This window comes from Oreochromis aureus, linkage group 3 (genome assembly GCF_013358895.1).
Source record: "Oreochromis aureus strain Israel breed Guangdong linkage group 3, ZZ_aureus, whole genome shotgun sequence".
In the NCBI taxonomy this organism is placed as follows: Eukaryota; Metazoa; Chordata; class Actinopteri; order Cichliformes; family Cichlidae; genus Oreochromis; species Oreochromis aureus.
Window position 1 is genome coordinate 111121300 of NC_052944.1, and position 134015 is coordinate 111255314.

Consider the following 134015-nt stretch of genomic DNA (forward strand, 5'->3'; position numbering starts at 1 on the left):
ATAGATGTCTTATATCTGGATATTAGATTTTGGTCATATCGCACAGCCCTAATTCCAACATTGAGAGGATGTTGGAGACACAGGGGCACCTTCACCTCTCGCCAGACAGGAAAATGACTGTTGACCAGAGAAGGAAGAAGAGAACTGTCTGAGTTTTCTCTGTTTTATACTTCCTCCTCATTCTAGCCTGTATGACATCAGCAGACATAGCAACAGTTTAGCAACCACACTTCCTGTTTCATAGCAGCTCTATGAGTCCTTTTTTGGGAGAAACACTAACCAGCTAATGACTGTGACCACAGAAAGTTGAAGAGTCCACCTTCTCTTTTACCAAGCAGAAAACAGTAAAACAGTAATGACCACACTCAATTAACAATAACAATTACTAAGAAGTTCTTCAAATGAATTTCAGTTAAAAAAAAAACAGAAAAAAACAAACAAACTATTAAACCTGTAACTGTGATTAACAGGAACATAGTCATTGAAGGCATCACGTGATGCTGCTGTCTCCTGTGTCTATACAGAGTTTAAAGAACTCTTCTTCAGTCACATGATGCTCCTTTGTCTCTACATCTGTTTCTCTGACTGCAGCTCTGTTTGAATGAACTGGAACATCGCCAGAATTTCACAGTGGAAACTATAGTGATAATGCAGAATACATAACGGTATACTTTGTTGAGAAATGTAATATTCACAGTGAACTTGTTGAACGTGTTTTAGCACAATAATTACATTGAAATAAAAAACGAATATAATGTAAAACTGTTAAAATACAATTTTAAGCTTGATTATTGACAAAGCACAGAAGAGCTGTATATGAGCAATAAACATAATAGGGCTGATTGGCATAAAAGTTACATTCTATGACATTTTGTTTTAATTTGCTAGAAATATTAATGAAAAACCAGTAGAGACAATGATTAAATTAAACAGTTAATATTAAATAATCAAATTAATGACTAAAAAGACACTCATCTAATTAATATCAAACTTAATACAACCAAAAACAAATAAGTACATAATAAACAGTCAAAGAAAATTTAAAACACTTGATACTTGCAGTGGATGACCAAGTTTCTTTTTATCCAGATTGATAGTAGAGGGCTTTCAAAACAGTCTCTGATGGTGTCTGAGGAACTGGAACAGGTTTTGGATTCAAAGTGTTTGAGGACCAGTGTTGGGTAAGTTACTTTAAAAAAGTAATTAATTACTATTACTAATTACTTAGTCAATATTGTATTTAAAATACTTATCTAATTACTGTGTCAGAAAAGTAACTTAAGTACTACATAAGTATTTAACTAAATACTTCTTAAAATCCATATAAACCTTGAGCGGACAAACAATAGAAATTAAACTCTTTAAATAATAAATAAATTTTTTTAAAGACGGACACTCTACAGTACGCAGCGGTAGCATCTGTTCCACAATGTAGCCTGCCAGGGCTGGACTGGGACAAAAAAAATCGCCCGGCATTTTGACTAGAGACCGCCCACCAGGTATTATAGGAAAACCATAAAGCCTTTGAATGAAAACAAACGCTGTTGTCACAGTGATGTACACTGTCTTGTTGGTATATATGTATCAGTCTAATAAACTTAAACCTACACCATCCTCCCTCTTCTGGTATTCTAAACAGTACCCGAAAGTAGACTGCTTGGTCGAGTTAACCTCCTGAACTATCTACAACACATGGTGAAAACCTGAAATTAAGACAGAGAAGACTAAAGGTGAGACATGATCATTACTGATGACTGAAGACAGGTTTAGATATATTTTCATAAACCATTCATTTACCACATCAATAAACAGCATGGCAGGGCAAAATATTTTTTCTAACATGGCATCCTTTAAAAAGTGAAAGGAGATAGAAAGACAGGTGAGAAAGAAAAACTTAATTGACTTTTTGATGGCATTTTACACACAGTACTGGTACAGTATCTAGAAAATGTGGGAAAATGCTGGCATCATAAACAGTACTTAGCTACTTCTGAAGAAATTATGATGGGACCCTAAAAAAATACTATGTACAATAATGGATTTCTATACATTTTACATCAGATGAAAACGTTTGTTGTAAGATTCAGAGCGATAAACAAACAAGAGAGAAAAGACAATCAGCTGATCATCGATCAGTTTCGTGATTGAAGTAGAAACAGGAGAGAGAGGGGAGAGGAGAAGAGGCAGCTGTGCAGCAAAGACACAGAATAACTGAAGCTTTGTGTCTTTTTCATTGTAGCTGAAATACGGGACAAACTGTGTTTCTTTTCACCTCAATACGAAACGCGCAATATTTTCTCTGTATACCAGACGATTCCGTTTTTTACGGGATGGTTGGAAACTCTAATAACTAACCTTATAAATAAGATAAAACAAGTTCAAAAGCGAAGAAAAAAAAACCCATCGGCCCATAAAAACGAAAAATCACCAAATGCCCGGTATGCCCGATGGCCAGTCCAGCTATGTAGCCTGCAGTCATTTTTTAAGCTCACCTTCAGACGCTTTCTGTGCCGTTTTGCTGCTTAGCAGGAGTTGCCCCGGTGTTATCCATGGATGATGAACAAGAATCACTCAGAAGTGTTCGTCTATGCTCTGTGTCAGGCGCTTCAGTAGATTACTCGCGCTATTAACAGCAGCCGATAGCACAAAGCTTACATATTGCTGTAATGTTCTTGTCTGCTTGTTTCAGAAAAGTGAAGAGACGGGAATATGTCCATGTCATAAAACAGCCACTCGCTTCAGCCGAGTCCGACATCTTCCGCTGTAGAATACGACTATGCAGCAAACTGGCGCGAAATGACGTGCAGCTGCACTACAGCGAAGTTAAAGCGGCAGAGTTTACTTTTACGTTTAAAAGATAAATTAATGAAATTAAATAATGATATTCAGCGAGTTTAATTATTTTACAGTGTAACGCAAGTACATTGTAAGTAACTGTAATTAAAATACCTAAAAATGAACAGTAATTAGTTACTCTACTTTTTCAGTGGAAAAGTAATTTAAATACAGTAACGCGTTACTTAGTAACGCGTTACACCCAACACTGTTGAGGACTAACATGTTGTTCTTCAGGTGCTCGGTGTAGATTAGCGTTCTTTCTTTGCAGTCTGAAAGCAAATACAAAGCACAATGAAGCAAACTGCCCATTTCAAAAACAAATATACTATCTTACATTTAATAGAGCTGACACAATTAATCATATAATGACTTACAAATGTGATGCATTGCAATGCAGACATAAAGCATTCTTAATCCATTCTAAAGAAACTAATCGATCATTAAATACAGTCCCGATCAAAAGTTTAAGGCCACTTGAAAAATGGCAAAAAAGCATCTTTTGCATGGTCGGATCTTAACAAGGTTCCACCAACATGCAACAAGCAGAAATGGGAGTGAGACAAAACATTTAACTTTCATTTAACAATCTTAAACTGAGGATATTTTTTACAGCAGCCTAATCTGTGCAAATATGTGGATTCATTGTCATTTTCTGTCAAGTAGTCACGCTGTCATGACGTTCTGATGGCAAAGCAAAAAAACTTTCCTTTTTGAACGTGGTCGAACTGCATAAGCACGGTGTCCCACAGCGTGCCATCGCTGCTGAGGTGGGACGCAGTAAGACAGTCATTTGGAATTTGTTAAATGATCCTGGGGGTTATGCAACAAAAAAGTCAAGTGAAAGACCAAATTAACCCAAATTAAGGCCATTAGTGGTGCCGACAGCAGCAAACGGCATCTGAGACTGAAGGGCTTCAAAAACAAATTCTCTGATGAGAAAAAAAATGTAAACTTGATGGTACTGATGGTTTCCAACGTTACTGGCATGACAAGCAGATCCCACCTGAGATGTTGTCTACTCGCCACAGTGGAGGGGGCACCATAATGGTCTGGGGTGCTTTTTCCTTCAGTGGAACAATGGAGCTGCAGGGGCGTCAAAAGGCTGCTGGCTGCACCCAGATGATGCAGAGAGCATACCTCATGACTGAAGGCCCTCGTCTGTGTGTTAACGACTGGGTTTTTCAACAGGACAATGCTACAGTACACAATGCCCATCAGACAAGGGACTTCTTCCAGGAGAATAACATCACTCTTTTGGACCATCCAGCGTCTTTCCCTGATCTAAATCCAACTGAGAATGGAAGTAGACAGTAGATGCCCTTCGTGTGGCCGACTTCACCTCTTGGAGAAGTGCTCCCACTCACCTCATGGAAACGCTTACATGAAGTGATCAACAATAACAGCAAACCTATTCATTACTGAGTTCAAGTTTGGAACTTTGATTTCTGTTTTGGGGGCTTATATTTGTCTTTTGGAGGTGTGGTCCTAAACTTTTGATCAGCTGTAAAACAGCCTGTTTCAGGCTTTCTTTTTAATAAATTACATGCTCAAAAAATGTTTTGCCTCACTCCAATTTCTTCTTGTTGCCTGTTGAAGCTCTACTTGGAACCTTGTTAAGGTCCAACCATGCAAACTACATGTTTTTTTTTTTGCCATTTTTCAAATGGTCTTAAACTTTTGATCAGGACTGTACAACCTAAAAATAACAGCAATTTGTTGTCTTCAGCCACATACCTGACAGTGGACTGTGCTGCATTAATCTCTTTGGTTGCTTTCTTGAAGAAATCTTGCTGCCTCAGTAGATCCGTTTTAAGACTGGCAACCTGGTGCGCTCTCTCATCTCCCTGGTATTTTGCATCCACCTCAGCATGTCTAGTTGTGTAATGATGTTTCAAATTGTATTCCTTGTTCACCGCAACTTTCTCTGTGCAAATGAGACACGTCGGGGTGCCCAACAAAGAAATATTGCATTTCCCACTTTTCCTGAAATTGTTGGTGCTCATCACGAATCTTTCTCTTCACCGCAGGCTTTGAAAAAGACATGTTTGGGGCTATGGGGCTATGTAACATTTATAATTCTACTTGGTGTCACTGTCGCATTGAAGTTTCAATCAAGCGTTTAGCTGACGGACGGGGAACGTCTCAACACGTAGAGAACGTCATTGCACCCTTCTTTTTCTTGCAACCGTAGCACGGCGATCGGCGGATAAAAAGGCGGTAGCAGTCTCCTTTGTTTTTACCATCGATGTTCATGTCTTTCACGATGACACAAACACCGTGGCGTTTGCAGATGGTACAAAGTACAGGGATAGCAAGCGCAAAAAAGGCGACTGCTCAGGGACTGTTATTCGCTGGGCTGTTGTTACAGGAGAAAGAAGCGGAAATGACACCGTGACATATAACAAATAACATCACCTGTTTCTGATGTTGTTTTGACTGCTTTTACATTATATTGAAATATATGTAATGTTCATGTATGCTGCAATGCAAACGGAGTGATGCAAATAAAAAACATCGACCCACAGATTACGGTGCGACCCGATCCTTAGTCCGGGTTACCGAGGATTGTTATTGCCGATGAACAGGTGTCGCTATGTGACTGCAGACTAAATTGGGCTGCATTGAGTTCATTACTTTTCTTTTATCCCGCTGCCTACACATCACTTTGAGAGTTAATATGGGATCTCTCTGTGTGAAAAAATAACTAAAAATCCCACTGACGTGTGTATAAATCTATATAGTATAATGTCCCGCTGGGCAGGAACTTAAAAACAACAACTTTTTTTGAAGTGTTGTGAACGCAGCGCGCTGGGGCGAATGTCCGCGTTTGCCCAATAGAAAGGACGAAGCCAGCCAGGCACAGAAAAGAAAGAAACACTCCAGGGCAATGCTGCTGTAACTTTTACTCACTGAGAAATGTTTCCCTGCTTGCATCAAGCCCGGCTGATGTCCCCTGAGATCCATATCCCACCCCGATTGGTAGGTTAATTCAGCAACGCACATAACACTGTAAAGTGTCATACATTATCAAACTCGCGGGCTGCACTAACATTAAATTTTCATATTAAGGTGGGGGCCAAAAACTATCGTCCTGCGGGCCGCAATTTGAGACCCCTGATTTAAACTGTTTAATGCTCCCGATTCAGAATGGAGTAGGTGAACCATTCTTTTTTTTTTTTCACAAAAAATTTAGGAAACAGCTCAACATCATATGACAAAATGCCCTAAAAATATTTTGTCCTAAACAAAATGGTAAACCTGGCTGACAGATGTGAAAATATTTTAAACAGTTGAAAACTGACTCAAACTTTACTCCTTCTATATCTGGTGTACCTTCAGTCTTGAGGTGTTGAACAGGAGAGTTGTACATCTCTATGGTGCATTCTGCTCCACACTGATTTGGATCACCACCCTGAAAAACAGATTGTGTCATTAAACAGTATCTACAGAAATGTTGTGTACGACTAAAGCAGAAACCACCAGTGCAATGTGAGCCCAAATTATCTCCAGCATGCAAAGCAAGGTTGCTTTAACTACAGTTTTATCTATTTATTTCCACAACCTTTAGGATTAACAATCTTGGTATAGCAGTAGTTTGAAAAAAAAAAAAAAGAAAGAAAAAAATGTACTACTTTTAAATATCTTACCATCACTAATGTCACACAGTACATCTGATGAAGACTCAGCTGAACAAATATTTCAAAGTCTCTCTTAGAGGTACATAGCATGCAAACTGATCTTTTCTATTCTCACTTTGTCCTAAGATTTTTTTCTTGGGCTCCACATAGTTCAACATGTGTATGAAGAACTGTATCTGGAGTATGTTGTACTCACTGGCCCTTTATGACATGCAGAAAACAGCCTGGATCCCTTGACCGCCTTACAAAATTGGCAATACCCTCATCAGATAATGTTGTTTTAGTTTTTAGTAGTGAGCTTATTCAGAGTATATGACTGACCCAACTCCTGTATTTTTTTTACATTTCCTCTACAATGGTCAGGATGGCAGAAGCAGGTCAAAAAGGCACATTGTCTTTAGCTGCTCCTGGTAAATTAAAATGGTGTTTGTTTCACAGTGAAACTAGCTAAAATCTTCAACCTGCTGCATTAGCATGAACTTTCCAAAAAACTAAACAGGACTGAAGACAAAGCCTGTGACAGAGGAACGCTTTCAACGCAACAAGAAAACTGACCAAGTGAACTATGGTTACAGCTGATATACCTTTCATGTCTAATGATATACTTATATTGAAATAGAAGGGTGTTGGTTCAGTGCAGGGTGCTGCTGGCCTCCCCTGCTAAGACGAGTCAGTCTGGACCGTTAGAAGTGGCGCTATCTTCTTGTTGGGTAGATAACCCGGAATGGGAGGACTGTAAGGTGTTGATTCAGGTTTGCAGCCACCACTCCCCGGAGTGTTGGCCAGAACACTACACACGGCCCGGATGGATAGTCAGGAAGGAGACACTGAAGACACCAAGGATGGTTTAGATGCTTGTATTGCCTTCACACATTCAAAGGTAACAGGCCTGTCAGAGGAGCAGGTGTTACATACAAGTTTAGGTGCGCAGGTAGGAGTGTGGGGGGTGCATCGGTGTGGATATGAGCGTGTGTGGGTGTGTGGTCTGTTGCTCAGTAACGCACACTTCTCACGAAATGACCGCTGGCATCTGGAGCGGAAACGCTCATATATCTCACTCATGTATCTCCCTGGCCAAATCCTCTCTCATACAAAGTGGTGGGGTGACCTCTACTGGCCACTCTAAGAAACTACAGCTGAACAACTGAACAGAAAAAAAACCTCACAACTATGGGGCCTTTTGTACACTTCTTCTTCATTGGTTTGGCGGAGTACACCAAGGAGTATTGGTGCAGTACCTCACAGTCAGACAGGCTCTCTCTCTGTCACAATAATAGTACCCGCCTCATCTAAGATCTATCTATCTATCTATCTATCTATCTATCTATCTATCTATCTAGACAAGTGATGCAATGTCTCCAAAACGTGCGTAGAAAACTGATTAATACAGCTTTTATAATACATTCTTTGACTTCTCTTGACCTTGCAAACTACACCAACTATTTTATCAATGTTATTTCATTATTTTTTGGGGTGGTATTTCATTTTTATCAATTAATTTCGATTTCAGCATATGGTATCACACTCAAACAGATTGAACACGGACTGAACTGGTAAATGCATGATTTAAATCTCCTGTTCCACCACATCCCAAAGGTGCCCTTGGTTTGGGATCTGGTGAATGTGGAGGTTGATGGACTTCAGTGAAGTCATTGTGATGTTTAAGAACCCAGTTTAACATGATCACAGTTTTGTGATATGGTGCATCATCCTTCTGGAAGTAGTCATCAGAAGATGGGTACACAGTAGTCATAAACGTATAGACATGAATGGTGGAAGTTCGAGAAGAGGAGTAAGCAATTAACTAATAAGAACAATTATGTTTAATGATCAAACCAAGTTAACTGATGAATCCCTGAGATTCTAAATTTGAATGTAATTGTTTTTGCAATGATAAAGAAGATTAAAACACAATCACTCATGATGTGCATTAAAGGGTTAAAAAACACTGTAAAAGCACACAGACGGTGTTATTTTTTGGAGTAATCGGTTCTACAATAGAAAATGGCCTTTTGCCATTAATTATGCAACAAATGTTTAATAAACATGTTTTTATTTTTAGTAATTCGTCGTATTTACTGTTAAGATATACTATCATATCAAATAGTCTGAGCTTGTTAAAAAAAAAATTCACCGTAATTTTGAGTAATTAACATACAGTTTTAAATTGTAAATTCAAATGAAAAAAGCAGGAAAGATTGTCATTCATACAGAATTATTATGTAAATTGTAGGGTGATTAATTGTAGATAATGTTACAGATTTTTCCTGTTGTTTTCGAAGGCAATGTGCCATATTACTGTAAATTAATATATTTTCAACATATAATATTAATAATAATGCATTGGATTTATATAGCGCTTTTCAAGGCACCCAAAGCGCTTTACAATGACATTATTATTATATATTAAAAGTGTAAAAATAGAAGCAAAACACCGTTTGCCAATATACAGAAATTGATTATAGATACATTTACTCTTTTTGATTTAATGGTAATTTACCGTTGCCATTTTACAGTTATTTAGGGTAATTTTTAAGTAAAATTCTTACAGTGCATACAATTAAATGCATCAATGAAAGGATCCACATGCTTTGAAATTTCCTGGTGGATTGTTGGAGTGAGTGTTTTATTTTTTCCAGTTTTAGACACAACATGAGGTCACATAACCATTGTTAATGAGTGGGCATAAAATTCAACTCCATATGTGTCCCAAAATTGGACAGGGCTGGACAACATGTAAATATGGTAAATGATAAATGGCCTGCATTTGTATAGCGCTTTACTCAGTCCCTAAGGACCCCAAAGCGCTTTACACTACATTCAGTCATTCACCCATTCACACACACATTCACACACTGCGAAAAAAAATATGTATTTATTAAAAGTGCTGTCATTTTTCACTGTTTCACTTCAGAAGCATAAATCTTTGCACAGATGATGTTTACATGCTGATTAATTTCTGGATTAAAATGTGAACTAAAGCATATTTTTAAAAGGGTTATATGCTAAAAAATAAATAAATTGGGCAAGGAAAAAACTTACTTTTTCTGTGTTCCAGCCTCAGTAACTTTGACACACAGTAACGTCTACTGAAATTTTTACACATCTGATAAAATCTCACCAGTCTTAGCTTTATTTTGATACACAGAGTTTGTAATTGCAGAGACATACTCGATTCATTTTGGGCATTTCATTTTCGAGCAGGAAACTCAGAAAGACCTTTGGGAATGAACAGGGAATACTTTGCCTTACCCTAAAACTTTTAGAAGGCTTGCCAGTAATTTATCGAGTCTATCACCATGCATGTAAAATTTAGATTTGTCATGTAAGTGCAAACGTTCAGTTGCAAAAAGAGCCGCTGTTGTGTTGGTTTGTGTCGGGCTGCGAGCTTTAACACCGCTGTATGCGTAAAGCAACCGTGTGTCAAAAGTGGTCAATAAAGAGATGCTGAAAAGCGTGTTCATGGAAACATAGTCGGGTCTGCCGTGATATGTTTACAATGGGACTTCCGCTCCTGAACCTCTGCGCACAGCGTCTGCTGTACGATCAGGGCTGTACGAAGTCACTTTCATCTTTACGCACGACTGTAAGCTGTCGTCTGTGAGGCGTGAACGTGTTTGTTTTTGGAGAACAGCTGCTGACATAATGTGGATCCGAAGATCCATAATTGGCCTACCTGGGGTTGAAAGTCTTGCACGGCGTTTCGGCAGGTATATCGGCTTCCGCAAGTGTGACGCTTATTTTGATCGATCAAAAACTAATAGAATATAATTTTATATTTATGTTTCAAAAAAAATTTATTTATTTCCCCAAACCATGCGGAGCCGTAGAAGGACTAAAGATCCACATGCGGCTCCGGAGCCGAAGGATGCCGACCCCTGGTCTACGATGGGAGCCATATCTTTGGTCAGGTGATAAGTGATAGTCTCCGTAATTTCTTTGTGCCTGCTGGAGTTCAACGTGTATAAGGAAGCGCTGTATAAGGTTCCCGTTATTGATGTTTGGGTGGTTGACCTGAACGGATTTTCTCCTGTCACTTTCTCGTCATCCCTGACGTGTTCTCCGTTGTTTTTCCTGCCAATTTTATCATCACACGGCACAGCTTCTGTATCACGTGGTATAAGGCTCCGCCCTTGTCATTTGTTGAGCAGGAAGAGTGAGCGCTTGTTTTCGTGGTTATATCCCGGATCAAAATGCGGTACAATTGTCGTCGTCTTTCTTTTTTTTTCTTTTTTTTCTTTTTTTTCTTTTAAATTGTCATTTGGAAATGAGATCGCACATAAGTATGAATCGAGATCGTGATTTTCTAACGATTAATCGTGCAGCCCTATCATCCGATATATATTTAGTTATATCGAACAGCCCTACCTCTGCAGCTCTCAGTCGATGTGCACATGAATGATTTGTGTTTCCTCTGCAGGTAGAAAGTGTGTGTGAGCTGAATTGAGCAGCATGGATCAGTGTGAGGACAGAGAGGAGGGAGTCCCTCCCTCTAAAAGCACTCTGTGTGGGGAACATGAGAGCCAGACCAAAGCTCAGAGGTGAGATGACCATCTCTAACTGTCCATGACTCTTCTCCATGTCACAGCTCAGCACTCACATCACTGCTCCATTATTATTCACAGGAACCAACCTGGACCTCCACCCAGCTTAAAGAACGACGAGTTAAAGGACATTGGGTTCTCTCCTTCAGAGAGGTAATGTGTGTCTAAATATTGTTGTGACTCAGTGTTTGTGAATAAATCCTCCATCATGTTTAATGTCAGCTCTTTTTCTCACATATTTCTATGTTCATATGTGAGCGGTGTGTGTTGAACCACATATATGATATATATATATATATATATATATATATATATATATATATATATATATATATATATATATATATATATATATATATATATATATATATATATATATATATATATATATATATATATATATATATATATATATATATATATATATCATGTAGATCATATATATTAACAGCAGAGTTGGAGAGTTGGAGTTCTATTATATTAAATACACACCACCAGAGGGCGCTGTTAACTGTGTCACACATAATTATCAGTATGCCAGTGGTTCCCAAACTTTTTTCCCTAGGCCCCCCTTTGTTTAACAAACATATCCTCCAACCAAACGCACACCCATATTTTTCTTTCAAACTCAATTGTAGTTTATTTCACACCTCAAACCTTTTGTAAACAGATAACAGAAAATCACTTTAAGCATATTTGCACTGCACAAGACACCTACAATGTGGTTTGCACAACAATGGACATTATATTTCTCCATCTCCATTTAATACTTGTAAAATGCTGCTGTTATTGTATGTATATTTATATTTCTTCATACATTCTTATATATTTCTATACTGTGTATTGTGTATTTTGTTGTACAGCTACTTTATTTTCAACTTTAATTCATATATAGTTATCTTATTCTTTCCCAGTTAAATTTACCCTTCATTCTAATTTGTATTGTATTGTGTATTTTGCTGTACAGTTATTTCAGTTATTTTATTTTAAACTTCAATTCATATATATTTTATCTTATTCCTTCCTAGTTAAATTTACCCCTTTTTAATTTTCATATTTATTTCCTATCTTATTCATAGCCTTTTCTGTTTTTTCTTTAGGTCACGAGCAGTTGTGTAAGCATTTCACTGCATATCGTACTGTGTATGACTGTGTATGTGACAAATAAAAATTTGAATTTGAAATTTGAATTTGAAAACTGCAATCAATTACAGGCACGAGTAAAATAAACTATTAACTCTTCTACGCGTACAAATACACTGGCATTTTTGAAAACCCGACTTTTCACACCTTTTTCTTTGCTTTTTTTGCATTTGGATCTTTCGTCCACACCTAAAGGCATTTCGAATCACCGAAAACTGAGATTTTTTACAAAATAAATCCTGTAAGGTTAGAGATTTTTGAAAACTGCGTTTACGTGTGGATGAGGAATACGGAGTTTGGCACACAACGTCAAAGGTATGTGCCTTTTTTGATGTCACGCTGTGCGCCACGTTATTGTTTACATGAGATGAATTGCAGAATGGCAGATAGAGACAAAATACTGTTACTGATAATCTGACTGTCTGCAGGTTTTACACGCGTACATATACACACGCAGTTACTGTCCCTCCATTTAGAAAGGCAGAGGTGTACGTGTTTACATGTAGTTGTTTTTTTCTTGTGTAATAATATTCAATCAATCTATCAGTACATTTTTTCAAAAAATGCCTCTCTGTGCAAAATGGATTTAAAAACATAAACAGCTGTGGGATACTGTTTGTCCGTGATTTAGACAGGGGGAACAAATTGTGGCAGGATCAGCCTGACATTATTTGTATCCCGCTGTAACTTTACTATATAAAGAGCTAACATCTTCAAACTTTCAGGAGTAGTTAGTCATTATAAGAAGTGTTTGTGAACTAAAAATCCAGAATGTGGGATACTGTTTGTCTGTGATTTCCAGAGCCCAATGTGTGCTCCAGACGCAGTGGAAACAAATTCTGCTGGGGAGACCTACCTTGGTAGTTGTGCAGGTGAAGCCAAAGGGAAGATATGCTTCACCATATTTTTTAGTCTTTGGCTTGGAAGGAAGTTGACTTGGAAACATATTTGGCAATGCTTCATCTTCTGCTTTGCGTTTGGGTGGCATCTCCGTCAAAAACCACTTGTCCATTATGCTAACGGTGTCCAAGTGTTCTTTTTTTTTTTTCAAAATCCCCCCTTTGGGAACCTCTGCAGTATGTGATGTTTTTCCCATAATCCAGATTGAAAATGTAATCTGCTATGAAATATACTAAATATGTAAAAAAGTAGATGTGATGAGACATGTTGTCATATTTTACAGATCAAAGATGGAGAAGTCTGTTCAGGAGCAGCTGCTGGATATGCTGGATGATTTGGGAGAAGAGGAGCTGGAACGTTTCCACTTTTATCTGGAGAAAGGAGCTGGAGGTGATTTCACAACCATCAAAAAGAGCCGTCTGGAGAAAGCAAGCAGAACAAGAACAGTGGATCTTATGGTGGAGACATATACTACTGACCGCGTGATGGAGGCGGCAAGCTTAATTTTAAAGAAGATCAATGAAGGTCAGCCAGAGGAAAAAGAAACATTAAACACTCGATGCAGTACGCAGACATGACATTGTCACAATTTATTTTATGAAGGTATTACACTGTTTTAGTCTGACTTTTTAGTTTTGTGTCTTTCTTATTAATTTCTTTTACTACAAATGTTATATTTAAATGATTTTGAAGCCAGGCAGATTTTTATTTTTAAAGAGACCATTTCATGATTCAAGGTGCACTTTCCTCCAACAGGAAGTCCTTCAGCCCAGGGAGCTTCATCGCGTTTATCAGAAGGTAAGAATTCATGTTTGTCTGTAGAGACGTCAATATGGCAGAAACCCATGAAGCCTGAGCTGACCAGTCAGAACTCTGATTGTTTCCATGTGTTATCTCTGTAGCCTCAGTGTAGCTCTGCTGTATGATTAAAATCAGAGCTCCAATGAATGAAAGGTTGTGTGGTTTAATAATGTCTAACTTTAGTTCACTGCATGTAACAGCAAACAACATTAAAACAGAGGGCACGGTTACACAGCTTTAAATAAGCTGTGAGGATCGCTCATAACAGTTTACAAGAAATCTAGAAAAAAACATCTAGCATGTTTGGACTCAGAAATAGTCACAGTTAGACATTTAGACCTTCACTCTTCATGGTTTTAAATGGATTTTACATTTTAAACTAGAGTTTTTAGAAATGTTTTATTAATTTAAGTGATATAAATGAATGAACTAAAGATATTCAATATTTTAACTGTGATGTGCAGGATGTTATTAGTTTAAAATTATCAAAGTAAGTCAATAATTAATAAACAAAAAACATGTCAATTCCAACATGATTGGAATTCACATAAAATCCAGCTCTCTTCTGTCACCTCAAGGTGCCTCATGTTATAATGCAGAGACGCTACAATAGTGCAGAGAAAAGCTTAACAATGAGACAGCCCCCTTTGAACAGTAGGAAGAAAAAACTCCCATTTAACAGGCAGTGTCAAAGAATTGTTTCAGCAAGCAAAGAAAACACAACTCAAACATGTAGATCTACATGGGTGATCTCAGTGGAGAATCACACACGAGCCCCCTGCGTATCCTTTATTTATACTCAAGTCTTAATTCACATGTTATGAGGCGGTGCTCTTAGTATAGAGAAACAACTCCTTTTACAGAAAGCAAGCTGGGGGTAGGCAGTTAACTGTCGTGCTGGAAACAGGAACCAACTGTTCCTGTTTCTACAAAATCATGTGAACACAGCGGACACAAACATTTCTTCATATCCTTAAGGTTACACAGCATCCCTTATGCAAGGGTTTAAATGAAGCTAAAGTGAACTGTAAAACATGCAGACATGCTGTGGAAGAGGGTCAGAGATTTATAACAGCTGTAGATAAAGTGCTGAGTGCTGTATAAACAGGGAGAGGAGGAGGAGAAGAAAAAGAAGAAGAAGAAACACCCAGTGTATCATGGGAATCCCCGGCAGCCTACGTCTATTGCAGCATAACTAAGGGAGGGTTCAGGGTCACCTGGTCCAGCCCTAACTATATGCTTTAGCAAAAAGGAAAGTTTGAAGCCTAATCTTGAAAGTACAGATAGTGTCTGTCTCCTGAATCCAAACTGAAGCTGGTTCCACAGAAGAGGGGCCTGAAAACTGAAGGCTCTGCCTCCCATTCTACTTTTAAATACTCTAGGAACAACAAGTAGGCCTGCAGTGCGAGAGCAAAGTGCTCTGATAGGGTGATATGGTACTACAAGGTCATTAAGATAAGATGGGGCCTGATTATTTAAGACCTTGTATGTGAGGAGCAGGATTTTGAATTCAATTCTGAATTTAACAGGAAGCCAACGAAGGGAAGCCAAAACAGGAGAAATCTGCTCTCTCTTTCTAGTCCCTGTCAGTACTCTTGCTGCAGCATTTTGGATTAACTGAACAGGGCTCTGTAACAGGCTCTCTCTAACCGACCAAATTGGTCGCAAATGCGACCAAAACTTTCAATGGTGCGACTAAAAATATAGTGCGACCAACTGTTCGGGTAACAAAAAAAAAAAATCTCCGTGTGGTCAACAGCAGACACACATTAAGCCCCTATCCTGGACTAAACCAATCAGAGATAGTCAGGGGAGGGACCTCTCTGATTGGCCGTGGTCCAGTTGAAAGTGCAGGTGGATAGAGGGAGGAGTAGCTTGGATAAAGCGATATCGATTCATTAAATCCTGAATCGACTTTTAATTATATCTGTGTTTTGCCAGAAACGCCAGATTCTCAGATTAAAGCTCACAAAACTATTTCAACAACCACCAAACAGCAAATGAGAGCAGGCACACGGATTCCACACAAAGATGTAAACACAGAGCGGACCCGACATCATCAGAATCAGCTTTGTCTTTCTTGGCTTTCTCACCCGACGGCACGTAAACGGACACGCCGTCGGGGCTAACGGATTCTGATGCGTCCGGTCTGCGCTGTGTTTACGTCTTTTTGCGCTGATTCTGAGCTGCAGGTTTTGTCTCTCCAACCAAAATTCACCGAGCCAGCAGCAAAAGAAGCAGCAAACTACCCTTCACATTTGATAAACGTCGTCATGAATTCGCTCTTACTTTTGCTGTTTTGCTTCCACCACGATAAAAATCACACTTCATGCACAGCTCTCTCTCTCTCTCTCTCTCTCTCTGTACTTCAAGAACAGTTTCCCGTCTCAAATCTCCGTTTTCTGCATTATTCATTCGTTTATTACCCACCAGTCTCCCGTTGTTTACAGCGCTGTCTTTTTCTTTTGTTTTTCCTTTTTTCACTTAAATGACCTAGGACAAGAAAGCTTATTTTTTTCTGCAATATTGCAATTCGATACTGCAGAAATTAAAACTTTTGAAAATTATGCAGAATATTGCAGAATATTTTTAAGGTGCTATAAAATCTGCTATAAAAAGCCAGGCCAGAAAAATCTCCTTCATGTTTTTCTGTTTTCTATTCTCACTTACTTTCACACAAAGGCATCTGCTGTGATGTTCACAATTCTGATGAAGTCTCGCATGTATCAGTACTGATAAATGATCAGCATTACAACTTTTCTGACTGTCTGAGGCTAAATTGAATCGTTCATGAAGTTCATGAAGTCATTAGTAGTTAACGTTAAAGGGATTGTTGGCTCAGTAGAGCTCTGACTTTTTGTCAGCCTGGCTACAGTGCTGAAGAGAAACCTGGGGTTGTTCTTATTTTCTCCAATCAGTGACGAATAGTAAGATGTTCTGGCTTTGCGGAGGGCTTTCTTATAAAGCAGCAAACTATTTCCCCAGGCTAAATGATGATCCTCTAAATTTGTGATACGCCATTTCCTCTCCAGCTTACGAGTTATCTGCTTTAGGCTATGTGTTTGAGAATTATACCACGGAGTCAGGGACTTCGGATCTGAGACCTTAGCTTTCACAGGAGCTACAGTATCCAGAGTCGTACGTAGTGAGGAGGTAAAATTTTTAACAAGATAATCGACCTCTGTTGGGGTAGCGTTCAGATAGCTGCTCTGCTCTATGAGCACTAAAGATGATAACAGTGGGTGGATTAACACAGTACAGATTGGATTACAGTAATCCAGCCTGGAAGTAATAAATGCATGAACTAGTTTTTCAGCATCACTCTGAAACAAAATATTTCTAATTTTAGAGATGTTGGCAGAAAGCAGTACTATAATAGTCTGTCTTACAACTTCTCTTTCAAGATTTTTTTTTTGATAAAAGCAAAGTTGAAGATTGGCCTGTGCATCACATACGTGCAAGTGTCTGCTTTGTTACAATTTCTCACTGGTAGCTCTCTGCACTCAGAGAGAAATCCTGCTTCCACCAATAAACTTTTCACGTTGTCATTATAGCTAGCATTATAGCACAGATTAATGAGGGAACAAAATCATTTGAATGATTACGGCATCAGCCTGGAACATAACAAAATTAAAAAAGGAATGAATGGGGATATATGATTTTTCTTCAGTGGTGCAGAACACAGTCTCCAAGTCTATGAATCTGCTACATTAATAATAACTGAATGAGGCCAAGGAGTGACTAAAAATTCGACACCTTGAGATGGAGAGTGTGAGACTGAGGCAGCTAAAACATGGCTATGCCAGTTCATCAGAAGGTTGAGTTGACACACCTTCAAATTCTTAATAAATAAATGCTACACCTCCAGTTTCCCACTGATTAAGCAGAAAGTAGTTTACAATATATAAAAAAGACACTATGTAAAAGATTAATTACTAATCATGTTTTTCAAACTGAAATGATCAGACCACTGTCACCAAGTCCTTTTCTCATTGAAGATCCTTTGAATGTTGGGGTTTTCTCTTTATTGTTGTAGAGTTTTACCTCACAATATAAAGCACCTTGAGATGAAAGTTGTGATTTGGCATTATTTAAATAAAACTGATTAAAAATAGAATTTTTAGGATTTCTCAAAAATGTCATAAAACTGTTTTTCATTTTCTTTTTTCTTTCATTCCTTATTTACATAAACTTTACAGGAATGCGTTTAAAAAAAATTAAATAAAGAATTTTTTTTTAACTAGACAGTACTCCGTTTTATGTAAAGAAAGAGTAGTTACATTTTTTTAGGCTTTTGTTTTTAATGGTCTGAGGTATTATTATTCAAACATTGCCTCATTTCATTGTGGGGAAAAGACATGATGGAATTCAGAGGACTATTTTTGAAAAAATCCTAAATATCTCATGAGATTCAATTAAAATAGGCAAATAAAGAGGTAAATAAATTAAGTTAATTACAGTATAAACCTCAATTGGCCAATCATCTTATCTCCTTATCTCAAATTCAGAGGCTCTTCAAAACTGTCAACTTAAACTAAAGTCTAACCTGGAAGAGCAGTTCCAGTGTGTGTTTGAGGGCATCGCTAAAGCAGGAAACCCAACCCTTCTGAATCAGATCTACACAGAGCTCTACATCACAGAGGGAGGGACTGCAGAGGTCAATGATGAACATGAGGTCAGACAGATTGAAACAGCATCCAGGAAACCAGACAGACCAGAAACAACCATCAGACAAGAAGACATCTTTAAAGCCTCACCTGGAAGAGATGAACCAATCAGAACAGTGCTGACAAAGGGAGTGGCTGGCATTGGGAAAACAGTCTTAACACAGAAATACAGCTTGGACTGGGCTGAAGACAAAGCCAACCAGGACATCCAGTTCATATTTCCATTCACTTTCAGAGAGCTGAATGTGCTGAAAGAGGAAAAGTTCAGCTTGGTGGAACTTGTTCATCACTTCTTTACTGAAATCAAAGAAGCAGGAATCTGCAGCTTTGAAGACTTCCAGGTTGTGTTCATCTTTGATGGTCTGGATGAGTGTCGACTTCCTCTGGACTTCCACAAAACTACAATCCTAACTGACCCTAGAAAGTCCACCTCAGTGGATGTGCTGCTGATAAACCTCATCAGGGGGAAACTGCTTCCCTCTGCTCACCTCTGGATAACCACACGACCTGCAGCAGCCAATAAGATCCCTCCTTACTGTGTTGGTATGGTGACAGAGGTCAGAGGGTTCACTGACCCACAGAAGGAGGAGTACTTCAGGAAGAGATTCAGAGATGAGGAGCAGGCCAGCAGGATCATCTCCCACATCAAGAAAGCTCGAAGCCTCCACATCATGTGCCACATCCCAGTCTTCTGCTGGATCACTGCTACAGTTCTGGAGGATGTGCTGGAAACCAGAGAGGGAGGACAGCTGCCCAAGACCCTGACTGAGATGTACATCCACTTCCTGGTGGTCCAGGCCAAAGTGAAGAAGGTCAAGTATGATGGAGGAGCTGAGACAGATCCACACTGGAGTCCAGAGAGCAGGAAGATGATGGAGTCTCTGGGAAAACTGGCTTTTGATCAGCTGCAGAAAGGAAACCTGATCTTCTATGAATCAGACCTGACAGAGTGTGGCATCGATATCAGAGCAGCCTCAGTGTACTCAGGAGTGTTCACACAGATCTTTAAAGAGGAGAGAGGACTGTACCAGGACAAGGTGTTCTGCTTCATCCATCTGAGTGTTCAGGAGTTTCTGGCTGCTCTTCATGTCCATCTGACCTTCATCAACTCTGGACTCAATCGGCTGGAAGAACAACAAGCAACACAGTGGTCTAAATTCTTTAAAAAGACAAAGAGTTTAAAATCACTCCACCAGAGTGCCTGTGAACAAGGCCTTACAGAGTCCAAATGGACACCTGGACTTGTTCCTCCGCTTCCTCCTGGGTCTTTCACTGCAGACCAATCAGACTCTCATACTAGGCCTGCTGACACAGACAGGAAGTAGCTCACAGACCAATCAGGAAACAGTTCAGTACATCAAGGAGAAGCTCAGTGAGAATCTGTCTGCAGAGAAAAGCATCAATCTGTTCCACTGTCTGAATGAACTGAATGATCGTTCTCTAGTGGAGGAGATCCAACAGTTCCTGAGATCAGGAAGTCTCTCCACAGATAAACTGTCTCCTGCTCAGTGGTCAGCTCTGGTCTTCATCTTACTGTCATCAGAAAAAGATCTGGATGTGTTTGACCTGAAGAAATACTCTGCTTCAGAGGAGGCTCTTCTGAGGCTGCTGCCAGTGGTCAAAGCCTCCAACAAAGCCTTGTAAGTATATTTGTACTCATGTCCTTACTTTTAACATCCAACTGTGTAAGCAATTTATTTCACCAGGCTTTCTGTCTTTGAGCTGTTTTACCCACTTTCCCTTTAAGCACACCTTCCCTGGTCATCTCTGATATGGTTGCAATAAAATTCGATCTTGACTTAACCCCCCAAAAAAAAACAAACAAAAAAAAAAAACAGAAAGAAACAACAAAAAAACAAAACAACAACAAAAAACACAGACTTCACATCATTTATTGGCAGCATGGTGCCTGTTTGTCAGCCTTTGATGATAAATTGCGCCCCAGTCTAAAGCAAACCTTCTCATCACTATTAATGGTTATTCTATTGAGCTTAATTACAAGTTCAACAGATTCATGTCAGTCTGTAGTTTAGCGCCATTGAAAGAATAATCATTTCCTAACAGCCTATGAAACACATGATGGGCAGAGTTTTCCTCTGTGTTGCATTTATTTTGTGGACTTCATGCATGTATGTATTCTTCCTAATCCCCTTGGACACACACAGCAGCTCTCTTTTTGTTGTGATTGGATCTAGTAAACAATTAATACTAACTAATCTAGACGATTTTTAAAGTGGCATCTGGGATGAAAAGTTAAAGATCAGCTTGGATGGCCTGTGCAAGGAGAGCTGTCCTTTATGATGGCCTTGGTTGCACTACATTGATAGCCATGCAGGGTGGCTCACTCCTTGGGAAAGTTTTTTTTTGTTTTGTTTTTTGTTGTTTTTAACTAACTTTGTAACCTTATTATGGCATAGCATCGCTAGGGGGGTGTCGTCCTATTTTTGTAGTAGTTGGAGAGTCTCCTAGTGTAAGTGCAGCTGCAGCCATTACATCCGAGCATGCTGCTCTCCGTGCATCTGTTTAGAGAGACCATACCATTGTAACGGGCTGGTGCCGGTGACTACCTAACCCCGGCACATATATGTACAAATACGGGAGAGTTTTGGAGACCTGGCTTGCATGGTCTTGTTCTGTTAATGCTAATGTTAAAGGTCTGTTGTTCTATCTAACTAACTGTCTGGCTAACCTCCACACCACATGCCCGCTGGACCTGCTAGTGGCTCCTTTCTCGTCAGACTGCCGTTACAGTATGGCACCCGGACATTATTCTTATTCTCTGGACCTTCATTGTCACCCAGACCGACAGACCAGCAGTCCTTGTCTGCTGTGTGAGCCAAACGCGTTAAGGTGAGCAATTTTGTATCCCAACAGGATACACACTGTTCGCTGGAGGCTAAAGCTCCAGAGGCAAACATAGCAGATTGTGAGAGAGAATCATTGGTTGACCTCCTTGAGCAATTTAGCGATATGTTCGATGGCCATTTGGGTCGCATGTCCTTAACGGAGCATGCGATTGACATGGGAGATGCAAGGCTTATTAACCCCTGTACTGCACCTCCCCAGCAAAAAAACAACTTATTGAAGAACAGGTATAGAAAATGCTGGAAGATGGAAAAATCAAACCCTCCAAAAGTGCCTTGCCTGTCATGATTGTTAACAGGCTGGGCTCAGACCCATGGTTCTGTGTGGACTTTAGGGGGCTGAACCAGGTAACGCGTGAGGACTCAGACCCTTTACCACGAGTCAACGAGTCTCTCAACTTCCTGGCAAGAGGTTGATTCATTTTGACATTGGATCTGGTGAGAGGTTACTGGTAGGTGCTACTCTCAGAGGACTCGCGCCCCAAAACAGCTCCCTTCGGCCACCGTTGTACATAAAGCAAGGGTGCACACCAGGGTGCCAGATGCTCTGTCTCACAACCCCCTGCCTGAGTCTGAGGGTCCCCCTATTGAAATCCTGCCAGAACATGCTGTTTTCTGTGGCATAAACCTTTGTACTTAGCCTCCCATTTTATTGGAGGACTGAGCACAACTCAGGCAGCGGCAGTTGAATGACCCAGACATGGGTCAGAAGCTCTGAGACCTGGAGTTGTCCCCCCATCCGTATATCCACTGTCCTTGGTGGTCAACGACGGCATGCTCTATTACCCAGGCCTAAAACATTGGCTCAATCTTTGGCTTAAGGAGGAGCTGAAGTTGTATGCTCCTATAGCTCTCCAGGGTACCCTGTGCAATTACTATCATGACCACCCTACGGCAGGTCACCCTGGGATCGCTTAGACACTAGCAAGAATGAAGCCTTGTTTCTTCTGGCCCAAGATGTCAGCGGATGTTAGCACTACGTCTTGTCTTGGCCAGTTTGCTCACAAAGCCCAGTCAAAGAAAGCAAGCGGGCCTCATGGTCCCCATTTCGGTTCAGAAGCCCTGGGAGTATGCAGGGGTACCTTATTTCGGACTGAAAGAGTGAACAGAATTCTCAAAACAGACATTCGTGTGTACGTGGATGATAAACACACTTCATGGGATAAGTTCATGTCCCAAATCTGTTTCACATTGCGCTCGGCCGCCCATGAGAGTACAGGACTCAGCCCTATTATGATGTTATATGGCAGCAAGCTGGCCACACCACTCGACCTGCTTTCAAGGCCCTCTGTGGAAAGCGAGGAGACCCCCATGCCCTATCCAGAGACCCTTAAAGCTTCACTTCAGGAGGCTCATGATCGAGCCAGGGAGACACTGACAGCCATGCTAGTCAGAAATCCTACTACGACCTGAGGCGCCGGCCGATGACCTATGCAGTCGGTGACTTGGTCAAAGTCAAAACTCATCATTACTCAGATGCCCAATCTAGCTTCATTGAGAAGCTGGTGCCCCTGTTCACAGGCCCCTACCAGGATACTCAGAAGCTGGGGGAGGTCAACTACTGGTTAGCCAAGTTTGACACCGGTGAAGATGCGTGAGTCTTCATTAACCTGTTGTGCCCCTTTTTATTCCTGGGACTCCGGACCACCTTCAGAACAGTGAGCTCCAGTCCACGAGAGCCCAGATGAGACTGGAGAGTAGGGTCAGCCCTCACTCTCGAATCCGGTGGATGAGGGGCACCCCTCCAAGGGTGTCTCTGCGTCTCAACCGGCCAAGGTGGCGTGCTATCATTTGAGACCCCGCCAGTGCCCCAGAATCACTGATGGTTGGACTGGTATAAACTGGACTAACCGTTATCATACAGACAAGCTCAGTGTTGACTGAGGGGTGGTTGCATACAAGATGGATGTGTTGTGATTGTTCTGTTCATAAGGGATGCTTACTTGTTCTGTTCCACTGAACCTACGTCAAAGCTGCCCATGGGAGGCTTTGGATTTGATCTTCTATACTACCAGGTTAAGCGATGAGATGTGTTGTATTTTTGACTGTCTAGGACTGTCTCCAGAGGATGACTAGCCAGTGACACTGCATGTTCTATATTGTTTTCCTCAAGGACTCATTATGTTTGTTAACTGTAGCAATGCTATAAGGGTGTATCAAAATTCCTCCAGAGCGTGTTTATTACCTGAAGTAATTATGTATAATGAATAATAAGTTGGAGCTTACAAGGAGTAAGTGCTGATATAGAAGGACAGTTGAGTTTTAATTAAGCTATTTAGTTAATCATTAATTGTATTGTATGCTGGCATTTTTTAAAATTTGTTTCATTTAAATGATATAATTTAATTTGTTTTTTTCAGATTGAGTCACTGCAACCTCTCAGAGAGAAGCTGTGATGCTCTGTCCTCAGTTCTCAACTCTGTTTCCTCTTGTCTGAAAGAGCTGGACCTCAGTAACAATAACCTACAGGTCTCAGGAGCAAAGTTTCTGTCTGCTGCACTGCAGAGTCCACATTGTACACTTGAAATACTCAGGTCAGGATCGCAATGCTCCCACTGCTGATCATTTAAAGTCTGAATGATATTTTCCATAAACAACTGAGCTTTTTAGAATTGGAAAGGGAGCTTTTCTTTATCTTTCGATGGCTTAGGAGATTCTTAATTACTGTAAGAAGATTTTTTTTTACAGTTACATATTTTGTTTAATTGGTAAAAGAAAAGTATTGTTCAATTCATGTTTTCTGTGGAATGGTTTGTTTGACACACGAATGAGCAGGCCATTTGTTCCACAGCAGTCAGTATAGCCAACAAGAGGCCTGCTCCCCTCACAATACATTAATACATAATTCCGATTTTGCTACAATATTGAAGATATTGAATTTGAGTTTGTGAGCACTGATAACATTGAGCTCTTTTTCCATATTGACTGGTTCGGATATTTATTGTGGCCACTTTTATCTGCACTTTTGATAAGATAAGATAAGATAAGATAACCTTTATTAGTCCCACACGTGGGAAATTTGTTTTGTCACAGCAGCAAGTGGACAGTGCAAAAGTTATGAAGGAAAAATTAGAATAAAATAAAATAAGAATAAATACAGTACACAACTGTACAGAATAGAATAAAATAAAATACTATATACAGTAGAATAAAATAGAATAAAATATACAATAAGATAAAAATAGAATACAAATGCTTTATACAACTGAGTAAAAATACAACGTTGCCAGAAAGATTATTGCACATTAGTGTTATTGCACATGTGTGGATGTGTGTGTTTGATCAGTTAAAGTCTTTGTTGTGGAGTCTGACAGCAGTGGGGAGGAAAGACCTGCGAAATCTCTCCGTCCCACACCGTGGGTGCCGCAGTCTCCCACTGAAGGAGCTGCTCAGTGCTGTCACAGTCTCCTTTATGGGGTGGGAGATGTTGTCCAACAGGGATGACAGCTTAGCCACCATTCTCCTGTTACTCACCACCTCCACTGGGTCCAGAGGGCATCCTAGAACAGAGCTGGCTCTGCGGATCAGCCTGTTCAGTCTCTTCCTGTCCCCAGCAGAGATGCTGCCGCCCCAGCAGACCACACCGTAAAAGATGGCTGAGGCCACCACAGAGTCATAGAAGGTCTTCAGGAGTGGGCCCTCCACTCCAAACGACCTGAGTCTCCGCAGCAGGTACAGTCTGCTCTGCCCTTTCCTGTAGAGGGCATCTGAGTTATGAGTCCAGTCCAGTTTGTTGTTCAGATGAACACCAAGATGTCTGTGAAGGTTCTCAGTCATCCAGGTCATCGTAGTCAAAGGAGTTTGCAAAGAAAAGCGTCTGGACTTCTTTAAGTTGCTTGAAGACGTTTCACCTCTCATCCGAGAAGCTTCTTCAGTTCTAGGGTCAAATGGCCGAGAGTCCCATATTTAAACCCAGTGAGAGTATCCCCCCAAAGAGGGACAAAGGACCCCCTGGTGATCCTCTAATCACATGAGCCAAGGTGTGAAAGCGGGTGTGGGACCTAATCAGCCAGGGTTTCGGGTGTGCTCATTGTGAAACCTGGCCCCACCTTGTCCTGTGAATTCCTGAGTACAGATGGCCCAGGATGTGAGTGGGCATTAAGGCGTCTGGGGAGGGAACTCAAAACTGGATTATAGATGGCAGACAGTTGGTGTCATAAACCACCGCTTCTGTTCAAAGATGGTCGCTCACAGTGGACATAGATGGCCTCTTTCACCCCTCTTTCAAACCATCTGTCCTCTCTGTCCAAAATGTGAACGTTGGCATCCTTGAAAGAGTGACCTTTATCCTTAAGATGCAGATGGACTGCTGAGTCTTGTCCTGTGGAGGTGGCTCTTCTATGTTGTGCCATGCGCTTGTGAAGTGGCTGTTTGGTCTCTCCAATGTAGAGGTCTGGGCATTCCTCGCTGCACTGTACAGCATACACCACGTTGTTAAGTCTGTGTTTTGGAGTTTTGTCTTTCGGGTGAACCAGTTTCTGTCTGAGTGTGTTGCTGGGTCTGAAGTACACTGGGATGTCGTGCTTGGAGAAAACTCTCCTGAGTTTCTCTGATACATCGGCTACATAAGGGATGACAACGTTGTTGCGTCTGTCTTTCTTATCCTCCCTCGCTGGTGTCTGATCTTCTTTTCTGTGCCTCTTTGTTGACTTTAAGAACGTCCAATTAGGATAACCGCATGTTTTGAGTGCTTCCTTTACGTGTGTGTGTTCCTTCTTTTTTCCCTCAGGCTTAGAGGGAACATGTTCTGCCCGGTGGTGTAGGGTCCTGATTACTCCCAGTTTGTGTTCCAGAGGGTGATGGGAGTCAAAGAGGAGGTACTGGTCCGTGTGTGTGGGCTTCCGGTAAACTTCGATGTTGAGGTTGCCATTCTCTTCAATGTGCACGGAGCAGTCCAGGAAAGGCAAACAGTTATCCTTAGTGTCTTCCCTGGTGAACTTGATGTTCTTATCCACAGCGTTAATGTGCGCAGTGAAGGATTCCACTTCTTGTGTCTTGATTTTGACCCAGGTGTCGTCTACATATCTGTACCAGTGGCTGGGTACTCTTCCTTTGAAAGAGCCAAGAGCCTTCCTTTCTACTTCCTCCATGTAAAGGTTGGCTACAATAGGTGATACGGGGGAGCCCATGGCACAGCCATGTTTTTGTCTGTAGAAACCTTCGTTGTATTTGAAGTATGTTGTGGTAAGGCAGAGGTCTAACAGTGTGCAGATCTGATCGGGTGTGAAGTTTGTCCTGTCTTCCAAGGAGCTGTCTTCTTGTAGTCGTTTTCTGACAGTCACTGCCTCCGTGGTGGGTATGCAAGTGAAGAGAGAGACTACATCAAAGGACACCATGGTTTCATCTGGATCCAGGGTAAGTTTCTGGACCTTGTCGGTGAAGTCGATGGAGTTCTTGATGTGGTGTGGGGTGTTCCCCACGAGAGGTGCAAGGATGGTAGCCAGGTGTTTAGCAATGTTATAAGTGGCTGAGTTTATGCTACTGACTATGGGTCTGAGTGGGACCCCTTCCTTGTGGATTTTAGGAAGTCCATAAATGCAGGGTATGGCATCCCCTGGATAAAGGCGGTGATATGTAATGCGGTCAATGATTTTGTCCTTTTCGAGGTCTTGAAGGCAAGCTATAACTATCAGAGAAACTCAGGAGAGGTAGTTCAGCTGGCACCAGTCCACAAAGTCCTGAGTCAGTCCTCTGTACTCCTTGTCGTTCCCATCAGTGATGAGGCCGACTATAGCAGAGTCATCAGAGAACTTCTGCAGGAAGCACTGGGTGGAGCTGTGGGAGAAGTCTGCAGTGTAGATGGTGAATAGGAACGGAGCCAGAACGGTTCCCTGTGGGGCCCCCGTACTGCAGACGACCCTGTCCGACACACAGCCCTGAGTCCTCACATACTGTGGTCGGTCGGTGAGGTAGTCCAAAATCCAGGTAGTGAAGTGATGGTCCACTGGAGTTCTCCAGCTTGTCCTTCAAAACCGAGGGAAGAATGGTGTTGAAGGCACTGGAGAAATCAAAGAACATGATTCTCACAGTGCTCCCAGCGGTCTCCAGGTGAGCGAGGGAACGATGTAGGAGGTGAATGACGGCATCATCCGCTCCAATGCCAGGCTGGTAGGCAAACTGAAGTGGGTCCAGTGATGAGCTCACAAGGCGCCGAAGCTGAGCCAGGACCAACCGTTCCAGGGTCTTCATCAGGTGGGATGTCAGAGCCACCGGCCTGTAGCTCGAGCTGATGCCATCTGGACCCACTGCCTTCTTGGCTTTAATCCTCCTCAGTTCCCTCCTAACCTGGGTGGTTGAGAGAGACAGGCTGGAGCCTTGTGTTGAGTGTGTATTGGATGCTGTTGTTGGGGGTGGGGAGGAGGGAGCAGGGTGAATAGAGGAGGTGTGAAGTGTCTGAGGTGTCAGAGGTGGAACAGCAGCAGTGGGGGTGGGTGAGTCTGCAGCCGATGTTGGAGACTGCCTCATGGCTGAATCAAATCTGTTGAAGAAATGATTCAGTTCATTTGCCCACCTCACATCCCTCCCAGGCAGAGAGTTCTGATGTTTGTGGCCTGAGATGGTTCTGAGGCCTCTCCAGACTTCACCAACGTTATTTTGTTGAAGCTGGTTCTCCATCTTCTGCCTGTAGCTGTCCTTCCCATTCCTTATCAGTCCCCTCAACTCTCTCTGGTGTAATGTTTCAATCTATGGCCAGTTTTCTGGCCATAGACTCTTCTTACCAACACTGTGGGGTTCCCAGTGCTGACACATTGTCTCCCCCATGTGCTAGATTGATCAGACGATCTTGATGCAATATCCATGTGTTCTGTTTTGGTTTTTTTGCCAAGTTTCCCCAGTTTAATGGTTCTGATCACTTCAGTGGGGTGGTCACTTTCCTTATTTCTTCCTTGGGAAGAAAACCGTGTCCAAATTACATGGTATTGTGTCTAAATGGCCCTAATTAAATTGAATAGTCTATACTATTTAATAATCTCCATATCCATATTTCAGGAAGCTTATGATTTAAATATCTTTCAACCATAATGTTTACCTGTGTAGAGGGAGATTGGTTCATAGTTTGTTTGTTTAGTAGCTTGTTTTGTTTTTCATTTGTATTAAATTATCTGTAATTTTAGAGAACAATTTTAGAGAACAAGCGAATCTGTCCTCAGCCGCAAAAGAATCCAGGTCACTGGCACAAATTATTAAATTTGGTTCTTTTAATTCTTTTGGTGGCAAAGAAAGACTGGGCTCAGAGTGGTCAAAACTCAAAAAATGATCTTTATTTTTCATTTCCGGAAATGGTGAACTGCAGAGACGAGCACAGATCCACAGCTCTGAAAAAATCACAAGGTGAAGGTGTATATATAGTTCGGCTACGTCACACGCTAAGTTTCAATCAGAACAACTCCTTATATGTTGCTAGTTCCTCTTTCTTTGTGTCTTACGTCCTGTGCACCTCTGCACTAAACTTCCCCTTTCTAAAGTCTGTTGCCAGGGTGACCTGTCCCCCTCTGACCTAGTTTTTGTCTCGTCTGGGGGTTGGTTTCTTAAGGCCTCGCTTATTAAAATACATAAAACAATATAATCAGAAAATAAGCATTAAGAATATATATTGATTTCTTAACAACAGTCCCTGAGCGCTTGTTTTACAGCCAGCTGCACATAGAGACCAGTGTTGTTAGTCCAGGTCAGAAGATGACTTGTTGAAATGAAAATGAGCTTGTAGTTTGTCTGCTTTAATAATGTGACTGGAAAAAGGTGTTGTTGGACTTCCAATATGTCCATTTCTTTCACACTTCACCTTTACAAGTGAAGTGTGAAAAAAGGGAAGCCATGTGGTTCCTGGAATGAAAAACATGACTTTTTCAAGTCTTTTTCATTTTGTAATGATGAAAAATTCAGGGTTTCTTCTCTTGTTGTGTTTGTTTGAAGCTTCTTCCTGTTGGCTTCAGCTGTTTGGAGTTTCCATTTTCTAAACTTCTACATTCTGAACCTTCTTCAGCTCTGAACAGATTATGAAACACTGAATGATTTCAAGCTCACACTTTGTCTAATAAACTTACATGTTTCATTCATTATACAGATTGAGGAGCTGTGGTTTGTCAGAGATCAGCTGTGATTATCTGGCAGCAGCTCTGAAGTCCAACCCCTCCCACCCGAGTGTGCTCGATCTGAGTGGACACTACAACAACCTGCAGGATTCAGGAGTGAAACAATTGTGTGTTCTTCTGGAGAATCCACGATGTCGATTTGAAACTCTGAGGTCAGTCATCATGTTTTAGTTTTATTTATTGTTTATTTATTAATTGTGCTGACACTGTCGATGGGTAAGCCCACAGACCCCTGTATGGGAAGTCTTGTTTGGCTCTTTGTAGAACTTCTAATCTCTGATCCTCTGAGCTCAGTAGGTAATGCAGAATAATGCAGAGTTGTTTTGTTGAGAAGCTGAGAGATGTCATTATGAGCCAGATTAAGCCATGGTCTCGTACGATGTTACATCTCTCTTCTTTTGCATCCCAATAATGGAAGCATTGGAGGTAGTTCGTAAGAGATTACCGGACTGATTTATTGGTTGATTGATTGATTGATTGTACTTCATTCATCCCGAGGGAAATTGGGATAAGGCTGCTAGCCGTGCCAGCACCGTCTTACCCTTCCGACCATACATACATTACACAAAAATCACATGGGGAATCAGAATCAGAATACTTTATTGATCCCTAGGGTAAATTATTTTTTTTGTTACAGTGCTCCATAATAAACAGACATTAACAAGACAGACAATACACTAACTAAGAATAGTACAATATATTCAGGCATATATATATATATATATATATATACAAAAGTCGTTTATTAATAAATAGCTAAAAAAGAAAAAGAAAAAAGAAACGTGTGTGTTAAGTGGATGAGTTGTACAGGGAGACGGCCACAGGCAGGAATGCTTTCAGTGGTGCTTTTCAGTACTTTCAGTCTCTCACTGAACACGCTCCTGTGACTGACCAGCATGTCATGGAGTGGGTGGGAGGTGTTATCCAACATTGCTTTTATTTTGGACAACATCCGCCTCTACGACACCACCTTGAGGGAGTCCAGCTCCATCCCCACAACACTACTGGCCTTACGGATCAGCTTATCAAGTCTGTTGGCATCTGCGACCCTCAGCCTGCTCCCCCAGCATGCCACAGCATAGAGGATCGCACTGGCCACAACAGACTCATAGAAAATCCTGAACATTTTCTGTCAGATGTTGAAGGACCTCAGTCACCTCAATAAATAGAGACGACTCTGGCCCTTTCTGTAAAGTGCTTTGGTGTTTTTAGCCCAGTCCAGTTTATTGTCAATGTGTACTCCAAGGTATTTATAGTCCTCCACAATGTCAACACTGACCCCCGGATTGAAACAGGGGTCAAGTGTTTCCTGGTCTTCCTGAAGTCCACTATTAATTCCCTGGTCTTTGCCACGTTGAGCTGCACATGATTCTGCTCACACCACGTGACAAAGGAGTCGACCACAGCCCGGTACTCTGTCTCATCATCCCTGCTGATGCATCCAACCACTGCAGAGTCATCAGAAAACTTCTGAAAATGACAGTTTTCTGTGCAGTGGCTGAAGTCTGTGGTGTACAGGGTGAAGAGGAAGGGGGAGAGGACGGTCCCCTGTGGTGCCCCTATGTTGCTGATTACCTTGTCAGACACACATTGTGGGAGACGTTTATGTTGTGGTCTTCCTGTCAGGTAATCAACAATCCAGGACACCAGAGAAGCATCCACCTGCATCGTTGTTAACTTATCACCCAGGAAGGTCGCCCTGATGGTATTGAAAGCACTGGAAAAGTCAAAAAACATGACCCTCACAGGGCTCGCCGGCTGGTCCAGATGGGTGTAGACACGATTGAGCAGGTAGATGATGGCGTCCTCTGTTCCGAGACGAGGCTGATAGGCAAATTGAAGGGGATCCAGATGTGGTCTGACTACGGGTCGCAGTTGGTCCAGGATGAGCCTTTCCGGGGTGTTCATGATGTGGGAGGTCAGTGCCACGGGCCTGTAATTGTGGGGGCCACTGGGACGTGGCGACTTTGGAATAGGGACAAGGCATGATGTCTTGCACATCACTGGGACCCTCTGCAGACTCAAACTCAGCATAAACAGTTTATGAAAGTGTAAGGAGTTTTCCTGTAATGCAACTCAGGTTGGAATAAATGACACTCAGACAGGTTTTACAAATTAACGTGCACACGGGTGAGAGCTCGAAGGAGACTCACACCCTTGGAGCAGTTATCAGCCTTTATTTGTACTCAAGCATGATTGCGTCGCAGAAACATACAGGAAGAGATAAGATACAACTGTGCTGCGTGATTGCTTCCTGCTGAGTTTGCACAGCATGCAGATTTCCTGTTGAGCTTGCACAACGTAACTTCTCTAGTAAAAAAGAGCAAACGCATCTAGAAAACCTTAAATGAAAAGTACTTCTAAACATAAACATAATAAAATCTTTCAACGGAAAGACTCCACACAGCTGGGGGGCACAGGCCTTGAGGACGCGGGTACTTACTCCGTCTGGTCCAGCAGACTTGCCTGAGTGAAATCTCTCATTTGCATCTAAACCTGTAATTGAGTGAAGGTGATGGGTGGGGGAGGGGTGTCAGGAATCTCACAGGAGGCAACAGTGCCATGTGAAGAGAGAGGCTGGCACAGTGGTGTAGCTCTGGATTCCAGGCTGACTACAGGTGAGGTTGTGGGGATGTGGGCAGACACTGTGGTGTCGAATCTATTGAAAAACAGATTCAACTCGTTAGCTTTGTTCTCACCTCCCTCAGCTCCCCTGCTGTTGGTTGGCCTGAATCCAGTGATGGTCTTCATGCCCCTCCACACCTCTCTCATGCTGACACCCAGTTTGTGCTCCAGTGGATGAAGAGAGTCAAACCTTAGATACTGATCCGTATGTGTAGGTTTACGGTACACGTCAGCTTTTAGATGTCCCCCATTACTGATGGAAATCTCACAGTCTAAGAAGGCTAACCTGCCACTTTTCATATCCTCCCTGGTGAATTTGATGTGATGGTCCACCGAGTTAATGTGATCCGTGAAAAATAGTACGTCCTGAAATTTGATTTTCACCCAGGTATTCTCCACATATGTGAACCAATGGCTTGGTGGTGTTCCAGGGTAGGATAGCAAAGCCCTCTTTTCCACTTCTTCCATGTACAAATTGGCCACGATGGGTGAAACTGGGGAGCCCATGGCACACCCGTGTTTCTGCCTGTAGAACTGACCCTTGTATGTGAAGTAGGTGGAATGAAGACACAGTTCCAAAAGCAAACACACTTGGTCGATGCTGAGGGTGGTCCTGTTGCTGAGGTTGGTGTCATCCTGTAATCTCTTACGGACTACCTCCAACGCTTCCGTGACTGGGATGCAAGTGAATAGAGATGTAACGTCGTACGAGACCATGGTTCCATCTGCCTCCATAATGACATCTCTCACCTTCTCAACAAAATCCAGGGTGTTCTGGATGATGATGATGGAGTCTGGGGATGAGGGGAAAGACCCGCCAATTTCCAGGGGCGAGGTCACTGAGGCAGTTAAACAACTCCTTGGTGGCAGAGCCCCTGATGTTGATGAGGTCCGCCCCGAGTTCCTGAAGACTCTGGACGTTGTAGGGCTGTCCTGCTTGACATGCCTCTATAATGTTGCATGGAAATTAGGGGCAGTACCCCTGGACTGGCAGACCAGGGTGGTGGTCCCCATCTTTAAGAAGGGAAACCGGAGGGTGTGTTCCAACTACAGTGGGATCACACTACTCAGCCTCCCTAGGAAAGTCTATGCCAGGGTGCTGGAAAGGAGAGTTCGTCCGCTAGTCGAACCTCGGATACAGGAGGAACAATGCGGTTTTCGTCCTGGTCGCGGAACACTGGACCAGCTCTTTATCCTCTCAAGGATACTTGAGGGTGCATGGGAGTTTGCCCAACCAGTCTCCATGTGTTTTGTGGACTTGGAGAAGGCATTCGTCCCTCAGGGTGTCCTTTGGGAGGTGATGCGGGAGTATGGGGTGTCTGGCCCATTGCTACAGGCCATTCGATCCCTGTACAACCTTTGCAAGAGAGTAGAGCCACTGCTTCTCCACGTCGAAAGGAGCCAGCTGAGGTGGTTTGGCATGTCCCACCGGGAGGAGGCCCCAGGGTAGACCCAGGACACGCTGGAGAGATTATATCTCTCGGCTGCCCTGGGAACGCCTTGGCGTTCCCCCGGATAAGCTGGAGGAGATGGCTGGGGAGAGGGAGGTCTGGGCTTCTCTGCTTAGGCTCCTGCTTCCGCGACCCAGCCCCGGATAAAACGGCTGGATGGATATATATATATATATATATATATATATATATGTATATATTTGAACAAGAAAAATACTAATGGAAACTGCCTTTTATCCAATGTACCACTCATTTATGTATGTTTCACCTGTGCTAAACAAGGATGAAGAGAGGCCTCCTGCTGTGTGTGTCCACTGATTTTGCTCCTGTGTTTTGTCTTTAAGAAAATAAAGCCAGTTTTCCAACCAGTCCCTGTATGTCATCACAACGCAGTCTACCATTTGAAATCTGCTACACCTTGAGGCATCTGTTGCTGTGATTTGGCGCTGTATAAATAAAAATCAATTAAAGAGTAAAGAACAGGATGTAGAGCTCCCATGCTGGTGGCAAAGAAATAGTCAGCAGACTGTAGCAGTTTATATCTGGATGAAAGTAGAACTAGCTCAGCGGAGCTCAGTCCCATATCGTTGGTTAGAAAGGAACAACATCAGCGTTATACCGCTGCTCACGCAGATTCAAGCAGTGCGCTCACATTACAGCACCTGATGATAGAATCTGTGTATATGATAAACAGCTGATGCACGCAGCGCATGCACTGTTGCTCTAAATGTTCACTTGGCTGAAGTCTGTGAAGAGACTGTGCTCCACATACTTCCCATGGTACAACCTCAGATTGGACCAAGCTCCCTTCATCGAGTGGAAAATCATCCTTTTTCTACTAGGACAAAGGTCCTAGTAGGACAGGAAACATACTGATAAGTGTTTCAAAGTGTCTTTGTCAGCAGACATGATTCAACTGAGCCAGTATGAGTTTGGTTGCTGCAGTTTGTGCATCATAAACAGTGCTGAAGCAGAGGCAGCGTGTGCCTGCAGGTGATTGTACACTGCTGTTATATGAGCTGTGGAAACTCGGGTAAAAACATAATGCTGAAAGTTCCAGGACAGTCACAGAGTTACAACATCATTTGTGAACATAAGGACAGAAAGGTCATCCATATCTCTGTATTAAAAGTCTGTGTCCTGGTCGTGTCCAGTAAAACACGTCTCTGTGAAAGCTTCAATCCAACAGGCTCCAAAATCCGTCTGCTCTTCTTTGGGTTCTTAATACTCTTGTACCATCTCTCTGTCATCCTCCTCGCTCCCTCTTTGAATTCAGTCTTATGTGCATCATTAACACTGACATGTGGAAAACCAAAGTTTTACTGAACAGAAGATAATCATCAGTGAAACTGTCTTTAAAATGCTCTTGTTAGAAATGTACGATTTTAATGTGAAACATTCAGAGTTTTTTCTCTTGTTGTGTTTGTTTGAACCTGCTTCCTGTTGGCTTCAGCTGTTTGGAGTTTCCGTTTTCTAAACTACTATATTCTGAACCTTCTTTAGCTCTGAACAGATTTTGAAACACTGAATTTGTCTGATAAACTCACATCTTTCATTCTTTATACAGATTGGGGAGCTGTGGTTTGTCAAAGATCAGCTGTGGTTATCTGGCAGCAGCGCTGAAGTCCAACCCCTCCCATCTGAGAGAGCTCGACCTGAGTAATGACTACCTGTCCTTGACTAGGAACAACAACCTGCAGGATTCAGGAGTGAAGCAGCTGTGTGGTTTTCTGGAAAGTCCAGGATGTGGACTTGAAACTCTGAGGTCAGTCACCATGTTTTAGTTGTGCTGAGATGAATATGATGTGAAACTTGTGCTGACACTAAACTGCAGACACAAGGCTGTGTTTGTGCACAGATGGATACCACCGGAGATCTCAGTTATGAAGAAAGTTTGTCCAACAGTGGGAAACATTTAAGAGAATAGCTGTGAAGCAGAAGCTAAACATAATAATAGCTAAAAAGCAAAATAATCAGAATCAGAAAGGGTTTCATTGCCAAGTGTTGAGCATGTTTACAACATTAGGAAATTGCTGTAGTACTTAGTGCAAAACATACTGTCAGACAACGCTTAAATAAACATTAAAACATTTTTAAAGTGCTAAGTAGATAGATATATACATGAATGCAGGGTGGTGATCAGTGAAAAAATGGAATGATGCAGTGAGCACAGTGTAGGGTCATGTGTTAGTGGTGCGAACAGTCATATGGTTATTGTTCATGAGTCCAACAGCAGAGGGGAAGAAACTGTTCTTATGGCGAGAGGTTCTGGTGCGAATGGACCAGAGCCTGAGGGGAGCACGTGAAACAGACTGTGTCCAGGGTGAGAAGGGTCATCTGTGATCTGAGCTGCACGCCCCAGTGTCCTGGAGGTGTACATGTCCTGCAGAGATGGGAGTCTGCAGCCAATCACCTGCCAATAACACGCTGCAGTCTCTGTTTGTCCCTGATAGGGCTCCAGCGTACCACACGGTGATGGAGGAGGTGAGGATGGACTCGATGATAGCAGTGTAGAATTGCATCATCGTCCGTGTTGGCAGGTAATTTCTTCAGCTGCCTCAGGAAGTACATCCTCTGCTGGGCTTTCTTTATGACGGAGGTGATGGTGGGCTCACACTTCAGGTCCTGGGTGATGGTGGTACCCAGGAGCGGAATTAATCCGCAGTGGTGATAAGGGTGTCAGTCAGGATGATGGGGGGGAGTGGGGCTGTGTGCTTCCTGAAGTCCACAATAATCTCCACTGTCTTCTGGGCATTCAGCACCAGGTTGTTGTGGCTGCACCAGGACACCAGACGTTCAACAACCTCCCTCCTGTAGGCAGACTCATCCCCGTCCGAGATGAGTCCGATAACGGTGGTGTCATCTGCAAACTTGAATAGCTTGACAGACTGGTGGGTGGAGGTGCAGGAGTTGGTGTACAGGGAGAAGAGCAGAGGAGAAAGAACACAGCCCTGAGGGGAGCCGGTGTTGATGGTCCGGGAGTCCGAGACATTCTTTCCCAGCCTCACATGCTGCTTCCTGTCCATCAGGAAGTCAGTGATCCACCGGCAGATGGGATCAGGCACATTCACCTGGGAAAGCTTGCTTTGGAGATGGTCTGGAAGGATGGTGTTGAAGGCAGAGCTGAAGTCCACAAACAGGATCCTGGCGTAGGTTCTACGCCAGCTGCTTCGCCTGGTCCAGCCTCTGCTTCAGCTTCATCTGGTCCAGCCTCTGCATTGTCTTCATCCTCGTCTGGTCCGGCCTCTGAGTCTTCAACCACGCCTGCAGCGTCAGCTTCATCCACGCCTGCAGCGTCGGCGTCAGTTTCATCCACGCCTGCAGTGTCGGCATCAGCTTCGCCTGGGCCAGCTTCAGCTTCGTCTGGTTCCGCAGCTGCCATGCTACCGTCTGGTCCTGCCTCGTCTGGTCCTGCCTCGTCTGGTCCTGCAGTTGACTCGCCACTTCCACGTTCACACCTAGCACTGCCGGCCTTTCCTCAAGATCACCGTCCACTTTCCAGGCCACTGGCTGGGCGTCATCGCCATCATGAGCAACCTCTGGACCAGCTGTGTCGTTTCCGCTGCCTCTGGATCTGCCTCATCGATGCCGTTGCCTTCCGCACAGTCAACCTCCAGACCCGCCTCATCGCCGCTAATGCCTTCTGCGTGGTTGGCCTCCGGACCCGTTTTGTCTCTGTCGCCGGCCTCTGGGTCGGCCACCTGAACTGCTCAGACTCCTGTGCTGTCAGCCTCCAGGTCGACCCCCTGAACTCTTTTTTTTTTTGATGGATTCATGTTTTGACACAGTTTAGTTTTGTTTGAACTGTTTTCTTGGGTTTCTGGTATTATGCTCATTGTCTTTTGTTTTGGTGTTTCTATGATAAATATATTACTTCAATGTGAAAAATTCAGAACAACGTCAATGAGAAATTTTTTCCCTTGTTGTGTTTGTTTGAAGTTGCTTCCTGTTGGCTTCAGCTATTTGGAGTTTCCATTTTCTAAACTTCTGCATTCTGAATCTTCTTCAGCTCTGAACAGATTTTGAAACACTAAATGATTTCAAGCACACACTTTGTCTAATAAACATACATCTTTCACTCTTTATACAGACTGGAGCGCTGTGGTTTGTCAGAGATCAGCTGTGATTATCTGGCAGCAGTGCTGAAGTCCAACCCCTCCCATCTGAGAGAGCTGGACCTGAGCCTGAACAACCTGCAGGATTCAGGAGTGAAGCATCTGTGTGGTTTTCTGCAGAGTCCAGGATGTGGACTTGAAACTCTGAGGTCAGACACCATGTTTTAGTTGTGCTGAGATGAATAAGATGTGGTGGTTGTGCAGACACAAAACTGATATTATACTGATCCACACTGAGGATCTTCATGGTAAAGTCTGTTTTCTTCTTCTCTAGTTTAGTTCGTTGACTGGAGCAGAACAATATTTACATTTCAAACAGTGATACTCAACGTATGGCCTGCGCCCCACACACGGCCCTCCACAGGGTGCCGAGCAGCCTGCCGACCTTTCCTAATTCAGAGAGAGGGGATCCTGATTACCATTCTTCCTCACAGTTCGAAGTATCAGACACAACAATGAATAATCCACAGCTGACTGTCTTTAGCAGGTCAAAGGTCAAGACACACAGCAATCTGTGAAACAGGAAGAGTTTGGAGCAGGAATTATTGCACACTTACAAACTGACACTGCTGCACGGCATGCTGGGTAATGCTAGCTGGTCAGGTATGGGTGTGCTAATGGCTGTAATCTTTGTGGCTGCAGAATACTGAAGAAGAGAAAAGAGAGATGGAGGATGAAGAAAAGAGGAGGGGATAAAGCAGAAGTTTAACTCCAGATAGGAACTGTGTCTGTTGTTTGGAAGCTTCTGCGTGGGCGGGGCTCAGGCAGCTCCACCCACACAGTGACAGTGAAGCAGGTGAAGCGTAATAAATAAAGACTTCAACAGCAGACAGGATTTCATAAGCTGATGTACAAACATGTAGACTGATGGTGGCAGCTACATAAACAGGTCCATAAAGACTGAAGCCTGTCTCCATTCCTTTGCATATTCCATATTTCATAGTGAGAGTTTCCAGAAGAGCAAATCTCCAACAGGCCTCCAAACATGTGACGAATCAGACTGACATTTTTTGTACAGATAACAGTGTGAGCTCTCAGCAGGTCACTTCAATAAGAAGGACTAACAGTGCAGCAGGAATGACTAAACCCACTAACAGTCTGATATCCCCATGTTCCTGTTGTTCTACAGCATCATCATTAATGTTGCTCCACCACCATCACTGCAGCTGACCAATCAGCTTCTGTCACGTCATATGATGCTCTGTGACTCAGACTGGAGAAATGCTAAATGGCTAACCTGAAGCTAACCTGAGAAACAGTCAAAGTAGTGATGATTCCTACAAGTGTATGTGTTCAGTATGAGATGAGTTTGGTAGTACTGCGTGTGCACAGATGGACTCCACAGGAGATCTCCATTATGAAGAAACTGAAAGGTTGTCTAAAATTGGGAAACATTTTAGAGAATATCTCGGAAAATATCTGTGAAGCAGAAGCTAAACATAATAATAACAGAAAAGCAAAATAAAGATCCAAATCGTGCTCTGAGCCATTGTTTAAACATCAATATCAGGCTTCCAAAGACTGCTCACAGACTTAGTTAAAGATTCTGGGGCTGTCCACAGATCAGCTGACCTGCTGGGTCAAAAACAAGCACACAAAGAACCAATGAGAGTAAAGAACAGGATAAAGAGCTCCTGTGATGGAGGCAAAGAAATTAGCACCAGACAGCTGTCTACATGTTGTAGCACTTTACAGTCACCAGGGGATGCTGTCACAGACATGCAGTCAGTGAGCTGCTCTACTTTTGCAGTTGTTGGTGAAGCTAAAGTGAAAGTGAGTGTTAAAATAATGAAAAGTGTGCACTGCAGCCTCCATCTGAGCTTCTCAAGCTCTTTTTCTTTTATCCTCCATGTTTGTGCTGGACGCTGCTGTCGCTCTCTTCCCTGTTCCCGCCCACTTTCCAACCAATCAGCATTGGATCGCGCACAGCGTCGTCCACACCAACTTTTGTTGTGAGCACGTGGACTCGTGCGCAGAATATTTCCAGTACAATAACCAGCTGTGCATGCTCCCCAAGCAGCACCTTCAAGCTCACCTCAAAGACGTTTAAAGGAAGGATTACCTGGCCATCACGGGTCCAGCTGTCCGTAATCGTTGTTGGGTTTATCTAGGCAGAAACCCCGCTGGAACACGAGACACTCAATAACTGCATGACAAAACAAGACAAGACAGAGCTCTTTGTGGCTCGCGAGGGAAGTCAGCCCAGGGCTTCATCTTCAACTTCGACCGATTCCTTTGCTACAGCCCTTTTTATTGTCAGCAAGCAATCATTCATGAATATGCAATTACAAATACACGTGACATTCTTAAACAACATCAGTGTCTGTATTTTCTGTGTGTGGGGGTGTGTGTAGGTGTGTGTGTGTGTGTTTTCAGCAATACCATACATAGACATATGACCTTTCAATGAACTTAAACTGTATGCAGAAAAGTCTCTACAGCCATAATGGAAATTATAACGTCAAGGCTGCTCCCTCTCATCTCATGGTACAAAAGTGCACACAGACTTTTATCAGACCTAATAAAGATATGATTTTTATCAGCATACAAATGATTACATATTTCTAAGCATAAATGATTATATGTTTCTAAGCACAAATGACATTATAAAAACTATCAGTTCCAACAACCGTGTCCACAGCAGAGTGTGCCGAGGCTTAATGCTAACACGACACATGAAGCTAATACCACCACGAGCAGCTGCTCATTGGATTGGAGGAGAAATGTCTCCAGCTTCTCACAGGCAGTATGCATAATGAGGAGTTCCAAAAAGACTTTGGAGAGCTCGTCCCAGACTCAAAATCCACACTTGTCTGCACAAAACTTCTCACATGTCTTCTCCCGTCACAAGTGTCTTCTAAGTGAAGCTACCAGGTTCAGATGGGTGATCCATCCTCACAAAGCAACACAGACGCCAGATATGCAAACACAGCATCATACAACACAAACAAGAGTACCAAATAATTCTCTCCGCATTTTCTGCTGGAACGAAGCTGTTTGAAACCTTGTTGTTCTGCACTTTGGGACCAGAAGAGGAAACTGAAACTCTGTGCAGTGGATTCAGTGGAAGCAGCCAAGTACTGTAAGTGTCTGCTGTACAGGGATGCTGCTTCAGCTGTGGCTCAGCAAAGTTTCACAGTATGACTCAATAAAAGCAGCATGAAATAAAACCATGATGTTTTCATCAATGTGGAAATAAAGTTACCTGTAACGTGACAGACACTGTAGCTCTTTAACTGACAACTTTACAGTTTCAGCTTCAAACTTCAGCTTTTTTGTCTAGCTTTACTGTAGAACCTTCACCTCAGTCCCACTGCAGCCTCCTGAACTTGTAGTTGGTTTTTTTTGTTTGTTTGTTTTGGACTCTGTTTCCTGGTCAGTTTTTTTTATTTCACAGAGTAAAACTTGACCATTTTTCATATGTTCATGTTAAATGTATGACTTGAATGTGAAAATTTCCGGGTTTTTTCTCTTGTGTTTGTTTGAAGCTGCTTCCTGTTGGTTTCAGCTGTTTGGAGTTTCCATTTTCTAAACTACTATATTCTGAACCTTCATTCAGCTCTCAACAAATGAAACACTAATGATTTCAAGCACACACTTTGTCTAATAAGGTTACACCTTTCATTCTTTTTACAGATTGTGGGACTGTGGTTTGTCAGAGCTCAGCTTTGATTATCTGGCAGCAGCATTGAAGTCCAACCCCTCCCATCTTAGAGAGCTGGACCTGAGCCTGAACAACCTGCAGGATTCAGGAGTGAAGCATCTGTGTGGTTTTCTGGAGAGTCCAGGATGTGGAATTGAAACTCTGAGGTCAGTCAGCATGTATTAGTTGTGCTGAGATGAATATGATGTGAAAGTTGTGCTGACACTAAACTGCAGACATCAGGCTGATATTATACTGATCCACACTGACGATCTTCATGGTAAAGTCTGTTTTCTTCTTCTCTGGTTTAGTCCATTGACTGTAGCAGAATATTCACATTTCAAACCCTCAAAGAAGGAAAAATCCTCCTCTGGATAATTCACTGTGAAACTCTCTAACTCTTCATTCCACCTTAAAGACTTTCTGACACTGAAATCCAAACCAAAACGGCCGTTTGCTTTACAAACAGCAGTCCCACACAACACATACATACATGATATAAAACACAGGCCAACATCTAAAAAACAATGTGGGCTTTAGAGATAATTGAGAAGCTTTCTGGGGGAAACCTGGTCTTGTTAGGAGAGACGCCATCCATCCCATTTTGGATGGAGCAGCTCTCATTTCTAGAAATCTGGCCAAAATTATTAAACTCCCCAAAACATGACTATCCAGAGTTGGGACCAGGAATCAGAGTTGCACGCCTCTCTTTTCCTGTTATCCCCCCAAAACCCCATCCCCTTAGAGTCTGTGTCAGCTCCCAAACAGACAAAAAGCAAACTAAAAACCAGCAAAAACAACTTATACATTAAAAAAATCACAAAGAAAGTCAGTATCCACATCTGCACCAAACAGTAAAACAGTTAAATGTGTATTAATAAACATTAGGTGTCTCTCTTCCAAGTCTCTGTTAGTTCATGACTTAATAATTGATCAGCAAATTGATTTACTCTGCCTTACAGAAACCTGGTTGCAGCAGGATGATTATGTTAGTTTAAATGAATCAACACCCCCGAGTAACTCTAACTACCAGAAACCTCGAAGCACAGGCCGAGGGGGCGGTGTGGCAGCAATTTTTCTCACCAGCCTGTTAATCAACCAAAGACCCAGAAAGACTTTTAATTCATTTGAAAGCCTGATTCTTAGCCTTGTCCAACCTTGGTCGAAAACTCAAACACCAGTCTTATTTATTATCATCTATCATCCCCCTTGGCCTTACACAGAGTTTCTGTCTGTCCCTCCCTTCTCCCGTCACTCTTGAACAAGACCTCAAGATACCTGAACTCCTCCACTTGGGGCAGGAACTCGACCCTGACCCGGAGTGGGCACTCCACCCTTTTCTTGCTCAGGACGATGGCCTCAGATTTGAAGGTGCTAATTTTCATTCCCACCTTGACACTCGGCTGCGACCGTTGCAGTGCGAGCTGGAGGCCATCACCTCACCTGATGAAGCCAACAGAACCACATCATCTGTGAAAAGCAGAGATGAGTTTCTGAGACCACCCATGTGAAAGCCTCCTGCCACTTGGGTATGCCTAGAAATTCTGTCCATAAAAATTACCAACAGAATTGGTGACAAACGGCAACCCTGGCAGAGTCCATCACCCACCGGGAACGACTCTGACTTATTGCTGGCTATGCGGACCAAGGCCAGACACCTCATACTTCCAAAGCACCTATCACAGGACACCCTGAAGGACATGATCAAATGCCTTCTCCAAGTCCACAAAACACATGTAGATTGGTTGAGCAAACTCCCATGCACCCTCAAGTATTCTTAACAGGATAAAGAGCTGATCCAGTGTTAAACGACCAGGATGACGACCACATTATTCCTTCTGTATCTGAAATTCGACTAACAGCCCTAGCGCACTAGGTCTGTCCAGCATCCTCCCAAAGAACACATGGCCGCAAATCTGGTTATACGATTACAGAATGTTCACCGGGAGAAACCCCAACATACAGGCACCAAGCCTGCAGGAGGATGGGCCCATGTCCCTTGTTTGGGCCTGGCCACTAGACACTCGCCCTCCCTGGGCCTGGCTCCAGGGTGAACACAGTGAAGCCACAAAAGGGCAGGAAGCTTGCCACACATCAATCAGAATCTTCACAAGGAATGTGTCTACAATAATCCTCCCCCAGCACAGAGTGGCTGGAGAGGTGGTGGGAGACAAAGGAATGTCTTGATCCTATAGATTGAACTCAGACCTTTCAAATTTAAGAAACACAATGGCAACATTCAACAATTAGACTTAACACATCAACACACAAAATATCATCCCAGGAGGGATGACACCTGGCAGGTTTTCTCTAAGTGCACCATTACAAAAAAAAAAAAAAAAAAAAATAGTAGGCCTATTTCATGACATGTCCAAACATAAAACTTTCTTTCTCTTAGAAAGGGAAAACAAACCAAAACTAACTGGCAGGATCAACCTGGCACTAAACAACCCCCCAAAACATCAGCCAAATAACAGCCAAAAAACAATATGGTGTGAGGGTTAGAACTTCAGGTGCCATACATGCAGTGCCACATTCATTGTTCCTGGCTTTGATTAATTACTGATGCTTACTTGGTCTAAACTCAGACTTAAGAGTCACTGCCCACTTTCCCACAAGTGCTTCAAGATATCACACAATTCTGGAGAGTCTGGGGTCAACTGTCATAATTCCACCTGCTAAACACACACACACACACACACACATACACACAAAATATGTTAGCAGCTGCTAACCAAACACAACACTAATGTTTACCATTAAATGCTTCCTACAAACTTCACTGCAATGTTTCATCCCTGGAATGTCAGTTTCTTTCCCAGTTCTGTGCTGTTGCAGCCATTTTAATCACGGACCCAATCATCTTAGATTTTTTCCCCTTTCTTGTCACACCCCCCCCCAAAAACAAACAAACAAAAAAAACAAAAAAACAAAACAAAACAAACAAACAAACATGTGACAAGCTGTCATGTATATCAGAAACAGGCAACTCTGTCTGTTAGAGTCCCCAGTCATTTAACCCTCTGCTACATTCTATTCACTTGTGAGATCAAATCATCTTTCCCTGATCTAATAGCAATCAACTAATTTACATATCAACGCGTAACCCACAAAGTTGACAGGACAACAGAAATGCATGTTTAAAATATTGTAATGTTTCTACTCATCAGGCTTGTGAAATCTGTTGGAGACATGTCCTAAACTGGACCTTGGGTCCTGTCAGGTTAGTCATTACAGCAAGGTGTGACCTTTAACCTTATTTATTCATCATAAATGAATTGTCTTTAAATGACGTCACCTTTCAGCCCTTCACAGAATTTCCCTCATACAGTAAATCACTTGTGTTGCTCAATCAGTAGAAAGCATCTCATAATTTTACTACTGCAGCAGATCACAGTCATTGATGTATCAGAGGCCCAGTGGGCCATTTTTCTTCTGCTTTGCCTTATTTTTCCTCTTTTCAGTCTCTTCCTTTGCCATTTCAACTCCAATGTGGCACATGTCAAACTCAAACAGTCTTCTAAAGTCCATTCACACACAGCACTCAGCCTTAGTTAAGCTGGGGTGATCAGGTGATCAGCCCCCCTAGGACCCGTCACAGAGTGAAGCTTCTCATGAGGGACCCTGCTCGCAGCGCCATATTGTCATGTAAGTTTAACCACCCAGTGATCATTATTTGAAGTGGGTTTAATAAACATATTGCAATGTGGAGATAAACATCCAGGCCAAATACCAGGAATGATCTCTTGGACTCTTTTATACACACACAGACATTCTCAAACAAAGAACATTTCATAGGACATCACATATCCCTACACCTTCAGTCCAGCTCATCCTTGACCCACTCTAAGAAATGTTACGACCACCAGTGAGCAGGGTGCCCCGATGTCTTCAACTCTACAAAAGGCCCTCTGTGAAGATGCAATAAAAACTGAGGCCCACTTGTGATAACATTCCACATGCATACAAATAAGTGAGAAAGTGATATTACTACTGCTAAAGTGATGTGGTTAAAATATGTGATTAATACATAGAATAAAGAAATTTTGACTACACAACACAGAGCAGAGCAGCTACGTGAACGCTACTCCAGCAGAGGTCGATTATCTTGTTAGTAACTTTGCCTCCTCACTACGTACGACTCTGGATACTGTAGCTCCTGTGAAAACTAAGGCCTCAAATCCGAAGTACCTGACTCCGTGGTATAATTCTCAAAAACGTAGCCTAAAGCAGATAACTCGTAAGCTGGAGAGGATATGGCGTGTCACAAATTTAAAAGATCATCATTTAGCCTGGAGAATATTTTTCTTTTTTTTTTGCTTTATAAGAAAGCCCTCCGTGAAGCCAGAACATCTTACTATTCGTCACTGATTGAAGAAAATAAGAACAACCCCAGGTTTCTCTTCAGCACTGTAGCCAGGCTGACAAAAGGTTAGAGCACCATTGAACCAACCATACATTCAACATTAGCTAGTAATGACTGCATAAATTTCTTTACAAATAAAATTTTAATCATTGGAGAAAAAATTACTCAAAATCATCTCACAGATGTAATATTATCTACAGCTACTTTCAGTACCATTGATGTTCATTTAGAGTTTTTTTCTCCAATTTATCTTTCTGAATTAACTTCAGTAATTAAACCATCAACGTGTCTTTTAGACACCCAATCCTACAATTCTGCTCAAAGAAGACCTGGCATTAATTAATTATTCAATCCTAAATATGATCAACCTATCTCTAATAATCGGCTATGTACCACAGGCCTTCAAGCTGGCTGTAGTTAAACCTTTACTTAAAAAGCATCTCTAGACCCAGCTGTCTTAGCTAATTACAGGCCAATCTCCAACCTTCCTTTCATATCAAAAGTCCTTGCAAGAGTAGTTGTCAAACAGCTAACAGATCATCTGCAGAGGAATGGCTTATTTGAAGCGTTTCAGTCAGGTTTCAGAGCTCATCACAGCACAGAAACAGCTTTAGTGAAGGTTACAAATGATCTTCTTATGGCCTCTGACAGTGGACTCATCTCTGTGCTTGTCCTGCTAGACCTCAGTGCAGCGTTCGATACTGTTGATCATAATATCCTATTAGCGCGATTAGAACATGCTGTAGGTATTACAGGTACTGCACTGCAGTGGTTTGTATCATATCTATCTAATAGATAAGATAAGATAACTCTTTATTGTCATTGCACAGTCATACATAGTACAATAGTACAATGAAATTGGAAAACTGTCCAACGTTGGCACTACATATAACACAACACAACACGATATGACACATCACAACGAAACACAAACAACACAACAGAGTATATTAACGTAATAAAAAAGAAGGATATATGTGTATTGCACACTGTTATTATTGCACATTAATTATTATTGCACCTTGTTATAAATATAAATATTATTATTGTTATTGTTTAAAACATTGTTACCTCCCCCTAAAAAAAAAGTCCAGGGAGGGATCAGGTCAGCTATTTGCATTGACTAGGGCTATTGCCCTGTTGTAAAAGCTGTCCTTGTGTCTGTTTGTTCGGAACCTCAGCAGCCTGAACCTCCTGCCAGACGGCAGCAGCTTAAACACCCGGTGTCCTGGGTGTGTACAGTCCCGTAGGATGCTGCGTGCCCTCTTGAGACAGTGAGTGCTGTACAGGTCCTTCAGGGAGGCCCTTCACCTCAAAGCGTGTTCAAAGGTTCACTTCCTCCGCAAGCTCCGCGTTACCCTCAGTCAACGTGGTATTGCAAGGTTTGTAGTTGGTTAAGTGCTGAACTCCCTGCCATACCTGTCGTGAGTTGTTGGTGCTGAAGTGATCTTCGATCCTTCTCTTGTACACTGCCTTGGCCTCTCTGATGCCTCTTTTCAGCTCAGATCTGGCTGCACTGTAATGCATACCATCAACGATCTAAAAGCGGCGTCACGTTGCTTCAGCAGGACCTGGACCTCTTTAGTCATCCAGGGTTTCTGGTTGGAATACACCCGGAGACGTTTGTCCACAGTGACACTGTTGACACATAAGTTAATATATGAGAGCACTGATGTTGTGTGCCCCTCACGGTCCTGATGTTAGAACACGCTCCAGTCCATGTTTTCAAAACAGTCCTGCAGCTAATGTGATGCACCTTCTGGCCAGGTTTTCACAGTTTTTGTGACTGGGGGGGCTCTTCTCCTAATGGGAGTGTATGCAGGGATCAGCAGCATGGACATGTGGTCTGACAAACCTAGATGTGGTAGAGGGGTTGCTCTGTAGCCTTTTTGGATGTTGCTGTAGGCTTTATCCAATGTGTTTTTCCCCCTCGTTGCACATTTAATATGCTGTCCAAATCTGGGGAATACTGACCTTAAATCAGCATGGTCGAAGTCCCCAGCTACAATGTGCACTGCGTTTGGATGGGAGTTCTGCTGGTTGCTTATTGTCTTGTGCAGCTCCTCCACGGCCGAGTTAGCATTACACGGCCGTTACCATGACAACAGTAAACTCGCGAGGTATGTAGACGGGTCTGCACTTCACAGTCAAATATTCCAAATCCGGGGAACAATGGCTGTCTACAGTCTTTGTGTTTTTGCACCAGCTGTCATTAGTGTAGATGCATAAACCCCCTCTTTTGTTCTTTTGTTCTAGTTCAGTGCTAGGACCAATTTTGTTTACATTATACATGCTTCCCTTAGGCCAGGGGTCAGCAACCTGCGGCTCCGGAGCCGCATGCGGCTCTTTAGTCCTTATAGTGCGGCTCCTTCTAATAAATTAGAAGTATTTAGCTGAAGCGTATTTTATTTGTGTTAGTTCTTTTTTTAACTTGTAGTTCTAGAAATATAAAAATAAAATTTTATTCTATTATTTTTTTCATAGCGCGGAAGCCGGTATGCCTGCCGAAACGCCATGCATTTATCGAGACTTTCAACCCCCCGTAGGCCAATTATGGATCTTCGGATCCACATTATGTCAGCAGCTGTTCTCCACCGTGAATAACAGCTTACAGATGACAGCTTACACCCCTGCATAAAGATGAAAACCCTGATTTGCAGACGCTTTGCGCAGAGGTTCGGGACCAGAAGTCCCATTGTAAACATGTCACGGCAGACCTGACGACGTTTGCATGAACACGCTATTCAGCATCTCTTTATTGACTTTTCACACACGGTTGCTGACGCATACAGCCGGCTGTAGCTTTTCAGCTCACAGCCCGACACACACCAACACAACAGCATAGATAGCACAGACGTAAAGGCGGCGAGGCGTGATTGCAGGTGCTGCTCAGGTGCGTCGCCTCCCCTGCAGCAGCGCTGCAGACCACGCCCCGCCACACACATTAACCAGGTAAAATACATATTTAGGCAGAATTTTGTAAATATCTATTTTTCATTTTTTAGCAGCATAGAGCTTTTTTTCCAATTACTTTTTAAAAGTCAGGTCAAGGCTCCAAAAGCCCAAAGGCGATATAAGGGTGGCGGCTCAACAGTTTTTGTTTGCTGGATCATTTTAGTTTAGCTGGGTGTCTTTGCTTTTGTTATATTTCAGTTCAAAGTGTGTTAATTACATAAATAAAATGTAATTGTCTCTGTAGCACTTCAAGGATTTCATAAGCAACACACCTTAGTTGTTCACACAAAGCATAAAGGTAAAAAACAATATATACAGTGTTATCTTCATTTTAGATGTCAAAAAGAGTTTGCGGCTCCCAGAGTTTTCTTTTGCGTGGAAACCGGGTCCAAATGGCTCTTTCGGTGTTAAAGGTTGCTGACCCCTGACTTAGGCAGTATCATCAGAAGACGTAGCATACATTTCCACTGCTATGCTGATGATACGCAGCTCTATCTATCCATGAAGCCAGGTAACACACACCAATTAGTTAAACTGCAGGAATGTCTTAAAGACATAAAGACCTGGATGGCCGCTAACTTTCTGCTTCTTAATTCAGATCAAACTGAGGTTATTGTACTCGGCCCTGAAAATCTTAGAAATATGGTATCTAAGCAGATTCTTACTCTGGATGGCATTACCTTGGCCTCCAGTAACACTGTGAGGAACCTTGGAGTCATTTTTGACCAGGACATGTCCTTCAGCGCACACATTAAACAAATATGTAAGACTGCTTTCTTCCATTTGTGCAACATCTCTAAAGTTAGAAATATCCTGTCTCAGAGTGATGCTGAAAAACTAGTTCATGCATTTACTTGCATGAACTAGCATTTCCAGCCTGCATTACTTCCAGGCTGGACTACTGTAATTCATTATTATCAGGATGTCCAAAAAACTCACTGAAAAGCCTTCAGTTAATCCAAAATGCTGCAGCAAGAGTCCTGACAGGGACTAGAAAGAGAGAGCAGATTTCTCCTGTTTTGGCTTCCCTTCATTGGCTTCCTGTTAAATCCAGAATTAAATTCAAAATTCTGCTCCTCACATACAAGGTCTTAAATAATCAGGCCCCGTCTTATCTTAATGACCTTGTATTACCTCATTTATACAGATTGAGTTACTGTGGTTTGTCAGAGACCAGCTGTGACTATCTGGCAGCAGCGCTGAAGTCCAACCCCACCCATCTAAGAGAGCTGGACCTGAGGAGAAACTACAGCCTGCAGGATCCAGATGTGAAGCAGCTGTCTGATCTTCAGGAGAGTCCAGACTACAGACTGGAGACTCTGAGGTCAGTAGAGTGTTGGAGTGAGTGGGTGGTGCTGTCAGCAGTATTGTACTAAACACAGTCAGTATAAAACAAAGAAGCTGTGAGAGGAGAATGGTGACAGGCTTCTGGATTGGACACAAACACTCCCTGTTTCTGCCTTTTTGTGACCTTTATGGTCACCATAGTAACAGCTGACACGCTCTGATCAAACCCTGTCAACAGCCAATCAGCTCTCTGAACAAAGCAACACGCAGACCAATGACTGCATTCATTTCCAAGTTTAAAGCAGTGAAGAACACAGTCTGTAGGTGAGGAAGAATTTAGTGAGAGCAGATGTTTGGATGGAATTCCTCCAGTTAACAGCTGAAACCGTCCATCTGGATTGTTGGGCTTGTTGTTGGGGTTCCTACAGAGCTCAGAGTGGACACACCAAGCTTCTTCTAATGAATGAAAGTCCAAACTCAAACTAGGAGTGAAAAACATTTTCATCAACTTCAATAACAATCCAAAGTAAAGATTAGCAAAAGTGAAACAACAATGAGTACTAGTACAGTCCCAGCACTGAAGTCCCTGCTGCTCTTTATATTGGATATGTCACAGCTGCCGGGGCAAGCCGTGTGGTGTTTGTAGAAAAAGGACCCAATATGCAGGAAACAGCTAGATGCAGGTGAACGTTTGCTTACAAAATGGGAAACAGGAAATGAGGCATGAGAAACTACTAAAAACCTAAACTGGATAAGCTTATTAGATTTCCTATGTTCATTTGCTTATTAGTTCCCCCTTGTGTTTTCAACCCCTGTGTAGTCTCCCTTGCTCTTTGTGTGTTTCATGTCTGTGTCTTATGTTGTCATGTCTGCGTCTCATTATATTTCCTGTTTTATTTTGAAGGGGTCCTGTTCCTATGTTCAATGTTTTTAGTTTTACTCTCTCCTTGTGACATTGTTATGTTCATGTGTGTCAGCTGTTTTCTCCATGTGTTCCCACTTCCCTCATTAGCCTCCTGTGTGTATTTAGTCCGTGTGCTTTCAGTCATTCCTTGTCAGGTCGTCTGCTCATTCACGTCTCAGCTTCAGGTATCCATGTCAGTTCACCATGTTTAAGGTTTTTCATGTTTAGTTTTAGTTCACCCAGTTTAGGTTATTGTTTAGTTTCACCAATGCCCTTTGTTTGTACCTTTTTTGCTAGCCTCAATAAACGGCTTGTTTTTTGTTATATCCACGCCACGTTCAGTTTTTGGTCTGCGTTGAGTCCTCTTTTGCAAACACATACATTCTACCCCAGCCAGACTGTGACAACAGAACCAAAACCAAAGATAATAATCAAAACAAAACCAGTGAGTCCAGAGAGTCAGGACCATGACAGGATGTGCTGCATCACTGACTGACAGCTGATGAAGAGTCTCTGGAAACACTCGTTTATCTCCTCTGCTCTTCCTTCTTCTCTCTGCAGGTGGAGCTGATGATGGTAAACAGGACGGTGTGTGTGCTGAGAGAGGAGCAGCTGTGTCCTGATGATCCAGAGAGGTTGAAGCAGCAGCAGCTTGTGTGTAGAGACGCTCTGACTGGGCCATGTTACTGGGAGGTGGAGAGGAGAGCTTCATCCAGCAGTGACTGACAGAGGAATGAAGTGCAGATGACTGTCAGTGCTGCAGAGTGAACTGCTCTGAGAACAGCTCCACTGTCAGACACAATGTAGAGTCCAGCATCATCCCTGTGTGTCCCTCTGGATCTGACAGAGGATCATCAGTGTATCTGGACTGCTCTGCTGCTGCTCTGTCCTTCTACAGTCTCTGCACAGTCTCTGTCTGACTCTGGCTTCAGACCCTCCTGGATCAAACTCACCTGGAAAGGCTTTCAAACACCTTTGAATTATAAACATCATGTTTTTATAAGCTAAATATCATGTTTTCATGTAGGTGTGCAGTTTGAGCCTCAGTGGATGAATAATAATGTGGATACTAATGATCAATAAATGTTCTGATTGGAATCAAAGGAATGACTCAGACTGAATCTGTTCCTGCTTTTCTCTCATGTGTATCCGAACCAGACCTCCAGCTTCTGCCCTCCGCCTCACATTAGTCACCCAGCACAGCAGCTTTTCCATTAAAGCTCACTTTTCCGGCCTTTAAAGGAGCTTCAGACACACCTGGAAACACAGCTCGGAGAAGTAAGAAGAGATGAAGAACAGCTGGGAGAAAGGACACAACATGAGCTTCTCGTCTGTGACTGAAACCTTTGATCAGACTCATTTTTAATCTTTGCTGTTAAACTTGGCAGTGAGGCAGCTTTGAACCCATGAGAGTAACATTTGACCTTTAAATGACCCCATGACCTTTCCACCCTCAGTCCACAAACAGTGTGTGACTGATTAATTGAACTGATCAGTATTCCAGAAGTTTCAGACTCACTCACTAATTCATTGGTTGAACCTAATTTTATCTTGCCACTTATATTCCATCTAAACAAATCATGTTATATTATTAACATTCAGTTAATTTGATTTTTATTCAGTTAACATGTTTGTACCAAGTTAGTATAATTAAATTAATTTAAATTCATGTTATATTGTTTAAACACTTTGGCACATCAAATGTCAGTCTTGTTACATGAGCTAGTAAAATATTTGTTTGTTACACCAGTGTTAATCTTGTTGATCTTGTTGAATGAATAAATGTAATTTATGTCTGTAGTACTTACACCAATCATGTTTCAGTTAGTGTTTGTATTGCTTATGTAAACATTACTTTTAATTAAATGAATGAAACATACATAAATGATAATTTGCTTAACCATCTCTTTTATTTTGCTTGAACATTCTTAAAACAGGTGGCAGGATCTCAGTTCAGCCCAGCTTTCTCCCCTTCAACCATCTCATACTAAGACCCCAGAACTTCCAGATCAAGACATGCTGACTGAAAGAAAAAATACAATAAAATAAAAATATTTAAAAAAAAATAAAAGTCTGTTGAATAGCTTGCAGGCAGACCCAAAAGATACTGACCCAAAGTAAGTTTCAAGTTGCAATTCAGCTTCATATCTGAAACGAGGCACTGTGAAGACACTTGGCCACACTGACAGTCTTGTAGACGGTGATGAACCTGACGATTAAATGGGCCTTGTATTGTTTGTGTCTGCTGAAGAGCTTGAAAAGAAATGTGCTGGACTCCGCACTGGTTGACATGTCACTCCTTCATCTTCTGTAAAACTTTGCAACTGCACACTATCTAAGTATTTAACCTTTAAAGTTGCTTTATCATTAATTTCAGAGATCGCAGTAAGATTTACGAACTCATTTCCAAAATCCTCGAAAGAGTGACCTTTGACCTTTAGATGCAGATGAACTGCTGAGTCTTGTCCCATGGAGGTGGCTCTTCTATGTTGTGCCATGCGCTTGTGAATTGGCAGTTTAGTTTCTCCATTGTAGAGGTCCGGGCATTCCTCGCTGCACTGTACAGCATACACCACATTGTTCAGTTTGTGTTTAGGAGTTTTATCTTTGGGATGAACGAGTTTTTGTCTGAGAATGTTGCTGGGTCTAAAGTAAACTGGGATGTTGTGCTTGGACAAGACCCTCCTGAGCTTTTCTGATACACCGGCTACATAGGGGATGACAATATTGTTGCGTTTGTGAAAGTTGTGCTGACACTAAACTGCAGACATAAGGCTGATATTATACTGATCCACACTGAGGATCTTTATGGTAAAATCTGTTTTCTAGCGTTCTTCCTCACAGTTCTAAGTATCAGACACAACAATGAATAATCCACAGCTGACTCTCTTTGCTGCTATGACCGACTCCACATACAAGTTAATTTCTTCCTTAGGTAAACCTTCTGTTGTGTCACATACAGGAGTGCTGGACTGTACATCTGTACAACGTGTGATATGGTGTCAGAGAACCTCATTAATTGCGTACATAGATGAGTATATGAGGTGGAAGCTCATCGAAGCGTTTACTACCATTCAAATCAGCTTGCTGCTGGAGAAGCACAGCTCCTACGCCATATGAGGATGAACCAGCTGATATGCATGTTTCAGCATTTGGGTCATACAGAAGAAGCCCTGAAGGTGTTGTCCGTTTGTTTTTGATACCATCAAAAGTCTGCTGCTGCTGTGGCCCCCATGACCCCAGGTTCGACTTCCTCAGCAGATCTCTTAAAGGGTGTGTTTATTCCGCCAGGTGAGGATGAAACTTTGAAGAACAGGATGAAGTTCACTGAAAAGTTTGGGAAATTATTTCTTTTACAGCATCAATGGAGACTAAGCAGATTTGATTCACTCTGGCAACCAGCTGTAGTGCGTCTGCAGCATGCCCGCTCAGCAGCGGTGTGCATAAATCCTGTACAACATAAATGTCTTCTTTGGTTCTATGGTTGTTCTTGCTGAGAGTGGCTTTGAACATGCCTTTTACTTTCAGGCATGTTCCTCTTGGGCGTATCCAATCTCCCCAACTGATGCTACGTGTAGAAGGTTTCTTGGACTGCTGTGACATCTGCTCCTGTGTTGATTTTAAACAGTACATTACAGTAAACATTTATGTCTGTCACCCATGGATTGTCTTTGGTTTTAGGAAAAGGGACCCAAGAAAACGACCTCATCATCTATTTCGCTGTTCATTGAGAATGTTGTCATAAGCTGGAAATCATTCACAATCATTCATATTCACCAACACTCAGTGTGATGTCATCAGTAAATGTCTCAGCCTCCAGCTCACATGAAAGCATCTGACTGCCTGACCAGCTAGCATTACCCAGCATGCCGTGCAATAGTGTCAGTTTGTGAATTGTGCAATAATTCCTGCTCCAAACTGTTTCTGTTTCACAGATTGCTGTGTGCCGTGACCTTTGACCTGCTAAAGTCAGTCAGCTGTGGATTATTCATTGTTGTGTCTGATACTTAGAACTGTGAGGAAGAACGCTACACAGTTAATCAGGGTCCCCTCTCTCTGAATTAGGAAAGGTCGGCAGGCCGTGTCTGGGCCTCGGGCCATACATTGAGTATCACTGTTTGTAATGTGAACATTGTTCTGCAGTGCCTAGGGACCAATGTGTCCCGTTCAGTGGATTTGAACTTCTGACCTTCCTATCATGAGTAAACCATTGGTTTTCCAAATGAGAGTGCAAGGAGGGAGCGAGGAGGATGAAAGAGAGATGGTACAACAGCATTAAAAACCCAATGAGAAAATGAGCAAAGGCCAACAAGTTATTCATAGCAGTTTAAATACGGGGAGTCACTTTTGGGCCCAGCAGATAAAACAGAGCCAATATTTCCTTCTTTATTTAAGTGACGTGTGTCACAGATGTGACCTAGTAAAGTGTAACTGAACATTAGTAACGTTATTAACACTCTCAGCTCGTCCTTGTTCCAGACCTGAAGATCCTCTTCTTTCATTCAGCAGCAGCTTCAGGTCTCTGATGGTCCAGGCTTGTTGTTGGGAAACAGCCCTGCTGGGATGATGGTGTCCTCACAGAAACAGTCAGTGATGCTGTTGATCTCCATCACAGAGCACGTCTTGCTCTTGTTAAATACTCTTAAGTCTTGTGCTGTTTATGTAGTGATAAGTTTTCAAAAGAGACAGTAAATTACAGAATGGTAGCAGTGGGTGATATTATTTAAATGCTGTCATGATTTTATGTGAACATTTTGTCATTTGTAAACTATACATGACATTGATTCTACATTGTAACTGATTTGATGTTCTACAAAGTGCTTTTAATTAAAAAAAGACAAACATTTCTTTGTTTCTTTATTCAACTTTTGAACAGTGGTACTTAGTAAGTACATATTCAGTAAATGCAAATTATTTACATGGCCCCCTAAATTAAAACATTATGGGTTATTCAGAACAGAACTATGCTTGGAAAAATATTGTCCCATCAGTTGATCCAACTCCTCCACAGTAGCAGGTGGAACTTTTCTTTTTTGAGGACGGCTTCTTTTACCTGTCACTACAGATGGTCTGTTTATGTTTTGATCAAGAACCTTTTTTTGGGCAGCTGAAGAGGAGAAGTCTATCTTATGGCCAACCTCTGGCTGTATCTTGGTCATATTGCCAGGCAAAACCCAGTATGCAGGTTCATCTGTAACAGTCCATGTGCCACAGATCAACACTGTTGCTTCTACATTAAACAGAAGAGCAGCGACATGGCTGCAGGTCTCCACGACTCCGGCCATACAGGTGCAGTGGGCGGCTTCAACCTTCCCTGTGATGCTCACAATGACCTGTGGCTGCAATGCTGCAATTCAGTCTTTGAGAGTGCAGCACCTGAAACACACACAGACAAAGTTCATTTAAAGACAAGAACTTTAATAAGCCAAGACCGACACAAATGTGTTTTATCTACTTTCAAATCCATTTATCATAAATGTAACAAATAAAGTGTTTTTATGTATCCATCTATAGAACGCTGCATGTTATATTCTAAATCTGCCTGTTTCTTTTTAGAAACCTAGCAGCAAAAATGAGCCTAAAGTATGTAATGCAAGAATGTAATCACTTTCAAGAGGGAGAAAACATAATGTTTGACTTTAAGTGACAATTATGGACACCTAATATGATAAGGAGATTCTGCAGGTCATTAATCAATGTATAAAACTAAAACAGAATGTATTTTTAGTGACACAGGACACAAACAAGGAAGCAAGATGTGTAATTAGGATTAGTTTTAATTAGGGCAATTTCTTTAACCATAAAGAATAACTAAATCCTTCAGGACAATATCACATCAGTGCACTGAACTCACTATGTTATCCCTCTAACAGAGCCTCCACATGTTCTCACTGTAATTTCCCCTCATGAATGAATTTATGCTGCACTAATCTGAATGTTCGGGGGGAATCAAACGCATTTTACTCGCAGTACTCAAGCTGACTTACCTTTGCTTGAATGACGGCGTAGTCACAACGTGGAGGCTTAGAAATAGCCAAATCTTGTACCCAGTCCTTGGTGAATTGGATGTGCGCCTCCAGAGATTTATAATTGCGAAATTGGTGCGCCGTGTATGCGCTGACTCCACAGACAAGGTACCAGAGTAGATCATGCTAAGTCAATAGCGGTTTGGTCTTCAGGGTTTCTACTCCACGGCTGTATTTCATACGGGTCCACATTTCAACAATCAAGTACCGTCTCTTTGCATCTGGACACAATCTGTCTCAGAGATTGACAGACCACGTGACTTTCGCGCATTGCATGCCGGGAGGTGAAGGCAGGACGTTTAAATTACCGCATCAAATGCAAGCATTTGCAGCACCGCAAAACGTTTTTTCTCACGTTCCAATACCGTCTTGCTTTTTCTTTTCTCACCAAAAAATAATGTACAAAACGAAGGAGAACAATGCCGGTCCGTACAAAGACAGACTCGAGGAAAAGGCAAAGAAAAGGTACTTGGAAAAAATCAAAGGAGTGAAAGGGTCAGACCCTTACGAGCACACAGAGTGGACAAAAGACATCAGCGTGCTGCCCAACTTTCACCACGCTCAGATTTATAATTACATGGTTCTTGGGTGAGTGCATACACTCATGAAGTTTTTAGTAACTTCAGGTCACTGCAACAGGCCCAGGTGCAGTTCACGGACGGATGGGTACAGGACCTGGAAATGCACCGTGTTGAGCACAAGACCATAAACGCACAACGGTAAGTTTACCTGTCTCACAAATCGTCTTCATAAATACACATTCGTGAACCGTTTATAAATAGGACCTTTTAGCTCACGGTAATTAATTAGTAGTGCAAAGAATATATGGTATGCATTACAGAAATGTAGCAGTGATAATAATATTGTATGCTGTAATCGTACTGGGCAATCACTGAGACAAAAATCTGTCATATATCCTGTGAATAAAAGTATATGTTGTTGTCTATGTACCATGATAATAACAGAAGCGATACGCAATATTCTGCCAGGACAATTTACCATTTATGCAAAGCTACACATTTACTGTACATTCTGTCCTCACAAACATGTTTTTCTGCATTGACTGTTTCAGGTAAATCACTCCATGCGCCTCAGCCAAAAGCCTCTTCAGCCCTGGGTTATTCTGCAATCTAATGGGGACGTTGAAAGTGCACATTGCACATGCATGGCTGGTGTGGCAGAGAAGTGTGTGCATGTAGCGGCTCTCCTTTACAAAGTTGACACTACTGTGCGTCTACGAGGTAATATCACGCCGACAGATGTCAAAGCTTACTGGATTATGCCCTCCAACATCAAGAGAGTGCAAGGAGTACCAGGCCACACAATTGACTACACCACCAGTGCAGCAAGAAAAAGGGCACTCGACCAATCATGTAGTGCTGGACAAAGTGACTGTTCTCCTAAACCCAAAATCCGGACTCGCACTGGTGGCAGCTCACTACAAGTGCGCACACTGGCCGATTTAAAGTCTCTCACAGATCTCATGCATGAAAACCGGTCAGGCCTATGCGCTGTTATGGAGGACTTCTGCCACCTATATGCTGACCCTGTCCAGCCTCGTGTCCTCCCAAATCACTGCTACGCATCTTTGACCCACAGTTGAAGGGCTGTCAGCTATCTGTGCTTCTGCAGCACTGTGAACGTCTGAAGCACTGTGTCGTTGTCTCAAAGGCTGAGGCAGAGGCACTGGAGGAGAAAACCAGGAGCAGCACAAATGTGACCTTTGGCACACAGCACGAGCAGGAAGAATCACTGCGTCAAACATACATGCGGTTGTGTCCACCTCCACTGCCAGTCCTGCGTTGTCAACTGTAAAGAAAGTGTGCTACCCACAAAAACTGTCACATCAGCTCTCCAACCAAGAACCGCAACAATTCAAGTGGGGAAGACAATGAAAACACAGCACGCGCGAGTGGTACACCTCACAGGGAAAGGTGCAGCATAGAGAACTTAAAGTTGATAAGTGTGGTTTCATAATCAACCCCGCATTCCCAGAATTAGGTGCCACCCTGATGCGCTCGTAAAATGTGAATGTTGTGGTGAAGGATGTGTGGAAATTAAGTGCCCATATAAACACCGCAACAACAACCTCCTGCAGGCCTGTGAAGATGACAGGTTTTGTGTGGGGTTAAAAGATGGAAGGGTTGAGTTGAAAAAGACACACATTTACTACAAGCAGGTACAAACACAGATCTATGTTACAAAGTCACACTTTTGTGACTTTGTTGTGTGGACAACAAAAGCTTGTGTTGTTACACGTGTGATGCCAGATGTAGACTTGTGGACTAAAATGTTGCCTATCGCTCAGGATTTTTTCTACAAAGTTGTGATGCCTGAGCTCTTGGCCAATCACTACAGTGATCCAGAAACCAGTGTTTCACAAGGGCCACATTACATGGATGTCACCGTGACAAAAAAAAAAAAGAAAGACAAAAGCTTGCATAGAAAACTAATCTGAAAGTATTTCAGTTACACACGTTCAGAGACAACTCTTATATTGAAGGCATTATTATTTCATTTTGTTAAAAACATAGCTGCACAACAAAACAAGACCAAATTGGAAAACAGTTATTCATCACTTGCTTGCTTTACAACAACACTTGGGCACATATTTGTGAGCGCACATGATACAGCAACTATCTTATCCAGCAAAGTCATGTTCTCACCTTCGCATGGCACCACAAAACCTAGACGGATGGTGTCGTTTAGGATAGTGTACTTGGACCGTAGACAGCCTATAACACGTTCAACATGGATCCTGACATGTGCCAGTTTTCGTGTGTCCTCCACATCTTTTGTTTGTAGCTGACTGCGACCCGTGTAAATGCTGGAATTTTTAAAGTGGCACCCATTAAGGCAACACTTTCCCTGATATCAAAACCCCGGTCTGCGAGCACTATGTCCCCGGGTGAAAGCTTCTGTAAAAAGCCAGATGTTTCCGCTATTCGTTTATCACTTGTACGCCCTCCCCATCCTTTAGAAATGAAAGAGATCATCCCCTGTGGTGTGATCCCAATGAGATATTTCATTGTGTGTCTACTTTTGTATGTTGAATATGTCTCCGCCATGGCACGTAAATTTTGTGCCCTCTCTATGAACAGTTCAAAACAGTCAATAATAACTGTCACCCGGTCACCAAACATCTCTACATACTGGTGTGGCATACTGGCCTGTATGCAATGTCTTCCAGGCCAGTGCACCAATGGACTCAGGTGAGCGTACAACACATTTACAGTAATGTTAAACACAGTGGAAGTGGTTGTCCGGCTAATATCAAAGAGGTGTGCAATATGTGCAATCGGAAGGTTGAGTCTTAAACGCATGAGAGTTAGCAAGAGCATCTGAAACTGGGAAATTTTCCTGTCAGTGTCTGGCAAGCTCGGGCTGATTTGTTGTAGCACCCCATTAGTAAAGCAAAAGAAGGCAGTCCTGTGTAGAATTTAACTTTAGAGTTCTCGTCTTTCAAGAATTCCATGTCTAATTTCTTTTTGGACAGTTCTTTTTTTAATACTAGGTTTTCTTCTTGAAGGTGTGCTATTTCTTGTAACCTTTGAGAACACATTTTACACTCCTGCAGATCTTCATCCTTGTGCTGTGGAGTTATCTGCTGTGGTTGGCTCTCAGCTGTAGTTTCCGTAGTGACTGGTGCTGAAAGACATACATGCACACAGACAAAGACAAGATCATTGAAAGTGCAAAAATAAGACAGTGCTTAATGTGGAAAAAGTGGTATTTATTTATGTACATTGACAATTTTACCTGGATGGATTTCACCTGCATGAGCTGTCTCTGCCCCAGAGGAACGCGGGCCTTTTCGTGGCTGTTTTGATTTCGATCTCTGTTTTAACCGATCAAATCTAGCAGTGGTAGAAGCTTTACTTCTGTGTGTGGCCCAGTTTGAGAGAGGGTGCCCAGTCTGGATCGCATTCCAGCATTTCGTAGGCTGGTTTGCCTACAAAATACAGCAAACATTACACACAGCCACAATAAACAAAGGAGCATAGCTCGATGATTTCTATTCAGCGCCATATAAGACGTATTAAATACCACAAAACACTTACCTTTGTGGAAATGCTTGGAGCAGACTAACATGTGAGGTGGAGTGTTTTCGAACGTTATATTAGGTCTTCTGATAGCGGCAATCCAGGCCATCCGTCGCCTCTTCGTGACTTTGGAGACATGGCTTGGAGAATTTCTCTTCCACGCCGGAATCCGATAAAAACCAAACTCATTTCCCGTCGACTTCACGCGGCTGTCGTTCGCCCGGCTTGTGCAGTTAATAATACAACAGCTTCTTGCCATTTTATGTTTCTTTTTATCGCTGTGTAACCGATTTCTATTGAAAGCCAGTGCCCGCTAGTACCTCTAACCACCACTTCCCAGAATCCTTTGCGGATTTACCCCTGAATGACGTCACATTTTCAATCTCTATTGGCACATAGCGGGGGGTGAGGTGAATCAGATTATGATCTGACCTACCAAGTGGGGGGAGGGAGGAGGAGCTGTATGCATCCTTGACATTAGCATACAGTAGGTCTAGAATTTTTTCTCCCCTGGTGGGACAGACCACATATTGTCTGAATGTTGGTAGTGTATTGTCCAGTGATACATGGTTGAAGTCCCCCAAGATCACAATAAAGGCACTCGGGTGCTGAGTCTGTAACCGGGCTATGGCAGAGTGGATAGTTTCACATGCAGCTGTGGGGTTAGCAGAGGGAGGAACATAAACAGCCACCAAGATCACGTGAGAGAATTCCCTGGGTAAATAATATGGCCTGAGTCCAACAGCAGTTGACTGGAGTCAACTCAGTGGTGGAGCAATGGTGCCTGTGTTTGGCTTTGCCGCTGCTACAGCTAGTTGGAGGTAGTGATGTGTCGTTCGCGAACGAAATGGCTCTTAGAGCCGGATCTTTGAAGTGAACGACGCGAGCCGGCTCCTTATCGCGAGCCGTCGGTTTTTTTTTTCTTTCTCTCACCCTCTCTCTCGCCCTTTTTTCCGCTTCACTCTGCATGCGAGCCTTGTGCTTTGTGCTGGGGGGAGGGGCGGTAATTACACTCAGTAGCAGAGGAACAGAGCGGGAGGGAGAGAGAGAGAAAGAGAGCCAGGGACAACAACGTCACATTAGAAAGGTATAGTAATCATCCACAACTATTTTCAGTTGCAGATGATAAAGGAGTCAGAAAGTTTATTCATGCAGGCCCATATGACAGAGAATATGCATGTTCTTTTTGTATTTCATTTTTTAATTTATATGTTGTGGTTTGCAGTGTTTAAATTTGTAAAAGGAAAAAGCTGAACATTTAAATAGCTGAAATGTGACTAGTTGGTTTTTGTATTATATGATTTATTTATTACATTTTATGTGGAGTGAATAAATAAAAGTATATCTACGGTGACCCCCAGAGACAAAGCACGTAAAAACTCCAAAACACGTAAAAACTCCAAAACACCTAAAAACTCCATAGCACGTACAAACCCCGAAGCACGTACAAACTGTAAAACACGTAAAAACTCCAAAACACGTAAAAACTCCAAAACACGTACAAACTCCGAAGCAAGTACAAACCCCGAAGCACGTACAAACTCTAAAACACGTAAAAACTCAGTAGCACGTAAAAACTCCAAAACACGTACAAAAGAAAACAGAAGTGCTCCAGGATGCTAGGCGCAGTGTTGAGCTTTTGTTACCTAGTGGCTACACAAGCCAGCAAGTACTAACGACCGGATTTGGTGTGTGGTAGTAGCAGGTAAATGAACATTTATTTTAAATTATTTGATTACATATGAGTGCTTGTGTATAAATACACAAACAACAATTGTGTAATTTAAGTGATCTAAGTAGCTCTATTTTGGAAGTTCAGTTCATGCTAGACATGTGCTTTGGAGTTTGTACGTGTTTTCTCTCTAGGGACCACCGCATATATTTATATATAAATAAAACCACCTTTTTTTTACATTAGTAATTTCTTTTGTGCATAATTTTATATTGTTGTTAATAATAAATGAATTAAAGCAACAAAACAACCTGAAGAGCCGGTTCGGAGCCGAAAGAGCCGGCTCTTTTTAGTGAGCCGAACCGAAAGAGCCCGTTCTCTAAAAAGAGCCGGAAATCCCATCACTAGTTGGAGGCGACAGTGTAGTTTTTCACAGAAAAACTTTTCCTCCTCCTCCTCCTCTGGTGTGTTCCTCACCTGAGTGCGTGCTACTGTGCACAACCCGCGACATTTCCACCCTCAAGAGACGAAAAAGGGGAACAAGGGCCGGCGTCCAGGTGAAACGGAGAAGGTACCGGAGGCTAGCTGCTTGGCTGTGGGGTGACTCTCGGTGCCTGCGACCAGTTCCTCTCCTGTCGTTTGCTGGGGATGTTACGCCGCCGGCGGCTGGGACCCAAGCCCTATGGCTCGAAAGCAGTTTGCTCACTCTGTGCCCGTCATCCATTTTCCGTTTTGCTGGTGACAGCTACGTCTGCTCATCGATCAAGGTTTTTCCCAACTCTGGAGTCGCCGCCCTGCCCGGCAGGTCCACAGGTGTGCACAGGTGTCCAATTCAAGCAGTCAGTCAATCTACAGTCAGCTGTAGATTTTGCAGATAAACTGTCATCAATTCGGTTTGCCCTGCTTAACGTTCGCTCTATAACGAACAAATCATTTATTCTAAATGATCTTTTTATTAAAGAGTTTCTAGATTTTATGTGTCTGACTGAGACGTGGCAGCAAAATAAGGATTATGTCCACTTGAATGAAATCTGTCCGTCTGGCTGTTCTGTCATTGGAACTCCGCGTCTGTCAGGACGTGGTGGAGGACTCGCTGTTGTTTACCAGGACAGACTCATATGCAAACTGATGACCTCGGACTTCTTTTCTTCATTTGAGTCACAGATGATGAAGGTCGATTCTCTGAAAACCTTTTATTGTATTTTAATCTATCGACCTCCTGGACCTGCTGGGGTCTTTCTAACTGAATTTAACGACCTTCTGACATCGATCATTAAATTGGAGAAGGTTGTAATATTGGGAGACTTCAGCCCTCATATTGATGACGCTTCCTGTAACACTGCTGTTGAGCTCATCACTATCACTGAGTCTTTTAACTTTAAGCAGCATGTTTATGGCCCCACACATACAAAGGGCCACACACTGGACCTTGTTTTCTCCCTGGGTTTAAATATACATGATGTATGTGTGGAGGATGTCCATGTGAGTGACCATAGCTGCATATTCTTTAATTTGTCATTTTACGTGGATCCTTCACCTCCTAAATTGATGATCCAAAGGCAGATTATAAACCAGGATGCTGCTGGAAGATTCTCTGCCATGTTTGACCCTCGTATGGCTCAAAATGATATGGATTCACTTATTTTGTCTTTTAACAATCAATGTAAATCTATTTTAGATACGGTGGCACCTCTGAAACTAACTGTCGTCCATTCTTCAAATTTCTGTCCTTGGATAAATGAAAATATTCGAAATTCTAGGAAATATTGTCGCAAATTAGAACGTTTATGGAAGACTTCCAAGCTTGAGGTCCATAGGACACATCTCAAGGAATCAATTTTCTTACTTAATGACATGATAAAAAATGCCAGAACTGAATATTTTGCTAATCTAATAGCTTCAAAAAAGAAAAATCCCAGAGTATTGTTTGATATAATTAAGAACATTGTCTCTCCTGATATTCCTCATGTACCAGTCTATACTAAATCTGATTGTAATGACTTTTTAAACTATGTTGTTAATAAGGTCGCTGCCGTCAGGTCTAATATTTCTCCATCATCCTCTCAGTATCACACTGACACGTTGCTTATCTCTGATACCTGGTCCTCTTTTACTCCTGTCACCTTGCAGGACATCAGTTCTCTGCTTGGTCAGATGAAACTGACTTGAAGCCACCTTGATGTACTTCCTCCACCATTTTTCATTAGTGTGTTTTCATTAGCACAAGAAAACATGCTTTTACATCAGATGGATGTTAAAGCTGCCTATCTTCACGCACCAATAGATTGTGAGGTATTCATGGAACAACCTGAGGGCTATGAGATAAAATTCGACACAACAAAAACAATATGTGGAAAAAACTAAATGGTAGATGGCCTGTATTTATATAGCGCTTTACTAGTCCCTAAGGACCCCAAAGCGCTTTACATATCCAGTCATCCACACACGCATTCACACACTGGTGATGGCAAGCTACATTGTAGCCACAGCCACCCTGGGGCGCACTGACAGAGGCGAGGCTGCCGGAGACTGGCGCCACCGGGCCCTCTGACCACCACCAATAGGCAATGGGTGAAGTGTCTTGCCCAAGGACACAACGACCGAGACTGTCCAAGCCGGGGCTTGAACCAGCAACTTTCCGATTGTAAGGCGAACTCCCAACTCTTGAGCCACGATCGCCCTCATACTTGAACGATTCAACATGCAGGATTGTAAAGAAAGAGAGACACCTTGTGAGCAAAAACTGAACTATGCTGATGATGCAGAAAAGATGAGTGATGTCAAAAGGTACAGAGAAGCAGTTGGTAGTCTGATCTATTTGGCTACATGCACAAGACCAGACTTGAGTTTTATAGTCAGTAAACTTTCACAGTATTTTACTGAGCCAACTGAAGACAAATGGACTACAGTAAAACATGTACTGAGATATCTGAAAGGGACAACCGAGAAAGAACTGTGTTACAGGAAATGTGACAACAAAGAACTGAGGTTGTGGACATACAGCAATGCTGATTGGGCAGCTGATGTAACAGACAGATGGAGTACAACTGGTTATTGCATAAGCTTGTCTGTAGATGGTCCTTTAATCTCATGGAAAACCAAAAGACAACTTACTGTTGCATTATCTACCTGTGAAGCTGAGTACATGGCTTTAGCTGCAACCTTACAAGAAGTTTTGTACCTAATGCAACTGTTACAAGGTATCGATGGACAAAAATATGCACCGCCAAAAGTTCATGAAGATAATCAGGGTGCAATTGCGTTGGCGAAGAATCCTGTGAGGAGACAGAGATGTAAACATGTTGACATAAAGTACCACTTTGTGAGGTCAACTGTGAGTGCAGGAAAAATAACTCTGGATTATTGTTCAACAGAAGAGATGGTAGCAGATGTAATGACAAAACCTGCAACAAAAGTTAAGTTGTTCAAGTTTGAGAAGTTTATGTTTGGGAATTAACATGGTACACGGACATGTATACAGTACTGAGGAAGAAACCCTGTGCCTGTTGTTGTTGTTTTTTGTTTACTTAAGAGCATCATAATATGAGAGCAAGTGGGGGTGTTGACATAAGAAGAGAAAATGCTCTCAATTATGGAGACAGTCAAATGGTCCATTTATGTTTGATGTTTGCTTTACATTTGTGTGGCTGTTAATAAAGTTAGTGCACTCTAGGGGGCGTATGCGTCATCAAAATGGCCAAAGGCTGATGTGTGTTTATTCCGCCCTAAATATCGTTGGTGAAGTTTGCCATGCACGTCAGATTTTCCTGCGCATTTTCATACCTCTGCCAACAAACGGGATTTGAAGGATTAAATGGATCCCGACGCACGGACATCAATCGGCAGCTATTCCAAAGTTTAGGTGCAGCGAAAGCACGATCCCCCCTAGTCTCCTGTCAGGACATTGGTTGCACTAAGAGCCACTGATTAGAGAATCTAAGTGCTCTCTTGGGGGTGTAAAGGTCAAGGAAGTCGATTAAGTAGCTGGGCGCCAAATTATTTAAAGTTTTAAAAGTGTATAAAAGGATTTTAAAAAGCATACGGTATTTGACGGGGAACTAGTGAAGGTTAGCTAGGAGGTTGAGGTTGCAAACTTTCATGTAGGAAATAAACTCAGAAAGAAAACATCAAAACTTATTTTCTGCAAAAAGAATCTGTTTGTACACTGTGAGCTGGGAGGTCCCCCCCTCTCTTTTTGATCTTTAATACACTGACCTGTACAGGAAACCTCATCCTATGTTCCTATTGACCTCACTTGAAATCTGTCGGTCTGCTCATTTATTGGTGAGAATGGTTTATCCGTTATTTCTGCTGTCCAGTTTAATCCTCCAGCACTCTCAGCACAGTACTCTATCAGAAGACACAGCAGTGATTACATTCACACCTTCCTGTGTCTCATCAATCAGCAGAGATGATCGGTTTCATTTTCATTTGAAGAGCTGAGAAAATGTATCATCTGGTCAGCAGGTCAAAAGGAAGTTTTATTTCTCTGAATAAAGGTTACACAGAACAAATAATGAACATTAAAAAGAATCAAACAATAAAATGAGAACAAACAGACACAAGCTGTTTGCTGCACACAGTAAACACAGCAACAGCTCAGCAAGTGCCTTTCCTTTGTCTTCTGCTCTCTAATCATGAATGTGCAGCCTAACAGAGCCATGTCTGTGTTCAGAAGACACTTTATATTAACACATATTTTTGATCACTTCTCTGTCCATCAAAATAAAAATGTAAGACTTAATATGAAAAGGAGTTCCTATGCTGACTATAGTGCCATGACTACTACAGATCTACTGATTTTATAGGAAAAACTTATATTAGGTTAATTATTCAAAAAAAATGTGTTGTAAATAAGCGAATCATTTTAAACATGTACATAATCATAAATATCTGAAACTAATTTAGTAAAGACATTCACACCTACAGCTGATTTAAAATCACCATTTACCCTAACACAACTCCAGCTCCACGGGAGGAAGCCAGAGAACCTGGAGAGAACACAAAGAATTGAAACCCGTTCCAGGGAAAATTCAGGATGTATTATCAAAAATTTCTTTAAATGCTCTGAACAGTCTATTGGGTAACATGCTGTTTGAAGAACGCATTGCTGTATTGTCGATGGTGCAGCAATACTGCTCCTTCAGGGCATCCTCATCAAGTTTCATTTCTTCATCAGATTTGCCCAGACAGGCAGTGAGATGGAGCGTGGCTTGAAACCTGGAGAAAAAGAGCACAACAGACAGAGCCAAGGAAACAACAAAGAATGGGACACTTCCTTCACTCTTTCCTGGGAGAATGAACGGAACAACAATGTAGTTCCTCCCAGGTTTACCATAATTATTCTCGAGAATCTCAAATGCCTTCCACGCATCATCCTCAGGTAGTCCTAGAGGTCTCAGCATGATTTTCGGAATGTTTCGATCTCCAGCTTTCTTTATTGAGTTCCACTCACTTGGAAGTTTGGCGGGTTGATGCTTTTGATCAGGAATTTTGCATTCTTCTTGATTTTCACAGAAAAAAACTCTGTGCTGAGGCTCTATGAGTCCTGTAGCTACACCATACGCTGTATCAGCAGTGATGACGCAGTTCCAGGGAGAGTACAGGACGACGTCGGTGATGGTGGGCAAAGGCAGCAGACAGCTGGCTGGGATCATGGGGTCTGTGATCTCTCCATGCGCCACAAAGGTGATGTCAACAGTGTTGGAGTGGAGCTTCTTCTCTTCCTCATCAAGCTTTTGTTTCAAGAAGTGAAACATATTTACGAGTTTGAAGAAGTCCCGGGATTTTGAGTTTGCTCTCAGCCAGTCCTGGACATCTTTATCTTTACAGTGTTCAATCAAAAACATTATTAATGTTTCCCTTTCATCAGATCTCCTCTCTGTGTTTTCTATGCTGTGTTTGACTCTGGCTAACCTCTGGAACACTTTCCTGAAAGAGAAATTTTGACATGAAAGAATTTTAGGAATACCTTATGAACAAAAAAATGCAATATAATCAGTGTGATTAATGTGAGTGATTTATTCTGAAATGTATCTTAGAATATGGACACACCTCATTGATATCATTAATGAATCAAATCTTTTTATTTCTAGGATGACATTCTATGTTTTCACACTCACTGAATTTCCTGAAGCTCTTTTTCCATGTCATCAGAAGCAGTCCGTATGACTTGAGCGTTCTGTCTCAGGGTCATACTGCCCTCTGTCTCACAGTCATCCAGGTTTATGCAATCGAAAATCAGCTCAGGAACTGCGACTACAAGTCCAACTGCTCCCCCTACAATCTGCCCATAAAAACATAAACATGATCTGTAACAGGATGTAAATATTGCTCTGTTCCTGTGATTTGTCTGTAAGGACTCCGAAATACAAACAGTGGAGTTTGTTGTAGACTGGAACCACAAATGTCTTACACAGTCAGTAGACACATTTATAAAAGTGTCATAAATCACACAGACTCCATTTAATTCTAATATCTAAGTCCAAGTCATGTCTCTGTGACGAGAATGCTTCAAACATGGCACCACAGACACACAGTATGATCTTTTGCTTGATGTGCTTATTTTATTTACAGTGCAGCTTTTCAGCCGCTCCCTGTTTTCTCCGTGGCCGTCACTAAGGCACAGCTCCAGACTCTTTCTCTTTCCAGGTCCCAGTGTCCTACTGAAATAAGGGGAAGTATGATTAGATGACTGCTGTCAGCTGCAACAGCCAACCTTCGGCCTGGTACCACTGGCATGCTCCTGGGACTCTGACCCAGCATTTTGAGTTGGCTGTGAACTCAGGATTCTTTCTGTTCATTTAAGATATCGCTTAAGTGTCACTTTCTCATAGTTTAGTTTTCTGTAATGCATCAGAGTTTATTTCTTTATTTCTAGTTTCTGGCTTTGGTCATTTTTTTCTCTTTATCCCCCATGTCAAGGCAATGTGTTTGAGTTCCTGTGCGTTTTAGTTCATGTTTTATTTTGACAGTTGGTTTTAAGTGTTATGTTCAGTTTTGCTCCCCCTGTCTCATCAGCCAGATTAGTGTCAGCTGTGTTCCTATCTGTGGCCTGTTTCCTCATTATCCTTCATGTGTATATATTGTCTGCATTTCCCTATGTTCTCCTCACAGTATGTTTGCCTTGTTGTGTCAAAGGGTTGTTGTTTTTTTCTAGTTTTGTTATTCATGTTACCTTATACTTCATGTTAGTTTAATAAAACCACCTATTAGTTCATTCCTTGTGTTTCAGAGTCCTGCATTTGTAAAACAGGCTATGTGAGGTTTATTTGTAGGTAATGACACTGACTGGAAAACACAAGAATAAACTATGTGATGATCTGTGTTCTGTGATATTTATTTATTTTTGATTGGTGTCGTGAGTAAATTGAACTGTGCAACAGTGTTATCTCCTTTGCTTTCTTAAAGAATGGTCTAAAACAGTAGTTCCCAAACTAGCGTACGCGTACCCCCGGGGGTACGCAACTGGCTGTAGGGGGTACGCGAGGGTCGGGGTTTGAATGGGGATCACAAATTTTAAAAGCCCAAATTTGCGCTAATGCAGTTTTATGTGGCTCTCAAATACATGACTATATACCACCCTCTGGTGTTCAGCGAAAAATAGCTCTAACAAAATACATGGGCGTGACTTGCCCAAATGACTGACACCGAACAGTTAAAGTTGCCTCCAAGCATTCAGTGCTGCACGAAAATGGACAAGTGGTTAACACAAGAAAAAAGGCCCTACCACAGAGACACCGCCACAACAACCGATCAGCTCATATCTGAAGATGCATTTTCCAGTGACCGCACAGGTGATTGTTCAAAAACAATGTGTTCCTCAGATTTGGATGCTAGCACGGATGTATCTGTTGTTGCTAGCCAAGCGGCTAGCATAGCTGGAGCCAGTGATGAAGTGTCTGATGCGGAGCGTCAAAGTGGGAGAAAACATGACAGCTTGGACTGTAACACAACCTCCTCAAAGAAGCGCAAATATGATGACAATTATGTTTCGCTGGGGTTCACGTGTATAACTATTGGTGGATTTTCCCGGCCACAATGTGTTATTTGTGCAAAAGTATTGTCTCAGAACTCAATGAAACCTTCACTTTTGCGCAGACATTTAGAGACAAATCATCCCCATTTGAAAAATAAACCAAGAGAATATTTTGAGCGACAGCTAAAATCACTTTCAACAAGTAAAACCTGCATTCAAGTGCCAGATCTTATGAATAAAAACAGACTACAAGCATCTTACATGGTCAGTTACAGAGTGGCTAAAACCAACAAACCCCACACTATTGTGGAGGACCTCATTCTCCCTGCTGCATTAGATATGGTAGGGACAATGTTGGGTGAAAAGGCAAAAAAGACGATACAGTCCATTCCATCATCAAACAATACTGTCTCACGGCGCATCAATGCAATGTCAGAAAATGTTTTACAGCAGCTACTTCTGCGCATACGCCACAGTGAATTTTATGCAATACAGCTAGATGAGTCCACGGATGTGGCTGGCCTGGCGCATCTCCTCGTATATGTGCGCTACATTCATGAAGGAACCATCAAGGAGGACATGCTGTTCTGTAAACCGCTGGAACAAAGGACAACTGCCGCAGATATTTTTCAAAAGCTGGACACATTCATGAACACACATGGACTCATGTGGGACAGATGTGTTGGCATCTGTACCGATGGCGCACGGGCCATGACTGGGAGACACGGAGGTGTGGTTTCGCGTGTGCAAGCAGTCGCGCCAGATTCCTCTTGGGTACACTGCAGCATCCACGAGAGGCTCTTGCAGCAAAGGGAATACCTGTCCGTTTGAAACATGTTTTGGACACAAGTGTAAAAATGGTTAACTTTGTGAAAGCCAGGCCGCTGAACTCCCGCTTATTTGCTGCGTTGTGCAATGAGATGGGCAGCGAGCATGAGACTTTATTACTCCACACAGAGGTTCGCTGGCTATCTAGAGGAAAGTGCTGACCCGTTTCTTTGAGCTGAGGGATGAACTTAAAGTTTTCTTCAGTAACCATCCCTTTGAGCTGTCTAAACATTTGCATGATGAAGAGTACCTTACGTGCCTGGCTTATCTGTGTGATATATTTTCTCGTCTGAACGAGCTCAATCTCGGATTACAAGGCGTTTCTGCAACTATATTCAATGTTCAAGATAAAGTTGAGGCCATGATAAAGAAGTTAAACCTTTGGAAGAACTGCATGAATGCAAACAACACTGAAGTCTTTCCCGTGCTGCATGATTTTCTGTGCTCAAATGATCTCACACTATCAAAAAGTGTAAAGCGCGAATGTAACGTGCACCTTGAGGATCTGGCGGGCGCAGTTACGCCGATACTTCCCAGAGACTGACGGCTCAAATGATTGGATACGTCACCCGTTCACCGCCGCGCCTACTGCCGTTATCACCGTCTGACCAGGAGAGCCTAATTGAAATCGCCACAGATGGAGCTCTAAAAGTTGAACATGCTCAAAAGACCCTGGCGGATTTCTGGATAGGACTGCGCACTGAACAGCCCGCGCTGGCTAAGCGCGCTGTCAAGACTCTGATGCCTTTCGCCACCACATACTTATGCGAAAGGGGATTTTCTGCTTTAACAAACATGAAAACAAAATACAGAGCAAGACTTTGTGTGGAAAACGATTTAAGACTCAGCCTTTCCCAAATTGAGCCAAACATTGAAGAGCTGTGTGCCTCTGCTCAAGCACATCCATCACATTAAATAAAGTTCTGTTTAATGAAAGTTCATATCTGGCCTTTATGCTCTCGACAAAACGGTGAATTCTAATAAATCTTTTGATACACTGCTGATTTTAAGTAGTAAAGTTCGTTATCGAAATTCTGTCATTACTAAAATATATTAATAAATTCATTTGGTGGTGAAAAATAATCGTGCAGTACTTATTTGTATGCATGTGGTATTGCGATGTATTTTTAGACACTAATTAGGAGTTCATTCGTAGCAGGGGGTATGCGGCTGAGGCTGACATGTCTCAAGGGGTACGTGGCTGGAAAAAGTTTGGGAAGCACTGGTCTAAAACATCCTAAGCAAAAATAACTATTCAGTAGTTACATAATTTATGGCTGCAGTCAAGCTGTGGACAAAAATTGTCACTTAACCCCTCCCAAATTCTTACTTTTTAATCCTAAAGCCCAAAGAAATACTGAGTGTTGGTAAGCCATTTCATGATAAATAACCACAGGGTTTTGCACAGAGTATTTCATATTTAAGACTTTCAGCGCCCATTGTTGTGTATCTCTGTCCTCCATCCATCCAGAGGAACTTCTCTGTCATTTCTTCTATAAAAACTAATGCGTTGTGTCTGTAGGAGTGCACTTTGATACTTACACGCCCAGCTGCTTTTGCTGCTGCTTTTGGTCCCACACGAGTGACCAACTCAGGCAGAAGTTTAGAGACCACTTTTTTCCCAGATGTTTTAGCAACTGCTTTTACCACAAACTTTGAAAGTAGTGGTAGTCCCAGTGATGACCTCTGCAGAATAGAAAAACCAGTGTCTTTGCCAAAAATTGTGTTTTTGGACAGAGTAGTCAACATTTTGCGCAAATTGATGCCATCATGTAAATGCAGGCCCACTCGCTTGGCCATCGCTCTCAGGATTTGCTCAACAACATAACACTCTGCAATGTCTTCAGAAACATCTGCAAAGGAACAAGCCTGCTTTTCTCTTTTCTCTCCTTCCTCTTTTAATTTCTTCATGTGTTCTTGGATTCCTTTCTCAAGATCTGTAATCTTCTGTGTAATCTCCTCTGCTTCCTTCATTGTGCTGCTTGATATGATGGCATTGACGACCTCTGAACCCACATTGTTAGCTAAAGCAAGCCCAGATACCACTGCCCCTCCGACAGCTAGTAAAGGTATTGCCAGTCCACCTGTAAAGATTGATAGGATCCCTGCTGCTGTCATGGCAGCTGCACCACCCACAGACACAGAGCTCCCAACTACATGACTGATGTTAACGTTCTTCTTGTGTTTCTCCAGCTCAGTAGCCAGTGAGTTCAGGTTATGTGCACATTCTTTCTGTAGCTTCAGCCAGTAGAAGATTTTATCGAGGAGCATGTCAGCCACATCCATGATGAGATCACAGTGAGATCAGCAGCTCTGCGATATGGACAGAGTAACGTGGGAGAAAAAATGCACAGCAATGAAAATATTACATTTAAAGAGCTCAATAGTTAAAATACCTTTAAATATGTTAGTATTGATAGAAATATAATCTTTATTTAAATTAACAGAAACTTATGACTAAAAAAATGATAATAATGATGATGACACACATCTATTATCTTACTTACATCAGAAACTCAGAAGTTGTGTCTACAAAAGTCTCATCTGGAAGCCAACGATCAGTTTTTCCATTTTTATACTAGAAAAAAAACGGAGGAAATAAAACACGCCCGTTTCTATGGGCTGTGTCAAAATCAGGTGTTACATAAAGCACCTAGAAGAGAAAGAGAAAGCATGGCTATTTACACTGGACAATGATTAAACCTGAAAGTCCCTAACATGTCAAAGTCTGTCATAAAGCCATAAATACTGTCATAAATACTGTCACCAGTATTAATTTGACAATTATCTATCTTTAACACAGTTATGGGATGGTACATTGTGTGCATCAACACAAAATAGTTTTATCCAAACCACGAGACCTTCACCTGTAAAATATCAGACTGACCGATTATTAATATTGCTAATAGTTTTACCATCAGCGGATGCCAATAAACCATGTTTTCTATCCTTCAGGTAGAAATGAGACCTTCTGTTTATGTCATATAACTCTGAGTGAGGCAAGGCAGGGTAGGACCCAAATGCAGGACTTGCAGAATTGTTGAATGTTAAGTTAAAAATGTTGACTGAGCTGAAATAGGCTGAATCATTCACCTGAAGGCTAAAGTGTAGAACTGTTGAAATCTAAATTTCACACAGAAGAAGTTTCAAATTTGGAAAGTTGCTTAACAGCCTTAAAATGTACACAAGCTGAGTAATGACAAAAGAAAATTTAGAATCACAAATCATCTGAATGAATATTAAAAGCTTAGGTTCTTTTAATGACAAAATCACTGAAATCTCGGATAATCCATTACAGACAGGTAAATGCTTTAAGTTTTAATCATCCAGTCAGAAAAGATCATTCTGAAAGTCATCAACTGACTCCAAATGCCCAGATCTGAACCACCTGTCTGCAGAAGAGAAATCCACAAATTGAATGGAAGCGTGAATGTCATGGGCCAATCAGAATGCTCAATCCAATTGGCCATGACTAACTACAAACATACTATGGCTATGTCCCAATTCAGGGCATGCACGCTTGAAGTACGCACACTACGCGTACTACGGACGGTGCGTACTACAAGTACGGGAAGTGCGGAAGTGAGAGGCTTGTGAAATGGGACGGTCTAGCCTTCGTCGCGCTGTTCAGGTTGCCTAGCAACCATGATACTAACCGCGAGAAACGTTTCATACAGCTTTGTGTGACAGAAATGAAGGAGAAAAAATGTTTTGTTGGTCATTCATTTTTGTCGTGACATCACTTTAGTTGAGACCACAGGACTGTAAAACATGATAGTTGGGCTTCATTTCTGTACTGAACAGTCATTTACAGATTAGTTAGTAAATAATAATTAGCTAATGTTGTTCATGAGACTAAAGTCATCTCACTGTGGTAATGGTAATATAATATGGACAATATTATATGTATTGTCAGATTATGTATATATATATATATATATATATATATATGTATACAGGAACATCTGTGCCGAGTATAACCTGGAAGTCCCGAGGTCAAAATGGGAGATGCCCCCAAGGGTGATGGAGAATGACCGAGCTAAGATCCTGTGGGACTTCCAGATGCAGACGGACAAAATGGTGGTGGCTAACCAACCGGACATGGTGGTAGACAAACAGAAGAAGACGGCCATAGTGATCGATGTAGCGGTTCCGAATGACAGCAATATCAGGAAGAAGGAACACGAGAAGCTGGAGAAATACCAAGGGCTCAGAGAAGAGCTCGAGAGGATGTGGAGGGTGAAGGTAACGGTGGTCCCCGTGGTAATCGGAGCACTAGGTGCGGTGACTCCCAAGCTAGGCGAGTGGCTCCAGCAGATCCCGGGAACAACATCGGAGATCTCTGTCCAGAAGAGCGCAGTCCTGGGAACAGCTAAGATACTGCACAGGACCCTCAAGCTCCCAGGCCTCTGGTAGAGGACCCGAGCTTGAAGGATAAACCGCCCGCAGGGGCGAGATGGGTGTTTTATGTACATATATATATATATATATATATATATATATATATATATACTGGAACAAGAAGGCATCGGTGGGCAAGAGACGAAAACAGGGCGTTGTTGGAATGCTACTACGCAAGTAACCCTGGCGGAAGGGGTTACATGAATAGGATGAGGGACCTATGGATTCTTCGATACCCAACATCCACAATGACAGCGAAACAACTAGTAGCTCAGTGTTCCAACATTCGAAAGAAGGGACTGCTATCACAGATAGAGATTGACGAGGTACAATATAAATGCTACGGCAAGGAGGAGTCAGGACGCCAGGTCAGGGGAGATATCATCACCCCACCCGAGATTGGGTACATAGCCCCAAGTGCGATAAGAGAAGGATCGTTGAGTGCCAGAGGAACTGACCTGAAGGATAGGATCATGGCCAAGCTTGAAACCTGGATCCCCGTGGCGGTTACCAAGATTACGTGAAGTACCCTCAGAAGGTCTGCTAGATGATGTTAACGCAGCACTACGGATGATACCTACAACCACGATTACCGACACTAACAAGCTGATCTACACTACGGCAGCAATGATCAGTGAGATGCTTGGCTACAAGTTGAACAGCCACAAGGGGCAGTACCCTCCATGGAGAAGGAGGCTAGAGGGCAAGATCAAAGTAGCACGGAGGAGGTTAGCCAACTAACGGAGTTGCAGAAAGGTGCGACAAAGAAGGTGCATAAGAAATACAGCAAGCTGTCCATACCTGAGGCCTTGAAACTGCCAAGCAAAGACTCACAGCCTTGGCCACCCGCTTGAGGAGGTACACCAGAGAGAGAAGGCAGGAGAATAAACCAGCTGTTCTTCACAGAACCAGCAAAGGTGTACTCTCAGTGGCAAGGAACAATAACAGAACAGCACCACCAAGGCTGGAGACGGAGCAATACTGGAAGAGCATATGGGAGAAGGACGCAACCCATAGCGGCAATGCTCAGTGGCTAGTGGATCTGAGGGCAGACCATAGCGACCTCCTGAACAGGGTCCAGTAACCATCACAGTGGCAGATATCCAAGAAAGGGTCTCCAGTATGAAGAGTTGGACAGCACCAGGGCCCGACATGGTTCACGCCTACTGGCTGAAGAAGCTGACTGCACTCCACGAGCGTCTGGCAGCACAAATGAACCAGCTGCTAGTTAACGAGAGACACCCGGAATGGCTAACCGAAGGTCGGACGGTCCTGATCCCCAAGGACCCCAAGAAGGGACCGGTCCCATCCAACTACCGACCAATAACCTGCCTCAGTACTACATGGAAGCTCCTGTCAGGCATCATATCGGCTAAGATGAACAGGCACATGGGTCAATACATGAGCGGGGCACAGAAAGGGATTGGCAAGAATACCAGAGGCGCAAAACACCAGCTACTGGTAGACAGAACGGTCAGCCGAGACTGCAAGACCAGACTGACCAACCTGTGCACTGCCTGGATTGATTACAAGAAGGCCTATGACTCAATGCCCCACAGCTGGATACTGGAATGCCTAGAACTGTACAAGATCAACAGGACCCTAAGAGCCTTCATCAGGAACTCAATGGGGATGTGGCGTACAACACTAGAGGCCAACTCCAAGCCCATAGCACAAGTCACCATCAAGTGCGGGATCTACCAAGGAGATGCTCTGTCCCCACTGCTGTTCTGCATAGGCCTGAACCCCTCAGTGAGATCATTAACAAGACTGGCTACGGATACCGACTACGAAACGGAGCGGTTGTCAGCCACCTCCTGTACATGGATGACATCAAGCTGTATGCCAAGAGTGAACGAGACATCGATTCACTGATCCACACTACCAGGCTATACAGCAATGACACTGGAATGTCGTTCGGACTGGAGAAGTGTAGTCGGATGGTAACAAAAAGAGGGAAGGTAGTCAGAACTGAGGGGATTGAACTACCAGAAGGCAACATTGCAGACATAGAGGACAGTTACAAGTACCTGGGGATCCCGCAAGCGAATGGGAACCATGAAGAGGGCGCTAGGAAAGCTGCAACCACCAAGTACCTGCAGAGGGTCAGGCAAGTCCTGAGGAGTCAGCTGAACGGTAAGAACAAGATCCGGGCCATCAACACCCACGCCCTGCCCGTGATCAGGTACCCTGCTGGGGTAATAGGCTGGCCAAAGGAGGAGATAGAAGCCACTGACATAAAGACAAGAAAGCTCCTTACCATGCATGGAGGGTTTCACCCCAAGTCCAGCACCCTGAGGCTGTATGCTAAGCGGAAGGAAGGGGCCGGGGACTGGTGAGTGTCAGCACCACAGTCCAGGATGAGACAAGAAACATCCACGAATACATCACGAAGATGGCCCCAACTGACAGCGTGCTCAGTGAATACCTCAGGCAGCAGAAACCCAAGAAAGAGGAGGAAGGCGAGGAACCATCATGGAAGGACAGGCCCCTGCACGGTATGTACCACCGGCAGATAGAGGAGGTGGCTGATATCCAGAAATCCTACCAGTGGCTGGACAAAGCTGGACTGAAAGACAGCACAGAGGCACTAATCATGGCAGCACAAGAACAAGCTCTGAGCACAAGATCCATAGAGGCTGGGGTCTATCACACCAGGCAGGACCCCAGGTGCAGGCTGTGTAAAGATGCCCCTGAGACAATCCAGCACATAACAGCAGGGTGCAAGATGCTAGCAGGCAAGGCATACATGGAGCGCCATAACCAAGTGGCCGGCATAGTGTACAGGAACATCTGTGCCGAGTATAACCTGGAAGTCCCGAGGTCAAAATGGGAGATGCCCCCAAGGGTGATGGAGAATGACCGAGCTAAGATCCTGTGGGACTTCCAGATGCAGACGGACAAAATGGTGGTGGCTAACCAACCGGACATAGTGGTGGTAGACAAACAGAAGAAGGCGGCTGTAGTGATCGATGTAGCGGTTCCGAATGACAGCAACATCAAGAAGAAGGAACACGAGAAGCTGGAGAAATACCAAGGGCTCAGAGAAGAGCTCGAGAGGATGTGGAGGGTGAAGGTGACGGTGGTCCCCGTGGTAATCGGAGCACTAGGTGCGGTGACTCCCAAGCTAGGCGAGTGGCTCCAGCAGATCCCGGGAACAACATCGGAGATCTCTGTCCAGAAGAGCGCAGTCCTGGGAACAGCTAAGATACTGCGCAGGACCCTCAAGCTCCCAGGCCTCTGGTAGAGGACCCGAGCTTGAAGGATAAACCGCCCGCAGGGGCGTGCTGGGTGTAAGAAGTATGAGCTTGAACTCTGGGTCAAAGATGCAAGTAGCAGTTATTTATATTTCCTATCACCTTAAATCTTCACTCAAAGACAAGTATCTTTGACAGTGTATATGTAGATGTATTATATATAAGAGACAAATATTGTCCGTGTAATATGTTGGCATTACTAAATTTGGCTCAATGCTTACATATATGTGTAAAAAGAAAATGTAAGAGCTGTGCAAACTGTTTCTGATAAACAAAGAGTAGACTGATATATGAAATATTGCTTTATTGGGTGAGAAAATCAGACCATGTCATAACTGCTTTAAGTCATACAGAATAGATATCAGAGCCTTAAACAGGCTGACTTCTGCTAAATGGGTCAAACTGGGCAGAAAGTACACAAACACATAACATCCTTATAGAATATGATGTAACACTATAGATCAACTTACCTCAGAATATATAAAGCATATAAACAATTACAGCAATATGATGCAACAAACACAGCAGTGCTACTAATCCAAAATACTCAAAGCTTCATAGAACTGAAACAAACATTTATTTTTAGCTCCATTCTGCTGCTGATACATACTTTAGGTTTCTGAATATTAAACTTGTTGCTGCCTTTCATAGTGTGTAACTTGAAGGCCCTGAGTACTTTCTCCCACACTGAAAACACTGGAATGATAACATTATTTGAACATTACCTAATAAGACTGATTCAGGACAGACAATTAGTTATGTTAAACTTTCCTAGCAGTCCTTCACAAACAGGGAACAGTCTGTCTATTCTCTCCATCTGTCAGCTGCTGCTGGCTCTTCCTCCTCCTCTTCCTCACACACTGCTGAGTTTGTCCTGGTGGACCATCAGGGGTGCAAAGCCTCACAGATGATGTGCAGCAGTGGGTCCCTCAGTCTGTCCTCACTCTGGACACTTGCAGTCGTCACACATGGAAATCAAATGTGTGATAAGCTGCAGGATTCAAACACAAGTGTAACTTATAAATACATGTTCATACTTTTATTCCACAATCAGAGAGAAAGAAACAGAGAGAGAGTGCAGGACAGACAGACAGGTGACAGTCTAAGGTGTATACACTGCTACAAAACAGCACAAGAGAAGGAGGATTTAGTGTTTGTGTTATTACGAGTGCTAAACAAGAAGAGTTCCAGATGGTCCAGTGGACACATGTGTGACTCCTGTGATTAAAGCATCTTTCTTTCAGCTTAACGAGTGAACCGTCAGCTCGTTCAAACACACGTTAAAGTCCGTTTGGCTCGACACCACCGAACAGAGGCAGCAATATAACATAGCTAACATTAACAGTGCAGTGAATCCTGCTTGTGCCGTCATATTCAGGACTGCAAACCGAGCAGCATCACTGACTTTCAGCTTGTTGTGTTTGTGGATATATGACTGACTTTAATTATCCATAAAATCATCACATTCTCTGTAAGATTAAGGTCGACTATATATATATTTTTATAAGTAGAGGTTTTAAAACGAAGCTGACGCTGAAAGTACAAACATCACTAACGTCACATAACTTTGCCGACATGTGGCCAACAGTAATGTTTTAATGTTCTTAAACATTCGCACATAAATAAGTGACATAATATTCAGTACTTACTTTTGACAGTTCACTCTTCGGCCGCTCCTTTCTGCCGTATTTTGTGGCAAAATTATCCACACCTACTGCCGCACTATGAATTGTGGGATATATGGGACCACGAAGCGTGCACCGGACCACACTTGATATTTGGGGAAATCAACGGCGCATTTGGAGTATGCATTTGAAGTACACTTCGGATTGGGACAGCCGTCGTCGCGTGGCGGTGACGTATTCGCACTTGAAATGCGTACTTCAAGCGTGCATACCCTGAATTGGGACACAGCCAACGAGGGGCAAAACCCTGTCAAATCTGCCTTGATGCACCTGTTAAAAAACTGCTTCTAAATCCAAGATGCTAACTCCTATCAAAATCATCTTCAAACCTTGAGGATCCCAACGACTTGTTCTACACAACAGTGTGACTATACATGGGGCATTTGACTAGCAGGGAGGCATGACAACAGAAACCTAAAGACTAGATTAAAAACTAAGGTGACCTAAGAATACAAATATTAATCAGAGGGATAACTATAGCAACCAACACAAGGAACAGAATCTCAACCTCAAACTATTAGATAAACCAAAACCAAAACTCCAAGAACATAAATGCTGGGTCACAGACCCAGGACCTTGATAGATTACCTATTTCATACCTGGAACTTTATTGACAGCTATAAAATATGAAGTTATCTGTAATATTAAAACAGACCCCTCCTGTGAAAGAAGCTTTCGTAACTAAATCATATACTATATCAGATTTCTTATCTCTGCCGGCTGTGTCAGAATCACTTGTTACATAAAGCACCTAGAAGAGAAAGTGAAAGCACGGCTATTTACACTGGACAGTGACTAAAACTGAAAGTCCCTAACATGTCAGTGTAGATAGAATAATTTTATTCTGAACATGTAAATATTATTGAAGTAACGAGAGAAAAGGAAAAAGTTGAAAACCTCATGTTTTCATGGCTATTTCTCTGTGGTATGGTCGGACAGCGGAGGAGCCGCACAGGTATATCCCCTCAACCTCTTCAAAGCATGGTGAGCGGCTGAAACCTCCTCTCTAGTGAGCCTGGTGAAGGAGAGAAATGAGTTGGGGCTGGCGATCCCAAATTTACCTATTCCATTCTCCCTCCAATGTGATGACCGTCTCAAACAGGCTCAGAAAGCACTTGTTGCTGCATTGGAATAGTGATTTGCAGATGCCTTCTCCTCCTGACCTCTCATACTTATGGAGCATCATTTTGAAACTTTCCCCGGCCTGATGGTCTGTTCACAACCCTATCAGTTTCCGGAGCATAAAGTACAAACTGTTCAGAGGGAATTGTATGAAATGCTAAAGCTGGGAGTAATAGAGTCACACAGTGTGCAGTGTAGCCCCATAGTTCTTGTGGTGAAGACAGATGGAGGAGCACAGACAGACGGGCTGGGGAAATATGATGAACTGAATAAAGACAGATACATAGAGCAGGAAATGGGGTAAAGACACGGGCGAAATCTAATAATCAAAGCTAAACAGAACAACCTATGTAATATAGAATAAACACAGTGGACCTAAAATACAAATAATATAACCAAATAACAAAGTGTCTGTGAAGGTTCTCAGTCATCCAGGTCATCGTAGTCTAAGGAGCTTGGAAAGAAAAGCGTCTGGACCTCTTTAAGTTGCTTGAAAACGTTTCACCTCTCATCCGAGAAACTTCTTCTGACAAAAATACAAGAGAACTCAAAGCACTGTGTCCAAAGGACCCAGGACCATTACCGACCTGACCTGTTGACAGGTCACCTGATAAGCTGCTAAATGTTCCTTTAGATGTTTCTCTTTAGTATCACTTACCTCTGTAGCCTTTTGTTGTTCTGTCCAAACATGTTGCTGCCATCGAATTAAAAAATATTTTTCATGAAATATTTAAATTTTTCATTTTAAACATTTATTATGGTGTCTGTCTTCTACTGTTAATAAAAGATGGATTTATGAGATTTACACATCATTGACATTACACAGCAAACTGTATGTGTTAACTCACACCCAATATATTCAAATTCTTGGATTAAAATGTGTAGTTACATACAAGTAACAGGAATCATTTACATCCTCAACAAACAATGACTGTTCATTCACTCAATAAATCAGGTGGTTTACAGGACCCCAAGTGTTCTTTATGATTGTCCAAAGTCAGGGGATGTTTGTCATGCACTGGATAAAAAAATCTGATATCGTGAATGATTTAGAAACGAAAGCATCTTTTGCAGGAGGGGTCTGTTTTAACATTGCAGATAACTTTATATTTTATAGCTGTCAATAAAGTTCCAGATATGAAATAGGGAAACTATAAAGCTCCTGGGTCTATGACCCAGCATTTATGTGTTTGGAGTTTTGGTTTTGGTTTATCTAATAGTTTAAGGTTGAGATTCTGTTCCTTGTGTTGGTTGCTGTAATTATCGCTCTGTTTAATATTTATCTTTTTAGGTCACCTTAGTTTTCTTATCTAGTCTTTAGGTTTCTGCATTTTCTGAAGAAACTTTAGTGTGAATGTTGATAGCTGAATGTTTTGAGCTGAAATGAAATAACTAATGAATTTTAAGTTAAAAATGTTGAATGAGGTGGAAAAATACAAAATTTTTCACCTAAAAAAAGTGCAGAATTGTTGAAAGCTGATGTTCATACATAAAAAGTTTAAAAGTGTCATGGCCCGAGGTAAATGGGATGGACACAATTGCAAGATCCAAAGCGGAAGCGAGACAGTGAGTGAACAAAAAGGTTTATTTTTTCCCCACAATTAAACACACAAGCCCAATTAAAACAACGCCACTACACTAGTGGGCGCACTGTCAAAACTAAGGCAACTAAAGGAAAACTAGACAGCTCTAGAATACAGCGGGTCAGCTGTGGCAGTGGTGAGGTGGAAGCTGGGCCGGGAAAAATGCTATGAAGAGACTGGGGCATTGGTTTTTCAAGGGGACAGGTGGGGCGCAGGGCCCAGACCAGGTCGAGGTGCGGGGAAGTAGGCAGTTGAGAGGCGGGCTAGTTGGCAATGCTGTACCAGCAGCTGGTCCAGAAAAGCCCAGGTCCAGAAAAGCGGGGATGACTGAGGCGAGAACCCCACTCCAGGAGCCAACTCTGAAGACAGGAAAAAGCAGGTACGTTTTCACACAGGATCTGGACAGAGCAATAACACACCACTGACTAACATGGGATATCAGATACTCAGGCGATGACTGATTGAGTACGCGCAGGTCTTATATGCTGCTAGAATAATTGCCCACAGGTGGTCAGCCAGGGAGGAGCAACCGAACTCCACCCAAAGGAGGAGGACTGCTGTTGGAAACCTACAGGTACCCACCCAGACCATGACAGAAAAGTAGCTGAACATGTTTAAAATTTAAATTAGAAAAGGCTGAGTTATGACAAAAGAAAATTCAGAGTCATAGAAAAAACTGAATGAATAGTGAAAGCTCATATTATTTAAGTCACTGAATGACTAAAATGTGGGGAAAAAGACTGAAGATAGCGAAATCCTTTAAGTTTTATTCATCCAGTCAGAAAAGATGATTCTAAAAGTCATCATCTGACTTCAAATGCCTAGATCTGAACCACCTGTGTGCTGAAGAGACATCCACCAGTGAACAATAAGCTTGAATTTGATGGGCCAACCAGATTGTTCTATCCACTTGGCCGGCACTAACTACTGATACACTTATTACAGTGTGCAAAACGCAGTCAAATCTGCCTCGGCGCGCCTGTTGAAAAACTGCTTCTAAATCCAAGACACTTACTCCTGTCAAAATTATTTCTGAAGCGCGATGATCCCAAGGAATTGTTCTACACAACAGTGTGTTCTTTATGTTCCTGCTGTCAAAAATGTGGTCACAAGAGTGATTTAAAAGTGGGGTGTTCCTGCTGCTGAGACAAATTCCTGACTCAAAATATAAAGTATTTCTATGGGTCAGATAGAAGGATATCCCTCTACTTGGATCCTCGCAGTTTAAAAAGTTATTAAAAGTTAAAAAAGTTCATCTCTGAGCTTTCAAAGACACACTGTGGGAAAAAAAAAGATGCCACGTTTTGAGGGTAAAGTGGTGGCTGTAGAACAAACACATAGCCTAAAGCAGATAACTCGTAAGCTGGAGAGGAAATGGCGTGTCACAAATTTAGAGGATCATCATTTAGTTCAAGATGATATACTTCTTATTTGCTCATTTAATGCCAGCCCTCTTTCTCTGTATGTCACTCATTTGCTTATACTCAGGCAAAAAGTACCAATTTGTACACTGATGAGACTAGTGTATTTTTTTTCTTTGTCTGTGTGTCTGTCTCACACACACACAGGACACACACACAGACATGTATATGCTCATCATTGCTGTCATTGCTGATGTCATTATTGCTGTCCAAACTGATGCTCAAATTTCCAAGCACCACCTGAATGCCTCATTCGTTTTTACCCCATCACTGCACCAACTGTCTTCATTCCGCTTTGCTCTCTGCTGTGGTAAGTACAATACAGGGAGTGCAGAATTATTAGGCAAGTTGTATTTTTGAGTAATAATTTTATTATTGAACAACAACCATGTTCTCAATGAACCCAAAAAACTCATTAATATCAAAGCTGAATGTTTTTGGAAGTAGTTTTTAGTTTGTTATTAGTTTTAGCTATTTTAGGGGGATATCTGTGTGTGCAGGTGACTATTACTGTGCATAATTATTAGGCAACTTAACAAAAAAGAAATATATACCCATTTCAATTATTTATTTTTACCAGTGAAACCAATATAACATCTCCACATTCACAAATATACATTTCTGACATTCAAAACAAAACAAAAACAATTCAGCGACCAATATAGCCACCTTTCTTTGCGAGGACACTCAAAAGCCTGCCATCCATGGATTCTGTCAGTGTTTTGATCTGTTCACCATCAACATTGCATGCAGCAGCAACCACAGCCTCCCAGACACTGTTCAGAGAGGTGTACTGTTTTCCCTCCTTGTAAATCTCACATTTGATGATGGACCATAGGTTCTCAATGGGGTTCAGATCAGGTGAACAAGGAGGCCATGTCATTAGTTTTTCTTCTTTTATACCCTTTCTTGCCAGCCACGCTGTGGAGTACTTAGGCGGCGTGTGATGGAGCATTGTCCTGCATGAAAATCATGTTTTCTTGAAGGATGCAGACTTCTTCCTGTACCACTGCTTGAAGAAGGTGTCTTCCAGAAACTGGCAGTAGGACTGGGAGTTGAGCTTGACTCCATCCTCAACCCGAAAAGGCCCCACAAGCTCATCTTTGATGACACCAGCCCAAACCAGTACTCCACCTCCACCTTGCTGGCGTCTGAGTGGGACTGGAGCTCTCTGCCCTTTACCAATCCAGCCACGGGCCCATCCATCTGGCCCATCAAGACTCACTCTCATTTCATCAGTCCATAAAACCTTAGAAAATCAGTCTTGAGATATTTCTTGGCCCAGTCTTGACGTTTCAGCTTGTGTGTCTTGTTCAGTGGTGGTCGTCTTTCAGCCTTTCTTACCTTGGCCATGTCTCTGAGTATTGCACACCGTCTGGGCACTCCAGTGATGTTGCAGCTCTGAAATATGGCCAAACTGGTGGCAAGTGGCATCTTGGCAGCTGAACGCTTGACTTTTCTCAGTTCATGGGCAGTTATTTTGCGCCTTGGTTTTTCCACACGCTTCTTGCGACCCTGTTGACTATTTTGAATGAAACGCTTGATTGTTCGATGATCACGCTTCAGAAGCAGAAGACTGCTGCATCCCTCTGCAAGATATCTCACTATTTTTGACTTTTCTGAGCCCGTCAAGTCCTTCTTTTGACCCATTTTGCCAAAGGAAAGGAAGTTGCCTAATAATTATGCACACCTGATATAGGGCTTTGGAGCGTGATGTCACAGGGGTGGGCGTGGAAAGGATTTTGGCCCGATCCGCCATTTTGGGGGTCTAGCGCAAGTGAAAAGGGAGCGAAGGCACACACAACAGCCACGGCTCGTATTTGCTGTGTGGTCGGCTGCAATGTTCGATCGCACGACCGGCAAGAGAATTAGCTTGAAAATGGTTTATCTTTTCATTCTTTCCCAACCTGGAAGCAACATGAGGCAGCTCGTGTGTCGGATGTTACCAAACAAAGGCGTCTAGCCTGGATAGCAGCTGTGAGACGAGCTGATATCCAGTTCTCTTCCATCTCCAGATATCTGTTGTTGTGCTCCATTTTCATTCCAGTAAGTTCTAAATATGTTCATATCACTCTTTATAGCCTATTAGTTTTTTTTTCGATGCACTCTGAGCTCATAGCAAATTAGAACAAACATCCTACTGAGTGATTTTGCAGAGCTTCTCTTTATAGAGTTGCTAATTATTTGGCATTATTGCAGCAAACCAGCCTATGAAATAGATGAAACACATCGTGACTGGGTTCCAGCGCTACATAAGGGACCTGCTTCAAACATACCACCATGCCAATCAGATTACTTCTTCCATGTGAGGGTGAAGAGGTGACCCTTCAGGATAAGACGGTGAAGGTTTGCTGCGTTTGGTGAACAGTGTGGTAGTAAAACCAGGGAAAATGAAACTTGCTCCTGTTAAATATTCTTAAGTCTTTTGCTGTATAAATAGTTGTATTTATTTTTCAAAAGATACAGTAAATAATGTTAGTAGTTGGTGATATCATGTAAACACTGTCATGATTTTATGTAAACATTTTGTCTTTTATAAACTATAAATGACATGGATTCTACATTGTAACTGATGTGATGTTCTATAAAGTGTTTTTAATAAAAAAAAAAAAAAGAGGCAAAAATTAGTTTGTTTCTTTATTCAATTTTTGAACAGTGGTACTCAGTCAGTACATATTCAGTAAATGCAAATTATTTACATGGCAGTGCACTTCAGGCATAAATCTAGACCCCTAGACAAAACATTATGGCATTATAGCAGTGACAACTCCTCCACAGTAGCAGGTGGGATTTTTCTTTTTTGAGGACGGCTCCTTTTACCTTTCAATACAGATGGTCTGTTTATGTTTTGATCAAGAGCCTTTTTTTGGGCAGCTGAAGAGGAGAAGTCTATCTTATGGCCAACCTCTGGCTGTATCTTGGTCACATAACCCAGCAAAACCCAGTATGCAGGTTTATCTGTAACAGTCCTTGTGCCACGGATCAACACTGTTGCTTCTACATTAAACAGAAGAGCAGCGACATGGGTGCAGGTCTCCACGACTCCGGCCATACAGGTGCAGTGGGCGGCTTCAACCTTCCCTGTGATGCTCACAGTGACCCATGGCTGCAATGCTGGTTCATTCAGTCTTTGAGAGTGCAGCATCTGAAACACACACAGACAAAGTTAATTTAAAGACAAGAACTAATGAACCAAGGCGGACATAAATGTGTTTTATCTACTTTATCATAAATGTAACAAAGTGTTTAGAAAGTTAGCACATACATGTAATTTTTCATTTTTTTATGCATCCATCTATAGAACGCTGCATGTTATATTCTAAATCTGCCTGTTCTCTCAGAAACCTGCCTGCAGAAAATGAACCTAAAGTATGTAATGTAAGGATGAAATCACTTTAGAGATGGAGAAAGCATGAAGTGACAATTATGAATCACTTAGTATGATAAGGAGATTATGCAGGTCATTAATCAATGTATAAAATGTATTTTTAGTGACACAAGATACAAATATTGAAGCAAGATGTATAATTATAATTATTTATAATAAATATGAATAAATTATTGCAATTTCTTTAACCATAAAGAATAACTAAATCCTTCAGGACAATGTCGCATCAGTGCACTGAACTCACTATGTTATCCACCTAACAGAGCCTCCACATGTTCTCACTGTAATTTCCCCCTCATGAATGAATTTATGCTGCACTAATCTGAATGTTCGGGGGAAAACCAAACACATTTCACTTGCAGTACTCGAGCTGACTTACCTTTGTTTAGATGATGACTTGTACGCGCTGATTCCACTGATAAGGTACGAAAACATGTCAGGCTACGTCAATAGCAGTTGGTCTTCAGGGTTTCTACTCCACGGCCGTATTTCATACGGGTCCACATTTCCAATGCACGCTATTTCTGCAAGTACCGCCGCTTCGCCTCTGGACGCAATCGGTCTCTATACAGTCCATTCTCTTTTGAGCTGCTTTTAAGCATCTTGTAATCGTCGTTCCAACACAGTGTTTGTTTTGATTCGTAGACCCCGAAAATGGTGCTGCGCTCCCACAATGCATTGCGGCGTGACGTCAACTCCAAAGCCCTATAGGGTGTTGATGTCATTAGACCACACCCCTTCTCATTACAGAGATGCACATCACCTAATATGCTTAATTGGTAGTAGGCTTTCGAGCCTATACAGCTTGGAGTAAGACAACATGCATGAAGAGGATGATGTGGACAAAATACTGATTTGCCTAATAATTCTGCACTCCCTGTACATGGCTCTCATACACACACTGTTAGACAATGTTAAAGAAACAGCCCAACATTTTCACTAATATACTTCAATCCATATGTGGATCAAACTGCTGATGATTTGGACTGATCCTGGATCTGTCAGTACACCACTGTATTGAATGAAATATGACTGATTAAAACAATGACCATTATCTTTATATTCCTCTTTTGTTTATCTTGAAAGCTTAAACAGACTCATACTGTTGAGTTAGAGCAGTGGTTCCCAAACTTTTTTTGCCAGGCCCCCCTTTTTTACAAGAAAAATGTCCCCCCCCCCCACAAACACATCCTCCAAACACACACACCCATATTTTGTTTACAAACTCCATTGCGGTTTATTTCACACCTCAAACATTTAGTAAACAATTAAGCAAATACAAGTAAACGGCAATAAATTACAGGTAGTAATGAAATATACTGCTAACTCTTTTACGCTGCGTCCACACCTACACGGGTATTTTTGAAAACTCAGCTGTTTCTATGCGTTTGGGCTTTTCGTCAACACGTAAACGGTGTTGCGATTCACCGAAAACGGAGATTATTTAAAACTCCTTTTTTGTGTTTACGTGTGGACGAGGAATACAGAGTTCGTCACGCAACGTCAGAGGTATGTGCCTCTTTTCACGTCAGGCTGTGCGCCACGTTATTGTTTACATGAGGTGAATTGCAGAATGGCAGATAGAGACAAAATACTGTTAATCTGACTGTCTTCAGGTTTTACACGCTTACATATACAGGCAGTTACTGTCCCTCCATTTAGAAAGGCAGAGGCGTCACAGTGTAATTATTTTTACGTGTAGTTGTTTTTTTTCCTGTGTAATAATATTCAACATTGCTGTGAATACATTTTTCAAAAAATGCCTCTCTGTGCAAAATTGGTTTAAACACATAAACAGCTGTGGGATACTGTTTGTCCGTGATTTGAACCGGGGGAACAAATTACGGCAGGATCAGCCTGATATTATTTGTATCCACTGTAACTTTACTGCATAAAGAGCTAACATGTCCAAAATGTCAGGAGTAGTTAGTTATTACAAGAAGTGTTTGTGAACTAAAAATCAAGAATGTGAGATACTGTTTGTCCGTGATTTGGAGAGCCCAGCGCTGCTCCCGACGCAGGGAAACTAATTTTGCAGGGGAGACCTACCTTGGCACTTGTGCAGGTGAAGCCAAAGGGAAGATATGCTTCACCATATTTTCTAGTCTTTGGCTTGGAAGGAAGTTGGTTTGGAAACATATTTGGCGATGCTTCATCTCCTGCTTTGCGTTTATGTGGGAACCCCGTCAAAAACCTGTCCACAGTGTCCAAGCGCTCTTCTTTTTTTTTTTTTCTTTTCATACCGCGCCCCCCCTAGGGGGCGGGCCCCACACTTTGGGAACCTCTGAGTTAGAGAGTTTCTATACATCTATGTTCTTCACACAAGATAGAAACTGGACAAGTAGGAAATTTGATTTCAAAATACTGGTGTTCAGAGTACAGATATCAGCACCTTATGGGATGAGATTGAAAAGTTACTTAGAATTATAATTTCCATGACCCGAGTCACTGGTCATTGATGTTGGTGGTTTTCATGAATGATCAGATTCAATTTAAATCAACTTTCTTTATATAACCACTTAACAATTCACAAATCTTGCAAATGGTGTGTAGCTGGGTGTCAATGGCTCTAATCCAGGAAGCAGATTGACCTAACAACTTTGATTTTTTTCAAAAAGTTTGCTGCCTCTGCGTTTTTAGATCTTTTGGTCAGTTGTTTCTGTGATGTACTGAAGTATAAATAGAAGCACTTCATAAGTTTCAAATGCTTTTATTGAGACTTACATCACATTCATGCAAAGAGATAGTATTTGCAGTGTTGGTCCTTCTTTTTTAAGACCTCTGCAATTAGCCCTGGCATACTGTTGAAGCGAGATCGATCAACTTCAGACCAGACAACAAACGACGGAGGCTCCAGAAAAGTGCAATCAAACGATGAGTTTATTAGCAGCGGAGAAGACATATCAGGATATGTCCTCTGACAAAATGTGAAGAACATTTTTAAAGCACTGGGGTAATAGTTTAATAGTTAAGATCCTGTTGCTTTTGAGCTCCTGTTCTCGAAATTACCATCTGATCAGTCAGAATGGCGATTGAGCTTTCTGCGAGCAGCTTAGACTGTGGATCAACTAAATTTGCCCTAAGCATATCATGGGGTGATTGCAGACCTGTACATCATACGCTCTCCAACTACTATTAGCTCCTGTACACTTAATGACGTCACACAAATCAAACGTGAATGAGCTGGTAGACCCTTTAACATAATTCAACTCTATGCCATTATTGCTGCTGAGACACTCATCACCTTTACCTGACACCTCGCGCTTTTGTCTTTTTACCGATCCCGTTTTAGCAACTGCAGTCTCAGGAAGTGCTGTGCTGGACTGGCGTCCGTGTTCAGACAAGGGGTCTGGAGTGCCCTGCAAAATATAAACAGTAAACAACACAGCCATGGTTAATATCATTGCATACAATAAACATGTAGTTGTAAGGAACATTTTAATAAGTTTCTTCTCATTACGTGTCTCTGATTCACGTGTTTGCATCATGTTATATAAACTTTGTATTCTGGAAAGAAACTCCCCTGCTTTTGTGGAGTCCTCAATTTGTCACCGCTCCTTTCTGTTGGCGACCTTCTCAACTGCTGCTCTTCTCTCTTCGGCCCCCCAGGTAGACTACTGGTTGGCCCGTTGCACAGGTGAGAGGATTTATTCTACCTCTGCTCGTTGACACCCGTGTTAGTTGAAGAGGAGTTTTCCTCTACCAAACTGTCATGTGCTGGAGCACACTGCGACCAATGATACCAAGTATCGCCTTTCCCTGTTAGTTGAACCGCTGTAGTTGTTCTGGCAATGACCTCGTAAGGACCCATCCAGCGTGGCTCCTTTCAAAAACCACCCTCTTTTCGGGCTGCTTTGCTCTGCCACACCTCTTTTCCTGGGAAGAAGTCTCCTGTTGGGCCCGTCTGGCCTCCTCCAACCTATTGATGCCTGCCTCCTCTTCAGCAGTTACCTTCACCTTTTGCTGTTGTCCTTTATAGCCTGCTGCTCCCCTTGCGGCTTCATCCGCTCTCTGATTTCCTCCTGCAACCATGGTTTTTGCCTAAGGGTGTCCCTCAATTCTCCCTGCTTCTTTTACCTCAATTCAATTCTTTGTTTGCAGACTATAGTATAGCCACTTTGGCAACAGTGGCAAGGAAAAACTCCCTTTTAACAGGAAGAAACCTCCGCCAGAACCATGCTCAGGTATGGGCAGCCATCTGCTGCGACCACTTGGCGTGAGCTAACCGAGACTTCGAAGAGAGAGACCTAATATTTAATAATCCACATTTCACTGTTTTATTCTTCGGTTCAGATTTGGATTCTGTATTGTTCTTAATTTGTTATTATTTATGTTTAAATTGTTTATAGCTAGTTTTCGTTTGTTGTTGTCTGTTTGGGAGCTGACATAGTCTCTATGGATAAGGGTCTTTGGCGGGAGAGAAGCTCCAGAGAAGCATGTTCCATGTTAAAAGCTAAAATATAACAAAAGAGATTATGCTAAACAAACAAAACCTTTCACTTGCCCAACCCTATCTGTCTCCTCAACGGGTTGTATGTTTTCATCCTCATCCTCATCCTCATCCGCTTTATCCGAAGTCGGGTCGCGGGGGCAGCAGCCTAAGCAGAGAAGCCCAGACCTCCCTCTCCCCAGCCACCTCCTCCAGCTCATCCGGGGAACACCAAAGGCGTTCCCAGGCCAGCCGAGATATAATCTCTCCAGCGCGTCCTGGGTCTGCCCTGGGCCTCCTCCCGGTGGGACATGCCCGAACACCCCACCCAGGAGGCGCCCAGGGGCATCCTTGTCAGATGCCCGAACCACCTCAACTGGCTCCTTTCGATGTGGAGGAGCAGCGGCTCTACTCTGAGCCCCTCCCGGATGGCCGAACTTCTCACCCTATCTCTAAGGGAGAGGCCAGCCACCCTTCGGAGGAAGCTCATTTCTGCCGCTTGTATCCGCGATCTCGTTCTTTCGGTCACTACCCACAGCTCGTGGCCATAGGTGAGGGTCGGGACGAGATCGACCGGTAAATTGAGAGCTTCGCTTTTACACTCAGCTCCCTCTTCACCACGACGGACCGGTGCAGCGTCCGCATCACTGCAGCCGCAGCACCAATCCGCCTGTCGATCTCCGGCTCCCTTCTCCCATCACTCGCGAACAAGACCCGAGATACTTAAACTCCTCCACTTGGGGCAGGAACTCATCCCGACCGGAGTGGGCATTCCACCCTTTTCCGGCTGAGAACCATGGCCTCAGATTTGGAGGTGCTGATCCTCATTCCCGCTGCTTCACACTCGGCTGCGAACTGTTCCAGTGCGAGCTGGAGGCCCCCACCTGATGAAGCCATCAGAACCACATCATCCGCAAAAAGCAGAGACGAGATTCTGAGGCCACCGAAGTGAAAGCCCTCCGCCACTTGGCTGCGCCTAGAAATCCTGTCCATAAAAATTATGAACAGAATCGGTGATAAAGGGCAGCCCTGGCGGAGCCCATCACCCACCGGAAACGAGTCCGACTTATTGCCGGCAATGCGAACCAAACTCTTACAACGGTTGTATAGGGATCGAATGGCCCGTAGCAGTGGGCCAGACACCCCATACTCCCGCAACACCTCCCACAGGACACCCCGAGGGACACGGTCGAATGCCTTCTCCAAGTCCACAAAACACATGTAGACTGGTTGGGCAAACTCCCATGCACCCTCAAGTATCCTCGAGCCTCTCCGTGAATCGCTACCTTATCGTGGTGGAGGGGTTTGTGTGTCACAGGGATCCCAGGGGCTATGTTGTCTGGGGGCTTTTGCCCCCTGGTAGGGTCTCCCATGGCAAATTGGTCCTGGGTGAGGGACCAGACAAAGAGCGATTCAGAAGACCCGTATGAAAAGAACATCGAGGGAACAGTTTACCCTGCCCGGGATAGGGTTACCGGGGCCCGCCCTGGAGCCAGGCCCGGGAGGGTGCCCGAGGGCGAGCGCCTGGTGGCCGGGCCTTAGTCCATGGGGCCCGGCCGGGCACAGCCCGAAGAGGAGACATGGGCCCATCCTCCCGCAGGCCCACCACCCGCAGGAGGCGCCATAGGGGTCGGGTGCAATGTGTGTCGGGCGGTGGCCAGGAGCGGAGGCCCTGGCGGACCGATCCCCGGCTGCCAAGACTGTATGTTTTCAATGTTTCCTTATTATTTTGTCATACAATAAATCAAACAAATAAGTTAAGCTGTGTGACAGCACCTTGCGTTTACGCTGGGCTGTGAGCTGCCCTGAATTTACTTGCTACACCCCCCTTTTGTGACACATCTCATGTGTTACAAACTCAAAATCCTTCACTCGAGCTTAGGGGATTAAAAGAAAAAGGTTAGTCATATCATATTAGGTATACATGTTCCGTGCCTTCAAACCTGTGTTTAAGGAATGAAATCAAATTAATCATTATGTCCAATCTTTTCTTGGCTCCATCCACAGGCTGCATCCTTGGAACGTCCTAGAAACAAAAACAAATACTCAGTTTCTCCCACTTATGATCCAACCTGTGTTATAAAAGAAAACTTAAAACAGAACAATTATCAGTCATGTGTCCAACCTTAGTCCAGTCTTTATCTCAGTGTCCAGTCGGTCCAACCTATGGTCTGCCTGGTCCGTCCATTCACCTGTCCATTCCCACACATTCACTCACACGCATTAAAATCAGGTATTGGTAGACTTCCGCACAAACAATCAGATTTTCCTCTTTCAGCAAAATCAATTTATTTATTTTCTTTTTACTTGTTTCTAGGAAAATAGTTCTTTATACTTTTGGACTGGATTGGCTCTCTGCAATCCTTTTAGACAGGGACTCACAATCTGATCAGATCCCCACAGGTAGCCTCTTTCCTCCGCCCATTGTAATCTGGAAAAGGTCACCTTATTTTTTGTTCTCCCGAGACTTTTTGTCAGCGCTGTTATTCATTCTTTTGCAGGCCTGCTTAGAACAAAAATGAGAAGAAGAGAGCTGATTATTAGCTCATCAAAACACAAAACAAAATCACCTGACAGGTTTTTTCTTTCTTTCTTTCTTTTTTTTTCTAAGTGCACTGTTACAAAAATAATGGGCCCAATTCTACACATGTCCATGTTCAATAAAACTCCCTCTATTAAAATAAGAAAACAACACAAATCTAACCGATAGAAGTAATCCATCACTACAACAACAACCTCCACAATCTTAAACACAGAACATTTTGCCACAACTTCTTCAGGGTCCTGACACTCTCAGGTCAACTTAACATAATTTCACCTGCTCAAAACACAAAAAATCTCGTTAAACGCCACACAACTTGCACACCATCAACACTAAATTCTGAATTTTCTCCTCTAAAAACTACTACACACTAAGCGAGTTGGACAACATGATAAACAGACTCCTATGCTAAACCTGCCATCTGATCTTCATGAACTCTTTTGTATTCTAAGGTTAAAGCATTTTCTATTTGTGTGTGTGATTGTGTATATGTTTTTTGTTGTGGTTTTTCAGACTCCTTCACAATTTTCCACTTTAAACAATCAGTTTTCTTTTCCCAAATCTTCTATCCCCAATTTTGATTTCCCACCTTAAATAAGAGCATTCCTTGTCCTCCTCCAGAATTGAATGACATTTCCCCTTTCTACTCGGCCCAGCGGCTTGAAGTCCCGTCTCCACCAGTGAGTCCGAGCTCACTCAGGCCGTAGTAATCGTGACTGTGCCTGCCTTAGGTTGTCCCGTGGTTTTTCCAAGTGGGATCTTACCCGTCATGGGCTATCCAGCCTTCCATACTTGCCTGTTACGGGGGCCAAGTGGGCACGAGTGCTATGAGGTTAGGGGACACACTGGCTCTGGAAATTAAAGGAGTGTAAGCTGCTTTCTTCATTGCCTGGGTGTATTAAACTATCCCACTTCTGATTGTTTCCCACCATAATTTCACCTGTAGCAATTTGTGTACGTGCGTTTTCTATTCATTAATGTAATTGTTAGTTCATGTATTTATGTTCTCGGTCTTTCTCTTTTCTAAAACATATAATTAATATAATTTTATTACTTTTTCTTAAGACTTTTATTCTCTAATTGCTCTGTTTTCATGTTGCAACGTCTCCCCATCTCACACTTCCGGTTTCAAACACACTCTCCAGCTTGGCTATACACTCATACTTCTCTCAGACTTCCTCTTTCTCCCACACTCTGCTATGTACCTACGTAGTGTTATTATTACTTTTTATTATTTTGTACAACTCACACAGAATCATTCAAATCCAGTACAACATTCATACACTAAGAATCACTCCATACACGCTTTCCTAAGAGTCTTAGAGAGGGAGTTTTATCAAGCGCGCAGAGCTCTATCAAACATGCTTGTTTAGAATCAGGAAGGGGAAGTAGACAACACTCAGTAACTGCGTCTGTCCTCTTCAAAGAGAAGAGAAATAAACACATATGGGACAATTCTCCCTATATTAGACAAAATGTGACCTTTAATGTCCGTTTCTAAGTCATGTTCTTCTCTACACACGATTTTTGGCCTCCAGAGCATAAAACTTCGAACATAATCTTTTACTTTACCAGAACTAGTGCTTTACCAGAACCCTCATACATGCAATAAGACAGCTATATGTGCAATTCTTTCTTTGACAAAATTGTATTTTGTATTTTCTCACTCAGCTGCATATAGTATTGGTATTCTTATTTTATTCTATTGTATACATCATTCTGTTCTACTTTATTTTATGGCATTCCAGTGTTTTCTAATTTCTGCTGCATAACTTTGCACTTTTGCTTTAACAAAAGAAATTTCCCACCTGTGGGACTGACTAAGGTCATCTTTATCTTTAACTAGCCCAAATTAAATTCTAGTTTAATGCACACATGTGTTGCAGTCTAAAATTAAAAGAGGAAGTACTCACCCCTAAGAACTTTGTGTGTGTGTTAATGTCTGTGTCCCTTTAAATGAAAAAAGTGAACACATATGTGGTGAGCCCCCTCAATTTACACAAAATATGACATTAAATATCTTTCTAATTCCTGTTCTTCTTTAAACACCATGAATGACCTCCAGGTCATAACCTTTGGAGTTATAACTCTAATATAAGTCCACACAGCGCACCAAGCACAGAGAAAATTCAACCTCAGTGCTTCAACATTCTCCTCAAAATTCAGAAACTGTTTCTGTCATTTATCTGACTCAAGAACTTTATCATATGGACCTCGCCGGGTCCAGTAATCTTCCGCACATGTACATCACTGTGGCCAGTGCTACTTTGAAAACAGTTTCTTGTCTTAGGTTACCCAGCACTCACTTATCAGATGGACTGCAGCCGATCCATATCAACATAATTGTGAGTCCACATGTACAACTTATTCTTCACTTGGGTCACAACACCTCTAATAATATCATCAGAATTACTTCAACATGGTAAACATCGATTTTCCTTTTAAAATCAACTTACCATTAAAACTCGAGATCACAGCTGACTCGATTCTCTGAAATCCTGAGTCAGTTAAACACCTTGTTCAACTCACGGTGTTCTTTTCTCAGACTCCCTCGTCTGAGCTCACTCTTTTTACCCCGGGATCTCCACCAGAATGTTAGGAGATCTTCATAAACCCAAAAGTAAGTGTTTTATTTCCCTAGTCAAAGTCAAACCGTTCCTCACACAGTAATTCTTATTCTAACAGCCTTTGTGTTTTGAAACTAAAAAGAGGAAGGAACAGCGCCCAATTTAAACTGTCACTGAACAACACACACAGACACAGACCCCGGGCAAGTCTTATCTGGATCATTTACCAACGTTCAAACCAACATCCAGATTATTCTTCTGGACCTCAGCGGATCCACCAAAATTCATGTAAATATATCAACCATTCACCGATTTATTTATTTTCCTCAGACCACCGAATCTGTTACTCCAGCACAATAAACACTGATTTTCCTTCAAGATCAGTTTACCAAGAGCCACAAACCCATTTCTGACTCGATTTTCTGAACTTCTGTATCACTTAAACATCCTGACAACACCAGGTGTTTCTGTCGGACTTCCTCGTCCGAACTTAATCCTTTTACTTACAAATAAGCGTCTCCCAAAATGATCCTCTTGATCATTAGCTATTCACACTTATTAAACCATAAGCAGACCAATAACTCTTATATACCATATAACCTTTTAACTCAGTACTGTCTGTTTCTCAAAGTTTCATTATCCTTGCTTCAAAGTTTCTCATTACTTCAAAGCTTCTTTATTCTCTAGAACTCAGTTTTACCACTACTGCGCCAGTTTTAATAGTTAAGATCATCTACTTCAGCGAACAGATAATTTAGAATTCAGCCAATTTGCACAAATTTGCTTATTGAACAGGTTTGTGCATACCTTTTTAATCTTTAGACCGGCCCTGTTCACCTGGTATCAGATCCAACCTTCGGCCACATTCCCAAACATGCCACTGAAATTACTGCCCCCCTTTAATCAATGTATCCGTTCTTTGTTAAAATTAAAAGGGGAAGTGACCGCACCCAAATTTTAACTGCGTACTTTTCTTCAGCACGAAAAGAACAGAAAAAGAGACTTTTTACAGCCTCTCAAACACCCAGCCTGCAACCAGCTGGCACTTTAAATCATTTTAGACAGTTTCCTACGTCACAGCTTTAGTTCAGTTTACCCCGGATATGCACTGTGCCGCTCGTCTCTCAGACGGCCACAGGAATATCAACAAAAACACAGTTTTTTCATGGGCCACGGCGGGTCCACAAATCTTGACTGGTAATGCTTTTTAATCGTCTCTCATAACTCACAGTACTTATTATCAGGCTTTCACTTTTAATTTCACTTTTGCTGGTCGGCTCGGTTTGTTGCAACACTTCAGGCTCACGGCTGGCCTGAGTTTCTCTTAGCTCATATATCAACACCTCGGACCTTCGTGTCCGGTATTTATTCTTTTAAAACATGTCACACTTCCTCGGACCTTCTGTCCGGCATTTACTCTTAGAACATGTCCCTTTTCCTCGGACCTTCTGTCCGGCATTTACTCTTAGAACATGTCCCTTTTCCTCGGACCTTCTGTCCAGCATTTACTCTTAGGACATGTCACCATTAAGTGTCTCTCAAAATGATCTTCTGCGATCATAACCAATTTTAAAACCAAGGTCCCAGGTCTTGGTAGGAGGTCAGTCTCCAGTACCGCACGCCGGCGGACCCTAAAAGACGTCTCTAATAGGGAGGGGGTCTGCACCCCTGAACTTTGACACTTAAAAATCCTTAACACCTCAGAAGCAGCTCAGTACTGCTTCTTCCGAGCCGGCCGTGAACACAACACTACTTCTTAAGTTTCACTTTTCGTTGCAACACCTGTTTTTGTTTCAAACAAAACTCAAAACAGAGATCAACGGATGACCACTTGACTACCTGTTTTAGAATTATATTCCACTATAGCACAATTTCTGTTCAAGAGGTTTGTGCCTTACCTTTTTATGTTATATGGGCCCAGTAGTCAAGAGAATCACCGTGACGTCTGCCGTCCGATCACCTGATCTGGGCTCGACCTCCTCCGACAACAAATACCAGCTGATCGTTTAGTTGCCCGCATCCTCCACCAAAATGAAGCGAGATCGATCAACTTCAGACCAGACAACAAACAAAGTGCAATCAAACGATGAGTTTATTAGCAGCGGAGAAGACATATCAGGATATGTCCTCTGACAAAAATACATGTGAAGAACATTTTAAAGCAGTGAGGTATCTGCCCCCCCATGGCGCACTGGGGTATCCGCCCCCCCCCATGGCGTCAACACAAGTCAAGAGTTCATCACGTACAGTCAATATCTTGTACATCTTTAATAGCTATAAACAGACTTTGTGTCCGGGGATGGGCGTCCAGGTACACACCGGCTCACTCCTTGGTGGCTGCTTATTCGGGCCTGGAGCCTGGGGCTCGCTCGGGCCACTTCAGGGGTGGGGTGCCCTCGGCCTCTCTGCCTGGGGCTCAGTCACTCTGGCACAGCTGGCTGCCGGCGGAGCTCACGGGCAGGTAACTGCAACCCCCCCCCCCGGCTTCTGCTCCGCGGCTGCTGAGTGACCCCTCATCTGGGACTCTCCTCAGCTCTTTCTGGGATAGTGGCGCGGCTGCCCCTCTGTTGGTCTTCCTTGGTGTCTTGTATTACATGAAGGAACCTTTTAAAAACAAGCGCGCTCATGCTCACAGGTGTACACACAGGTGATCACACACACAAACTACACCCTTTTTGGCTCCTACCTCAAAGCACACTGTGCGCTGTCGATCTTACGTGCTGCACAATAATGTTCAACATTTAATATTTACTGCCATATTCCCATATATCATTGTGATGTTGTTTATTATGTTGCTCTTTTTTTTCTTCTGCTTGTTTTTTCTTTTTTCTTTCTCAACAGGTGATCTAGGTGATTGATATATGTATTTTTGTCTGCTTATTTTGTAGATTTTTGTTTTTTGCCCTTTATCCCCGTCCCTCTTCCCTGCTGTTTTTCTTTTCCTCTTTCTTTCTCCCCTTTCTTTTCCCTAGTCAAGTCTGTCCCGTATTTAGAAAGTGAAAATAAAATAAAATAAACAATTAAAGGTGAATCAAATAGACCATTACGGCAAGGCTGGGATGGTCCATTTGGTAAAGTAAATCCGTTGGGCATCTTCCTTTGTCTTTAGACAATAATTCTGATGGCAAAAGAACCAAACGGGACAGGCAAAACAAACAAACAAAAAGAAGTGCTTCTGTGAATGAGGCATGTTGTATAGAGTGCTTTGAGTACTCCGGGAGAGTAGAAAAGCGCTATATATGAATCAGTCCATTTATCATCTGATCAATATGGAAGTTCCTGTTTCTTTTATTGGATCAGTTTTTAAAAGCAGCTGTTTTTATTGAATGACAGTGTTACGGCCCTAGCAGGGCCTCCTCCTGAAGGTGCCTGTGTGGGCGTGTCCCACCACCTCTTCTGCCTGAGGTGCCACCTTTCCCTTTTACACAGCTGACTGACATGAGTAATTTAAAGTATTTAAGCCCAGGGAAAGGTGAGCTCTGGGCCAGAGTGCCATTAGTGTGGTTGCAGCTAGTGAGCTGTGTGTTTGTGTGGTTGCAGCTAGTGAGCTGTGTGTTTGTGTGGTTGCAGCTAGTGAGCTGCTCTCTTTTTGACTTACTTTTTACTGTATTGACCGACGCTTGAGTTTTGTTTGTTTTCCTGAAATGGTGATAGCGGCTTGTCCATCTCTTTTAGTTGAGCTACTTTAATAAAACTCTTTAATTTAACCCTTTTGCCTCCTTGACTCCTTTTTCTGACCCGGACACTTTTTGTTACTTCCCCTCACCACCTAGACCCCTCAGGGGAACGTAACAACAGAAACATGAGAGACGCTGAATGTCTTTAATATTTGATACACCATGTACTATTGGATGTTCACTTATTCAGCCATGATGGAAACATCCCATTAAGAAAGAGAAATCAAACATTTGGATTCATTTTAATGAGCTCAGACATGCAGAAAATGCAGAGGAGCTGGTTGTGAACTGAGCTTCAGAGAAACACAACATACTGAGATTCACTGTGAAGCTTTGAGTGGAAAAAGACAGAAAACAACATGTGGATCCTGGAATAATGGGAGCTTCCATCTTTAAAGGACCAAAGAAGTTTACAAGGAATCATTTAGAAGAGTTTCAAACATCAACTGATTGAATCCATGAATGTGAAAACGTGTTTGTGAGTGAAAGAGACAGACATGTACAGACTGAACTATCTGTTCAACAGTCAGAGTGTTTCTCTAACAGGAGACACTCTTTACACTCAGCACAGGGACACTGAGGATTGAGGAAACCTGACTCTAAACCCAGGATAAAGAGGTTCAGTGAATGTGGTGTTGAAGGTGTGGAGGTGGATCAGGGTGTCAGAGGAGACTCTGTAGAAGGACAGAGTGCCAGCAGGACAGTCCACATACACTGCTACTCTGTTAGAGACAGAGGAGGAGGAGGAGGAGGAGGAGATAGGCGTGTCTCTGTTATTGTGCCAGACAGAACAAGGACCATCATCAGTGCAGTACAGACTCCAGGACTGCTTGTTGTATCCAAACAAACAGTCATAACTGTTTCCTTTCCTGCTGATTCTTCTGTAACTCACTGATATATAAACATGTCCCTTCCACTCGACCTCCCAGTAACAGCGACCAGTCAGATCATTTCTACATAGCAGCTGTTCATGGATATAAAATCTGTCTGGATGATCAGGATATGACTGAACCTCCTTCACATGTGTCACCTTCCTGTTGTTGTCAGACAGTTGGAGGTTTGTGTTCACTGTGTTTGTGTCGATTGTGAGTTGACAGGAATCTGATGGAGAGAACAAACACAATCCAGCTGCAGTTATTGATCCATCATCTGTTCATTGATTGACACTTTGATGATGACTCCTGACATGATGAAGATGGTTGAATGTGTGCTGCTTTGTTTTTATGAATCCCATTAAAAACACACTTACACTTCCTCAGACCTGGTCTCAACCATCGGACTCCAGCAGGCTCCGCCCTGAAAGGAGGAGGGGTCAGAGCAGTCAGCGTGCACACATGGACATTACATGGCTCACACACACACACTGTTACACACTGATAAAGGAACAGTCCAACATTTTCACAGATACACTTCAATCCACATGTGGATCAAAATGCTGATGATTTGGACTGATCCTGGATCTGTCAGTACACCGCTGTATTGAATGAAATGTGACTGATTCAAACTGTGACCTTCATTATCTTTATATTCATCTTCTGTTTAGCTGGAAAGGACACCTCCCTGCCTTTGCTGCCAGCTGTTTTTCTCCTCTTGGTGTCAGTGTGGTTACTCTACATGATCTCTGACCTCTGAGTGAGTGCAGTGTTGTTTTCATGAGTTTTCATGCCACCTGAAACCTGTTGATGTTCTGATTTAACAGCAGATTTCTCCACATGCACACAGAGACATTTCTGTCTTTGTCACACAAACAGTGGGCCATATATTTGTTTTTTAATTATTTCATGTTGAAACTCTTAAGGGACCAGTGTATTTCCTCAGCAAACACTCTGATCCTCATGTTAGTGCACTGAATCATTCTGTTGTCAGCTGACATCACAGAGAGTCACCTGTCAGTCTCCTTCTGTCCTCTGAACGTCTGACAATTTATTTGCCATTATGATTACTTCCAGTCTGAGTTATTGTCATATGACTGACAACTCAATGAAGACAAATTGGGAAGTAGAAAATCATTAATTTTATAACATTTATTCTATTCCATCAAAATAGAACAATACATATTAAACTGTGACTGCTGTTGGTTAGCATACAATGTTAAAAACAATCCAATGAACAACAGCAGCATCTCTGACTTTGTTAATAGAAACTTAACCTCTTAGGAACTGGGTTGTCCAGACCAAAGGACTAAATTTTGCACTGATGATGCACTGATGATGGTAGCAGTGGCCTGATATCCACTTTTATACATTATACTGCCACTTTTCTATTGAAATTTAAAATGAATGTCCTCACATGTGCATCTCATTTTTGTCTGAAACAGAAAAAAGGTTTAAAAAAATCTGGTGATTCTTTGTTTTCATAATCAGCCCAATAGTAAAGAGATATTAAAAATCCATGCCATGGAAGATTTCAGTGAGGTTATGGAAGCACTTATATGTGACCTCAGAGGGTCAGAGGAGCCTGTCCAGCATCATGCCTTGTCAGCTGAAGGGACCGAGGAGCCTGCTGTGCGGCACGGCAGGTGCCAGGTCCTTATGGTCATGGACTGCTAAGCTGTCGACCTCCGGGTCGACCTTATGAACTGAGTAATAACGTACTCTTGTGCTGCCAGCCTTCGGGCCGGCCTCCTGAAACTCAGAGTTTTGGACTTTGTGCCTTGGCCCCAGAGTTATGTTTTTTTGGTCTCATTTGTTCAGTCTTTGCTCTGGGGTTCCAAGTTCGGATTTTAGGTTTTCTGGAATGGGTCTGTTTCTGGCCCCTCCGCCCACCCATGGCTGGTTTTCCCTTGTTTTGGTTACGGCCCTCGGGAGTTGGCCCTTAGGGGAGGGTGTACTTGCCATTTTCTTTGTTTATTCATTCTTTCAGCCAAATAAAGGATCGCTCTATTTTTGAAATTGTCTGCTTCTGGGTCCACCTCATCATCACACCGGTGCACCCCGCCGGTAACAATTTTAGACCTGGAATTGCTGATGAACTTTTTTTTTGTTTGTTTGTTTTAATAGGCAGAGCATCCTCTTTTGATTTGTGTTTGTTAGCAGCCTTAATAAACATAAATGTAATTTTTGCCTCTCAGTGTCTCTGTTTGTGACACTTTACCAATCTGAAGTTTGTGACTGTGATTCTGATTCACAGATTTCTGATTTATAAGAAGAACACTAAACAACGTCATGCTGTTTGTGTTCAGAAACTTTATGAAAAGCAACTCTTGATGCATGAATGTCACATCCACAACTTAGTTACAGCTTACATGTCTGGAGGAGAGGACACTGAGGAGTCCTTGCACTGAACACTTCCCATGGATCCATAGCCGGAATCTATTTCAGAAACGTTCTTGGTGCAAAGAGGAGAGGAATACCACAAGGAATTCTGTTTGGCACTGACAGATAGAGAGAAAAGAATATTAGTTAGTCATTTTCCAGTGAAGCTTTTCTCTACTCTTCTCAGACTCTCATCCTCTGGTTCTGTTAGTTATGTCCTCCTGTTAAAAGTTAGGTTTTTTCCCCACTGTCACCAAGTGCTGTTCTTAGTGGATAATCTAATTGTTGTTTTCTTTCTCTAATATTGTGCATTTTTATCTTACAAGAAAAATTCTGTAAGCTTTTGTTGTTCTAATCTTTTGATTAGAATTTAAACTCAAACCTGACATTCATTAAAAATATCTTAAATGGATTCGAATAACTCCTCAGCCTCCCTGGGAAAGTCTAGTTCAGGGTGCTGGAGAGGAGAGTTCATCTGTCAGTCGAACCTCAGATACCGGAGGAACAATGCGGTTTTCGTCCTGGTCGTGGAACACTAGATCAGCTTTTCATCCTCTCAAGGATTCTTGAAGGTGCATGGGAGTTTGCCCAACCAATCTACATGTGTTTTGTGGACTTGGAGAAGGCATTCGACCGTGTCCCTTGGGGGGTCCTGTGGGGGGTGCTCCGGGAGTAATGGGTGTCTGGCCTATTGTTACGGGCCATTCAGTCCTTATACAACCGTTGCAAGAGCTTGGTCCGTATAGCTGGCAGTAATTCGGACTCGTTCCAGGTGGGTGATGGGCTCCACCAGGGCTGCTCTTTGTCACCGATTCTGTTCATAATTTTTATGGACAGAATTTCAAGGCATAGCCAAGTGGCGGAAGGCTTTCACCAAGGCGACGTGACACTCAATTCAGGAAGACTGAGGACTTAAATACACACATGAGATGATGAGGGAAATGAAAGGCCTCAAAACATTATCCAAAGCAGTGCATGAGCATTCTGGAATTGACAATCCTTTAGAGGGGTGGATGACAATGGTGTTTGGGCAATGGAAAGGTTTTGTTTTGTCTATTATGCTTTCTCTTGCTACATTCTTAGCTATCGCTGTCACATGTGTGTATTGTTGCGTTCCCTCCATTAGAGCATTGGTGGTGTGTCTCATCAACAGAGGCATCATGGACCCAGTGCCGGAAGGATTTTTAGTGCAGACCTTGCAGAGAACATCACCTACATTGGCACCGGTAGACGATAACAACAGTAGAGGACCTTTGGGTCGTAGAAACTAGATATAAGGGGTGGGGTGTAGACTATATTACACACATCCTGTCTGTAATGCATTAGATCTGCCGGAGGCTTTGCGCGGTGCACATCTCCCTTCCGGAAGGTTTTACACTGAGCCTGCGTCTTCTCCGTCCAGCCTGAGGACTAAAAGAATCGGGTCAATAGTAGTGACCGAAAGAATGAGATCATGGATACAAGAGGCGGAAATGAGCTTCCTCCGAAGAGTGGCTGGCCTCTCCCTTAGAGATAGGGTGAGAAGTGCGGCCATCCGGGAGGGGCTCAGAGTAGAGCCGCTGCTCCTCCATATCAAAAGGAACCAGTTAAGGTGGTTCGGGCATCTGACAAGGATGCCTCCTGGAGTCCTCCTGGGTGAGGTGTTCCTGGCATGTCCCACCGGGAGGAGGCCCCGGGGCAGACCCAGGACAAGAGATTGTATCTCTCGGTTGGGTTGGGAACGCCTTGGTGTTCCCTCGGACAAGCTGGAGGAGGTGGCTGGGGAGAGGGAGGTCTTTTTTCTTAGGGTTCTACCCCTGTGACCCTGCCCTAGATAAGCAGGAGAGGATGGATGGATGGATGGATGGATGGATGGATGGATGGATGGATGGACGGATGGATGGACGGACGGATAGATGGATGGATGAATGAATGAATGGATGGATGGATGGATGGATGGATGGATGCAATATATTATTGATTGATACTAAAATTTATCTGTAAATTTATTAATAAAACTCACAATTACCAGGAGTCTGTGAATTACTAACTTGGAAAGAGGGAACTTGTGTTAAGGGACAGAGACATACAGCGCAAAAAATTAAACTACAGTGGTACCTCGTTTATCGCGGGAGTTACGTTCTTAAAAATAACTTGCGATAGGTGAAATCTGCGAAGTAGCCAGCTTTATTTTTTTACAATTATTATAGATGTTTTAAGACTATAAAACCCCTAACTACATGCTTTATACCCTTTTCTCAGACAGGCATGAACGTTTTCACACTTTTTAAGTACTATGTTCGTTTAGCATGTTCAGAAGTCCAACTTTTTGTGCTATGGTTAGCATCTTCCTCTGCCTCTTCGGTGCTACCGCAGGTGCCTTTGGGGGTGAGAAACATTTCGTCGACATTGTTGTATTTGTTGGGGAGAAAACTTACAAACATACAGTACAGCACTTCAGAGTCACACTGCTAGCGATCGAAGATTTATGTAAATTTGACAAGCTTAACAGAAGCTTAACGCATTCTGTACTGTGTAGAAGATTGATTGACAATGGCCTCCAGCCAAGATTGCAGAACACAATGCTCTGTAAAAGAAAAATAAAGCATGCAACATTGCAGACAAAAAATTCCACGAAACAGCGAGGCCGCGAAAGGTTAAGCGCATTATAGCGAGGGACTAATGTGCTTTGTTATTTTTTATTTAAAACCTTTATTTAAAACCATGCATGTGCTGGCCATAATTGGATGCAAGAGGTCATCATGTAAGAGTCAAAGTTTTTTGTGACCGACCATGTTGCATATATATTACTCAGAGTTACTTCCTTAAAGAGCAAAATATAAGGAGGAGATTTTAAATCTATGGAGCTTGAAAAGAAAAGTTTCTGGACTTCTTTATGTTAACTTATGGAAGTCCAGATGCTTTTCTTTACAACTTCTTTAGACTACGATGACCTGAGATGAATCAAGCACACAAATTGACTATGATATGTGGCATGCAGGTTTCTGCTTCTGTCAATATTTAACAAAGCAAAAACCCCAAAAACAAAATTTGTTTTTTTTTCTTGAACTCAAAATGCATATTGAGATGACCTGTCTGAGTCTCTGTTTAGAAAACAGTATAAACCTTTTTAAATCATTCATAAAAATAGCCAAACCTATAAATACTATTTTGGGATGATACATACATATTATTTTTGCCTCATTATTAAATTTGGCCCATAGTCCAAACATATCTAAACTGAACAAGCTTACACTTGATCATGTCAGGGCAAAAAAAGAATTGAATTCCTAGTACTGATAATTGGATTGATTCAAGCATCAAAGGTAACTAATCCAACTGAACAGCAGAAGATGTTTAAAGACACATCCACACAATTATGCATTACTGAGTGTATTGAACTAATTTGAGTAACAGCTGATATTTAATTTCTTTATAAACTGTCTCATGCTTTAATTTCCTGATAGAAACCTGTCTTCTTTGCATTAAAGCCAAACAACAGCATGCTTTTCTCTGAAAACTAGCGTTCAGACTGAATACAATTTAAGAAGCAAGTTCTGATGGTCAGGTTGAGTTTTGAGTGTAAGTGTTTTTACTTAACTGAGTTTACCCTAACTTTCTCCAACATCCAGCCTAACATGACTGATGGAAGAAAACATGAGCACGAGCATCACTTCCTGTTTGCTGAAGTGGATTTTCCGCTGTTTAGAAACCAAAGGCTTGTTTTTAAGAGACAGTTAAAATGGGATTAAAGAAAATGGCATGTTTGCACTGCAGTTTATATCCAACAACATTAAACAGTTAAATCAAAGAGTTCATGTTACTAACAGCTCACCTCCTTAGTTCAGAGACCGCATTTCTTCTAAAGACGTAAGGTAATCTGGGGGACATGACAGACATACAGTTGCGTCCAGGTTCAGGTCCAGCAGGTCTCCCATGGATCCTGTTAGAGAAGAAAAATGTGTTTTTGTTTGCAGCCACTAAAGCTGATGGAATCTTAGAATAGCTTCATCATCTCAAAGAGAAACTGGTTTGTAGGCTGAGCATGAGCAGAAGGAAATTCCAAACTAGTGTTGACAGTGTATGAACAGAGTGCCACCCAGATATAAACAGTCATTTATGCTGTGTAGGACTATTGATGGTCATACAGTAAGCTGTAGAAGTTGGACATGTTTTATAGGATAAAGGAATTCCTTGTAGTGACTTCGTTTGAGATGTAGTTTAGAAATCAGGAAACAACATTAAGCAGTTCATTTAAATCAGACACCAAACTGACATCAAAGAGTTCATGTTACTAACAGCTCACCTCTCTGCAGCAGACACAGGCTCGACTTTTAAATCAAAGAGGTCTTCTTTAGACTCCCGCCACAGTTCAGGCCCAGGTAGGTTCCTGTGAATAATGATGGAGCAGTGATGTGAGTGCTGAGCTGTGACATGGAGAAGAGTCATGGACAGTTAGAGATGGTCATCTCACCTCTGAGCTTTGGTCTGGCTCTCATGTTCCCCACACAGAGTGCTTTTAGAGGGAGGGACTCCCTCCTCTCTGTCCTCACACTGATCCATGCTGCTCAATTCAGCTCACACACACTTTCTATCTGCAGAGGAAACACAAATCATTCATGTGCACATCAACTGAAATCCTCCTTTCCATCATGTGTGCTGTCCAAATATCAGCTGCTTCTTTCCTGCTTCATCTCAGTGTCAGCTGAATGCAGTCAGACAGCAGTGTGAGGCAGAGGAAGCTGCCATCAGCTGCTCTACTATCAGTCCACTAGATGGAGCCGTGAAGCACACACGATGCATTCACTGACACACACTGATTCACTGTTAACAAGAAAAATAAGAAGTGACTGTTTGTTTCTGTAATTTCTGGACAATTGTGGAGAGCAAACCAAAGGAGAGCAGATTTTCACAATAACAGCAGTTTGTTTTCATTTTCAGTTGACTGCGTAGCTTTAATTTAAAGAGAATTAGAAGTTTAGGAGTTGCAGATCTTTGATCCGTACTGCCTCCCCTCTCCACAAAAGCTGGACTTGGCAGTTAAAGATGCTAAGATTTTCATTGGGAGTGACCAACAGGGACACAATTAGAAATGAGTCTATCAGAGGGACAGCTAAGCTCAAACACTTTGAACACAGAGAGAGACTGAAATCTGCACTTTGACTCAAATTATGTCTGTGTACAAACAGAAACCAATAACTGGTATTTGGTATTATCTAGTGCTGTCAGTGTTAATCTCGTTAAATGATGTTAACATCAACACCACATTTCTTCTGTCTCAACATTTGACTTTGCCTGTTGACACACCTGATAACTATTATCTAATTACCTGTTAATGTTTTCAGTCATTTAATATAATAATTTTGTTTCGTCTAATTAAGTCAGTCTGAATATCAGATCTAACAACCTTTGTGTTGTTGTCATAATTACTTCATATTGAAGCAGATCCAATATTTGTAAATGAGGATTTTTAATCAGACAGAAGTCAGCATGTTTAATTCAGTTCTATACTACATGTATACACCTGCACTGTAATTATAAAGAACCCTGACCTCCAACAGCTGTTGACACTATAACTGTTATGGTCAAACAGATTTGTCAATCTGATAGCAGTTACTGTGGAGTTACTGCTGCAGTTACTTCAGTAACTGTTACTGAAGTTAGTTCAGTTAAGTTACTGCTGCATTCAGTGTGTCAGTGAGAGCAGCAGCTCCTCTCCCCCTCTTCGACAGACTGATATAACAACAACAACAACAATAATAATAATAATAATAATAATGCATTTTATTTGAGGACACCTTTCTAAAAGCCTTCAAACAATATCTACATGTTAATGTAACTTGAACTAAAAACTGATATTTCTTTCTTCAAAATTTTATTCTCACCAAGAAAAAAGCAAAAGTTCTTTAATGTCATGCTCAAAACGTAATGCTCAACTTATACTATTAATATAAAACTTGTCACTGATATGTAAGCACCTTTATTGATTTATTAAAAAAACGTGTTAAATTTAATATAGTAACTTTTCTTCAGTCTGAGAAACGTAAAACCTGTTTTATCTTCCATCTTTGTTTCAGTGTGAACAGTTTGTTGCAGCACAGCCAACAGTTCATTATATTTTCGACAGAGGCCTGACGTGCTGAATCAAACCTATGTCTGTTTTACAAAGTCCTCTGCTCTCCCTCCATCTGCTGTCTCTGAAAACAAAGAGGGTGAGATCTTTAAATTAATACTGTGACAGCTAGATACACATCTTTAAACGATCTCAGTGATTGACAGACAAATGAAGGAAGACATCTGAGGCGGCTGAAACCCAAAACATATCCACAGACAACAGTTGCTATAGTTTTGCTAGACTGATTTAGATTAATGCAGATTTTATAATAAAAACTGAACTCCTTGAAAGTGACTCACAGAGACATCCAACATTTAAATAAATGTTTATCAAAGAATAATAAGGCAAGTTTTTCATTTTTATTCCTTTTTTTTTAGCCAAACTAAAAAACACTAACAGGACATTTCCTGTAAAATGTTATTCAGTTTGAGTTTTCCAAAATCATTTCACTGATCATTCTGAAACTTTTTTTCTGGTTTAAGTTCTGAGTTAAGTTTTTGTGAACCACAATGATGTTTATCTGTTCTGTAATACTACCAGTTGGAGCAGAGCCAACAGTTTGTGGCGCAGTATTTTTAAGACTGACATGTTGAATTTATATCTAACACACATCTATAAAAAATATTCATTTACAAAGTCCGCTCTCTGTCTCCTGCTGTTTTTGTAAATATAAAGAACCAGAGCTTAGAGTCTCTCCAGCGGAGATGCTTAGAGGTATATAATCAATTGCATATTGATAGAATGTCTCATACTTAGTAGGTCTTTAAGACTAAGGTCGTGTCCAAATTCATGGGCTGCCTCCTCCTGAGGCCGCATTTGTAGACCGATTACGTCACAGTGACGCGCCGAAGGCTGTCCAAATTCATAGGCTGCTCCGAATGCAGCCGACAAATGGGTCCTCATTTTCTCCGAATTTGAGGATGGGTCTGATGTATTCTTCTTTGCCCACCATATCCCAGAATTCATAGCGCGGCCCAGCCAAACTCTAGTTACCGGCAATGGCGGCCGGTACTACATTTTAAAATTACTCTTATTCATTTTTCTGGGTCACAAAATAAACTTTTAACATATTTTCAGGCGAAAAAGTAGCTGTGTAAACATCAAATATCTGCTCGGTTTATCAAGATATCGCATATTTGGAAAAGTGCTTCGACGTTTTCGGAGACGCCTGCTACCCACCAGCTCGATAGTGAGCTGGGAGCTCGAGAGTCACTGAAGCCGCCGAAAACGGCACAACTCCCGGCACATCATTTTCAGATCACCGCGGACTTTTGCTACTCGGGTTAAACATAGTATATAAGTACCTGAGACAACCTGAAAATGTTATTGTTGGGCTTTTTCAGTGTTTTGTTTGTTCGTGAGTAAATCGGCTTGGCTGAGATTAAAGTTATTAGATTAGATTAGATAAAATAAAACTTTATTAATCCCCCGAGTGGGTTCCTCCTTGGTTTTTATACAGCTGACTAAACGTCAAACAGAAGTGATAAGAAGACTTTGGAAAACAAAAAAGTGTTGGACTGAGAATCCAAACAGCCTCACACTAGTCTCACCTTAACAAAGTGATCCAGAATGTCCTCCATGTTGAAACTACAATATGCAGAAGATGGACTACAACCCAACATGTGCATCTTAATTCAGCACATGTTGTGACCCTGCTGATTTCTGCAGGTCGTTTATAGGAGAAGAGCATGTGAAACATCAGGTTTGAGTTTAAAGAAAAAGAAACATTTAGGGTCAGATTTACTGATGTCTGCAGCAGCACAAAGACTTCTTTAGATGGTAAAAAACCACAAGAGCAAGAAGTGGATGAAGAAATGGGGCGAGTGGGGTCAGTGTAGTGTACAAACGAGTTCAGACCTGATGTCAAATGTACCGTGAATGGATGCAAATGTGGATCGTTCCAGTAAAATGAGACAGTTTTGTAAGTGGATCCCAGTTTGAAGTTCATTGAAACCTATAAGAACATGTTATTCAAACCAACTTTATCCAACAGGAAGAAGCATCAGGGGAACAGGAAACATTCAAACATGTTTACTGTAAGAACTGCACAAAGGAAGGAAACACAATCCTACACACGACCACTTTAAAATGGACATTTAGCTTTTCAAACATCAGGGAGTGCTGCAATAACAACACTGTGCCCATTCTGATCAGACTGAAAGATTTATAGAGATTTATCCATGTGCTGGAAAAGGATTTGATATCAACATATATGCAGATTAGTAGGAGCATTTTCTTCATATTGATTTAGAGTTCAGTACTAGGAATATGTAGAATTAACATCTGTGTACATGACGAGTGATGAAAACTTTCAAAGGACGTCAGAATTGGTGTCTCTATCTGTGACTGTCCCAGAGGAACCTACCTGAGGGATTATTAAAGATCTGTCTATCTAGAAAGACTTGCATTGATTCACAGTGTACAATAAAGGAGGGAGGGGGGGGGGGGGGGTCAACCAGACCCAGAACTGATCCAGAAGTAAAACAGGACTAAAACAGTTCAAAATCAGGACTACTTAGGATCTCACCAAGACAGAACCAGAATCAGAACTACATGATAGTAGCACTGAAAATCATCATAGACCTGCACTGCACTTATTTTTTAATTCTACCAAAGTCCACTATTTAGATTCTGAAAAGTTTATATATTTAGCCTTGTTGTGCAAACAAGCCTGCATAACTTAATAAATATAGAATTTGAAAAATAATAAACCTAAAAAGAAACACTAGGTACGAGATACATGAGTACCTATGATATGGTAATACTTTTGGTAAACAACCATTTGACTAACATGTGTGTCTCACCTGCTCTTGTTCCATCTCTGTTCTGTCCTCATTCTCCATCTCCTCTCTCTCCCTCTCTGTTCCTCTCTCTCCCTCTCTGCTCCTCTCCCCCTCTCTCTCCCTCTCTGTTCCTCTCTCTCCCTCTTTGTGCTGACAATCATCAAATATACAGTAGAAACCAGATACTTACAAACTCTTCAGATAAAAACACAAACACTTTTTTAATTGTAACATCAAATCAGACTAAATGTTTATTTTTTTAGATTGATAAATATAAAAAACATATTTGTTAACTTTAAGAGTAAAGAGAGAAACTTTCTGTATTTCTCAATGGTAAATGGCACCAAATTGTATTCAAACTGAGCCACACTTATGGAGCTCCACAGTTCTGTTCCTGGTGTTTTGGTTGACATCTCTTGATTGTCACATGTCACAGAAACAGGCTCTGTGTTTTGCCTTATATGCATCCACAGCTGTGCCACCAATTTACTCACATGGACTCTACTAACCTATCAGAAGCTTCTTCAGCTCAGAATGGAATCGTCTGGAGTTTTCTTATTAATTAACAATAAACTTAGTGTTCATGTACTCCTAAATTTGATGAAAGTGATAAAAAATAGACAGCTCTGTCTCTCTTTATTCTGTCATTTAACTAATTCAAAAGATATTTCAATATTTATTTATCCAAAACAAAACAAGTTTACTCTAAATTGATGTTGTACAGTAAAAAAAATGTTCTTGTGTTTTCCATAAAGTGTTTGTAAATATCTGGTTTAAACTGTGAATATACTGTGTAGTGAAGTTCCTCTTGTTTTGCATAGAAATATACTGAAAAACATATAAAGCATAATATATAAAATAACATCTACCTGAGTTTTTTCTTTGAAAGAAGCTCCTTATGTCCATTGTTGTACATCAGTGCATTACTGAAACCGATTTATTTAGCCGAGGAGGGTAACAACTGAAAATATGAAATAAACACACATGTAAGCTAAGACTCTCTAAAGAAACAGCATTGTTGTTGTTCGGCTTTTCATTTCGCCATTTGTTGATTCACTTGAAGAGCAAGTAACGTAATATGGGTCAAGTGATCAGTTTGATATCAATCTTTTGTGATACACCGTCAAATTTACATTATTTGTACAGTACGAATGATTTGCTTTGGTACCTGGTCGAACTTCAGCTCTCCTCTGTCTGCCTGGCTCCGTTTCTCTCAGCGCACTCGCAGGCAGCAGCTGCCCCGCCCCCTCGCTCAGTCGCTTAGTGTCTGAGCTCGGATCATACCAATATTAGGGGGGATTTACGCACAGTCGTAAAGTCCCACAATGTGCACTATGTGCTTCGAATATTGTGTGTAGTTTTTTGTTTTATACAGTTGTCAGCCAGGCATCTAACTATGAAAAAATTACACTCCAAAAGACCCCGGGCTTCTGAAAAAACAACCCGGGCTTAAGCCCAGTAAACCACCCCCCCGCTCCGCCACTGATGTAGATGCTCTAAAAGCATGCTGACTGAAAAAGAAGCACACATTTGGAGGAACTGTGCTGTAACTTTTCATAATGTGAAGTTTTCTGACAAAAAATGAATTGAAAACTTCTGCTGTACAGCTTACTAAGGGGCCCTGTGATGGGCCATGTGCAATTACACAAAAGCACAAGTTAAATTTCACCATAACACTGACTGGAGAGAGGCCAGTTTGGGATTCTAATTGAGATTACAACTGTTGCACATTACTGTAAAATCAGTGCTGTGATAGTTAGTTTAAGATCACAACCTGATTTAAAACACAGTCTAATATGAACATTCTTGCCCCTGAAAATAGGTCAGGATGGCCGAAAAATGTACTTTAAAATGAGATTTTCTTTTTGTTTCATTGGAACAGTAAAGTACCATAACAAAGAAATGAGTACACCTTTGTAGATATCACAGATACGGAGTTTTTCATGTTTTACATAGGGCTGCTAGTTTCATATTGGCATTTTCTCATTTAAACCACGGTGACTTAAAAGTTTAGCAGCAAGACACTTGTTTCCTTTGTTCCATCAAACATTTCTTTCTGCCATCTGTGTTTATCAGAGCGATATGTGACTATTTTTTTCTTGAATCACCAGAAAGTACAGAAATACAAGATTAAATATTTTATTTATTTATCAAAGATACATAATTACACATTGATACAATGAACAAGGTGTCTATAAAAATTACACATGGTGTAGGAGAAACATTATTAAAAGCATAAGAAAATCATGTTCTTTGATGATCACATTACATGTATCACATTTTTAAAGCATAACGTAGGGAGCAAAGTGTTCACAAAAACAGTTTTAGAGGACTTACACACGATTACTTTTTCCACAGTGCTTGTATGCCTCTTGCAAAAACTATGTACTTTTCGCCATAACTCACGATTATCTAAGACCAGACATGAAATGGCCATAGCTTCTTCACAGTCATTGTCCCCGCTGCTGCCCTCAGATCCAGTCTTCTGTACTGGGGGGTAAAATGGCTCTTTTGGTGGTATAATATTTAAAGAAATTAGTTTACTGCTGAACTGTATATAACCATCATCTTATCATTGCATTAATTATCATTTCATCAAAGTGTTTATTGAAGTTGCTGGCATTATGTTATAATTTATATTATAGGGGTTATCATAATCAAATATTAACATGTTTATTACAGGTGCAGTTATAACTACTTTAAAATGATTGAGTTAAATATATATATCATAACTCATAGGCTGAGTATATTGTTACAGTAAAATAGTAGCTGAGCAAAGGCCTGAATGTATTCAGCTTCTTGTGGTATTTGAGTTTGCCTAGTTACAGGTGACGGAAGGAGAGGTCCAGTCCGTGGTGACCTCAAAGGCCTTAGGTCATCACTATATTCGGAGGAGGATGCCAGAAAAAGGAACCTCTGTGTTTGCATTTAATTCTTAAAATACATGAATGTTCTGTACATGCAAATCACGTGCTTGTAAACGCAAGAAGGGGCGTTACAATACCCTGATGTTATAAAAGCAATCTAGAGTGTATTTTGGGCAGAGATGTACAACTGTTTTGCAGTTTACACCTCTCCACGCTGCGTGCATTAAAATCAATTGTTTGACCGACCTCTTCTGGACTATCATTGTTTTACTCTCATCCTCAATTTCGAACTCGTAACAGTGGTTCATAAAAAATATCTCAAAAAGCGAAGTTGGTGAGGGGACCAGAAACACTGGGTTGCAGAGCAGTTGGTCAGGACTTGTATATTTCTGGAGAGTCTGCAAAAGCTGTCTTCCTCGTACTCCTGATTGGATATGTGGAGCCCGGCTCTCACTGGTGGCAGCTAAAGGTAGGCACGCCTTGGAGGCGGAGTTGGTCTCGGGCGCAATCTTTCAAACGAGCCTCACGGCATTTCAGGCAACCTCAGGCCGGAAACAACATCCGGTCGCTCGCGGTCAAAATCCACGCAGAGCTGGTGTTTCGCAGGGATCAGGTTAACATATCAGGCTTAAATCAGAGTCTAAAAATATAAAGAAAAACAAAAAGAGTTTTTAAAACACCCAAACTAGCAAAATATCAAAGGAGCATAACATAACAATAACAAGATGATATGAGATACCTGATGAGGCCATGATAGGTGATGTAGACATGTAATGTATAAACGTTTACGGGAGTTAAAGTCGAGCTTATATATATTTTTAAAGTGTATTGTACGTGGGAAAGGCTCCAGCACCCTGCGCGAGCCTGAAAAAAGGATAAGCGGAAGCGAATGGATGGATGGATGGTGTATTGTACGTGTTACAAACCATTGTGATATTTTTTTGAAATGAAAAGGATTGACAGAATGGTCAAAAGGAAAATGCAAAAATGTAGTTAGAGAGGAAGATTAACACTTACCCAGTGATATGCACATAGGGAAAGTGACGCCAGTTGTTGTTGATCCCTGGTTTGCAGTTGTTGCGAGCTCGTTTCCCGCAGTCTCTTCTGCACTTCGGGCGTCGCGATGAGGCTCAAAACACCCCAATCAGCCGAAGTAAAGGCAATCCGAGGTGTTAGCGGGCCAAAACTTTTACCTGCTTTTGGTTGATAGAAATAGATTTCGCTCTCTCTGAGGCATAGCCCCAAAATCAGCCGGAGCTGAAACGGATTCTAAATAATCAATTAGTTCTTTTTGGGGGGTGGGGGGAAGAAACAGCAATGAGCTATGAACTAGCATATTTTGGATGTATACCATAATTTTATAAAAATCATACTTTTTATGAATATCATATTTTTTTATGAATATCATATTTTTATTACTTCCTTTATTACTTTATTACTTCCTAAGCTCATGAATAATTTATTGGGACCATAAATCACTCTGTTTGACACAAGGGGCCTAATATCTCTCTCTGTTGTGTTTTGTGATCCACTGCTTCTTCCTAGTGATACTACATACAATGATTAGATTTATAACACTGATGTAACAACCCCAAAATGATGTGTTTGCATTTGTAGAGGGTTGAAACAATAGAAATAGATTAAAACAGACAGATAAAAAAGTGACACATAAAACAAACTTATTTTAGTTTATTTTAATTTAGTTTCATTCATTTCATCATTAATCTGCCCTCGCACTACTACACTGCCATTTTAACCATTTTAGGTTCAGGCCATTAGGTGGCACAGTGTACTTGTGGCAGGTGTCAGGTGGGAGTAACGTGTTATGCTGCTATTTCTGCTGCTATTTTTTATAATCAGTATTATCATTCCATTAATTATTAATATTGATACTGCATTTAGATGTTTAAACATATTGGCACCCAATTAAGCTTTTATTACAAGTCCAGTAAGAACCATTTTAAACTGTTGAGTTGAATTTATAATCTTAAATGTTTGTATGCAGACGGCATGGTGAAAGAAAAGGCCCCACGTGGAGTAACTCTGTGCCAAAATAAGACAGGAAGTTACATGTTTTTGAAGTTACATGCTTTTGCAGAAGTGAAACTGAAAGCACAGTCTCAGTGCAAGTACTGTGAGTAGGTTATGAAACTGTAGTATTTTATTATGCATTTATATCTTTGGATTAAGCTTTTAGTAGAGGCTTTTGATTAAAAAATTTATTCAGTAGATTACATATATAGTTCCAGTTAGGTTATTACATGTAAGGATGAGCCTCTGTTCTGGTGGAAGGTCAGAAGTGCAACGGGTGAGATGAGAGAGCATTTAAGGGCGAGACACATACACACACATACAGACACATATAGTGAGAGAGGTCATGACACGTACGCAGTACACAGCACGCACGCGCCCCCGCACGTGCACGCACACACATATTAGATAGACTCATTTATATAGGTAAGAGTTTAATCATGTTTTGCTATAACTGCAAAGTTTGGGTGCGTACGTGTTAGTCTGTTCCAGGAAGTACACCAGATGTCCCAGAGATAAGCGACAGCGAAGACGAGCTGAGGGGAAGCACCTGGGGTCGAGCCGAAGACGATGTTCTTTAAAACTGTGTTCAAAGTTAACTGAACGTTTGTGGTTTTGCATTGACGTATGCTGTACTGGATCTGCCTGGCAACAGAAAAGGGGGCTGTACTATTTTACCCCTATAAAACCTTTGTTCTGACTATTGTAAGATAGTTCAATACTGAATCTGCACAGTATTGGCTCACACATGTGTAATTCATTAAAATGTCGTCTAATTGCACCAGGCCGGGTCAGTGGTTATTTTGGATTCCTCCTCAATATCTGAACCTTAACACAGGATAGTGCTAACATGTAAGCAAGCTAGAAGACTGGCATCCTTTCTGGGTATCCAGTTAGGGAAGCAACGCATTAATAAGAGAATTCTGGGTAAAACCAAAGTTACTTTCCCTAGTAACTAGTTACTTTGAAAGTAACGAGTAACTTGAAGTAACTGAGTTACTTTTGATAGTTGCATTACTAATTACTCCTAAGTTACTAATTTAAAGTAACTTACCCAACACTGGTAGTGGTAGAAAATCATCCTTTGGGTCCAAAAGAAACAGAGCTGGCACATCACGGCTGTGACAAACACAAACTAAACACGGCAAACTTACGAGTTTGTCGCATTTAGAAATGTAGAAGGTGGAAAGGCGTCCTCGGGAAAACAGGTGACCTCCTGTTTGCACATTATGGACGAGCTCATAATCAGAGGAAATGTTGAAGCTCGGCTCTCAGTGCTTCCTGTACAGGTGAGGGAGGAAGGTCTCTGAGAGCTGCTGCTCAGGTCACATGACTTCTTTTGGATGATGGGACTGGCTGGACTGGTTTCATCTCTGACGTCTTCCTAAATTCACTAACATCTCATATGATTTCAGATCCCTGCTGTTCCCCACATTTTCTCCATATTTCTTAATTAACGAATGACACAAATAACACAACAAACACAGTTAAGACACAAAGCTTTATCCTGCAGCACAGTCTGATCTCTCTGAGGCAGCTTCCTGTCAGCTCTTTAAAGATCTTCAGGTAAAGTTCTCCAGGCTTCTTGAAGGATGTTCACAGCTCTTCTTTGGATGCTGGCTAGAATAAACAGATTCAAATGATCTACTGCCACCAGCGTACAATGAATCTGAGGATAGGACACACCTGATGCTTCAGATCCCAGAGAAGAAGAAGGACACATTTGTAGAAACCTTTGGATCAGGACGGCCTTCATCGCTGTGATGTCATCAGCCTTTGAGGGACTCTGTCAGGGCGGTGACAGGAAGTGACCTCAGACTAAAGGTCATTTGTGGAGCTGAGATAATGGACAGCATCAACATGTTACTGCACCTGAAAAGACTCTCACTTTCCTGCTGGATTCAAACATTTATCATCAATAGGTGATCGTGGCTCAAGAGTTGGGAGTTCGCCTTGTAATCGAAAGGTTTCCGGATCGAGCCCCGGCTTGGACAATCTCGGTCGTTGTGTCCTTGGGCAAGACACTTCACCCGTTGCCTACTGGTGGTGGTCAGAGGGCCCGGTGGCGCCAGTGTCCGGCAGCCTCACCTTTGTCAGTGCACCCCAGGGCAGCTGTGGCTACAATGTAGCTGCCATCACCAGTGTGTGAATGGGTGTGTAAAGCGCTTTGGGGTCCTTAGGGACTAGTAAAGCGCTATACAAATACAGGCCATTTACCATTTTAAACTCAGAATAAACACACAAGTCAAAGACGTTCCTACATCAGGGAATAAAGATAAGTTCCACACATACTGACAGCTCTGCAGTGACATGTTCAACACTAATAACATGATCCAGGTATGAAGTTGACCTTTGACCTCAAACCCAGAAACAAACATCACTGATTTGTCAGTTATGGGGCTGATGACATCACTGCTCTGTCACTGTACACTGCGATCATAAATGTGTGTTCATCGCATTAATATCAGCTCAGATGTGTTCTTGTAGAACAGCTTCATCCTTTTATTTTAGCTGGAGGCTCAAACAGACCTGGGAGTTCATAAAATATAAAAGCAGAATTCAAAGAGCTTTTAAAAATTCTTGTATACAACAAAGCTTCAAAGCTTACATCAGTCTGTGCTGTCGCTCTTTACTCTCACAGTCAGAGAAATGGAAAGGACAGCAGGGGGTGGTGCAGTGCAGGAGTGCAGTCCTGCTGAGGAGCCGGCCTCTCCAGTAATGAGGGTAGGCAGGTCCTTTGAGTCCTGGCCCTGGTTTGAGAATTACCACACTCGATCTATTCTGGGCCAATCAGCAGGGTCGGGATGGGGGTTGTTAAAAATACTCCACTCTAAGGAAAAGAGAGAAATTGAGAAATCAGGGTCATGAAGATGTGTTAAAGGAAGTTCAGATCTGCAGTTTAGCTGCCACAGCTTGCTCTGATCTGTGTCTCCCTTGATATCATGGACTGAAAATTCTCTGCTAAAGAATTTGATGTTGTTCCTCTCACAGAATAAGAGCACTGAGGCCAGTGAAGCATCAGTGTGTCTAGAAAAGAGTCCAGAGTGGAAATACAGCCTAACTGTGACTCTGCCAAAAGGACTCCAATATTTCTCTGAACACTGAGGCTGTGCAGACATCATCGTCCTGATGCACACTATTAGTGCTGAACAGGTAGCAGTCATAGGAAGGCAGACAGCAACTCGCTGGATGTTCCTTGCAGAACAGCAGTGAGAGCATCGGCTCAATGAAAAGCTGTCAGCACAAACAGCAACCTGACATCAAACGATTCCCACACTGCCTTCTTCCTGTAACCTGCTGCTGCAGCCAGCAGAGCCACATCTTTGTGTCGATGCTTTATGAAAACAAGAAAAACCAACTATAAATAAATGATATTATTGCTGCTGTGAGTTCACATTGTCTCCAGTCTATGAGAGTTAATAACAAACACATGAACAAGCTCTTATTTCACTGTTTGCAGAGAGCAAAGCTGTGTCTACAAATCTGCCTGTGTCAGTACAGCATGTTATACAGGACGTCTCACTTCCTGTGGTTACAGTGGGGAATGTGGTTGCTAAGCAACTTTTATCTCATATATGGACCTTTTCCTGTTTTCAGACTTCTCCAAGTTCCCTTCATTGTTCGCTTCCTTTGTGTGACCCCCGCCCAGATTAAAGAGTCGATGCTGGATGTTTCTGTGCCTCTGTGGGTCCTGTGTTTAGTTTATGTTTCTCTGTGATTGTTACATAAGGGTAATTCACCATGACTGAGACTTGAACACTGTTTACACCTCCACAGGAGTTTTCCTCAAATCAGCAATTTCTATCTTCATCAGGTTCTATATGTAAACACTTTTCCAGGGATTTCTTTGCATTAAAGTGTCAATTAGTTTCAGTTTCAGTCTGGACTGGAAAAAGTTCCTTAGTGGTGACTTTCATGTCAATATATGTTAACTTCTTGGTTGTTTTGTCTCACGGTTTACATTTTAGGATTTTATTTTCTGCATAAAGATAAAAAGAATTTCCTTCCATGCCAGGAGACTGAGGAGTAGGGATGGGTGCCGGGTGTCCGGTGCCATGATGGCACCGGTTCTGACATAAACGGTAGTAACCAGACCGAAAAGCAGCGCACATTTCAGTGCTTTATTTCAGTGCTTCTTTTTCCTGAGATGTCATACACTTTGGATTCTAGCCAATCATTTTACCTTTCCAAGGATAGTAGGCGGGGCCAGGTACATACGTTCTTTTAGAGCAGAACTACAGATTAAAAATGCCCAAGGCGAAGCGGTCAAAAGTCTGGCTGTACTTCACAGCAAAAGATGCAAACTCAGCAGCCTGCAACAAGTGCTTTAAGCTGATACTGTGCAAAGGAGGTAACACCTCGAATCTGATGAAACACCTGGCGACGCATAGCGTTTTTTTTTTAAAGCCGAGAAATGCACCGTATTTGATAGCTTGCTGCGAGACCTCACACCGAGCACATCTACTGCGGGTGTGGCTCCATTAGCGAGTTAGCGCGGATCGCCCCGTGGGGCTGGACGGTGTTTATCATTTTGCAGAAAAAAGAGACTGCTAAAAATAAAAACATAAGAGGTTTTTGGACAAACTTTGTGTTCTCCACCGTTTAAGCACCGGCACCGTTTCAAAAGTACCGGTTTGGCATCGGTATTGGATAAAGCCTAAATGATACCCTTCCCTACTCAGGAGGGGAAGAGACTTCCAACATGACAAATGATTGATGATTGTCTCTGTGTCAAAGGTTCAAACTGTTGAGTTTGATTTAAACACACCTCTGAGGAAGGATGGATACCTTCTTTTTGGTCTTGTTGGAGCATGAAGGCATCACATGTTCAAAGAAAGAAACCTCTGAAGGCTTTTTTTAAGCCATTAAGTAGGACTTGATGGCTGGGGCCCAGCGACACCCCTCTGAGGGTGTCAAGTCTCAGTTTACAGCTTCTCTATGTGACATTTGAAGTTCACTTCCTGTTTTTCCAGCACCTTCATGATTATTTACTAGATTTCTTTTACATAAAGCTCAGTTAATAACTGTTGTGTTGCAATAGATGTCCAGTGGTGTTTTTCAATGCTGTGATATTATAAATATTCAAACGGTGAGCTGTTTGATGAATTTTTTATTTTCACTTATCTTTCTCTGTGCTTTTTTTTTTAGTTTAGTTTAGTTCATTTACACAGGCAGGTTCAGGTGTGAATCAGAATCAGAAAGGGTTTTATTGCCAAATGTTGAGCAGGTTTACAACATTAGGAAATTGCTGCGGTACTTAGTGCGAAACATACTTTAACACAAACACTTAAATAAACATAAAAATTAAAAGTGATAAGTAGATTGATATATACATGTACGCATGTGATGATCTGTGCAAAAACAGAACAGATGCAGTGAACACAGTGTAGGGTCATGTGTTAGAGGTGGGAACAGTCATATGGTTATTGTTCATGAGTCCAACAGCAGAGGGGAAGAAACTGTTCTTATGGCGAGAGGTTCTGGTGCGAATGGACCGGAGCCTCCTGCCTGAGGGGAGCAGGTCAAACAGACTGTGTCCAGGGTGACCAAACACCCACCTCTCATTATTATTATGGGATACATGACCTGCCATTATCCAATGACACATCTGCTTACCTGTATCTTTTGCTCGTTTCTCCTTGTAGGAGCCATAATTAAATGTATTGAATTTTAATGATCACTGGGTTTTCATTTGTTTGGTTGCTATGGTGATGTGTAACGGGAGTCACGTGGGTGCTAGCGGTGACATTAAGAGGGCGTTGTCAGTCTGTCTTTCACTGGTTTGATTTTGACAGAGAGGAGGGCTGGGTAGCCGTAGTTTTTGTTGACCGCAGCACAACGAGTTTCCCCTTCTTGCATTAGAGCCTGTGATGTTTTAAGAGTTTGAATCGCGAGCTGATCACATTGCTCTGTAAACTTTTCAAGCACTTGAATAAACAAGCAAGCAATTCCACCTCTCGCATTATTGCGTAAAGTTGACAGCACGTCAGGCAAATAGGCAGGCTCAGTCCCCGGCCTCTAGCAACTGTGGAAGTCGCTACACTCCTCTTCTTTTCTCTTTGTTTAAACTTTAAAAACGGGTTGTGTGTGAGACTTTAAATCAACAAAATATGAAATATACATTTTAAATTATTATTGATCCCTTTACCCCGAGTCCTAAAGTGTATATTCATGTTTTTACTCTTAAATATTTATTGTTTGTTTACTTGCACTGCTGTAACTGGAGCCTCGTCGTCTCGTCTCTCTATATACTGGACTGTATGTAGCGGAGATGACAATAAAGTTTACTTTGACTTCAGCAGCGAGCAGGCGCACTGAGGGCTCTCGCGCTCACTTTTCGTGTATAGAAAACCATCGGTGCAAATTATAATCGTGGCTCAAGAGTTGGGAGTTCGCCTTGTAATCGGAAGGTGGCCGGTTCGAGCCCCGGCTCGGACAGTCTCGGTCGTTGTGTCCTTGGGCAAGACACTTCACCCGTTGCCTACTGGTGGTGGTCAGAGGGCCCGGTGGCGCCAGTGTCCGGCAGCCTCGCCTCTGTCAGTGCGCCCCAGGGTGGCTGTGGCTACAATGTAGCTTGCCATCACCAGTGTGTGAATGGGTGTGTGTATGGGTGGATGACTGGATATGTAAAGCGCTTTGGGGTCCATAGGGACTAGTAAAGTGCTATATAAATACAGGCCATTTACCATAAGTCCGTATCATAATGTCTGGTGTTTTCGTGTTTGTTTGTTTGTTTTTATTTTGTTTTATTTTGCGAGTTGGTTATTAGACGCTGCTCCAGCCAGCCAGAGACTCCCCCGCCGCCCCGCCCTCTCCTCCCTGTGCCGCAAGTAGCAGGCAAAACCTCGCAAACGGAGGGCACCCTTACTCCCAGCAAATGGGCGATAGAAAACCGATCGGTGCCTGTGACATTCCCAGTATGCACTGGCATGATGTCAGGGCAGCACCATTTTTCTTTTTTTTTGGCCGATGCCCGTGATGCCGCCCGTGTCGCCCGTATCTAAAACCGCTACTGTGCGCATGGGCAGAAATGTTGAGAGCGCAAGCAACACATTGCGAACAAGTGCAAAAACTGAGCGAGAGGGGCTGCTGTTGTGTTTATATATGGATAATAGCGAACACTGAAATACAGTTTTTGCACGCAGCAATGAATTTTGTTCACTCAAATTTAGCTTTTCTTCGCTCAAAATAAATTTCTTCTCAAAATGCAACACTTGCACCTGCAAATTTTTATAACCTGCGCTCGGAATAGTGGCACAAAAAAAAAAATAAAACAAAAATAACGCCATAGAGGGGCGGTAGTTACACTCGCAGTAGCACAGGAACAGAGCAGGAGGGAAAGACAGAGAGAAAGAAAGCCAGGGACAACAACGTCACATTAGAAAGGTATAGTAATCATCCACAACTATTTTCAGTTGCGGGTGATAAAGGATTCAGAAAGTTTTTTCATGCAGGCCCATATGACAGAGAATGTGCATCTTCTTTTTGTTTTCATATTTTAATTTACATTTAATTGTGTTGTGGTTTGCAGTGTTTTGTGTTGTTTCACTTTAATTTTGTTTAAAAGGAAAAAGCTGAAAATTTAAATAGTTAAAAGTTGAAATGTGAATCGTCGGTTTTTGTATTATATGATTTATTTATTACATTTTATGTGGAGTAAGTAAATAAAAGTATTTACAAACTCCAAAACACGTAAAAAGTCAGAAGCACGTAAAAACTCCAAAACACGTACGAACTCTGAAGCACGTAAAAACTCCAAAATACGCAAAAACTCCAAAACACGTAAAAACTCAGAAGCACGAACAAATTCTTAAACACAACAGAAGTGCTCCAGGATGCTAGGGGCAGTGTTGAAGTTTGTTACCTAGTGGCTACACAAGCCAGCAAGTACCAACGACCGGATCTGGTGTGTGGTAGTAACAGGTAAATGAACATTTTTTTTAAATTATTTGAATATATATGAGTGCTTGTGTATAAATACACAAACAATACACATATGCTTTCAATTGTGTAATTTAAGTGATCTACGTAGCTGTGCTTTGGAAGTTCAGTTAACGCTAGCAATGTGTTTTAGTTTGTATGTGCTTTTTGGAGTTTGCACGTGCTTGGTCTCAAGGGGCCACCGTATATATTTATATATAATGTAGCCCAGATGGAAAAAACACATTTACACCAATGATAAAGAAAGAGAGTGTTTATTCTCTTTATTTGAACTGTCCACATCAACAGAACGTCATATTTCCTATGACCATTGAATGCACCTCTCAGTTCACCCCACGTGACGGCACCTAGCTCAGCGACCAATCAGAGCCTACGCAGGCCGCACTGACCCTGTCAGCCAGGAAGTGAGGTGAAGGTGCATGGTGCTCCCGGGTTTTTCTCATCTCAGCTAGAGGAGTGGAGGCATCTGCTACTGAAACTGAGAAATCCACGGACGAAAGAGAGGAAAAACTAAGAATTGAGAGGAAGGAAAGCCAACATACTTACCTGCTGGATGTCCGGAGTCGAGTAGCTGGATGAAGGAGAGAAGCAGCGTCGGTAAGACGAGCGTTATTCCGAAGGAAAAAACTTGTAGAGACTTACCGTCGTGATCACGCTAATGCTAGCTCGGTCTCTCACAGGCTAACTACTCACCTTTCATCCGGAGACCTGCTGCAGTTCCAACACCAGCGTGTGTTAGGCTTTTGTGAAACAGAGCAACGGTGAGCAACATGTTCTTAGCTGCTCTAAAGCTAATTGTTGTCAGTTCACTGTGAGTTTAAAGTAACATGGAGGGTAATTTTTAGTGCATTTCTCTCTCACAAATAGGCCTTTAGTGTGGAGAAATTAAGCACACTGCTTTAATACCTCTGAACTGAACTCACATGTGTATTTTATTGCTTATTTGCACATAGTTCTGAATTGTTATGGTGTATTGTATTTTGAATGTCAATGGTTACTTACCATAAGTATTGTTTAATTAATGTTTACATGAATAGAGAAATATTTGAGCAACTTAGATGTTTAGTTCTCATATTTGATATACTTGAAAATTGAATGTTGTACAACAGAACTGTGAGATTTGATAAGATTTAAGATGTTGATGCAATGAATACGAGGTTGATGCAATATTTTGATTTTACATTTTAACCTTAAACAATGCATCTGAAAGAAAGTCTGATTAGAATGTACATTTTATGACCTGGATTGTAGGTCAGGTTTTTTGGAGAGGACAGAAAAGTCTGAGGACCAGGACAAAATTCCGGTCGTGATAGATGGCGAGCCAACCACTTTGAGGACGATCTACCCCAAAGAAGATACACACCCACACACTCATACATTTCAATTACACTCACAAGGACCTTTGAAGTTGGCTATTGCCAACTTAACTCTATATCCTTAAAGGGCCCCAACGAGTACTTTCATTTTCTTTAAGTGTGCACACTGTTTGTTTTGTTTTGTACTTTTTCCTGTACAGATTGGACACTGTTTTTTTATATCTTGTAGCAATACAAGAGTGGCTACTCAAACGTTGACATTGTGTCCAGGTCATTATTGCTGCTCAATACTTTGGCTCCATACGAATTTGGCATCTTCTGATACTGGCTAGGGCCTCATTACGAGCCCAAGTAGTTATTGTGCTGTAATTCACCTTTATACCTTAAAGTTGGTTACAGAAGTGGCGAGCCAGCCAGGAGCCATTTGATTTGAGCATCAATATTGAGGCAATGACCAGTATGGATTTCATACAAAAGTCTGGTGTCAAAATACCTAATGCAGTTGTTGTCACTGGGATAACACAGGTATCTGAAAAAGATGAACAGGTCATTGACTTTTTGAAACAGTATGGTAAAATCGCAAGAGTCCTTTTTGTTGATGATTCACTGTCCGACTTCTACCAAAACCTGATCGTTGAATACTCTAGCAGTTCAGCCTTAGAAGGATTAGAACCTCGCTTACCATACACATGCACAGCACAAGCTGACCCCAGCATTGTCTATGAAATTAAAACACTCAGTAGCATGTACACTACCAAGGTTGGGAGTAATGTTACAAAGACCTACTTAGCTGAACTCAAGGAACTAGCCAAGCTGAGTGGCAAAGACTACGGTGAGGTGCTGAAGGAGATGATGTGTCAGATTGGGGAGGATGTTGAAGCCATGCGACCTACCACTGAAGAACCTTCCCCCACGTATGCCGAGCCTGCTGTCGTATCTCCGCCCGCTCCTAAAGAGCAACAGTGTCACACCTCACATTCAGATGTCACTCCAATTGATATTGTTGCCACTGATCATGTTCCGCTCACTAATGGAAGGAGAGCAGCGTCCCTTTCAGTAAGTGACTTGAACCCACCTGACATTCAGAAGGTCGTGGTAGAGCATATCGTACGAAGGCAAGATGTTGTCCCACACATCCAGTCCCAGGTGAGACTCCGTTCCTTCTCCGGTAAGGTTCCCAGACCTAACAATGAAACTGATTATGACACGTGGCGCACACAGATTGAACTGCTCCAAAATGATCCCAGCATGTCCCCCCTGCAAATATCCAGAAAAATCCATGAGAGCCTGCTCCCACCAGCAGCTGATATAGTTAAGAGTTTACGGCCTGAGTCACCACCTGCGACTTATTTGCAGCTTCTAGATTCAGCCTTTGGCACTGTAGAAGATGGCGAGGAACTTTTCGCTCAATTCCTCAACACCCTTCAAGATCCAGGTGAGAAATCATCCACTTACCTTCACCGGCTACAGCTAGCATTAAACAGAGCCACGAAGAGGGGGGGAGTCGCATGTGAAGAAGTGGACAAACATCTCCTTAAACAGTTCTGCAGGGGATGTTGGGACAACGACCTAATCAGCACCCTGCAACTTGAACAAAAGAAGAGCAGCCCACCCCAATTCTCAGACCTCTTGTTAATGATTCGCTCTGAGGAAGATCGACAGCAAGCAAAAACTAGTCGCATGAGAAAACACATTGGCACCACAAAGCAGAGAACTCAGTTACAGTCCCAGGGTGCACGTGTTTGTGAACCAGAGGAGAAACATGAGAGTAGCATCGCTGCTATTGAGGATCTGAGAAAGCAGGTAGCGAGTCTGCAAAGTCAATTAATTACATTCATGTCACAGAAAAAACCAAAGTTTGCTAACAGCAAGGGATCTGCAGGGAAGCCGCTGAGTAAGATGTCAAAGCCACATGATGTAGATGGACGTATGCAAAGACAGACTTCAAAGAGGCAAACAGGCCGACCCAAGCCCTGGTATTGTTTCAACTGCGGTGAAGATGGGCACATCGCTCCATGCTGTGTTGACCCTGCTAACCCTAACCTAGTGGCAGAGAAAAAGAAGCAGTTGGAGGCAAAACAGCGTCAGTGGGAAGCGCAAGATGGTTCAGACTCAGCTTTAAACGACTAACAGTTCCTGTTGTGGGACAAACAGGAGCTGAGGAGAGTCAACAACGTCCCTCAGACGTAAACAATGGCGACAAAATCACAGCTGAGGTTAACAAAGTAAGTAGCCCAGCAAAGAATGTCAAAGCACAAGCATGTTCTGGCTTAAAACATTCCGAGCAGAAACAATTTTTCCAACTCCTAAACAGTTGATTGGCACCAAGAGTACAGCTCAAGTGACTGTGAGAGGTGAAGAAGTCAACTGCCTTCTTGACTCAGGTTCCCAAGTTACCACTGTTCCTGAGTCATTTTACAAGCAGCACCTTTCAGAGCAGAAGATCAAGCCACTACATGACCTCTTAGAAGTGGAAGGTGCTAATGGCCAGCTGGTGCCTTACTTTGGCTATATAGAAATGACCATAACTTTTCCAAAGGACTTTATAGGTGTTCCAGTAGATGTGAACACACTTGCTTTAATCGTCCCTGACACTTCACAATCCCTCATGCTCATAGGCACAAACACCCTAGATGTACTGTTCGACATTTACTCAGAGACTGACTTAGCCGATCGTCAATCCCTTCCACATGGCTACAAAGTAGTCTTCAAAATCATTGAGTTGAGACGAAAGCAGACAAGTGACAACCATCAGGGTGTAGTGAAGCTGCAAGGCAAGGTGCCTCAACTCATTCCAGCTGGTTCAACTGTAGTGGTGGAGGGAGTCGCCTTTGGCAGGGGCCTTCAGGATGAAAAATCAGTTATCGTTGAGTACCCGTCATCGTCCCCCTTGCCCGGTGGCCTGTTACTTAAAGCCGGTCTGGTTGACTTCCCCCAGCGGTGGCCCCACAAGTTGCCAGTTGTTATAAGCAACGAGTCTGACCACGACGTTGTCATCCCTGCCAAGTGCACTATTGCAGAGGTTAGTGCTTATCAGATCATCCTATTAAAGGAGCACAACAAGACCAAACAGTCAGAACCATCCCAGGGAACTCCAGAGACTCCGTCTTCCCAAGAGCCCACCATAACTTTCAATTTTGGTGACTCCCCTGTTCCACTGGAATGGAAACAGCGCATCACTCAGCAGCTCAACAGCATGCCTGAGGTGTTTGCACAGCATGACCTGGATTTTGGCCGGACGGACCAGGTGCGACATCATATAAAACTTTCGGATGACACGCCTTTCAAACTACGTGCCCGGCCAATCCACCCACGGGACATTGAGGCCGTCCGGAAGCACATTCAGGAACTCCTTGATGCAGGAGTTATCAGAGAGTCAGAGTCCCCATTTGCGTCACCCATAGTGGTTGTCCGGAAAAAGAACGGCCAAGTCCGGTTGTGCATTGATTATAGGCGTCTAAATCTCCAGACTATAAAAGATGCGTACAGCCTTCCTAAGCTAGAGGACACGTTCTCAGCCCTCAATGGTTCTCAGTGGTTCTCTGTTCTTGATCTAAAATCAGGGTACTACCAGATCGAGGTCGAAGAAGCAGACAAACCGAAGACGGCCTTTGTGTGCCCTCTCGGCTTCTGGGAGTTCAACAGAATGCCTCAGGGTGTGACGAACGCCCCCAGCACATTCCAGAGGTTAATGGAGCGGTGCATGGGGGATATGCATTTGAAGGATGCGTTGGTCTTTCTTGATGACGTGATAGTATTCTCCCGAACCCTTGAGGAACACGAAGAAAGACTCATGAAAGTGCTCACTCGTCTGAAAGAGTTTGGGTTAAAGCTGTCACCAGAGAAATGCGTCTTCTTCCAGACTTCAGTCCGTTATCTGGGACATGTGGTCTCCAGAAATGGTGTTCAGACTGACCCTGAGAAGATTTCGGCTCTTAAGACATGGCCTGTCCCCCAGACTCTGCGAGAGTTAAAGTCGTTTCTTGGTTTTGCTGGGTACTATAGAAGGTTCGTTAAGGGGTATTCCAGCATTGTGAAACCTCTCCACAACTTAACCTCGGGGTACCCACCTAGCCACAAGAAATCAAAAGCAAACACAAGACAAATTGCGCATCAGTACCATGACCCAAAAGAGCCCTTCGAGGTCGCTGGACGCCAGCTTGCCAGCAAGCCTTCGAGTCAGTCATCAAAGTCTCACCACAGCCCCTGTACTTGCCTTCGCTGACCCTCAGAAACCCTATATATTGCACACCGACGCCAGTACCACCGGGCTCGGTGCTGTGTTGTATCAGGAGCAAGAGGGCCAACTTAGAGTCATAGGCTATGCAAGTAGAGGGCTGTCACGGAGCGAAAATCGCTATCCAGCGCACAAGTTGGAGTTTCTGGCGCTCAAGTGGTCAGTCACAGAAAAGTTCAGCGACTATCTCTACGGCAACCACTTCACCGTTGTAACGGATAGTAATCCGCTGACTTACATTCTGACTTCAGCAAAACTTGACGCAACTAGCTATAGGTGGCTAGCAGCACTGTCCACATTCTCTTTCAAACTCCTCTATCGTCCAGGGAAACAGAATGGAGATGCGGATGGATTATCACGCAGACCACACGGAGGGCTAGCGGATGATCTGAAATCACAAAAAGAGAGAGAACGCATACAACAGTTCACTCAAGATCACCTTTGTGATCCAGACAACGTCAATGCCGTAAATCAGTCTGTGGTGAAAGCAATCTGTGAGAGGCAGTTCACCTACAGCGTCAGTCCTGACGATGAGAGAAAGGCAGATGCAGATTGTATTGCTTTGGTGGAGGTTCTTGCTATGTCTCCTAGCGCTGTACCTGATAGCTATGGGCGAGAGGAACAGTTTGGAGGTTTGCCAACCGTTCCCCATCTAACTGAGGCAGAGCTGGCAGACGAGCAAAGAGCCGATCAGTGTATAAAGCATGTTATCTCCCAGATCGAACATGGGGACACACCACCTCCAACCGTGCGTACACAGCTCCCTGAACTTCCTCCTCCTCCGGGAGCTTAACCGTCTTGAACTCCGCAACAATGTCTTGTACAGGCGACGCCAAGAGGGGTCCCAGGCGACCTACCAGCTTGTACTTCCGGCTGAGCTTCGCAACACAGTCCTCACCAGCCTGCATGACCATATGGGTCACATGGGAGTCGACCGTACACTGGACCTTGCAAGGGCCAGATTCTATTGGCCAAGGATGGCCCTGGACGTGGAAAGGAAAGTGAGGACATGTGGCAGATGCGTGCGGAGGAAGGCACGACCCGAAAGAGCGGCCCCCTTGGTCAACATTAACACGACACGACCTCTTGAACTCTTGTGCATGGACTTCTTGTCCCTGGAAGCTGACAAGAGTGGAACCAAGGATATATTGGTGATCACAGACCACTTCACTAAATTTGCGGTTGCTATCCCCACACCTAATCAAAAGGCCCGCACAGTAGCAAAGTGTCTGTGGGAGAACTTTATGGTACACTATGGCATCCCAGAAAAGTTGCATAGTGACCAGGGTCCAGATTTCGAGTCCCGCACAATCAAGGAACTCTGTCAGGTGGCTGGTATCCACAAGGTGAGGACAACCCCATACCATCCTAGGGGCAATCCTGTGGAGCGATTTAATCGTACCTTGCTTGACATGTTGGGCACTCTCCGTGATCAAGATAAGTCCTGTTGGCGTGACCATGTAAGACCCCTGGTCCACGCTTATAACTGCACCAGGAATGAAGTGACTGGTTTCACCCCGTACGAACTGATGTTCGGACGCCAACCTCGGTTGCCAGTTGACCTTGCATTCAACCTGCCAGTACAAGAGGAACGACACTCATCTCACTCTGAATATGTGCAAAAACTCAAATCACGTCTCAAAGAAAGCTACAAGTTAGCTATGGACAAGGCTGCAAAGATAGCTCACAAGAACAAAATGAGGTTTGACAGACATGTAACTGCCTCAGACTTAGAAGCTGGAGATCGGGTATTGGTCAGGAATGTCCGCATCCGGGGGAAACATAAGATTTCAGACAAGTGGGAACACACTGTGCATGTAGTGGTGAGTAGAGCAGGCAACCTCCCAGTATATACAGTGAAGCCTGAAAACAAAGATGGTCCCCTAAGGACACTACACCGGGATCTGTTGCTACCATGTGGCTACCTACCTGTGGAGGAAAGCAGTGAGCATGTACAGAAGCCAGTGTCACGCAGGCCAAGAACCCGTGCAAATCCAGCGCTAGAGGAAGAGAACTCCTCGGATGAAGATGATGATCTG

The 134015-nt window shown here is 42.4% G+C and overlaps 3 protein-coding genes, 1 long non-coding RNA gene and 1 pseudogene across 6 annotated transcripts; 2 read left to right on the forward strand and 3 right to left on the reverse strand.

Moving 5' to 3' along the window:
• The first annotated feature begins 20157 nt into the window (after window positions 1-20157).
• LOC116328862 (ribonuclease inhibitor-like) lies at window positions 20158-51457 on the forward strand. The gene is made up of 7 exons (XM_039608425.1): window positions 20158-20171; window positions 21252-21381; window positions 23756-23929; window positions 29461-29640; window positions 35132-35329; window positions 49791-49967; window positions 51396-51457. Exons 2-7 carry the CDS (start codon window positions 21284-21286, stop codon window positions 51403-51405), a joined length of 837 nt encoding a protein of 278 aa, XP_039464359.1. The 5' UTR covers window positions 20158-20171; window positions 21252-21283; the 3' UTR covers window positions 51406-51457.
• Window positions 51458-59394: 7937 nt separating this feature from the next.
• On the reverse strand, window positions 59395-60732 carry LOC116316593 (annotated as a pseudogene).
• A 6312-nt stretch (window positions 60733-67044) lies between these two features.
• LOC120437860 lies at window positions 67045-74020 on the reverse strand. Its single transcript, XM_039608426.1, has 4 exons — window positions 73889-74020; window positions 72924-73694; window positions 68698-68861; window positions 67045-68506 (listed from the first exon to the last, which is right to left on the reverse strand). The coding sequence occupies exons 2-4, from the start codon at window positions 73665-73667 to the stop codon at window positions 67609-67611; spliced, it is 1806 nt and encodes a 601-aa protein (XP_039464360.1). The 5' UTR covers window positions 73668-73694; window positions 73889-74020; the 3' UTR covers window positions 67045-67608.
• A 35206-nt stretch (window positions 74021-109226) lies between these two features.
• On the reverse strand, window positions 109227-114809 carry LOC120437861. The gene is made up of 3 exons (XR_005611449.1): window positions 114753-114809; window positions 114454-114545; window positions 109227-109281 (listed from the first exon to the last, which is right to left on the reverse strand). It is a non-coding gene; the product is annotated as an uncharacterized LOC120437861 (long non-coding RNA).
• An 11824-nt stretch (window positions 114810-126633) lies between these two features.
• Window positions 126634-130039, forward strand: LOC120437862 (zinc finger CCHC domain-containing protein 12-like). Of its 3 annotated transcripts, XM_039608429.1 has the most exons (3): window positions 126634-127020; window positions 127104-127184; window positions 127675-130039. In XM_039608429.1, the coding sequence occupies exon 3, from the start codon at window positions 128190-128192 to the stop codon at window positions 129867-129869; it is 1680 nt and encodes a 559-aa protein (XP_039464363.1). In that variant the 5' UTR covers window positions 126634-127020; window positions 127104-127184; window positions 127675-128189; the 3' UTR covers window positions 129870-130039. The 3 variants fall into 3 exon arrangements, with proteins under 3 accessions (XP_039464363.1, XP_039464361.1, XP_039464362.1); XM_039608427.1 differs by having other exon boundaries at window positions 126634-127184; XM_039608428.1 differs by having other exon boundaries at window positions 127104-130039.
• Window positions 130040-134015: the final 3976 nt, after the last annotated feature.

Bases quoted from the DNA above. Each gene is read 5' to 3' on its own strand.
- LOC116328862 (XM_039608425.1), top strand. From the start codon at position 21,284: ATGGCACCCGGACATTATTCTTATTCTCTGGACCTTCATTGTCACCCA. The intron at 23,930-29,460 runs GTCAGGATCGCA...TTCATTATACAG, and splicing joins TGTACACTTGAAATACTCAG to ATTGAGGAGCTGTGGTTTGT. The intron at 29,641-35,131 runs GTCAGTCATCAT...TTCTTTATACAG, and splicing joins TGTCGATTTGAAACTCTGAG to ATTGGGGAGCTGTGGTTTGT.
- LOC120437860 (XM_039608426.1), bottom strand. From the start codon at position 73,667: ATGGATGTGGCTGACATGCTCCTCGATAAAATCTTCTACTGGCTGAAG. The intron at 68,862-72,923 runs GTAAGTATCAAA...TTTTATGGGCAG, and splicing joins CAGCAAAAGCAGCTGGGCGT to ATTGTAGGGGGAGCAGTTGG. The intron at 68,507-68,697 runs GTGAGTGTGAAA...TTTCTCTTTCAG, and splicing joins AAAGAGCTTCAGGAAATTCA to GAAAGTGTTCCAGAGGTTAG.
- LOC120437862 (XM_039608427.1), top strand. From the start codon at position 128,190: ATGACCAGTATGGATTTCATACAAAAGTCTGGTGTCAAAATACCTAAT.